Source organism: Urocampus carinirostris, chromosome 7, assembly GCF_059441175.1.
Source record: "Urocampus carinirostris isolate Australia breed hairy pipefish chromosome 7, RoL_Ucar_1.0, whole genome shotgun sequence".
Taxonomy (NCBI): domain Eukaryota; kingdom Metazoa; phylum Chordata; class Actinopteri; order Syngnathiformes; family Syngnathidae; genus Urocampus; species Urocampus carinirostris.
This window is the reverse complement of record NC_142355.1, coordinates 5,472,723-5,593,173: the sequence shown is the minus strand read 5'-3', so window position 1 is coordinate 5,593,173 and position 120,451 is coordinate 5,472,723. Positions and strand designations below refer to the sequence as shown.

The 120,451-nt window shown below is 40.1% G+C and overlaps 4 protein-coding genes across 4 annotated transcripts; 1 reads left to right on the top strand and 3 right to left on the bottom strand.

Moving 5' to 3' along the window:
• Nucleotides 1-19,643: 19,643 nt before the first annotated feature.
• LOC148362172 (snaclec coagulation factor IX/factor X-binding protein subunit B-like) lies at nt 19,644-32,747 on the bottom strand. Its single transcript, XM_088339167.1, has 7 exons — nt 32,738-32,747; nt 25,805-25,867; nt 24,692-24,719; nt 22,779-22,864; nt 22,398-22,532; nt 19,958-20,069; nt 19,644-19,887 (listed from the first exon to the last, which is right to left on the bottom strand). Exons 2-7 carry the CDS (start codon nt 25,865-25,867, stop codon nt 19,808-19,810), a joined length of 504 nt encoding a protein of 167 aa, XP_088195293.1. The 5' UTR covers nt 32,738-32,747; the 3' UTR covers nt 19,644-19,807.
• Nucleotides 32,748-47,019: 14,272 nt separating this feature from the next.
• Nucleotides 47,020-72,626, top strand: st3gal2 (ST3 beta-galactoside alpha-2,3-sialyltransferase 2; the record flags this gene model as incomplete). Its single annotated transcript, XM_088340213.1, has 7 exons — nt 47,020-47,688; nt 57,377-57,436; nt 59,277-59,410; nt 61,871-62,050; nt 63,078-63,123; nt 69,281-69,400; nt 70,423-72,626. Coding segments are annotated over 7 exons (1,383 nt in total), but the record flags the coding sequence as incomplete, so codon positions are not given.
• Nucleotides 72,627-85,191: 12,565 nt separating this feature from the next.
• LOC148362170 (alanine--tRNA ligase, cytoplasmic-like) lies at nt 85,192-109,083 on the bottom strand. Its single transcript, XM_088339584.1, has 20 exons — nt 108,945-109,083; nt 104,444-104,601; nt 104,166-104,354; nt 102,590-102,735; nt 101,474-101,665; nt 101,245-101,389; nt 100,235-100,380; nt 100,043-100,151; nt 99,670-99,820; nt 99,114-99,238; nt 98,431-98,575; nt 98,170-98,348; nt 95,819-95,932; nt 95,540-95,746; nt 95,266-95,450; nt 95,065-95,173; nt 91,578-91,691; nt 91,221-91,427; nt 87,733-87,846; nt 85,192-86,126 (listed from the first exon to the last, which is right to left on the bottom strand). Exons 2-20 carry the CDS (start codon nt 104,585-104,587, stop codon nt 85,947-85,949), a joined length of 2,901 nt encoding a protein of 966 aa, XP_088195710.1. The 5' UTR covers nt 104,588-104,601; nt 108,945-109,083; the 3' UTR covers nt 85,192-85,946.
• A 5,530-nt stretch (nt 109,084-114,613) lies between these two features.
• exosc6 (exosome component 6) lies at nt 114,614-116,794 on the bottom strand. The gene is made up of 2 exons (XM_088339582.1): nt 116,471-116,794; nt 114,614-115,706 (listed from the first exon to the last, which is right to left on the bottom strand). The coding sequence occupies exons 1-2, from the start codon at nt 116,746-116,748 to the stop codon at nt 115,160-115,162; spliced, it is 825 nt and encodes a 274-aa protein (XP_088195708.1). The 5' UTR covers nt 116,749-116,794; the 3' UTR covers nt 114,614-115,159.
• Between the last annotated feature and the right edge of the window lie 3,657 nt (nt 116,795-120,451).

Sequence of the window (120,451 nt, the reverse complement as noted above, 5' to 3'; positions counted from 1 at the left end):
CATCTATCTATCTAGATATCTATCTATTTAGACATCTATCTAGACATCTATCTAGACATCTATCCATCTATCTATCTAGACATCTATCTATCTATCTATCTAGACATCTATTCAGACATCTATCTAGACATCTATACATCTACCTAGATATCTATCTATCTAGACATCTATCCATCTATCTATCTAGACATCTATCTAGACATCTTTCTAGACATCTATCTATCTAGACATCTATCTATTTAGACATCTATTTAGACATCTATCTAGACATCTATCTAGACATCTATACATCTATCTAGATATCTATCTATCTATCTAGACAACTATCCATCTATCTATCTAGACATCTATCTAGACATCTATTTAGACATCTTTCTAGACATCTATCTATCTAGACATCTATCTATCTAGACATCTATTTAGACATCTATCTAGACATCTATCTAGACATCTATCCATCTATCTATCTAGACATCTATTTATCTATCTAGACATCTATTCAGACATCTATCTATCTATCTAGACATCTATACATCTATCTAGATATCTATCTATCTAGACATCTATTCAGACATCTATCTATGTTTTTAGACATCTGTCTAGACATCTATCTTTCTATCTAGACATCTATCTATCTATCTAGACATCTATCTAGACATCTATCTATCTATTTAGACATCTTTCTAGACATCTATCTATCTAGACATCTACCTATCTATCAGAAGAAAAAGTTTGTCAAATAATTTCCAATTATATCAAGTCAATCTTGTTGCCAACATTGTACTTCCACTAAAAATGTGATTAAATACAGTTGTGTATCATGCAACCGACTAAATAAGCCCCCCAAAATGTTAGCATTATGCGTCAAAAGACACCAGGAAAAAAAATGGATATCTTGTGAAAGATTTGTAAGAACAAACGACGTTTGTAGGCCGTATAACCTTTGCAATAATACATGAGTCAATTCATTCAAAAGTGAAAATAATTTTTGCATTGCCGGAAACTCAGCAAAATGTCACGTTTTGGACATGTTTGATAATGAATTATCTTGCCACCTTTGGGATTATGGTTGCTCACTGTTGTTTCAAGCGTTGCTCGCCGACTTTGTGTGAACGCTCAGACCCGTAAGGAAAATGACAGGGAACATTGTACGTGATGATGGCATGTTAGACGAAGCAAAGCCCTCCTTTGGTCCACATAACATGAGGACCTTCACGAACATGAGAGCCAACTAATAGGTGACTAATAGGATTTTCATCTCTAAACCTCACGTAAACACACACACGCCACACACTCATACATTTTCACACACACACAAACACACACCTCATTAGATAACCGGTCGTTCTTGGAATCCTCAGAACAGATTTGAAATGCAAATCCTTTCTGTTCAAAGATCAAGTTCTGTTCAGTCGCTTCTGCCAAACCTAAGCATCATAGCATTACAGTAGCATTTTTGTTTGAGAAAATTTGTCCATTTATTTTTTGATCACAAAGTTGGACAAAACAGTTTTTGAGAGTTGATTATGTTAGAAAAAAACATTGAAGCTATAGTGTCTAAATCAGCCCATCATGATCTCTTGTAAAAGTTTTCTGCAAGACCTACTTCTAGGGCAGGGGTGTCAAACTCATTTGAACTAGGGGGGCCACACGATAGAACAAACATTCTGTCGGGGGCCGGACCAGTAGATTAAAGAGAAATAAAAAGAGAGATAAAGAAATGAGAGTAAGAGGGAGGGAAAAGGAGAGAGGGCGGGACAAAGAAAGAAAAAGAGAGAGAGGGAGAGAGTGTGAGAAACAAAAGATAAAAAGTTGTGAGAGGGGGGAAAGGAAAGGGAGAGGAAGAAAGAAATCCAAAGAGAAATAGAAAGACAGAAGGAGAGGAAAGCGAAAAGAAAGCGCGAAGGGTAGGAAGAAAGAGAAAAGGAAAAAAGGAAATTGGAGCAAAAGAGGTTAAAAGACACAGAGAGAGAAAGAGACAAAGAGCAACAAAGGAAAAGAAAGAGAGAGACACAGAGAGTGAAAGAAAGAGAGAGAGACACAGAGAGTGAAAGAAAGAGAGAGAGAGAGGCAGAGAGTGGGAGAAAGGTGGTGGAAAAGAGAGAGAGGGAGAGAGAGAGAGACAGAGAGAGAGACAGAGAGAGAGAGAGAGACAGAGACGGAGCGTGGGAGAAAAGGGGTGGAAAGGAGAGAGACAGAGAGAGAGGGAGAAAGAGAGAGAGAGAGAGAGAGAGACGGAGAGAGAGAGACAGAGAGAGAGAGAGAGGGATGGAGAGAGAGAAAGCGAGAGAGAGAGAGACAGAGCGTGGGAGAAAAGGGGTGGAAAAGAGAGAGAGAGAGACAATGAGCAACAAAGGAAGAGGAAAAAGAGAAACTCAGAGAGTGAAAGAGACAGAGTGGGAGAAAAGGGGTGGAAAAGAAAGAGAGAGAGAAAAAATACAAGTACAGTGTCTTTGTTCGAGGCACCTGGCTTTGGCAACATCAAGTTGACATATTTCAACCTGCAGCTTGTTTTTCTCTTGCGCTTCTCTGAGTGTGGTCTCGCGGGCCGGATTCAATCCCTTAGCGGGCCTGATCTGGCCCGCGGGCCGCCTGTTTGACACCCGTGAGTTAAAGTAACCCTACCCAACCCTGCTAATGTTGGCGTTTTCCAATGTGGACCTTCTCGAATGACTAGAAGACATTTCGCATTTTGTCGTCTGTTGTTGTTTTTATTCAGCGAAAAACAAATTGCTGAGGATGCGAGAGAGATACATGACAATGTTCCAACATTCTCTTGTAAAATTTTCCCAGACGCCGTCCTATCGGCAACAGCAGACGTAGGACCAGACGCAGGATTTCAAGATGAGGAGTTACCAAGCGGTAGGTTGTGCTTTTTGGATGCAGACGAAGTTGTTTACAGAGGCGCAATTGTTAGCATTCCACAATCCACCTGTAAGAGATCCCAGTATCAGTATCAGGGGCTTGGCTTTGCAATGGATTCAAAGTTATTTGACGGGAAGGAAGAAATATTTGAAAATGGGAGAGTTGTCATCTGAATACTTGGACATCTGTTGTGGAGTACCACAGGGTTCTATCCTGGGTCCATCCATCCATTCATTATCTGCACCGCTTATCCTCAGTAGGGTCGCGAGGGTGCTGGAATCCCATCCCAGTTATCTTCGGGCATTGGGCAGGGGACACCCTGAACCGGTTGCCAGCCAGTCGCACACAGGGACAGACAATTCGCTCGCTCATTCACACCGAGGGACAATTTGGACCAGCCAATTAACCTGACATGCATGTTTTTTTTTGAATGTGGGAGTATCCTGGGTCCAAAGCTATTTAATTGATATATTAATGATATTTTTAATGTTTCAAAACTATTAAAATTAGTAATATAAATATAAATAAGCAGGGTTGGGTAGGGCGGCGCAGTGGTTAGCGCTTGTGCGGCACAGTTCATGTCATGGGAACCTGTCGTGGGTTCAAATCCAGCTCCAGACTTCCTGTGCGGAGTTTGTATGTTCTCCCCGTGCTTGCGTGGGTTTCCTCCGGGCACTCCGGTTTCCTCCCACATCCCAAAAACATGCATTTCAGGTGATTTGGCCGGTCCAAATTGTCCCTAGGTGTGAATGAGCGAATGAGTTGTCTGTCCCTGTGTGCCCTGCGATTGGCTGGCAACCAGTTCAGGGTGTCCCCTGCCCACTGCCCGGAGATGGCTGGAATGGGCTCCAGGCCCCCCGCGACCCTAATGAGGATAAGCGGTACGGCTAATGAGATGAGATGAGATGGGTAGGGTTACTTTAACTGGATTACTTTCAATTACTTTTGGATGACTCCAATACCAAATATGCTAATAAAAGACAAAAGAAACTAAATAGGAATAAAATTACTAAATTTTGTGCAGGCTTGGGGAGTTACAGAATACATGGAACGGCAAAAATGATGTTGGCAAGCTGTTTGGATTGATTTTCATTTTGTTTCTGTATTTTATGTTCGTTTTGCCGGAGATCAAAGAGATCAAAGCCAGGAGAGAAAGCTTACCACGTGTTGTGAGTCATCATTTGATTCATATTTAATTTTTTTTGTCTTTTATTAGCATATTTGGTATTGGAGTCATCCAAAAGTAATTGAAAGTAATCCAGTTAAAGTAACCCGACCCAATCCTGTAAATAAGTTATCTTTAAATTTAAATAAAACCAAAGTCATATTCTTTAGAAGTTAAATGGATGGTGCTGCAATAGACATTGTATCAGAAATTAATTTTTAGGGGTCATAATAGACGATAAATTAAGTTGGAAAACACAAGGTATCTAAAAAGCATTTCAAGAATTAATAAAGCCTTTTAAATTATAATGCATTGTATTTATTATATTTTTCTCTAGTTCTGGGGCAATCATTACAAAAGTTGACTCCAAAAACGTGCAATAAGAACCATACACAGGTTAGGATCTCGAGATCATACTCATATTTTATTCCTGCAGTCCAAATGATTAAAATTGGATGATTTAATAAATTTTTTCACTTCACAACTGTTATTTAAGGTCAACAAAAACATGGTGCCAGAAAACATCCGTAAATTATTCATTCGGAAAGAGGGAAATTATAACTTGAGGGGCTGTCGTAAATTCAAAATCCCAAAGGTGAGATCCACCAGGAAAAGTATGTGTGTGTCTGTGTGCGGAGTCAAACTTTGGAATAATTTACCAGATGAGATCAAACAATGTCCAACTATTCACGCGTTCAAATTTAAATACAAAAAAAAACATTACTGGCGAAATAGAGGGATGAAGAAAATGGGATATGAGTGAGGTTGGAAATACTGCGTTTAAAACTATGGTTAACTTGGTTGTTATTCTTGTTATTATTATATCAGAACTGTTATTATAAATATTATTTTTATTGTTGTTATTGTCATTATTGCCGCAGTGATGTTTGGTGGCATGATGACGTTGAGGGATGTGTATTACGAAGATTAGTGTATAAAATATGTGATTATTGTCATTATTAGAATTACTGATATCTGACCTATGTAATAAGAATATCCATGAGATTTTGTTGTATTAGACACAAGAGGAAAAGAGAATTTGTAAAATGTATTTAATAGGGAAGATAAAGGGGTAGAAAAAATAAGCATCTGCTTCTGACTACCCCTTTTCGAACATGTTATGTGACGTTATTTTGTTGTTGACTCATTGTTTTTGTCCTGTTTTTATTCTAATGTTCGAAATAAAGTTTTTGTTCATTCATTCATTCATTCAGTCAGTGTCATGTATTTTATCCTTGTCACACGAACTGAAGTCTGAACGTTGAACTCACTTGTCTTCTTAATTGTTGCGCATTCCCCTAGAACCATTCCAGATCCATCAAAGTTAAGGAAATCCTCTCGTGTGCCATCAGTCCATAAGTAGTTCATTGTCTGAAAAACAAATTCACATTTTAATAGGTTACAAAAAAAACCCGGTAATAACTGATTTAATTTGCTTCTCCTGTTCAGTCATCTCAACAGAATCCAAATACTTTGCACTATAACATTGTTATAATTATTTCAGCGACCTTATGAAAGGTAGTTGAAAATGATTTTGAAGTATGGAGCATGATGTCATGTTATCAAAATTTGATCATTTTCACCCCAAAGTGGATCAATTCACAAAATTCACGGTTCGTACAGGTCCTTGAAATCTTTAAAACTGCTTGATATTGAATATAGCATTTTTAAGAATTGAAAATTGCAGGTATTTTGGGTAAAGTGCTTGTAAATGCTTGAAAAAGTTGCCATGTTTCTCAACAATTCTGCCAAAAATGCTTAAAAAAAAAATAAAAATATATATATATATATAGATATAATATATATATATATATATATATATCTATATATATATATATATATATATATATATATATATATATTAAACTTTATTTAATTAAAATCTGCAAAGTAGCGACGCCCCCTCAAAAATGCTTAAAAAATATAATAATAATAATAATATAGTCAAGTCAAATTTATTTATATAGCCCTTAATCACAAAAATGTCTCAAAGGACTGCACAGCATTACAGTTACAAAATTACACAATTACCTGATCTTAAACCAAGTCAAATATATATATTTGTTTTAATTTAATTTTATTATTATTATTTTATGGACCCGGTTAATGGGGACCAAAACCACCCACGAAAAGTGAAAATCTGCGAAGTAGCGACGCCCCCTCAAAAATGCTTTAAAAAAAATAAAATAAAATAATAATAATATATATATATATATATATATATATATATATATATATATATATTTTAAACTTTATTTTATCAAAATCTGCGAAGTAGTGACGCCCCCTCAAAGATGCTTAAAAAAAAAAAATAATAATATATATATTTATTTTAATTTTATTTTATTATTATTATTTTTTTGACCCGGTTAATGGGGACCAAAACTACAGCGAAAAGTGAAAATCTGCGAAGTAGCGACGCCCCCACAAAGATGCTTAAATTTTTTAAAAAAATAAAATAAAATATATATATATATATGGGGCAGCACGGCGGCGCAGTGGTTAGCGCTTGTGCGGCACAGTTCATGTCATGGGAACCTGTCGTGGGTTCAAATCCAGCTCCAGACTTCCTGTGCGGAGTTTGTATGTTCTCCCCGTGCCTGCGTGGGTTTCCTCCGGGCACTCCGGTTTCCTCCCACGTTCCAAAAACATGCATTTCAGGTGAATTGGCCGGTCCAAATTGTCCCTAGGTGTGAATGAGCGAATGAGTTGTCTGACCCTGTGTGCCCTGCGATTGGCTGGCAACCAGTTCAGGGTGTCCCCTGCCCACTGCCCGGAGATGGCTTGGATGGGCTCCAGCCCCCCCGCGACCCTAATGAGGATAAGCGGTACGGCTAATGAGATGAGATGATATATATATATATATATATATATATATATATATATATATATATATATGATTTTTTATTTTATTTTTTTATTTTATTTTATTATCATTATTTTTTTAGACCCGGTTAATGAGGACCAAAACCACAGCGAAAAGTGAAAATCTGCGAAGTAGCGACGCCCCCACAAAGATGCTTAAAAAAAAATTAAAAAAATAAAAATAAAAATAAAATTAAAAAAATAATAAAAAAAATAAATAAAAAATAAATAAATAAAATATATATATATATATATATGTATATATGATTTTTTTTTCTTTTTTAAATTTTATTTTATTATTATTAATTTTTAGACCTGGTTATTGGGGACTAAAACCACCCGCGAAAAGTGAAAATCTGCGAAGTAGCGACGCCCGTTCAAAGATGCTTTCAAAAACAAAAAATAAACAAAAAAAATTCCTCGTGTTTAGATGTGGGTGTGTGCGTAAGAGAGAGAGAGGCATTGATTCACCTTAATGGAATCATGTAGTCCAATCCAAGATGGAAATATGCTTTCGTCATCAGCAATCAGTTGTTTGACAACAGCGTTTTCCAGGGCATTGTGGATAGAGATCAAATTTCCACCCAGCTTTTGGCAAATGTCCTGATGGGGAAAAAAAAAGCATTACAAACTTCTTACACAACAACCAGTTGACAAAATATGTCACTGTGCCAAACTGTTCTGATTTGTCTTATTATTTTAGGATTTTTTTTTTTCATATTTAACCCGATTAGGCTGCTAGAAGGCAATATTGAGTTAGCATTGCGCGGTGAGTTGGATCAGGTGTAAAAGTGAATGCACTCAACTCTCAAATTAAATCAGTTCACACATTCAATGCCCAAAAGGAATGAATTTTCACACATTTTTTGTGAATTAATGCATACATGCCAATCTTCTGACACTAAAAAAACAGTTCTAAGGTCTTGGGAACCTTCTGTGTGGGTTCAAATCCAGCTACCGGACTTCCTGTGCGGAGTTTGTATGTTCTCCCCGTGCTTGAGTGGGTTTCCTCCGGACACTCCGGTTTCCTCCCACATTCCAAAAACATGCATTTCAGGTGGATTGGCCGGTCCAAATTGTCCCTAGGTGTGAATGAGCGAGCGAGTCGTCTGTCCCCGTGTGCCATGCGATTGGCTGGCAACCAGTTCGGGGTGTCCCCTGCCCACTGCCCTATGATTGCTGGGATGGGCTCCAGCACCCCCGCAAGCCTACTGAGGATAAGCGGTGCAGCTAATGAGATGAGACATTTAGCAGTGGAGTAGTCAGATGACTAACGAACTGTAAACTATTGTGAGAGAGTCCAATTGTGAGAGACAGAACTGGAGTCGTCGTGGAATTGAGCAAGCGTGTTGATAAGAGAGTACTCGGTTGGTTTGGATACATGGAGAGGATGAATGAGGAGCGAATGTTGAAGAGGATCTACAGAGCAGAAGTTAATGGAAGGAGACCAAGAGGAATTGACGTGGATGGATTGTGTTATGAGTGCACTGCAAGAAAGAGGTCTAAATATAATGGAAGCTAGATCTCTTGTTGGTGATAGAAAGGAGTGGAGAGGTGTTGTGAAAGAATAGTGGGATTCTGGACGCGTTCTCAAGGATGGGCTGGGCACCCGTATGATGCAGCAGGGGTAAACCAGTGAAAGCTGTCGGGCCCTGCTGTTGAACAGAAGAATGTGTTGTGTCACCCTGACCCGAGTGTCCTGTTGCATCTGGAAGGACGAAAGCATGACCAACTTAGGTGCCGAGGTGTCTAACTTGTTTGGGTGTTTGGGTTGGTCATGGTCCAAAAATGTTTGTGTGTGTTTTTGCTATTTTTTTCCCTTTTTTATTTTCTTTGTTATTGTATGTGTTTGTCTTGCTGTCGGTCACCCCTCTTGAGGGATATGACCAAGGTAGATAGATAGAAACTATTGTCTTTCATACCTCCGCATCTGAAAACTTCCTTTGTTCACTTTGGAAGAGGTAACAGCTATGCTCCAACTGAAGCCAACCATCAGGGCAGTATAAATCTGTAACACATTTTATTAGTTATTTTTGTATAGAAGAAAATGACCTATCCATTTTCCGGCGTTAATGAGGACAAAACAACAAATTGTTGATTGGAAAAACTGAGTCAGAGCTACCAACCTCTTGTATTGCCAATCGGGAAAGACCACTTTAAAAACAAAAAAAAGAAAACAATAATGTCAAAATCAGACCAGACAGTGAAGATCCAAACGTAAAACTACATATACAGTGGAACCTCGGTTTTCGAACGCCTCTCAGTTCGAACAAATCGGAGTCCGACCCAAAATTTCGAGAAATTCTTGCTTCGCTGTTCGGTCAAAAAAATCGGAGTTCGAACGCCGGTAATGCGTGAGTGCGTACACTAGGGTGCGATGCTGAGCGGCGTACGGGTGTAGATCGCTCTTTTCCTGACCAACTGTTATCGACGTGCTTCGTTTTGCTTTCGCTTTTAATATAGGTGTACCAAGTGTTTTAGCCTCTAATTATGCCTCCGAAGAACGTCCGTGCAAGCGGCAAAGTTGCTACAGGTGAAAAAAGAAAAGTAGTGCGTACAACTATTGCATTTAAGAAAGAAATAATAGCAAAATATGAAGGAGGTGTGTGAGTGTCTGATCTTGCCTGTGCCTTCTGCTGACCACCACAAAGGTAAGAAATCCTATGCATAATTCTTTTCTTTATCCTTTTTTTTTATTTTTACACGTTCGTGTTAGCGTAATCTTTCGTACGGAAGATTACGATAACACGAACGTACGATAAGCCTGGGTTAGCTTCATGTTTACGTTAAACATTCAAGGTAAATATTCAGGGTGTTGGAACGGAGCCCAACATTCAGGGTGTTGGAACAGAGCCCCCTTTCCAATGAACCGCTCACCACTTGTTGTGGAGACCCGGGTGCTAAATGACTTGTAAACGACCTGATTTTTTTATTTTTACACGTTCATGTTAGCGTAATGTTTCGTACGGAAGATTACGATGACGCGAACGTACGATTAGCCCGGGTTAGCTTTATGTTTACGTTAAACATTCAAGGTAAACATTCAGGGTGTTGGAACGGATCAAAACGATTTACATTATTTTTAATGGGAAAAATGATTTCGGTGATCGAACAAATCGGTTTTCGAACAGGGTTCTGGAACGGATTATGGTCGAGAACCGAGGTTCCACTGTAATAACATTGTAAAGATATTATTAAAGTCAGAACGTTTGATTTTGACTTACCACTCCAGTTAACAGTCCACTGAAGCCGCAAAGGAGGCACAACAAACGAGGAGAAAATGCCATCTGTAGGAAATGAAGAAATACGTTATATTACACAGAATAACGATCGGCATCTCCTTTCCATGGGCCCCTGTGAACGAAAGCTGGAGCAAATGTTGAAAAACACAATAATTTTTTTCGTAAAAGCGGTCTGTTAACTTGCCTTTGTAGACGGGATGTTCGGATGACAAAAATGAGCTTTGGACAAGCTTTTATATGCTTGGTGGATGTCACCTCCGTTGTGTCACATCATTCAAGTCTCGGAATTAGAACGTAAACTTGTCACGAAATTCTATAGGTATTGCATTCAAAGATTTATAACGTGTAATTTTGGCTGATTGGTTAACGTCAGGTCCACTAAAACATTGGATGCATATCATACCAAGAAAGAAGAGACACAGACGCTCAAAGCCTTTTGAGGCTGGGAGGAACTGTGAACAACAGTCCTTAAAGGTTGCTCACCAACTTCCCATGCCTCCTATTTTCCCCAAAATTTGTATTGAAATTGTTAGGGCCCTAGGTACAATACGTGTCTTCCAGATAAAGGAAGGGTAGGAGAACACACAGCCAGAAAACGCTCCGCATTTGGTTTATCTATGCCTGACACACAAATATCTGGAGAACCAAAAAAAAAACACTGCATCCCACTTTATTACTGTCAGGGTTGGGTAGAGTTACTTTAACTTGATTACTTTCAATTACTTTTGGATTACTCCAATGCCAAATATGCTGATAAAAGACAAAAGAAACTAAATATGAATAAAAATATGACTCCAACCCCCCCCTCTTTTCTTCTAGCTAATGTGTTCTGCGGCCCTAGCAAAGTAAGGTAAAAGCAGATAGGCGTGGTGGAAAAACAATTGTAGGTGCTGTGGTAAACTCTTCCCCCTGAGATTCGATCTGCAATCTCAGTGGAAATGTTTAAATCTAAGCTTAAAACACACTTCTATTCTATAGCATATGAATAACCTTTTCCAGCTGCCCTGATTTATTGCTTTATTGTCTGCTCCTATCTTCGGTGTTTTCTTCCCGTTTTGACAACTACACTATGGATTACTTCTATCCTATGGACATGGGTTAGCGCACAAAAATGCGTTTATTCAAGGAATCAACTCCTTGCCCTGAAGAATTCTCGTGCCGGCGTGATGAAGGGGCCTATCGTGGAAGAAGAGCCGGAGCTAGCGAAGCGGCTAGTGGCGTTGTAAGTCTTCGGTACCATCCGTAATCATGGTAAATGCGAACTCACTACCAAATAAGATCATCGAGTGCTGGTGGAAAACTTCGAAGCGCACAGGGAGCGCAGTTGCTGTGTTTTGCGGAAACGTGGCTCACGTTTAGCATTCCGGACGCTAACGTGTAGCCACCCGGAGCTACCCGGAGCTATCCGGCTTAAGCGCCGCTTTACAGAGACACGAAAGCCGGGGGGTATCGGAGAGGAGGCGGACTTGCTAACACGAGGTGGTGTATCCCTGGATTTTCACAAAGAACAGTTTTCCATCTGCCGCAGGGATGTCGAACTTTTGGACTGGCGTGACGTCATCCACTCCGCTACAAGCACCCCTAGGGCATCATGTTCATCTGTTAATAAACAACGGGGTAGACAGCTGGAAGTGTGAATAAAGTATCTATCTATCTATTTGGTATTGGAGTAATCCAAAAGTAATTGAAAGTAATCAAGTTAAAGTAACCCTACTCAACCCTGCATTTAATGTTAGTTTTGCCGGAGATCAAAGAGATCAAAGCCAGGAGAGAAAGCTTACCACGTGTTGTGAGTCATCATTTGATTCATATTTAGTTTCTTTTGTCTTTTATTAGCATATTTGGTATTGGAGTAATCCAAAAGTAATTGAAAGTAATCCAGTTAAAGTAACCCTACTCAACCCTGCATTTGATGTTAGTTTTGCCGGAGATCAAAGAGATCAAAGCCAGGAGAGAAAGCTTACCACGTGTTGTGAGTCATCATTTGATTCATATTTAGTTTCTTTTGTCTTTTATTAGCATATTTGGTATTGGAGCAATCCAAAAGTAATTGAAAGTAATCAACTTAAAGTAACCCTACCCAACCCTGCATTTGATGTTAGTTTTGCCGGAAATCAAAGAGATAAAAGCCAGGAGAGAAATCTTACCACGTGTTGTGAGCCATAATTTTATTCATATTTAGTTTCTTTTATCTTTCATTAGCATATTTGGTATTGGAGAAATCCAAAAGTAATTAAAAGTAATCCAGTTAAAGTAACCCCACCCAACCCTGCATTTGATGTTAGTTTTGCCGGAGATCAAAGAGATCAAAGCCAGGAGAGAAAGCTTACCACGTGTTGTGAGTCATCATTTTATTCATATTTAGTTTCTTTTATCTTTTATTAGCATATTTGGTATTGGAGTAATCCAAAAGTCATTGAAAGTAATCAAGTTAAAGTAACCCTACCCAACCCTGTGTAGTGGTTAGTACATTTGCCTAACAAAGGTCCCCGGTTCGAGACTGGGTGGAAGCATATGTTGCCCTGGAGAGATGGGTGCCACCAGGCTGTACTTTCCCAAGACACGCCACAGGAAATGGTTCCCCTACCACCCTAGTGGTTAACGGATTCAACCAACCAACCAAACTATAAAGTCACCACAGTTGCTCAAGAGACTCATTAGGTTAACAGGTTATATAGGGTAATAAATTCCAGCGTGGACGCGGACCATCCAACCAAATATGTCGGAAGCACCCGGTTTTTTAATGACGCTCATTAAGACGTCTTCATAAACAAAAATAAAAAAAACGATTCATCATCTCAGCAGAAGAACACTGTGACTGTTTTGATAATTCAACTAGCGTCTGTTATTACTTTTTACGTCAGAGGAGAAATAACAAACTTTGGATTCTTGTTGAAAACTATACATTCCAGTCTAGGGCGCGTGACTACTGGAGGAGGCGCTGAGCCAGCGAGCACACAGAATTTAGAGGAAAGATGCTAGACCAGTGGTGTCAAAATCAGTTTGGCCATGGCCATTGTTCCCTGTAATTTTCCAGGGGGCTGAGCGTTCACACAAAGTCGGTGAGCAACGCTTGAAACAACAGTGAGTAACAGCAATCCCAAGTGTGGCAACTAAGTCGTTATCAAACATGTCCAAAACTTGACATCAAGTTACATGTTGCTGAGTTTCCGGCAATGCAAAATGATTTTTCTCTTTTGAATGAATTGACTCATGTATTATTGCAAAGGTTATACGGCCTACAAACGTCGTTTGTTTTTACAATTCTTTTACAAGACATCCATTTCTTTTTTTTTTCCTGATATATTTTGTCGCATAATATTAACATCTTTGGGGGCTTATTTTGTCGGTTGTAAGATACACAACTGTACTTAATCACATTCTTTAGTGGAAGTACAATGTTGGCAACAAGATTCACTTGATATAATTGGAAATTATTTGAATGCAACACAAACTTTTTCTTCTTTTTCCCTGTTTTTTTCTTCTTCTTTTTAAATTCCTTAAAAAAAAATCTCATTGTGTTTATTTTTTCCGAGCTGTTACTTTTTTCTTCATCTTATCTCATCTCATCAGCTGCACCGCTTATCCTCAGTAGGGTCGCGGGGGTGCTGGAGCCCATCCCAGCAATCATCGGGCAGTGGGCAGGGGACACCCTGAACTGGTTGCCAGCCAATTGCAGGGCATTACTTTTTTCTTTTTGTTATCTATTTACTTTTTTTCCTTTCTTTCTTTTCTTTTTTTCTGGCTTTTTTCTGAATTTCTCCTTTTTTCTCTTCCTATTGTTTCTTTTTTTTCTCAGCTTTTCACTACTTTTTCATTTTGGTATTTTTTCTTTTTTGTTCTATTCCCCCTTCTTTTAAGTCATTTTGTGCACAATTTTACATACTATTTGGGCGTGTAGGGATTAAAAAGGCAAAAACAACCCGAAGAGCCGTTTGGGACCCGAACGAGCCGATTCTCTTTAGTGAGCCGAGCCGAGGAAGCCGGTTCTCGACCAACTCTACTAACTTTACTCAACTTCGTTCTACTTCGACTCGACTTCAAAATACCGCATTTAGGACCCAACGTCAGGGGAACCCATGTATTTTTACCTTCTTCGAGCCCTGATTTTTGTGAGCTGGCTAGATTTTCTTGTGCGCTGAGAATCTGCGGGCAGTGCGCAATTGCGCACACGCGCAGCTTAGAGGGAACATTGGCCATGGGGCTGGATCCAGATTATCTGTTCTGAACAGTGAGTGTTACATTTACTTGAGAAAATTTTGGGACATTTTATACGTCTAGGAGTATTTTTAAATCACAATACTTTTTACTCTTACTTGAGGCTGTTTATGGAGAAGAAACTGTAGTCTTACTCTGCTACACTAGGCTACATTGAAGCCGTTACTAAGTAACTTAAGTACACGTCTGTCTGTCTCAGTAGCAGACCGCTTAGTCTGAATTGGTGATGTGTGATTGAGCCTTTTTTTCCAGTGAATCTGTGTTGTTGACTTTATATTTGTTTGTACTTCTGTAAATATTTCATCAATATCTATATTTCCTGTGTTTTTCATTCAATGTGTTTGACATAAAATGTTAAGTTTATTTTCATATCACATACTTTATTTGTTGTTGCATTAAATAGTTCATATTTTTAATCAACATTTTGTACACTGCTTTTCAGGTTCTGAGTTGCTTAAAGTTGACATTGAAGTTGCTTAGAATAAAACAGTTCAAAGTTAAAATGAGTTGCACTACACAGTGACATTTTGTGAATCAGTAAAAAAGTGCTTAATTTAGGAAAGAAAAATCTACTAAATCAACAATTTTGCACATAACGATACATTATTATTAGTAATATATTGTTTACATGGACCTCCAAAAAAACAACAGTAATAGATTAGAAGTTATAGCATGTACTTCTTTAAAAGTACTGGGCCTAAAATTGAACCCTGGGGAACCCCACGTGGAACTTTCATGGTTTCTGGAGGAACAAGCATCCATCCCTACAGAAAAATGTCGTTGTTTAAGATGGGAACAAACCAGTTTAAAACAGTGTCAGAGATGCCCACCAGGTTTCTAAGTCTGTTTAATAAAATGTGGCGATCAACTGTATTCTACATTGGAACCTCGGTTCTCGACCATAATCCGTTCCAGAACCCTGTTCGAAAACTGATTTGTTCGATCACCGAAATCATTTTTCCCATTAAAAATAATGTAAATGGTTTTAATCCGTTCCAACACCCTGAATGTTTACCTTGAATGTTTAACGTAAACATAAAGCTAACCCAGGCTAATTGTACGTTCGCGTTATCGTAATCTTCCGTACGAAAGATTACGATGACTCACAACACGTGGTAAGCTTTCTCTCCTGGCTTTGATCTCTTTGATCTCCGGCAAAACGAACATAAAATGCGACAGAAATAAAATGAAAATAAATCCAAACAGCTTGCCAACATCATTTTGCCGTTCCATGTATTCCGTTACTCCCCAAGCCTGCACAAAATTGAGTCATTTTATTCATATTTAGTTTCTTTTGTCTTTTATTAGCATTTTTGTTATTAGAGTAATCCAAAAGTAATTGAAAGTAATCCAGTTAAAAGACCCCGACCCAACCCTGTTTAAGGCAGTTATCCGGCCCACGAGATGATGCTGAGAAAAGGATGAGAAAATAAATGAGCCGCTTCTCATCAAACAATGAACTGCAGTTTTAAATATATCCACATGATGTCGCCAAAAGCAATAAAATATTAATGAAGTAACCCTATTGCATTAAGCTGTTCAAGGGAAATGATAAAATGTAGTGCTTAAAAAGAGAAAATATCACTTTGCTATTGCTCCTCATTAAAGTTTTTATCCTTAATATATTTCTTGTCTATTTTGAGTGTTTAAAACCAATTGGATGAAAGGATCTTTTATAAACAAATAGTCGATTGTTCTCAGCTCAGGGATGCTGCTGGAAAAGTGAATTTCCCTTCGGGGATGAATAAAGTATCTATCTATCTATCTATCTATCTATCTATCTATCAATGAAACATTACTTGTGCAGGTAAATCCAAACGAGAAAAAAATGTACTGGCTTATTTTATCTTTTTTTTTCTCATGTATTACCGTGGTATCAGATTGAGGACTCTATTTGCATATACAAAAAATTCATTACTTAAATCAGCCATTTTTTTTTCTCTCTGGTTAGGCCCCTATGCAAATTATTTCAACCTAATGTGGTCTGCGACTAAAAAGTTTGGCCTATGATGGTTTAAGGCGTAAGAGTTCAAAAAGAAAATTACGACATCATCCCATAACTTTTGGGGATATGTGAGGATGATTTTTGTTCCTCTTAAATGTATTTTTTTCCGTTTTTTAATTATGTTTGCAAGTAAATAACACTCTTTCAGTCATTTATCATTATTGGCATTCAAAAAAAACCATTGTGTTTTTCAGGAGGGAAAAAATATATTATTTTCAGGGCTGGGTAGGGTTACTTTAACTAACTTAATTACTTTCAATTACTTTTGGATGACTCTAATACCAAATATGCTAATAAAAGACAAAAGAAACTAAATATGAATAAAATGATGACTCACAACACGTGGTAAGCTTTCTCTCCTGGCTTTGATCTCTTTGATCTCCGGCAAAACTAACATAAAATGCGACAGAAACAAAATGAAAATAAATCCAGCTTGCCAACATCATTTTTGCCGTTCCATGTATTCCGTTACTCCCCAAGCATGCACAAATTTTAGTAATTGTATTCATGTTTAGTTTCTTTTGTCTTTTATTAGCATATTTGGTATTGGAGTCATCCAAAAGTAATTGAAAGTAATCCAGTTAAAGTAACCCTACCCAACCCTGAATAGAGCATTCGTAGAAAGATCTGAAAAATGCCGTGCACAAACGATCACCAGGAAATTTTCAGAAATTTGAGCTGCTTTGTAAGAAAGAATGGGCCAAAGTACACTACAAAGTATTTGCTCAAAGGGGGGCAATATTTTTGCAACGTGTACTTTTCAATTTTTTTACTGTTGAAATGTTGAATGTTTTTTAAAATCTATGAGTTAGAAGCCTGAAATATGCGAAAAGGTCAAAGAGTCTTGGGGGCCAATACTTTTCCAAGACACTGCACAAAATTTAGTAATTGTATTCATGTTTAGTTTCTTTTGTCTTTTATTAGCATATTTGGTATTGGAGTCATCCAAATGTAATTGAAAGTCATCCAGTTAAAGTAACCCTACCCAACCCTGGTCGTAACAAATGGCTTACTGTGTTCCTAGGCTTCGCATACAATAAAATTGGAAAATCACAAATTGGCTCGTACGATTCTGACACCCGTTTTAGTTGAAGCAGCCACTGGTGACTCATTATGGGATGTTGACAATTATCGTCATTTTCCAATGGGTGCCTTTTCACTTGTAGCAGCGGAAGGACAATTCTCTGATGACGAGAAGACATCTGTTTTTTTGTCAACTGGTGTGGAAGCAATAAAGAAGGAAATGGGGGAAGAGAAGAAAGTTAGAAGAGAAAGATGAAGAAAAACAAGTAAAGGGGGCTCAAGATAGAAACAAGAAAATTATGTTCTACCACAAGAGTCTGATACTCAAATAGTGCCATTTACTCAAAGACTCACCTTATCCCTATTTTCCTATGACATTTTTTATGATCTTATTGAATGGGCAGCATGGTGGGGCAGTGGTTAGCGCGTGTGCGGCACAGTTCTGAGGTCATGGATTCAAATCCAGCTACCGGACTTCCTGTGCGGAGTTTGTATGTTCTCCCCGTGCATGAAATGAAATGATCTGCATTTATATAGCGCTTTTCAAGTCAATGACTTCCCAAAGCGCTTTACAATGTGCTTCACATTTCCCAATAGCGGCCTTGCAGCCATGTAAGGCGCTAACCTGCTTATTGGGGGTATTAGGGGTTCAGTGTCTTACCCAAGGACACTTCGACATGTAACACGGACGAGCCGGGATTCGAACTGGGATCCCTTGATCCCAAGACGAGCGTTCTACCTCTTAAGCTTGCGTGGGTTTCCTCCGGGCACTCCGGTTTCCTCCCACATTCCAAAAACATACATGTCAGGTTAATTGGCCGGTCCAAATTGTCCCTAGGTGTGAATGAGCGAGTTGTCTGTCCCTGTGTTCCCTGCGATTAGCTGGTAACCAGTTCAGGGTGTCCCCTGCCCACTGCCCGGAGATACCTGGGATGGGCTCCAGCACCCCCGTGACCCTACTGAGGATAAGCGGTACAGATAACGGATGGATGGATGGTGTGGTTTTAATTTTTTTAAATCACTTACTGTACATTAAAAACTAAAGTTACTACAACATGAAATAAACATACACACAAAACATTTTTACAGCAAAATTTATTTTTGCCTCTGGCAGTTTGCATGTGCAAACTGAAACCTTGCCTCATCACAAAAAGCAAAAGAGTATGAAAGAAATACCGTAAATTCCAGACTATAAGCCGCTACTTTTTCCCTAAACTTTCAACCCTGCGGCTGATTCAGTGATGCGGCCAATTTATGTCATTTTTCTAACGGCCGCCAGCGGCGCTCGAGTACAAAAGGTAAGATTAAGACCGGTGGAATATATGCGCCGAGGAAGACTGCAACTTCACTAAAACTGGCCGCATGTGAAAGGCAACTTTTCCGCTAGTTTGCCAGTGGATCCTGACAGCGTGGGGCAGCATCAAAAAATCCACCATCACCAACGGGTTCCGAAAAGCCGGTCTGCTGCGTAACGGAGAGGAAGGCACACCAGCGACAGTGACAGCGCAAGTGAGTCTGCGGGAGCGTGGGATGACGTCTATATGACACTGTTTCTTTCCAACACTAAGGAAGACGACTTTGATGGCTTCAGTTCTAAGGAGGAAGATGAGGACGGTTTACCGTGATTTTTACAAGTATGGTATGTTTTCTTATTGGACCCTTTTACTGTGTTGAGAGCGTGTTGCTAGCGTCTTGCTACCATTAAATGCCCGGATGAAAGTTATATTATTATTATTAAAGCTTTGAAGTCTCTCTCGGTGTACAGTCTTTCTTTGTAAATATGTGGAACCATGTATAATATGTATTTGCAACTGTATATTTTTGTAATGTATTCATTTGTATTTATTTTGGACTCTTATTCTGATATGTTTTGGACGGGCGAATTAAAAAGAAGGGGCGTAACAAACGCGGGCTGACAGGAAGTGGGGACCGGTAAAGGTGAGTGTTTGTGGACACGGTGGACAATAGTGGATATATATGTTTCCCACCCTTACCTTTGGAAATATACTCTTTTTGCTTTGGATTACTTTCAACGGGACCCGGACTCTGCCGGTCTGCATCAAACCTTAAGTACCGGTATCATTTTCTGTTTATTTTGCCGGCTGTGATTTTTGTACTTTGTACTTTAATGAAGGATATTCAGTTTCAATCGCGGGACTTAAAGTCGGGTTTGGGTTAATCTTGTGTTTGTGTTAAATTTTTTAATGTGGGCGCATGCGGCTTATATACAGGTGCGGCTTGTGTAAGTACAAAATCGGTTTTCCTCTTAAAATGTGGTGGGTGTGGCTTATAATCAGGTGCGCTCTATAGTCCGGAATTTACGGTACATAAAAACGAGGCATCATTATCTTGTAGAATATTCTGCGACGTCTTCGACCAGCGATAGTAGAAGTAGAAGCAAAAGTAGGATTTCAAAATGAGCATTTATTGAAGGAGATGGTGTGTTTCTTTGATGCAGACGAATTCGTCTAGATCCGAACATGAGGCGGTTTCCCAAATTCCACCTGGAAGAAATCTCACTGTCACGGACGTTATCAATATCACACATATTGAAGTTTGTCCGATTTTACTTACTAGTCTCATCGATTGCTACGCAGTCCCCATTACCGCTACCTGACTCTGCATCCCCTCCATCAAAATTAAGGAAATCATCATTAGTTCCGTCAGTCCACATGAAGTCGTCATCCTGAATGAATGAATGAATGAAAACTTTTATTTCGAACGTTAAAATAAAAACAGGACAAAAACAATGAGTCAACAACAAAAGAATGCCACATAACATGTTCGAAAAGGGGTAGTCAGAAGCAGATGCTTATTTTACCTACCCCTTTATCTTCCCTATTATTACAAATCCTCCTTTCCTCTTATGTCTAATATCACAAAATCTCATCGATATACTTATTACATAGGTCAGATATTCATAATTATAATAATTACAATAATCACATATTTTATACACTAATCTTCGCAATACCCATCCCTCAACGTCATAGTTACCAAATGTCACTGCGGCACCAATGATAACAACAATAAAAATAAACATAATATTTATAATAACAGTTCTGATATAATAATAGCAACAATAACAACAAGTTAACCATAGTTTTAAACGCAGTATTTCCAATCTCACTCATATCCCATTTTCTCACCTCTGTATTTCGCCAGGAATGCTTTTTTTGTATTTAAATTTGAACACATGGATAGTTGGACATTGTTTGATCTCATCTTGTGAAATTTTCCAAAGTTTGACTCCACACACAGACACACACATACTTTTCCTGGTGGTTCTCACCTTTGGGATTTTGAATTTACTACAGCCCCTCAAGTTATAATTTCCTTCTTTCTGAGTGAATAATTTTTGTATGTTTTCTGGCACTATATTTTTGTTGACCTTAAATAACAGTTGTGAAGTGAAAACATTTATTAAATCATCCAATTTTAGTAATTTGGACTGCATGAATAAAATATCGGTATGATCCCGATATCCTACCCTGTGAACTATAACCTATAACATAAAAGTACATTGAAATCATTTCCAAAACATTTATAAAACAGGGTTTGTACGGGAGCTTGAATCCTAAAAAGTTCTTAAATTTTAATGTTTTGTTTTTAAGAACTGAAAGTGCTTGAATTTTAGGTGAATTACTTGTTAATGCTTAAATTTTGTTGACATGTTTTATAATACACCTAAACAGGGCACTTTCTTGTGTAAATCTTGTGTAAATTATAACCATATCTTCTTTGTTACTTTAGATTGTGTAATTTATAACCTTATCCTCTTTGTTCCTTTATCTCCTTGTTTTCTTTTATCCTCACTGTTAAATGTGAGACGGGAGTGCCATGCCCAATTTCGTTGTCACAATATGTTCAACCCATTTTGTAACAATGACAATATATATTCTATATATATTCTATTCTATTCTATAAAAAGTGTATGAGTGCAAGGATTACGTATCAATCATGGACATTTAATATGGGCCAAAAAATTAAGGTAGCGTTTCCTAGTGGTAAATTGGAATGGAAAGAACTTTCTGCAACTGAAAAATGTGAAAAAAAAGCTACATAGTGTATTACTGTAATTTTATTCAATACGTATATGGGGAGAGATTTGTCACACAAATATTTACACGGGTATTGATCAGATCCACAATTTGAAATTTGCTCAAGCTCTAAAAATCCTATGCGTTGATACGTAAATTGCAGAAATATTTGTAGATCAGAAAAATACATTATTCATACCGAATTTCTTTTTCTAAATGGTACTGGATACATTGTAAATTTGGCTTTATAAGTCTTTAAAAAGTGCTTGAATTTGGCCATGAATGAGGTTTTCGAACCCCGATAACAACTGATCTAATTTGAATTTGCTGTTAATTTGTCACATCGTTATTTCAAATTATTCGCATTACAACATTATGACAATTATTCCAGTATTAGTGTAAGGCGTACTGGAAATAGAGTTTGAAGTAGGAGTGTGAGGCATGACCTCAGTTTATTGTAATTTGAAAATATTCTACATTTCACCCCAAAAAGTGGATCAATTCAACTTCATGCAACTACATTTGCAGGGTTGGGTAGGGTTACTTTGACTGGATTACTTTCAATTACTTTTGGATTACTCCAATATGCTAATAAAAGACAAAAGAAACTAAATATGAATAAAATGATTAAATTTTGTGCAGGCTTAGGGAGTAACGGAATACATGGAACGGCAAAAATGATGTCGGCAAGCTGTTTGGATTTATTTTCATTTTGTTTCTGTTGCATTTTATGTTCGTTTTGCCGGAGATCAAAGAGATCCAAGCCAGGAGAGAAAGCTTACCACGTGTTGTGAGTCATCATTTTATTCATATTTAGTTTATTTTATCTTTTATGAGCATATTTGGTATTGGAGTCATCCAAAAGTAATTGAAAGTAATCCAGTTAAAGTAACCCTACCCAACCCTGTACATTTGTTCTACTGAACACATGTGACAGGCTTTAGCCAAAATATTAACTTAGGTCAGTCATTCACCAAAATACTATCATGGAGTCCAATCCAGGCCAGAGTGTTGTCATTGGCACCGGCTAGAATCAGATGTTGGACAACACTGTTTTCCAAGGCATTGTGGATGGAGACCAGATTTCCACCTAGGATTTGGCAAACGGCCTGAAGGGAAAAAAAATAGAAAATACCATTTTACACACCAACCAATTGGGAAAAGGAGATAGCTGGGATGGGCTCCAGCGACCCTACTGAGGATAAGCGGTGCAGACAATGGATGGATGGATGGAACAAAAGATTCCACCAGAAAACATGGCTATGGTTACTCATTGTACTATATTATTTGCACAATTTTGTAACCGGACTTTTTGCAATGGAGCAGTCGGATTGATCGTTGACCGTCTTCCATACCTCAGCATCTGAAAAGGTCCGAGGTTCTTCTTGGTAGATGTAACAGTAACAGTTCAACTGAGTCCAACCATCAGAACAGGTTAAATCTGCAAAACATTTTGACATGTATTTTATTCAGAAGAAAAAGGCAGATCCGTTTTGTAATCTTCATAGTGACAAAACTACAGTGGTACCTCTTCATACGAGCTTGATCCGTTCCAGGATAATACTCGTAGCTCGAATTGCTCATGTAACGAGCCAATTTTCCCGATAAGAAATAATTCAAAATTTGGGCGGCAGTAGCTCCGGAGGTAGAGCGCTCGTCTTGGGATCAAGGGATCCCAGTTCGAATCCCGGCTCGTCTGTGTTACATGTCGAAGTGTCCTTGGGTAAGACACTGAACCCCTGATACCCCCAATAAGCAGGTTAGCGTCTTACATGGCTGCAATACAAGGCCGCTATTGGGAAATGTGGAGTAAATTGTAAAGCGCTTTGGGTAGTCATTGACTTGAAAAGCGCTATATCATTTTTCATTTCAAAACGAATTGGCTCAGTTCCCATGCACCCAAAAGCATCCAAGTGGACCCTAAATAGCTATAAAAACATATCTTCCTGATTACAAAAAAGACATTCAGATACTAATTAAACATAAGAAATACAGTAATAAAAAAAGTAATAGAATATTAACGAAAAAAAACGCAAGTTTATTATGAGCACATGTAACGGGTGTAATAATAACTTTTGTTTTATTGAAATTCCTGCTGAAATATGTGTATAGTTTTTGGTAAGTGTCCTGCAATGATGAGTCCAACAGTGCCACCTGCTGGTATGGGGTAAGGTTTGGTTTGGCTTTTGACTCTTGACCGGAAGGCGGGGTTTGTTGGCAGTCTAACAGCGCACTGCCAACGGTAAGCCAAGCAGCTTGACAACATCAATCACATTACTGTGCATGTTGAGAGATTTGTCAGCTGTGGTTTTAATGTTTAAAATTAACTTTTTGCGGAGCACCAAGTCCTTGATGATGTTTTCTGCTCTGCTGAGGTAGCGAGAGCAGGCAATGTCCTCCAGACTGGGCAGAGGGCAACCGACGATTTTCTGGGCTGTTTTGATGACCCTCTGGAGCGTTTTCCTATCTGCTGCTGTGCACCCAGCATACCACACCGTAATGCAGTATGTTAGAATGCTCTCCACTGTGGCTTTGTAAAAGGACACCTGCAGCTGCCGTTTTAGATGATTTTTCCTGAGCACTCTCAGGAAATGTAGTCGCTGCTGGGCCTTCCCTACCACCGCTCTGGTGTTTGCAGACCAGGAGAGGTCGTTGGAGATGTGCACACCCAGAAATTTGAAAGAGTGGACTCTCTCTACACAGTCTCCTTTTATGATGAGTGGTGCTGGATTCCTGCCATTCCTTCTGAAGTCCAGTATCAGTTCTTTTGTTTTTGTGGTGTTCAGTATGAGGTGGTTTTTCGAACACCACGTTGACAGTGACTCCGCCTCATCCCTGTACGCTTCCTCGTCCCCTTCAGAGATGAGGCCGATCAAGGTGGTATCGTCGGCGAACTTAATGATACTGTTTGTGGGGTGGGTGTTATTATTATCGCTTGATAAGGGAAATAGCCACCGTTAATACGGGTAGCAATCGACTTAGGTTGATCGTATGAGATCGAGAGACTGTTGATGAATTGCACTTACTGTACATTAAAAACTAAAGTTACTATAACATTAAATTAACAAACACACAAAACATTTTTACAGCAAAATTTCTTTCTGCCCCTAGCAGTTTGCATGCGCGAACTGAAACCTTGCCTCTGGGATTGTTTGTGACTCGGAGGCAGGATTTTTGTTGCCAATTTAACTCGTATATTGACGTTCTCGTTTTTAGAGGTGCTCGTATAAAGAGGTACAACTTAAGTTGAGTGGAAAAAATGATCTACCTTTAAGAATTGACATTGGGAAAGACCACTTTGAAAAAAAAAACACAACAGTTTAAGTATGTCCAGACAGTGAAGCAAATGTTGCCAATAAAACTAAACACCATCGTAAGTACCGTAAATTCCGGACTATAGAGCGCACCTGATTATAAGCCGCACCCACCACATTTTAAGAGGATAACCGCTTTTGTACTTACACAAGCCGCGCCTGTATATAAGCCGCATGCGCCCACATTACAACATGTGATACAATCACAAAATTAATCCAAACCCGACTTTGAGTCCCGCGATTGTGATTGAATATGAAGGACACAGTCCAAAAACCACAGCCGGCAAACTGAACGGAAAATGATACCGGTACTTAGAGTTTGATGCAGACCTGCAGAATCCGGGTCCCGTTGAAATTAATCCAAGGAAAAAAAATGTATATTTCCAAAGGTAAGGGTGGGAAAAATATATATCCACTATTGTACAAAGAAAGACGGTACACCGAGAGAGTTTTCAAAGCTTTAAAAATATTATTATAACTTTCATCCCAAACCGTGCCTGTGAAGGGTAGCAAAACGCTACTAGCAACATGCTCGCAACACAGTAAACGGCCCTGGTAAATAAAACATACCGTACATGTAGAAATCACGGTAAACCGTCCTTATAACTGACTTCACCAAAGTCGTCTTCCTTCAGTATGGGAAAGAGATTTTGTCATATAGATGTCGTCCCACGCTCCCTTATTCAAAAACGCGCTAGCAACACGCTCGCAAAGTAATGTTTATGTGCAATAGTTTCCTTCTTTATCGGACTGCTCGATTGCGTTTAGCTTGAAAGCTGCGTCATGTGCCCTTCTTTTTGCAATTTGCATGATGAGGATATGTCTACGCTAATTTAATTTGTGCACAAGCTAAGAAGTTGCAGTCTTCCTCGGCGCATATATTCCACCGGTCTAAATCTTACCCTTTGTACTGGAGCGCCGCTGGCGGCTGTTAGAAGAGTGACATAAATTGGCCGCATCACTGAATAAGCCGCAGGGTTGAACGTTTGGGATAAAAGTAGCGGCTTATAGTCCGGAATTTACGGTACTAACATACTGTAATTGAGTGGAGGAAGACTTTGACTTACGACTTCAGTAAACAGCGCACTGATCACACAGAGAAGGGACAACAAGCAAGGAGTGAAGTCCATCTGTAGAATATTGAGATATGGTTTTCAGTGGAGATGCACGATCATTTTTTTACACTGTAACTGAAAAATATGACCATAGAAGAAAAATGCTCCATACTCATTTTAGCCATGTTATGATATTCAAACAGCTGACACAAATTGTTAGAAAGATTCTAAGCATTTATGATGATAATTAGAATATTATTTTGAGTTTGCATAGATTAGTAGCCAGGGTTCTTTCGGGTGTTTGAAATCCTTGAAAACTTTATTGTTGTGTTTTCAAGGATTGAAAAGTGCTTGAATTTTGGGGGGGATTTCATGTAAATGCTTAAAATTGTTGACATGTTTCACAACAAGACAGCTTAACAGTGTTCATTTTAGCTCATGCTCAAAAATCTATGGGTCCCAACAGAGATCTATGGGTCCCCAAAATTTAGTCTCATCCAGGTTGAAATTGTAAATCGGTGACAAATATATAATAAAAATCTATATATTCATTCAGTTTTAATCATCAAATTATGAATTCATTTTCTGCATCAAATTATTGTTGGTAATATACCGATTAAAGGGATAACCACAAACCTGTCTTTTTTTCATTTTATACTTCCTTTCTTTCTTAACTTCTTTATACAACATCATAATTCATAATATAATGCATTAAAGCAAGTGAGCCGTTTGAGAGCCGGCTCTCTTGAATGAGTTGAGCCGAAAAAGCCGGTTCTCTAAAAAGAGACGGACTTTTCACCACACAACTCGAGATGGGCGTGCAGACGAAAACTCGAACAGCGAGACCAAAACAACATCTGGCGGATCTGCCCGACGAAAAGTTAGGAGTGTGGTAAATCTTTGTTTAAAAAAAATGTAATCGGGTAATAATGACAATTTTGTGTCAAAAAAGTTGCGTCCCCGGGACGCACGTTGATTTGAGACAATGCGTCCCCAGCAAAAGTAAAAGACATAAAAGACAAAATAAACTAAATATGAATACAATTATGCCTCACAACACGTGGTAAGCTTTCTCTCCTGTCTTTGATCTCTTTGATCTCCGGCAAAGCTAACATAAAGTGCGACAGAAACAAATTGAAAATAAATCCAAACAGCTCGCCAACATCATTTTTGCCGTTCCATGTGTTCCGTTACTCCCCAAGCCTGCACAAAATTTAGTCATTTTATTCATATTTAGTTTCTTTTGTATTTTATTAGCATATTTGGCATTGGAGTAATCCAAAAGTCATTGTGAGGCACAGGACAGTCGCATGGTTCAGGATGTCTGTGGTTATTATACGGGCGTTTGAATTTTTGCAAGAACAAAGAGTTTTTCTTTTACTGGCGCACCCGAACGTGTTTTTGTGCCAATTAAATTCAGATTGAAAGCTAAGACTGCCAAGTCGGCAAACAGGTAATTTGACTCTTTCTGTTATAGACATTTACAAGATACTGTAGGCTGGATTCTGAATATTTTATTGTTCATCCTTTTGGCAAGTCATCGGTGCCATAAAATTTAAGTCACGTGTGCCGCTATGAGAAACCTCGACAGCCGAGACTGGCCAAGCTAAGTTTGCTCGGTGTAGTTTCCCTCTTCATGGATTAGCATTTGTATACAGTGGAACCTCGGTTTTCGAACGCCTCTCAGTTCGAACAAAATGTCGAGAAATTCTTGCTTCGTTGTTCGGTCCAAAAATCGGAGTTTGAACGCCGGTAATGCGTGAGTGCGTACGCTAGGGTGCCATGCTGAGCGGCGTGATCAACTGTTATCGCGTGCGGACGTGCTTTCAATCGCGGGACTTGAAGTCGGGTTTGGGTTAATTTTGTGTTTGTGTTACATGTTTAAATGTGGGCGCACGCGGCTTATATACGAGTGCGGCTTGTGTATGTACAAAATCGGTTTTCCTCTTAAAATGTGGTGGGTGCGGCTTATAATCAGGTGCGCTCTATAGTCCGGAATTTACGGTACATACAAAATGCTCAAAATAATTTTAAACAACTGTTTTCTAAGTACCCTATTGTAAAGATGCAATGATCGTGAACGTAAACATATCTATGAACAGCAACAAATAAAATACTTGGATTTTGGTTTATATTTTGTAAATATAGCTTGCAGGGAAAAAAAGGTTAGAGGCATGATTTTCCGGTATCTCAATATTCTGGTTTGCCCGCATCCCTGCGTCTTAGATGCATAATTTTTGCTGGGGACGCAACTTTTTTGACACAAAATTGTCATTATTACCCGATTACATTTTTTTTCAAACAAAGATTTACCGCACTCCAAACTTTTCGTCAGGCAGATCCGCCATTGTTGTTTTGGTCTCGCGGTTCGAGTTTTCATCTGAACGCCGATCTCGAGTTATGTGGTGAAAATTCCGTCTCTTTTTAGAGAACCGGCTTATTCGGCTCAACTGTGCTTCGTTTTGCTTTTCGCTTTTAATATAGGTGTTTTAGCCCCTAATTTTCCTCCGAAGAAAGTCAGTGCAAGCAGCAAAGTTGCTACAGGTGAAAAAAGAAAAGTAGTGCGTACAACTATTGCATTTAAGAAAGAAATAATAGCTCCACCGTCCAACTGCGCCTTCTGCTGACCACCACAAAGGTAAGAAATCCTATTCAGAATTCTTTCCTTTATCCTTTTTTTTTTAATTTTTACACGTTCATGTTAGCGTAATCTTTTGTACGGAAGATTACGATAACGCGAACGTATGATTAGCCTGGGTTAGCTTTATATTTACGTTAAACATTCAAGGTAAACATTCAGGGTGTTGGAACAGAGCCCAACATTCAGGGTGTTGGAATGGAGCCCCCTTTCCAATGAACCGCTCACCACTTGTTGTGGAGACCCGGGTGCTAAATGTCTTGTAAACGACCTGATTTTTTAAAATTTTACACGTTCATGTTAGCGTAATCTTTCGTACGCAAGATTGCGATAACGCGAACGTACGATTAGCCTGGGTTAGCTTCATGTTTACGTTAAACATTCATGGTAAACATTCAGGGTGTTGGAACGGATTAAAACGATTTACATTATTTTTAATGGGAAAAATGATTTCGGTGATCGAACAAATCGGTTTTCAAACAGGGTTCTGGAACGGATTACGGTCGAGAACCGAGGTTCCACTGTATTTATAATTATTAAAGATTATAATGTGGACAGGTGAGGTGAGGCAAATTGATATGAATGAGTCGCATATGTTTAAGCCAAGACGTCTGTGCCTTTTAGTTCTGGAGCAATTTTATAATGTGCAGAAGTTTAGAAGTGGGGCATGTTTTTCAAAAATAATGTCATGTATTTTCTAAATAAGATAACAATCTCAATTTAATAAGCAAGATGTCAGACAAACATGGTGGCACCTTAGGTAGAGATTCCATTTTGTTAAAGAAATACAAATTTCCCAACCAATTTTTTTTAAAAATAAAATTAAATATGGGTATGGAATGGTTTGCATTTATATAGCGCTTTTTAAGTCAATGAAGACCTTCCAAAGCGCTTTACAATGTGCTTCACACTTACCCATTGACACACACACTCACACACCAATCGCGGCCATGCAGCCATGCAAGGCGCCTACTAGGGGCATTAGGGATTCAGTGTCTTGCCCAAGGACACTTTGACATATAACACAGAGGAGCCGGGAATCGAACCTGCGACCTCTTGGTCCTGAGACAAGCGCTCTACCTCCTGAAATAGATTTCTTTTATGCAGGGCAACTTTTATCTTAATTTTATGCGTACACCATTTCTTTTGACTGTCATCTTCCTCATTTTAAGTAGTCCTCTTCCTTTTTTCTATGACAAACAATATTTACAAATGTATTTAAACATTTTTATGACAAATAATATTTACAAATGTACTTAAACAGAAAATATTACTTGAAATTAGCTTAATTATCTGCTGATGGAGCAACATGTTTTTTCTTTATTTTGCAGTATAGCATGCATGTTAATTTTACTTCAACATATTTGTTTTCACAATATATTATTCCCCAAATACAGTGGAACCTCGGTTCTCGACCGTAATCCGTTCCATTTCTTTGTACGAAAACTGATTTGTACGATCACCGAAGCCGTTTTTTGCCCTTAAAAGTAATGTAAAATTGTTTTAATCCGTTCCAACACCCTGACTGTTTATCTTGATATTTAACGCAAAGCTAACCCAGGCTAATCGTACGTTCGCGTTAGCGTAATCTTCCGTACAAAAGATTACGCTAACATGAACGTGTGAAAATAAAAAAATCAGGTCGTTTACACGTCATTTAGCACCCGGGTCCCCACAACAAGTGGTGAGCGGTTAAAGGATAAAGAAAAGAATTATGAATAGGATTTCTTACCGGTCGACAGAAGCCATGCTGTATTCCTGAAAGAAGGGAAACTCGCACACCTTTTTCATATTTTGCTATTATTTCTTTCTTAAATGCAATAGTTGTACGCACTACTCCTCTTTTTTCACCTGTAGCAACTTTGCTGCTTGCACCGACCTTCTTCCGAGGCATAATTAGGGGTTAAAACACTCCTTTCACCGCTTTTGAAAAACGAAAACAAAAAAGGAGTGCGCGTTGCCGTGACAACAGTTCTTCACGAGGGGTGGGGGCAATCTACACTCGTACGCCGCTAAGCATCGCCCCTAGTGTACGCACTCACGCATTACCGGCGTTCGAACTCCGATTTTTTGAACGAAAAGCGAAGCAAGAATTTCTCGACATTTTTGGTCGAGAACCGATTTGTTGGAACTGAGAGGCGTTCGAAAACCGAGGTTCCACTGTATTTAAGAAATCGCCTAGTATTTAAATCAATGTTTGTTTGTTTTTTCACAGAATATTTTTTTTTGTACCACTATGAGGCACTAAATATTACACTGCCACTTTAGGTAAAATTAATTCAAGGGGATTCTTTTGTGGTGGGTCATTTTGACCCGAAGACAACAGGAGGGATGAGTATTCATCATAAAACTAAACTAGCTCTTTTCTTTTAACATTAGAAATTACATTATTGGTCTAAAAAAGTTGCAATTCGTTTTTTTTTTCCAATATCTTGCAGCCCTAGTGTTGAGTTTGTGTAGCATGTTAAGTTGTTTGTGAATAAATCTGTTCTTTTTGGAAAAGATCCCTTGTCATCCCCGATTTGACATCCCCAATTTAAACTACAGTAAATTCCGGACTATAAGCCGCAACTTTTTTCCCTAACTTTCAACCCTGCGGCTTATTCAGTGATGCGGCCAATTTATGTATTTTTTCTAACGGCCGCCAGCGGCGCTCGAGTGTTTCTACCATTGACTGCCCTGTCAAAGCTATATTATTATTATTAACGCTTTGAAAACTCTCTCAGTGTACCGTCTTTCTTTGTAAATATGTGTAACCCATGTATAATATGTATTTGCAACTGTTTATTTTTGTAATGTATTCATTTGTATTTATTTTAGACACTTATTCTGATATGTTTTGCACGGATGAACGAAAAGTGAGGGGCGGAACAAACTCGGGGTGCCGAGTTTAAGTGGGGACCGCTAAAGGTGAAGGACAGACAAGGAAAGAAGAGGGGGTAAAAAGTTGGTTAAAGAAAAAGGAGTTGCGTGAGTAAATGTGTTCATCTGATATATTTTTCCCACGCTTACCTTTGGAAATATACACTTTTTTCCTTAGATTACTTTCAACGGGACCCGGAATCTGCAGGTCTGCATCAAACCTTAAGTCCCGGTATCATTTTCCGTTCATTATGCCGGCTGTGATTTTTGGACTGTGGACTTTAATGAAGGACATTTAGTTTCAATCGCGGGACTTGAAGTCGGGTTTGGGTTAATTTTGTGTTTGTGTTACATGTTTAAATGTGGGCGCACGCGGCTTATATACGAGTGCGGCTTGTGTATGTACAAAATCGGTTTTCCTCTTAAAATGTGGTGGGTGCGGCTTATAATCAGGTGCGCTCTATAGTCCGGAATTTACGGTACATACAAAATGCTCAAAATAATTTTAAACAACTGTTTTCTAAGTACCCTATTGTAAAGATGCAATGATCGTGAACGTAAACATATCTATGATCAGCAACAAATAAAAAACTTGGATTTTGGTTTATATTTTGTAAATATAGCTTGCAGGGAAAAAAAAGGTTAGAGGCATGATTTTACCGTTATCTCAGTGTTCTGGTTTGCCCGCGTCCCTGCGTCTTAGATGCATCATTTTTGCTGGGGACGCAACTTTTTTGACACAAAATTGTCATTATTACCCGATTCCATTTTTTTTCAAACAAAGATTTACCGCACTCCAAACTTTTCGTCAGGCAGATCTGGCAGATGTTGTTTTGGTCTCGCGGTTCGAGTTTTTGTCTGCACGCCGATCTCGAGTTGTGTGGTGAAAAGTCCGTCTCTTTTTAGAGAACTGGCTTTTTCGGCTCAACTCATTAAAGAGAGCCGGCTCTCAAACGACTCACTTGCTTTGATGCATTATATTACGAATTATGATGTTGTATAAAGAAGTAAAGAAAAAAAGGAAGTATAAAAGGAGAAAATGAAAAAAAGACAGGTTTGTGGTTATCCCTTTAATCGGTATATTACCAACAATAATTTGATGCAGAAAATGAATTAATAATTTGATGATTAAAACTGAATGAATATATACATTTTTATTATATATTTGTCACTGATTTACAATTTCAACCTAGATAACACTAAATTTTGGGGACCCATAGATCTCTGTTGGGACCCATAGATTTTTGAGCATGCGAGTCCCCGGGACTCATCACTTTTCACAGGTAAAATGAACACTGGTGTCTGTTGAGGAAAAAACAGTTACTGTGCATCGCTGGTTCCCCGAATAAAAACCGTCGATGCTAAACCCGGGAACAAATGGAGCCAAAGTTGAAAAGCTCAAAACTCATTATAAATTATGTCTGTAAGGGGGCTTGTTAACTTACCTTTGCAGATGTGATGTATGACAATGTGGTGACAAGAATGATTTGTCCACATGCTTTTATATGCTGGGTTAATATGACGTTTACGGTAGCGAATATTTGAAATATTGCAATTGGCACATAAACTAGTCAAGTGACTTTGTTAAAAAAAAGATTAAAAAAACACTCTTGCTCTGTCAAACAGGTTGTGGAGAACTGTAAAACGATTGTAAATTTATTTCATTCTCGGAATTGGGACATGTACATTTTTTGCACTGGCCAATTCGACCAAGGTCAAATGTAAGGTGGGCCGAATAAACGTGACGACAAGCCGAGGGTTTAACGTTGAAAACCTAATGTTGTTGATGATGATGCGTATATCAATCCTGTGGTTTTTGTTATTAGCCTCGCTGGAGTGCTTTTACATACTTGGAATTGTTCCTATCGTTCTCAGCAGTTTGACTGGATAGACCATCTATTAAACCAGTGGTTCCTCAAATAGGGAGGTGAGAATCTGTCATGGAAGGCGTGAGTAACATGTTTTTTTTTAACTTTTCCAAGTCAAGTCATTTTTATTTGTATAGCCCTTAATCACAGAGTCGCAAAGGGCTGCACAGGTTATTCCACAGACTATTATTTCAGACTATTATGACACCATCCCCTGATCTGAAACCAACATGAGGGCAAGGAAAAACTCAAAAACCTCAACATGAGGAGAATGAAGAAACCTTGAGAAGGGACCGCACATGAGGTAATCCCCCTTCCAGGATGACCAGGCTGCAATGGATGTTGCAATTACAAATAATACACAGATATTGTCAACAAAAAATATAGGTTATTCAGTAGAAGTGAGTTTTAAGCTTAGATTTAAACATTTCCACTGATGTTGCAGATCGGATCTCAGGGGGAAGAGCATTGCACAGCACCGGTGCCCGGATGGAGAATGCTCTTGAACCTGCGGAACTCTTCTTGGCTCTTGGGGTCACCAGTAGACCAGCGCTTTCAGAATGAAGGCTCCAGGCCGGAACATAAGGGGAAATTAAATCTGAAAGACATGAGGGAGCAAGTCCATGTATGATTTGTATAATACCAAGAGAACCTTGAAATCACATCTTAGGCTAACAGGGAGCCAATGCAGGTTAGCTAAAATAGGCGACTTTCTTGTCTTAGTTAAAAGCCTCGCTGCAGCATTTTGTACCAGCTGAAGGCTCTTGATTTTGGACTTTGGGAGACCGGAGAGTAGTGCATTACAGTTGTCGAGACGGGAAGTAACAAACGCGTGAGTTATAATCTCCGCACACGTCGGAGACAGCACGGGACGAATTTTAGCAATGTTGCGAAGATGGAAGAAAGCGGTTCAAGTAATCTTCTTCACGCGTGTTTGAAAGGACAGATCGAGGTCAAATATGACACCTACATTTTTAACTGAGGGGCATCCTCATTGGCAGAGGGTTCGTTTACATTTAGCCTTAACGTGGTGCATTATGCAAAGAGTGTAAGCATTGAGAATGAAGTGATAGATAATTAAGAAGCACTGCATTAAATGAAGAAAAACAAAACAAGTCTACTAAAAATTACGCCGACACTGCTGTATCGCTAAGTTTGTATGGTGTTGTCATGGAAAACGTCATTACCCCTTGGCGCAGCGCCCAAGGGTACAGGTTAAAAGATAACGGGATGCTGCTGTTTTAATGAACAGTGACTAGAAAACAAAAAATACAAATCATGGCTCAAACATGAAACAATTTCGCGCACAGAATCGTGCAAGGTTTTAAAACAAAAGGACAAAAGAGATCCAACTCTTTACAATGAGAGAGTTAGCTCGCTCCAGTCATATGAAAGGTCATAAAACATTTTAGTAAATGGCCCGTTTACACATTCTCATTCACATGCAGCAGTTGCAAAATGTATTACCATCCGCTCTATTCTTAAATCTTTATTGAATTATTTGGGTTTTTGTTTGCTGTTGTTTTACAGATCTAGTAGGAAGTCCTAGCATATTTTAAGGGTCATTGTTGTTACATTTTTTCAAGTCTCCTTTACCGTTTGATTGACATAAAATATCACAGAATTAGATTTCACTCTACCGTATTTATTCGTGAATAACACCAATTATTTTTAACCTAAAAAAGCCTCAAAGTAAGGGGTTATACATAAGGTTTCAACAGATTGTGGAAAAAAACCCGACTGTAACGGGATTCAAACCTGGATCACGGCTGTGAGAGTGCTGAACCCTATCCTCGGGATATTGATGACAAACAAAAAGCCATGTATGTATAATATATATATATATATATATATATATATATATATATATATATATATACATATATATATATGGGCAGTGTGGCAGCGCAGTGGTTAGCACAGTTCTGAGGTCATGGGATCAAACTTTCCTGTGTGGAGTTTGCATGTTCTCCCCGCGCTTGCGTGGGTTTCCTCCGGGCCCTCCGATTTCCACCTGCATTCCCAAAACATGCATGTCAGGTTAATTGGCTGGTCCAAATTGTCCCTAGGTGTGAGTGAGTGAGTGAGTGAGTGAGTGAGTGAGTGAGTGAGTGAGTGAGTGAGTGAGTGAGTGAGTGAGTGAGTGAGTGAGTTGTCTGTCTCTGTGTGCCCTGCGATTGGCTTGCAACCAGTTCAGGGTGTCCCCTTCCCACTGCCCGAAAATAGCTGGGGATGAGCTCCATCACCCCCGCGACCCTAGAGGATAAGCAGTGTAGATAAGGGATGGATGGATATATGTATATGTGTATGTGTATTTGCATATATGTGCATGAATAAATGTAATGTGTATATGTGTGTGTGTGTGTGTGTGTATATATATTTGTGTATATATATATATATATATATATATATATATATATAATATACGTATATATATGTATGTGTGTATTACCCCAAACAAAATCAACATTAGTCTCTGGTACCGTGACTTAAAATAGTGTGATAATGAGATAAAAACTTCTGCCTTTTCCTATACCATTTCTAACATTGGTGGTCCAGCAGTTAAAATTTGGTGCTCTCATCACCACAACCTGATTCCCATTGCATCCAACTGCAATGTTTGAGGTGAGCAAAAGTCAGACAAAATTTTTAGCAATTTTTTGCATGTTACAAACAGTAATTCATATGTTAACGTTCACGGTGAAAAGGTCAGTTTAAAAACTAGCGTGACAGCCAATTACCGGTAGGTTAGAAAGTTCACGCAGATTAGGCTTTACTTACTTAAATGCAAACTGCAGAAAGGTCTTCAGTTTAGAGGCGATGAAAAGGTGAGTTCAGAGGCTTGCTCATTATTTCTTGGATTTCGATGCTCATATGTTTTTTATCTTGAGAAAAAGTAATTTTTGGATGGACTTGTTAAACATATTTTTCTGATATCACTGACTTATGGGAGTAAGAACTGCTGCGGTATATCCAGTTTGAACTTGGATTTGGCTAGGTAATCAATTATCAGGCCAAGTGGTTTCTGTCAACTAAAAAGCAAATAAAATAAACATGAACAATTCCATGTAAAGGTCTCTTCAATGCCATTCTACAGTGGAACCTCGGTTCTCGACCATAATCCGTTCCAGAACCCTGTTCGAAAACCGATTTGTTCGATCACCAAAATCATTTTTCCCATTAAAAATAATGTCAATTGTTTTAATCCGTTCCAACACCCTGAATGTTTACCTTGAATGTTTAACGTACATGAAGCTAACCCAGGCTAATCGTACGTTCGCCTTATCGTAATCTTCCGTACGAAAGATTATGCTAACATGAACGTGTAAAATTAAAAAAAAAGAATTAAGAAAATAATTAGAATAGAATAGAATATGCCTTTATTGTCCACAATGAATAGGATTTCTTACCTTTGTGGTGGTCAGCAGAAGGCGCAGGTGGACAGTGGGGTGTTCCCTAGCAAGATCAGACACTCGCACACCTCCTTCAAATTTTGCTATTATTTCTTTCTTAAATGCAATAGTTGTACGCACTACTTTTCTTTTTTCACCTGTAGCAACTTTGCTGCTTGCACTGACTTTCTTCGGAGGCATAATTAGGGGCTAAAACACTTCGTACACCTATATTAAAAGCGAAAGCAAAACGCAATAACAGTCGGTCAGGAAAAGAGCGGTCTACACCCATACGCCGCTCAGCATGGCACCCTAGCGTACGCACTCACGCATTACCGGCGTTCGAACTCTGATTTTTTGACCGAACAGCGAAGCAAGAATTTCTCGAAATTTTTGGTCGAACTCCGATTTGTTCGAACTGAGAGGCGTTCGAAAACCGAGGTTCCACTGTATTTACTTTGGGTCACAAGAATACATAATAGTGGAAATGATACAGGCAACATTACTACTGTAGGGCAGCCATGTCCAAAGTTTAACACGGAGGCCAGTTACGGCCAGTGATCTGTCATAGAATTTAAAATATGTGTTCTGTCAGTAATTTTGACCAAAGTATGAAAAAAATCGGCATAAAAAAGTACTATTTCCCCAGATGATGGCAGTAGCCCTTTGTCCACCTTGCCCTTGGCTTTGTGTGAGAATTTTTGCCCACCCTCTTTCCAACATGTCGACTGTGAATAAAAAAAGGAAAGTTGACTGTAGGAGCTGCTGACTCCAGGACGAGTAGAGATTGGAGCATTTTTTCACCAAAATCCGAAGCAACTGCGTCTACCTAGTTTGCCAAAAGACTGTGGGTGGTTTCAAAGAATATCATATCAAGAGGCATTGCCAGACGAGACATACTGACAACAAAAAGTTAACTGGAAACGAACGCTGTGAAAAGATGAAGCAACTGGAAGCTGTTTTAACAGCACAGCAGCACTTTTTTGAGACCCTGCGTGTCAAATAAAAATGCTACAAAGGCGAGCGACGGGTAAAAGAGGTGGCGGCCAGAGTGAGAAGAGTCCCCTATAATGTTAAAGGCTCTGCTGCTGGCAAAGTACTCTAGACTGGGCAGAGAGCAGCCAATGATCCTGTGGGCTGTGTTGATCACTCTATCTCTTCTAATATGATCAAAAAATTAAGACAGTTGGGTCTTTATCTCACAATGGATCTCGAAACATTGAACATATAATGATGAATTGGTGCACAGATTGTGAGAAAATTATGGTTTTACTATAGTTTGAATGTGCCTTTGTATTATTTTATACTCAAAAGTACCTCAACAAAGCCAAAGATCATATCCAGGTGTTGTTTGTCTTTTGTTACAATTGCATCAGCTTAGGTAGTAAATTTTCCCCTTCAGACAAAGATGACGCAGAAGTCGTTTAGTGATGGCGCCTGGCTGTCTCACCTCTCTAAAATCTGCCTTTCCTCCCTATCTATGCTTCCTTAGAAGTACACTGCATCATTGTTTAAGCTTACCGTAAATAATTAGCTTCTCTCTCTTCAGAAGGGCTAATCTTTATCTTCCAAGGCCAGTTGAGCAGCTGGCCGGATACTTTAACTTTCGTTTCTTATTCATTATGATAGTATGACACTTAGCGACCAGCATTATATCGTTTCATGTAATCATGTGATCTTCTTTAAGCCAATTAAATGTGTTTTACGCCTGTGTTTTGAATAAATAGGCCATTAGAATAGAATAGAATAGAATAGAATAGAATATGCCTTTATTGTCATTGTTACAAATTGGGTTAACATATTGTGACAACGAAATTGGGCATGACACTCCAGTTTCACACATTCACAGTGAGGTAAAAAAACAAGAAGATAAAGGAACAGAGAAGATAAGGTTATAAATAAGGAGGATAAGGTTATAGTTATAATTTACACAATATTTAAACAAGAAATGTCGGCATGTAGGATGTCACATACAGTTTGGTATCGCAAGGGTTTGTGCATTCGTTATCGGATGCGTGTGATTTCTCTCTGAGACGATCTTAGAAGCAGATTTAGAGGACCGCTCTGGTGGGATGCGCCTACGCTGAAAAGGCTACCCAACTCAATCGCCAACTCAGATTGTGTTTCTTTCTTTACTTGAAAACAATCTCAAGTTTTAACCTTGACACAGATGGCAGTGTATTTAAATTTTGGGGGGAAAAATTAAAGGCTTTACTGTTGTTTTTTGCCTTCTGTGTAAAACAACTTTATAACATGATGCCATACTTAACATATTTTGCAGAAGTCTGGGGCAATAATTACAAAAGTTCACTACAGGCCCTTTTTATCCCCCAAAAACGTACAATTAGAACTATACACAGGGTAGGATATCGAGATCATACTAATATTTCATTCCTGCAGTCCAAATTATTCATTCGGAAAAAAGGAAATTGTAACTTAAGAGGCTGTAGGAACTCATGATCTCAAAGGTGAGAACCACCAGGAGAAGTATGTGTGTGTCTGTGTGTGGAGTCAACCTTTGGAACGGATTGCAAGACGATATCAAACAATGTCCAACTATTCACTTGTTCAAATTAAAAAAAAACAAAAAAAACATTCCTGGCAGAATACAGAGAAAATCGGGTATGGGTGATACAAGAGATTGGGAATAGTGCGTCTAGAACTATGATTAACTTTGTTGTTGAGTTATTGTTTTTGTTCTGTTTTTATGTTAATGTTCCAATAAAGTTTTCATTCATTCATGGTAGAAATCCAAACAATCGTTCAGGAAGAATTGGGTTACCATACACACTTGTTGAAGCACAGAGCTGAGACTGTTTGATTTGTAATCACTGCAAATAGCTGGCATTCATCTGGAATTGTTATCTCACCTTGCTGCATTCTGTGAAAAGATTGGTTTTACCAATTAAAACAGCAGTGAAGTCTCAAATGCATGGAGAGGAAAAAAGGAGGCCATTCTGTCATGATCCAGCATTGCTGCAGAAGCGGATCTTATAGACACGAAGCAAGAATTTAGAGAATGACTCTTTTACAGAAAAGAAATTGGTTTTAAAAAACAGAAACAGAAATAACAAAGTTTACTAAGATCTACCTAGCTATGAATGGCCTTTATTGTCATTAAACAAACATAAAACAAGATTTGGGGGCTTCTCTTTTCAGTGCAAAATAAAGCGAAGGTATAGAGGTTAAAATGTGTAGTCAAGTCAAGTCATTTCAAGTCATTTTTATTTGTATAGCCCTTAATCACAAAGAGTCTCAAAGGGCTTCACAGGTTATTACACTGACTATTTTTTCAGACTATTATTGCACCATTCCCTGATCTGGAACCAACATGAGGGCAAGGAAAAACTCAAGTCATGTTTATTTGTATAGCAGTCTATGTAGCTGATGAAGATGTGATGCTACATCAAAATTTTCTCCTCCAGCTTTCCTGCGAAAATTACTGTCTCGCAAGCATTGAGGAAGATGGAAGTACGCAGGGCTTTCATAAGTCTGATCCTTTATTTCACTGCATTATTCTTGTCTCGGTGGCCTTGGGGGTATGGCGCCCGCCCCGATACTGGGAGGTTGTGGTTCAAGCCTCGGCCGAGTCATACCTAAGACTTAAACATTGGTACCCGTTGCCTCCCTGCTTGGCTTTCAGCATTAGGGGTTGGAATTGGGGGGTTTGGTCACCTAATGACTCCAAACACTTCAGTTGGGTTGAGTGAGGGGGCTGGGAATCCCCTCCTCTGTATCAATCTCCCAAAAAGAGCTAGAAATGACCCTAGCCACCTCTCACTAGGGGGATATGGCTGCGGTACATATATATTCTTGTCTCTACAGATGGTTTTAAATCTGGCAAGTACAGCTGTGGTTTGAGCAATCCTGGTCATGATTTCTGGTCCTGACCCCACTTCTGATGTGACAACTCCAAATTATTCAAATTTGGTGACAACTTAAAGCTCTTGGTGGTAGATGGTGATGCTTGTGGTGATACCTTAGGGGTTGTTGGTCATAACTTTAGTTTTATCAGTGCAGATTTTCCCCCCATACTGGATTGATGCTTTCTCCAGGCATTTGACAAGATTTCTGAGTTCCTGTTCTTCTTCTATCAGTCAGACAATGTTAGCAAAATGGAGATTAGTGACGCTATGTGCCCCAATGCTGACTGTACTTCTATGTTGGTCCAGAGCTTTGGTCATTATCCTCTCCCTAAAAATGTTGAATAAAGTTGAAGAGTGAAATCAGCTTTGTCTCACACTGCTCCAATGGTACCATTGATTAGTACCGCACTGTTGACATTTACGCACAGCTGTTTCATGGTATTAACTAGCTCAGATGTGCTTACGCATGGTGGCCCACAAGGTGGCTTGTCATATTGTCAAACGCCTTTTTGAAATCTAAACAGACATCATAGAGGTTTCTCTGGTATTGGTGAAACCTTTTACAAAGGTGCTCCCTCTCTCCCTGAAACCTGCCTGTTCTTCAGCTGAGATGTTTTCGGTGCCCGGATGGAGAATGCTCTTGAACCTGCGGAACTCTTCTTGGCTCTTGGGGTCACCAGTAGACCAGCGCTTTCAGAACGAAGGCTTCAGACCGGAACATAGGGGTAATCAAGTCTGAAAGATATGATGGAGCAAGTCCATGTATGATTTTGTATAATATCAAGAGAACCTTGAAATCACATCTTAGGCTAACAGGGAGCCAATGCAGGTTAGCCGAAATCGGCGTAATGTGATCGGACTTTCTTGTCCTAGTTAAAAGCCTCGCTGCAGCATTTTGTACCAGCTGAAGACTCTTGATTCTGGACTTCGGGAGACCGGAGAGTAGTGCATTACAGTCATCGAGACGGGAGGTAACAAACGCGTGAATTATAATCTCTGAATCCGACTGAGACAGAATAGGACGAACTTTAGCAATGTTGCCAAGATGGAAGAAAGCGGTACTAGTAATTTTCTTCACGTGTGTTTGAAAGGACAGATCGGGGTCAAATATGACACCTAAATTTTTAACTGAGTCACTCTGTGTGATGTGACATTTGTCAATGTTCACAGCAGTTTTTGAGAAAAAGTCACGGCATTTAGATGGACCAATAAGTAACATTTCAGTCTTTTCAGAATTAAGACGCAAGAAATTGAGTGACATCCACTCTTTAGCATACTTTCCTTGCTTGGCTGATGCTACTGGTGGTTCTGTAGTCGGGGTAATCTTTTATTTTCAAGAAGACTTTAAATCAGACTGACCAAAACAGATGGAGAACAAAACATTTTATGCGCTGTGGCTACTACGTGTATTATATAGCCTTAGGGAATCATAATGAAAAAGTGAACGAAGATGGTCAAGTCAAGTCATTTTTATTTGTGACGCCCTAAATCACGAAGAGTCTCAAAGGGCTTCACAGATTATTACACTATATTACACAGACTATTTTTCAGAATATTATTATATGGTGTATCACAATGACTGATGCGAATTGAATTGAAGGGACAATGAAAGGCGGACATAGCAAAACATTTGTGGTGTGAGGTAACAACAATAACAACATTAAAAATAAAATGAAAACATCTTTGAAATTCTGGGTTGATCAAAATTTGAACTAAGCTATGATACTCAAAATGCCTTAAACAATTCCTTTAAATTTAATCAGGGTACCATTTTAGCTTTTTAAGGAAAATTTAAGAAATAAACAAGTGTATGGAACATTATACAGGGTTGGGTAGGGTTACTTTAACTGGATTACTTTCAATGACTTTTGGATTACTCCAACCCCAAATATGCTAATGAAAGACAAAAGAAACTAAATATGAATAAAATGACTCAATTTTGTGCAGGCTTGGGGAGTAACGGAATACATGGAACGGCAAAATCGATGTTGGCAAGCTGTTTCGATTTATTTTCATTTCGTTTCTGTCGCATTTTATGTTAGTTTTGCCGGAGATCAAAGAGATCAAAACCAGGAGAGAAAGCTTACCACGTGTTGTGAGTCATAATTCTATTCATATTTAGTTTTTTTTGTCTTTTATTAGCATATTTGGTATTGGAGTCATCCAAAAGTAATTGAAAGTAATCCAGTTAGAGTAACCCTACCCAACCCTGCTCACATGATGGCAAACATCGCTGAGTCCCTGGATTCAGGCATCTTCAACTTTTTCCAATGTTTCCTTCTCTAGCTCCTCACTTTAGCCATTTGGCTGCAAGCTATAGATAACCGCCAGTCTTTTATTGTTATTAGCTACTTCATCCTTCAGTCCTTCAGTCTCTCATGCAGGGTTGGGTAGGGTTACATTAACTGGATTACTTTCAATTACTTTTGGATTACTCCAACCCCAAATATGCTAATAAAAGACAAAAGAAACTAAATATGAATAAAATGACTCAATTTTGTGCAGGCTTGGGGAGTAACGGAACACATGGAACAGCAAAATCGATGTTGGCAAGCTGTTTGGATTTATTTTCACTTTGTTTCTGTCGCATTTTATGTTAGTTTTGCCGGAGATCAAAGAGATCAAAGCCAGGAGAGAAAGCTTACCACGTGTTGTGAGTCATAATTCTATTCATATTTAGTTTTTTTTGTCTTTTATTAGCATATTTGGTATTGGAGTCATCCAAAAATCATTGAAAGTAATCCAGTTAAAGTAACCCTACCCAACCCTGGGAACATAAGATCAGTGCTACTGCTATTGTTTAGGCTGCCTGGGAGACAGTGTCTGACTCTGCCAACCACAATTACCAAGAATGCAAGAACCTGCCTGAATCATAATTTTACGCTCACTGAATTTGGATCCCTCTCAATTTCCTTTGACCTTCAGGTGTATTCTCTACCTACTCGTGTGTTCAGCCAAGCCTTAATAATAATTCATACCTAAGTACTAGAGCTGTGTAATCTATTTCGTGGTTGCACTTCCGAGAACATTTCATCACCATGTTAATAATGTGGATCATTTCTATGAGAATAAACTGTTTCAAATAGTAATAAAATCAATTCAGGAAATACAGCGCTGACACCACACCCCAACAGTTTTATGTCATAGTGGATTGAGGATTTCTCAACAAAAAAAAATCAAAAAATGTAAAAATTAAAAACTCCCTCAAATGAATAGACTCAAAAATGAATCTAGGTTCAGGAAAAGGAGCGGCAACACCCCGCTCTCACAAAGTCAAAGCGGACTAAGGATCTTAATAATAAAAAGAAAACAATAACCACAAGTCGACACGTGACGTTACATGCAATGCTGCGGAAGTACCCATGGATGTTAACACCGTAGTGTACAGTGTTCTCGTTTGCCTGCGTCCCAGACGCATCATTTTTGCTGGGGACGCATTGTGTCAAATCAACGTGCGTCCCCGGGACGCAACTTTTTTTGACAACAAATTGTCATTATTACCCGATTACTTTTTTTTTTAACAAAGATTTACCGCACTCCAAACTTTTCGTCAGGCAGATCCGCCATTGTTGTTTTGGTCTCGCGCCGATCCCGGCAGAAAAGTACTCTGTCTGCACACCTCCGCCCACCCCTACTGCTCACTCAATCAAATTTCTCTGCTTGCTTGGCTGCAAAGATGAAGTGTTTGAGGAGTATGTTGGGAGTGACAAGATTGGATAGATTGAGAAATGAAATTGTGTAGGACAGAACTGGAGTAGTAGTGGAACTGAGCTAGCGCGTGGATAAGAGAGTACTCGGTTGGTTTGGACACATGGAGAGGATGGATGAGGAACGAATGTTGAAGAAGATCTACAGAGCAGAAGTCAATGGAAGGAGACCAAGAGGAAGGCCGCGATTGACGTGGATGGATGGTGTTATGAGTGAACTGCAGGAAAGAGGTCTAAATATAATGGAAGCTAGAGCTATTGTTGGTGATAGGAACGAGTGGAGAGGTGTTGTAAAAGGATAGTGGGATGTCTGGGCGCGTTCTAAGGGATGGGCAGGGCACCTGTATGATGCGGCAGGGGTAAACCAGTGAAAGCTGTCGGGCCCTGCTGTTGAACAAAAGAGTGTGTTGTGTCACCCTGACCCGAGTGACATGGCCGCTTACTGGTGTCCCGTTTCATCTGGAGGGACGAAAGCAATTTAGGTGCCGAGGTGCTTAACTTGTTTGGGCGTGGTCCAAAAAAATGTTGTGTGTGTTTTTTGCTACTTTTCCCTTCTTTTTATTTTCAATGTTTTTGTATTTGTTTGTCTTGCTGTTGGTCACCCCTCTCGAGGGATATGACCAGGGTAGGTAGATAGATAGATAGATAGATAGACTGAGAAATTGTAAAATTGGCTTTGAAAGTCCTTGAAACTGCTTGGATTTGGCCTTTAAAAAGGTGTATAAACCCTGAAAGAAAATTCTGCCGATGATTTGATTTAGGTGGCATTTTGATTGTGGAAATGTTCTTTGCTTCATTATTAATTGGAAAAAAGAACATTTTTTGTAAAAGTCAGTGGCATAACCACACTTTCTTACAGTCACACAACTAATTTTACTGTTCAGCTATAAATACATATTAATTCCACTTCTAATTTTAATTAATTTTATATTGAAGCAAATAAGCCATACTTTGCTAAATTACATATGTGATGCAAATAAATTTGGTTCTTCAAGGTCATATCCTCTAAAATTTTTAGCCGTATTCTGTCGTACCACTAAAAATGAGTGCTAAAAGCACACTGGAAGAAAACGAAATACAGAGACTCAAAGTGACCAAAACACACCTGATTACTTTGGAAAATAAGATAAATAAGAAAATTTAAAAAAATTAAAATAAATAAATGCAAAAAAAGTACTTTAAAAAAGAGAGAAAAATAAACAAAAATAAATAATACAAAAAGTAAAACTCAAGAAATTAAGGAAAATAAAAATAAAAAAAGAGAAAAGTGCAAAAAAGAAAAGAAAAACTGAAGCTGCTTTTGTTTTTTGTGTCTTTTTCTCTTCAATTTATTTTCTTTCTTTTTTATTTTCTTTCTTATCTATTTTCCTTTTTTGTTTTCCTGTCCCATACTTTTCTTTTTATTCCTGTTTTCCTTTTTCGTCTCTTTTTCTAATTTCTTCTTCCTTTTTGTTATTCCTAAAAAGAAAACAACACCTTCCCTTCTTTTTGTCTTTCTTTGAGAATGGCTAGGCAAAAAATGTGTAAGAAAAGGATGCTTTTTGCCCACTTCAGTGGACAAATATAAAACACCGTCTCTTTAAGAACATCAAAATGTTTTTATCAGCGCTGTTATTGTGGAAAACCCTACTTGGCCCGACCTCGCCCGGACTCCATTGAGTTTGAGACCCCTTGCTCTAAATGTTGTGATTCTAAAATAGATAAATGTCGAGAACTGCTACATAAGTTTAGTTGTATTTGCCATTCATTGACTTTTGTCTGTCTCTTTCTTTTATTTTTTAGATTTTCCATGGAAGTGCAAGCAAGCTACCAGATGTGGGATTACAGAACCCAAACCCGTTCGTGACTGGAATGGAAAATTGCCTCTTCCGCCGAAAAAATCAGCTTCTTTCGTCTTAATCGAACCACTTCTGGATTTAGATGGCAGTCTAGCATCAAGAGTTATCATTGTGAGTTTGGCCTCCTCACTCAGTCACGCAATTAAATCAGGGCAACTGGCTGAGTATGAGATAACGCAATTTCAAAACAGTATCCATCTTGTTTGTGGGTAGCTGGACAGATGCTGTCCCCGTTCTCCGTTGTGATGTCCTTTTAGCCAGCAGGAGAGAAGATGCGCTTGACGAACTTTCGGCTTGGTCAGTTTTTTACCCCCGTCATACCCTTTTCACATCACATCACCCGACTTGACATATCATCCTGTCGGAAGCCTTTTTCGGGATATCCTAAAAGCGATTGACTTAAAACATTCTGGACTTTGAGCTTAAATAAGTCTTAAGAATTTTGGACTGGATCTTATCATCAAAACTCCCAAAGAGCAGATGCACCACAAAGAACATTTCCCAAAGCTGAGATTCATGTTTGAAAAAAACAGGTGTGATGTGATGGAAAAACCTTCAAGCTGCACTTCCTTCTTCTCACTGTCCCTCCTCTAACTTACATCCCTCCCTCGCTCTGCTTTTCTCAACTGGAGCTTACGTTTCCCTTAGCTCTCAACTCTGCAACGACAGACACAGAGGGAGAGAAGGCGAAGGGCTACTGTCCAGCTTGATGACTCGCCCAGATGGTTAAGAGGAAAAAAAGGACAACCTGCTGCATTTAACCCCTAATAGTAACCGGATCGCCGTTGATGAGAAGAATACATGATAAGGATGGACATGACGGCAGCAGACGATCTGAGGGGGAGGTTACGGGAAAGAAGATGATACAAAAGCTGATGTCGACCTCGTCTTGATGGATAAGAAAGCACTTTGAAATATCTCGGACTGCAGCCGGGTGGAATCAAACGGCTACTTCACAGTCTGTGGACAAAAAAAGTGTAAGGAAGATTTCCAAGTGCACAGCTTGTGCGACTAACAGATCGTGCTAATCGTGTATTAACTTAATTGATTGTGTGTGCAACCTGGTATTCTGCAGTGCCAACCAGGAGTTTGATCCAGTCCTGCTCACCAAGGCTTTGGTGGCTAGTTCTTGCAGGAAACATCGATAGAGGTGGGCTGGGTACAGTGGCAGGCCCAGGAGGGGGCACGTGGCCATGGGGGGGCCGCATCCCTTCCTCCGCTTTTTACCGGGACAGACGTTGGGGGTTTTTGGGCGGTGGGCCGTTCAGAGGTGCGCAGAGACTCTCGGAACTGAGGCCTTGGCAGAGCAGAGTACCCCTTGGGGTGGAGGGGCCAGGTAGTCCAGGTAGTAACAAAGAAGGGAGCGCCACGGAAAAGTCAAGACGGGGAAGATGCTCTCGCAGAGTCTGGGTTGCCATCGGATCGCTTGTTCTCGTGTTCCTCACCTCGCTCTTCTTCTCGGTGTCGCGCCGGAGCGGCGGGGGGTTCAACTATATGGAGCCGGGCTGGGAAGATTCCCGGCGGGTGAAGTTGGTGCCCAGTTATGTGGGATCACACAAGACCCCCTCCCATGACCCTCAGCATCAGCAAACGTGCGCCTGCCCTCGCTGTGTTGGTGACCCCGGTGTTTCAGATTGGTTCGATGAGAACTACGACCCCGATATCTCACCTGTTTGGACCAGAGACAACATCCAGCTGCCCTCTGATGTCTACTACTGGTGGGTGGTAAGTAGCAACTTGTTTTTTTCTTTTTTTTTTAAACTTCTGCCACACATTTTGACAGAGGTTTGATTCCTCCATCATACAGCAACACAAACAAAAAATATATACAGTGGAACCTCGGTTTTCGAACGCCTCTCAGTTCGAACAAATCGGAGTTCGACCAAAAATTTCGAGAAATTTTTGCTTCGCTGTTCGGTCAAAAAATCGGAGTTCGAACGCCGGTAATGCGTGAGTGCGTACGCTAGGGTGCGATGCTGAGCGGCGTACGGATGTAGATGGCTCTTTTCCTGACCAACTGTTATCGCGTGCGGACGTGCTTCGTTTTGCTTTCGCTTTTAATATAGGTGTACCAAGTGTTTTAGCCCCTAATTATGCCTTCGAAGAAAGTCAGTGCAAGCAGCAAAGTTGCTACAGGTGAAAAAAGAAAAGTAGTGCGTACAACTATTGCATTTAAGAAAGAAATAATAGCCAAATATGAAGGAGGTGTGCAAGTGTGATCTTGCTAGGGAATACCCCACTGTCCGCCTGCGCCTTCTGCTAACCACCACAAAGGAAAGAAATCCTATTCATAATTATTTTCTTTATCCTTTATTTTATTTTTACACGTTCATGTTAGCGTAATCTTTCGTACGGAAGATTGCGATAACACGAACGTACGATAAGCCTGGGTTAGCTTCATGTTTACGTTGAACATTCGAGGTAAACATTCAGGGTGTTGGAACGGAGCCCCCTTTCCAATGAACCGCTCACCACTTGTTGTGGAGACCAGAGTGCTAAATGACTTGTAAACGACCTGATTTTTTTCTTTTTACACGTTCATGTTAGCGTAATCTTTCGTACGGAAGATTACGATAACGCGAATGTACGATTAGCCTGGGTTAGCTTTATGTTTCTGTTAAACATTCAAGGTAAACATTCAGGGTGTTGGAACGGATTAAAACGATTTACATTATTTATTTTTTTTTTAACTTTTTATTTTTCACACCCATTTTTGACAGAGGTTTGATTCCCCCATCTTACATCAACACAAAATATATACACTTGACACACTCATAAATAACAGAAGGAACAACAAAGAACAAAAAATGTTATTAATAGAAAATAAGAATAAATGCTCATACAATAAATCCATACAAAAAGAAATATATATATATATATATATATATATATATATATATATATATATAAATTAATACATCAAAATATACACCCAAAAAAAAAAAACAAAAAAAAAAAACACATAATAATTAGGGGGAGGTGTTTAGACATCAAGTAAAATTTGTGTGATAGGCTTCCATCTTTTCTCAAATTGGTCAAGTTTCAGTTGAAGTCTTGCAGTGATTTTTTCCATAATGTACATTTGCTTTAATTTGTCTCTCCATTGTTTTATGTCAGGAGGTTGTGGTTTCAGCCAGGACACTGTGATCATTTTCTTTGCTACCAGAAGCATAACCTTTAGTATATATTTATGTTGACCAGTCAATCATTCTTCTGGCAAAATTCTTAATACGTAGGTCACTGGGTCCAACCGCAACTCCCAACCAATAATTAATTTGATTTCTGTCTGAATACTTCTCCAGAAATGTAATATTACAGGGCAATTCCAGAAAATATGCGTAAAATCCCTCCCATCTTAACGCCAACATAGATTTGAGGTATTCTTATATTTTGAAGTGATAGAGGGTGTATAGAAGAATCGCATTTTTACTTTCCATTCAAACTCCTTCCATGTGGGGCTGCTGGTTATTTTGTGTCCCTCTTCCAAAGTTTTTTCCCATTCGTCATCTTTTATCACTACATTATCTTCTTGTTCCCATTTTTCTTTAACCACCATCTCATCATTATTGAGATCCATTTGCAGAGCTTTATATCATTTTGAGATAACTAGGGATCAGAATTTTCCGCGGATCCGCTGATTTCCGCTGTTTTTGAACCCCAAAGGTCATTCCCGTAAATCGTCTAAATTCGATGAGAAAATATTTTGGGGGGGTGAGGTATGATACGTGACTGTTTCATCACCCCAAGTTAGCAGTTAGAGATCGCGAGAAAAATCGGCAAAAAGAAGCGCAGCGCATTAGATCTATAACACACAACAAATAGATCGACTCCTACCATTGGTCGATAGGTTCGCTGATAACCAATCAGCGGAGCTTTTGTTCAGAGCATTGGCTTTCTCAAACATGGCGCTCCTTCTGGTCTTTTCAAACGGTGAAATGAGTGTTTGAAAAAGTAAATATGAAAATACTAAGAAAAGAAGACGAGGCTTTTGTCTCCGAGATTGATAAAGGAATCAAGAATAAATTTAAGTGGTCATGGCTGGAGAAGACTGTCACAGACTGACATGTATTTTCTTTAAGCATGTTCAGTTTGTGCATTCTATTTTCAAATTAATGATGAATGGTTATTAATGTATATATTTTCATATATATTGTTGATTAGTAGCTAAATACAAGGTCCATCTTCATCATCAAAACACAACAACAATGGTGATGGTTGTAACATTGTAATCCCCCAATTGTTTTAAACATCTTAAAACTGAAAAAAATACATGGTTTCTGTTTTGTTGGATTTAATTCATTCTAGTGCAATTTTCACATAGCAAATAAGATAAATGCCGTTGGCTTCGGGTGGGTTTGCCCCCCTGAGCCCCCCACCGGGCCCCGCCCTGGACCTGGCCGGGGCCTGCGGCCCCTGGACCCTGGCTATTTCAGCTGAAAATGAAAATCTCCATTCTGATCCCTGGATAACCCCCTTTATTAATTGTCCTTTTGAGTATGATATGACTAATTCCTCAACTTTAGTTGGCTCCTTACATATTTTCCCCCATTCATCATATTTCTGGAGGTAATGCCTTAGTTGCAAATATTTATAAAATTCATTTCTAGGTAGGTCAAATTCTTGTTGGAGTTGTTCGAACGATTTCAGTGCCTGTCCTTGGAACACGTGGGTAATCAACATCAATCCTTTTTGGGCCCATTTTTCAAATCCTACATCCATAACCCCAGGTTTAAAGTCTGGGTTTTTCGCTATTTTTGTATTGTTGACCATGTTTTAATAGTTCCCTTAATCCAGGGGTGTCAAACTCATTTTAATTTGGGGGCCACACGATAGAACAAACATTCTGTCGGGGGCCGGACGAGTAGATTAAAGAGAAAGAAAAAGAGGGATAAAGAAATAAGAGAAAGAGGGCGGGAAAAGGAGAGAGGGCGGGACAAAGAAAGAAAAGGAAAGAGAGGGAGAGAGTATGAGAAGCAAAAGAGAAAAAGTCGTGAGAGAGGGGGAAGAGAAAGGGAGAGGAAGAAAGAAAGCCAAAGAGAAATAGAAAGACAGAAGGAGAGAAAAGTAAAAGAAAGGGTAAGAAGAGAGAAAGAGAAAAGAGAGAAAAGGAAAAAAGGAAGTTAAGATCAAAAGAAGTGAAAAAGACACAGCGGGAGAAAGAGACAAAGAGCAACAAAGGAAGAGAAAAAGAGAGAGACAGAGAGTGAAAGAGACAGAGACAGAGTGGGAGTAAATGGCTGGAAAAGAGGGGGAGAGAGAGAGAGAGAGGGAGAGAGAAAAAAAGGAATACAAGTACAGTGTCTTTGTTTGAGGCGGGCGGGTCAAAGAAAGAAAAAGAGAGAGAGGAAGAGAGCGTGAGAAACAATAGATAAAAAGTCATGAAAGAGGGGGAAAATAAAGGGAGAGGAAGAAAGAAAGCCAAAGAGAAATAGAAAGACAGAAGGAGAGAAAAGTAAAAGAAAGGGTAAGAAGAGAGAAAGAGAAAAGAGAGAAAAGGAAAAAAAGAAGTTAGAGCAAGATAAATTAAAAAAACACAGAGAGAGAAGGAGACAAAGAGCAACAAGGGAAGAGAAAAAGAGAGACACAGAGAGTGAAAGAAACAGAGACAGAGAGTGGGAGAAAAGGGGTGGAAAAGTGGAGAGAGAGAGAGAAAGAGAGAGAGAGAGAGAGAGAGAGAGAGAGAGAGAGAGAGAGAGAGAGAGAGAGAGAAAGAAAGAAATACAAGTACAGTGTCTTCTGTTCGAGGCACCTGGCTTTGGCAACATCAAGTAGACATATTTCAACCTGCAACTTGTTTTTCTCTTGCGCTTCTCTGAGTGTTGTCTCGCGGGCCAGATTCAATCCCTTAACGGGCCTGATCTGGCCCGCGGGCTGCCTGTTTGACACCTGTGCCTTAATCCATTCATTCTGGATTTTTAACTTCTTCCACATCACTACTGATATGTATGGTAAAGATTCCACAGGCATATTTGGACACACCAATAGCGCCCATGCAGCCATGCAAGGCGCCGACCTGCTTATTGGGGGCATTAGGGATTCAGTGTCTTGCCCAAGGACACTTCGACATATAACACGGAGGAGCCGGGAATCGAACCTGCGATCTCTTGATCCCAAGTCGAGTGTTCTACCTGTTTGGGGCGGACCACATTAGGTAGGAGAAATGGGGAACCCGGGAGAGTGCTGGAGAGGGACGTCATGCTCAAGTTTTTTGTTAGTGTAGCATGAAAAGGGTGAAAGCAAGAATAGGCCTTCTTCAAGTATAGCCCAAACGCCAACCCAAACCCCAAGAAAGATCAAAACATAAGTATATGAAATGCACTTACTTGCACAGGCATCATGAAAGGGCTGACGGAGGCTGCCATAATGACACAAGCCAGGAGATGGCCTCCTCGAGTAAAAAAAAAATCATCTGTACAGCTCCTCCAAGTTCTACAATGTCTGTGCCAGCGCTATTTTTCATTGTTAAATTGTTTGCAATGTTGGTCAGGGTGAAAGAATGCTTACATATGATAGTGTTAGGAAATTAAATACATTAAGATGTAGCGTAAATTGTTCAAATTAGTTATCTGACTCCATTAACCAAACACAACTTACATTTCTTTATGCCCGTTTCTTTATGGAAAAATGAACAAAAGACCGGCATTTCCACACGGGGGCAGATTTAATTTCTTAAATAATAAACTAAGTGAATTCAATCGAATTAGCTGAATTAGTCTCGCTCTTTGTCGAGCCTCTCTTTCAATTGTCCCTCGATCTTCTGAAGTTCTTCTGCCCACGTCTTTTCACAAGCTGGCGTGCCAGCTCCTCCCATGGGTGTGCTGACTCCTCCCATGGGCGGGCCAAGGACTCCACATGGACTCCACCTCGTCTCCTTGATGTCTGGACCCCGAGCTATTATCAAATCAGTGCCTGGCCTTCTGCGTCTTGGCCTTCTCCGTCAGAGTCCTGTTATCAACAGAACTAAACAAAACATTTGCATTCGGAATGGCGTGACCTGTCATTGAACTTAAGCCTTCTCTGTGAAAAAGCTTCATTGCATTCAATAAATGTAACTTGTATAAAATCCTTTATAGTAAAATGTGTAAAATCCTTCAATAGTAACCATGGCGATTAATGTACAGCACATCCCTTCATATGCCGACCTGAAAATAAATGAAATAAAAACCCATAACCGTGCATCAGAAGTGGCTTCCAGGTATCGTGTATCTCAGTAGTCAGCTTACAGGAAGATTAAAGGTCCAGAACAACAGAGGCAGAAGGAGCCAAGCTGGATTTGGCTTTGCGCAAGAGGCATCAGAGACAGAAAAGCCGATAGACGGAGGGATGAATAAAGCTCAGCTAGAAGAAACAACAAGCGAGGAGGGTGCCAGCTGGAGAGCGAGAGAGGTAATGGGGGAGTTAAAGACAGATTTAGTGTTCTGTGATCGGCACTGATTAGCCGCGCACTAGTCGGTTGTCCCGGAGAGACCAAAAACGGACGAGGAGGAAGGGAAACAAGAAACAGGGGAAATTAAAAAAAGGAATTGGACATGTTGGCAGGACGTTAGGCTGCTTGGGAAGACAGCACATTTGAAATTGGAAGCAACAAACTCATGCTGGTATGCACTTGACGATCATGTGGTGGAACGTCATCCCTCTGCAGAACCGGGCCTGGTCAGAGACGAACCTACGTCTCCTTTTACCCTCTACTTTGGCCGACAGTGGTTATTCCACCATATTTAATTGATGAGAATCTACGACAGATCTGCCTGGCGTGTTTATGATTCGTGTTAGCAAACCAATGTCATGATTGCCGATTCAGAGCACCTGCGACTGCTTAATTGGCGCCAACAGCCCTGAGAACTGATTGGCTGATGAATTCCTTTTAAACCCCCGGCTTTCAAGAGATCCCTGTCAGATCGTTATGCGAACCGTTGCTCCCAGCTCGGCAAGCTCTCACGTTCAGACTCTGTTTCTGCCCTGTTTTTCTGTTTGATACCTGTTGCCAACCTGTTTCCGGACCTGACTCTGCCCCGTTCAGCCTTCCCGTTATCCGACCTGTTTTGCCCCGCTACCTGCCTGACTCCTGTTGCCGACCTTGTTTCTGAACTTGACATCGCACTTGCTCTCCGGTCCCGGCTAACGACTTGTGTTTCCTGCCTGTCTTCGACCCTCCTCGCTCGACACGGAAGTGCCACTTCCGCATCTCCTGCTCCTCTTGGTCCGTCAATCCTCGGATCGTGGAAGCAAGCCCTTGTCAATAAAACCGAGTAAACGAACGCTACTGGGTCCTGTCTCCGTTCCTGGTCCGTGACATATGTGGTCCTAAATCAGATGCAGATCCTTCAAGAAGCGCCTTAGTTTTCAGTGGCCAACAGGGGCAAACATTCAAAGACAGGAAGATTTCCTCAGAATTACTTTTATAATGCTTGCCCAATGGGGGGATTCTTAGGACTACTGTAATCACGCAAGCAGGGTTGGGTAGGGTTACTTTAACTGGATTACTTTCAATTTCTTTTGGATTACTCCAATACCAAATATGCTAATAAAAGCCAAAAGAAACTAAATATGAATAAAATGACTGAATTTTGTGCAGGCTTGGGGAGTAACGGAACACATGGAACGGCAAAAATGATGTTGGCAAGCTGTTTGGATTTATTTTCATTTGTTTCTGTCGCATTTGATGTTAGTTTTCAAAGCCAGGAGAGAAAGCTTACCACGTGTTGTCATTGTTTTCATATTTAGTTTATTTTGGGGGCGGCAGTAGCTCAGGAGGTAGAGCGCTCGTCTTGGGATCAAGGGATCCCAGTTCGAATCCCGGCTCGTCCGTGTTACATGTCGAAGTGTCCTTGGGTAAGACACTGAACCCCTAATACCCCCAATATGCAGGTTAGCGTCTTACATGGCTGCAATACAAGGCCGCTATTGGGAAATGTGAAGCACACTCTAAAGCGCTGTGGGAAGTCATTGACTTGAAAAGCGCTATAGAAATGCAGATCATTTCATTTTGTCTTTTATTAGCATATTTGGTATTGGAGTAATCCAAAAGTAATTGAAAGTAATCCAGTTAAAGTAACCCTACCCAACCCTGCACGCAAGTATAATGATACCTCTACATACAAGATTTAATGTGTCCCTTGATTGTGCTCTTAACTAGAATTGGTCGTATTTTCCCTGTAAAAAATAATTGGACTCAAATTAATCCGTTCCCGGTCTCTCAAAAGCATCCGAGTTAACCCTAAATAGGTATAAAACACATCTTCCCGATCAGAAAAACACATTCAAATAGTAAATGAAAATAACAATGGGTTAATAAGAAAAATAATCTGGAATTAGTGAAATAAAATGTAAGTTTATTATGAGCACTTACTATAGAGGATGTTGGCAGTTGCCTATGTAATGGAGGTGTATGTTGGGAATTAAATATCAAAATGTAGCGTTTACCAAATTGTTCGAATTAGTTATCTGACTCCATTAACCAAACACAACTTACATCCAACAATGCGCGCTCGTTTTTTGATGGAAAAGATGAACAAGAAAAGCCGACATTTTCACATGGGGGCAGATTTCATTTCATGAAAGATTTAACTAAGTGTACTCCATCGAAAATGGCCGAATTAGTGTCGTCGGAGTCTCTGGCAAGCCTTCTCTCTAGTCCTCTCGCTTCTCTTCTCGGCCCACGTCTTTCCGCAAGATGGTGTGCCGGCTCCTCCCATGGGCGTGCCAAGGAAGCCCCCCCCTGCGATGTCTGGAAAACTCAAACCAGCACCGAGCGTTTCTACGTCTTTAGGGCCTTGTTCTCAAAACATCGCCTGCCGTCCTCCGTCAGAGTCCTGTTATCAAAATTCCCTAGTCAAAATGTTCTGCACCTGTCATAGAACTATAGCCTTCTCTGTGAAAATCTTCATTGCACTCAATAAATGTAACTTGTATTCAATCGTATGAAATCCTTTATAGTCATATGTATAAAATCCTTCAATACCTAAGCACTTACTGTACACCAGGGGTCTCAAACTCAATTGAGTTGGGGGTGACTGAAGGTAGGACTTGGGCCAAATGGGGTTTTCCACAAAAACAGCGCTCATAAAAACATACCACTGTTCTTAAAGGGACAGTGTTTTAGAATTATTCACTAGATGTCGCTGTAATGTGTAGTGCACCCAAAAATGAGTGCAAGGAAGACTACAAACTACAAAGACTGAAAGTGAGCAAAAAGGCCCCTATTTCTTCCATTGTATAACCAGCCTCTTACAAAGAAAGACAATATATTTTTAAAGGAATGTAAATAGGGAAGAAATAAGAAAAACTGGCCATAATGATAAAACTGAAATAAAGAGAAAAGTAGGGGAAGGAAAAGTCAAAAAGGAAGATGGAGAAAAAGAAAGAAAAATGGAAAGTAACACAAGAAAATAATTGAGAAAAAAGGACAAGAAAAATACTCGCACTCGTTTTCAGTTGCATGACAGAATACAGCGACATCTAGTGGGAAAATAATACACATTGTCCCTTTAACTTTCATAATCAGGCGGGGGCCTCAAACGAGTGTGAGACCACTGCTGTACACTATAAAGTAGGGGTGTCAAACTCATTTTAACTCGGGGGCCACACGATAGAACAAACATTATGTCGGGCGCTGGACTAGTAGATTAAAGAAAAAATAAAAGAGAGATGAAGAAATTAGAGAAAGAAGGAGGGAAAAGGAGAGAGGACAGGACAAAAGACAGAAGAAAAGGGAGAGAGCGTGAGAAACAAAAGATAAAAGGTCGTGAGAGAGGGGGAAAAGAAAGGGAGAGGAAGAAAGAAATCCAAAGAGAAATAGAAAGACAGAAGGAGAGAAAGGAGAAAAGAAAGCGCGAAGGGTATGAAGAGAGAAAGAGAAAAGAGACATAGAGCAACAAAGGAAGAGAAAAAGAGAGACACAGAGAGTGAAAGAGACATGGTGGGAGAAAATGGGTGAAAAAGAAAGAAAGAGAAAGAGAGTGAGAGAGGAAAAAGAAAGAAAAAAATGAAAAAGAGAAGGAAAAAGAGAAAGAGAGAAAAAGAGAGAGAGAGAGAGAGAGAGAAATAAATACAAGTACAGTGTCTTTGTTCGAGGCACCTTTCTTTGTCAACATCAAGTTGACATATTTCAACCTGCAGCTTGTTTTTCTCATGCGCTTCTCTGAGTGTTGTCTCGCGGGCCGGGTTCAATCCCCTAGCAAGCCTGATCTGGCCCGCGGGCCGCCCGTTTGACACCTGTGCTATAAAGTAACTGTAACTTTAAAAAACCCAAAGTATCCATTCACTCTCATACAATGCCTCATTTATTCAGATCTTGGATAGTGGCCTGGTCCACTCGGGTGGAGGTGCATATGTGCAAACTCTGCTCTGAGACTGCAAAATTCAATACTTTTGGTCTGAAGTGACTCCTAAACAGATTTTCCTCTCTCTGTAGATGTTGCAGCCCCAGTTTAAGCCACACAGCATCCAGCAAGTGCTTCTCAGGCTGTTTCAGGTATCTGATTCCATTTTTTTTTTTAATTTTGCCACCAAAATATACTTGTATGCTTTAAAACAGAAATGTCAAACTCATTTTGGTTTCTGAATCTAAACTTTCTATTCTCCGGTGGGTCGGATCGGTAAAATAACTGGGAGAGTGGAATGTCTTTCTGGGAAGAAATGCCAATTTTTAGCTTTGTTTTCAGTATTATTACTACTATCATTGAGACTAAATCAGTAACCTAACCTACATATTATAATCACATATGACGAGGGATTTTCGAAACAACATTTTTATTTACATACAATAAGGAAAAAAGATGTTCATTTTTGGCATTGAATGTGTTAATTTGTTTATTTTACCAGTTGAGTGAATGCAGGTTTACATCTGAAACAACTCACCATGCTATAAAAACATATATATATATATATATATATATATATATATATATATATATAATGTATATGTACATATGTATATGTATAAAAAACGAATTAAGTCAAAGTTACAGTGCATGAAGGTAAAAATACAAGGGTTCCCCTGACATTGTGTTCTAAATGCGGTATTTGGAAGTCAAGGTCGAAGTAGAACGAAGTTGAGTAAAGTCAGTAGAATTTTCCGAGAACCGGCTTCGTCAGCTCGGCTCACTAAAAGGTCCTAAACGGCTCTTCGGGTTGTTTTTGCTTCTTTCATCCCTATACGACCAAATATTATGTAAAATCATGCACAAAATGACTTAAAAGAAGGGAGAATAGAACAAAAAAGACTAAAATACCAAAATGAAAAAGTAGTGAAAAGATGAGAAAAAAGAAACAAAAGGAAGAGAAAAAAGAAGGAAAAATTCAGAAAAAAAAGCCAGAAAAAAAGTAAATAGAGAACAAAAAGAAAAAAATAACAGCTAGGAAAAAATAAACACAATGAGTTTTTTTTAAAAGGAATTTAAAAAAAAAAGGAAAAAAAAACCAGGGAAAAAGAAGAAAAAGTTTGTGTTGCATTCAAATAATTTCCAAATGTACCAAGTCAATCGTGTTACCAACATTGTACTTCCGCTAAAAAAATGTGATGAAATACAGTTCTGTATCGTGCAACCGACTAAATAAGCCCCCCAAAAATTAGTATTATCTCATCTCATCTCATCAGCCGTACCGCTTATCCTCATTAGGGTCGCGGGGGGGCTGGAGCCCATCCCAGCCATCTCCGGGCAGTGGGCAGGGGACACCCTGAACTGGTTGCCAGCCAATTGCAGGGCACACAGGGACAGACAACTCATTCGCTCATTCACACCTAGGGACAATTTGGACCGGCCAATTCACCTGAAATGCATGTTTTTGGAACGTGGGAGGAAACCGAAGTGCCCGGAGGAAACCCACGCAAGCACGGGGAGAACATACAAACTCCGCACAGGAAGTCTGGAGCTGGATTTGAACCCACGACAGGTTCCCGAAACATGAACTGTGCCGCACAAGCGCTAACCACTGCGCCGCCGTGCTGCCCAATTAGTATTATGCGACAAAAAATAAATAAAAAGAAATGGAAATTTTGTGAAAGAATTATTGTAAAAACAAATGACGTTTGTAGGCCGTAAAACCTTTGCAATAAAAAAAAATGATTTTTTTTTTTTTTGCATTTCCGGAAACTCAGCAAAATGTAACTTGATGTCAAGTTTTGGACATGTTTGATAATGACTTAGTTGCCACACTTGGGATTGCTGTTGCTCACTCTTGTTTCAAGTGTTGTATGAACGTTCAGACCCGTGGAAAATTACAGGGAACATTAACATTGATTGAACATTCCTAATCGTTATTCCAAACTACTCAGAGTAATATAGGCCTGTTTTAATGATTCCCCATGATAGGTTATACCTGGACGATCACCGTACGGCTCGTGGGATCCTGGCCGATGCCTTCGTTGTGCAGTTGTAGGGAACTCCGGCAACCTGCGTGGAGCCGGCTACGGGAACACCATAGATGAACACAATTTCATCATGAGGTAAGAAGTTTGAACTGTGTGATGTCATACAAGATGGAGTAAAAAAAAAAAAATCAAATAAAAGAGAGTACACAGATGGCAGAAGAAGGACATTGCGACTTACATCACAGGGTAAAAGAAGGTGAAGTCAACAGATGTGCTCGTCGTGCAATATCTGATCTTAATGTAATGTGTGTTGCGAATGGTTGACAGGCGGTCATCTTGGGAGGTTAAGAAGTCTAAGAAGTTGAAGGAAACTGCTAGTAAAATGTTAAAGTTAAAACTTATATAAACTCTATGTTGGCAGAATTACTCAAATAAAAACAAGCATTAAGGTCAATAAAATTCCCAAGCGAGAGAGCACTGTCCGGTGGCCCAGGACCTCGGCAGCACTGCCCCCTCCCGCGTGTGTAGTTAACTTTATTCACACAGGAAACAGAAAAATACACAGGAAATGCGACTTCAAAATAAAAGAGTACAAGACTGATAAACGTACAAGAGATGCAATTAGACTGATTATTGAAACGTTACTTCATGTGTGTGTGTGTGTGTGTGAAAGATTGTTTTATATTTAGGAATATAATTCCTAGTAAATGTTTGGATTTCACTCTCGACCCCGTTTTACTGTCCCGTATGCAAATCCCTGAGACAAAGCGTTGTTTTGAAGTTGTTTACAAGACCAGAAATCAATTGTAGCTCTAGAGCCACATGTTCGCCACCCCTGGTCTATTACATCGTTGTCGATATTGGCCAATCATGTTGCTGTTCTTGGATAACCACACCCTCTAGGGCAGATTTGCTTTTGTAACCTAGGAGAGGGACTTTATGCTCGTCATCATGTTTTTTGTTAGTGTAGCATGAAAATTGTAAAAGCAAGAAAATGCCTGTTTTTGAATACAGTCCAAATGCCACCCGAAACCCCGTGTTTTTTTGAATGCGTCCAAGATATATTATTTAGTCGGTTGCACGATTCACAACTGTATTTAGTCACATTTTTTAGTGGAAGTACAATGTTGGCAACAAGATTGACTTGGTAGAATTGGAAATGATTTGAATGCAACACAAACCTTTTCTTCTTTTTTCCTGTTTTTTTTCCTTTTTTTAAATTCCTTTAAAAAAATCTCATTGTGTTTATTTTTTCCTAGCTGTTACTTTTTTTCTTTTTGTTCTCTATTTTTTTCCCTTTGTTTCTTTTCTTTTTTTCTGGCTTTTTTTCTGAAATGTTCCTTCTTTTTTCTCTTCCTTTTCTTTTGTTTTTTTTCCTCAGCTTTTCACTACTTTTTCATTTTGGTATTTTTTTCTTTTTTGTTCTATTTCCCCTCTTCCTTTAAGTCATTTTGTGCAAATTTTTACATAATATTTGGTCGTGTAGGGCAGTGTTTTTCAACCTTTTTTGAGCCAGGGCACGTTTTTTTACATAGTAAAAATTTTGCGGCACACCAATAACCAAAAATGTTATAAAATGACACTGAACAGTATGTTTAATTACAATATAATGTATAATACCCCCAGTTTTTACAGCACAGACACTTGACAATGACATAATATTTGCAGAAAATGATTCATAAAAGTTTCATCTCATCTCATTAGCTACACCGCTTATCCTCAGTAGGGTCGCGGGGGTGCTGGAGCCCATCCCAGCAATCATCGGGCAGTGGGCAGGGGACACCCTGAACTGGTTGCCAGCCAATCGCAGGGCACACGGGGACAGACAACTCACTCGCTCATTCACACCTAGGGACAATTTGGACCGGCCAATTCACCTGAAATGCATGTTTTTGGAATGTGGGAGGAAACCCACGTGCCCGGAGGAAACCCACGCAAGCACGGGGAGAACATACAAATTCCGCACAGGAAGTCTGGAGCTGGATTTGAAACCACGCAGGAGGTTCCCAAGACATGAACTGTGCTGCACATGTGCTAACCACTGCGCTGCCGTGCTGCCCTAAAAGTTTCATAACATTTTTAATTTTAAAAAGGGACATTGGATAATTTCTCACGGCACACCTGACGATCTCTCACGGCACACTCGTGTGTCGCGGCACAGTGGTTGAAAAATCACTGATGTTGGGATTAAAGAAGCTAAAACAACCTGAAGAGCCGTTTGGTACCCGAAAGAGCCGGCTCATTTTAGTGAGCCGAGCCGAAAAAGCCGGTTCTCGAAAAACTCTACTGACTTTACTCAACTTCGTTCTATTTCGACCTTGACTTCAAAATACCGCATTTAGAACACAACGTCAGGGGAACCCGTGTATTTTTACCTTCATGCCCCGTAACTTTGACTTAATTCGCTTCTTAATTAGAAATTTCGAGCCCTGATTTTTGTGAGCTGGCTAGATTTTCTTTAGTTGTAAAAAAAACTTTGTTTGTCCTAAGAGGCGCTGAATAATACACAATGTGCCTTTGATATAAGTAAAAAAGCCTCGTCTTTTTTTCTGAGCTACCACTGATGTTTTTTTCTGTTCTCCTGTGACTCCTTAGGATCAATTTGGCCCCTACGGTGGGCTTTGAGGAAGACGCCGGGAGCCGCACCACTCACCATTTTATGTATCCGGAAAGTGCTAAGAACCTAGCGGCTAACGTCAGTTTTGTTCTGGTTCCTTTCAAAACTCTGGACCTGGTTTGGATCACCAGCGCACTGTCTACAGGGCAGATCCGATTGTAAGCACACACTGAGTGGTAGAAATCAATTACTGTGGAACCTCGGTTCTCGACCATAATCCGTTCCAGAACCCTGTTCGAGAACCGATTTGTTCGATCACCGAAATCATTTTTCCCATTAAAAATAATGTAAATCGTTTTAATCCGTTCCAACACCCTGAATGTTTACCTTGAATGTTTACGTAAACATGAAGCTAACCCAGGCTAATCGTACGTTCGCGTTATCGTAATCTTCCGTACGAAAGATTACGCTAACATGAACGTGTAAAAATGAAAAAAATCAGGTCGTTTACAAGTCATTTAGCACCACAAGTGGCTAGCGCTTCATTGGAAAGGGGGCTCCGTTCCAACACCCTGAATTTTGGGCTCAGTTCCAACACCCCGAATGTTTACCTGAATGTTCAACGTACCGGTAACCATAAAGCTAACCCAGGCTAATCGTACGTTCGTGTTATCGTAATCTTCCGTACGAAAGATCACGCTAACACGAACGTGAAAAGAAAAAAAAGATAAAGAAAATAATTATCAACAGGATTTCTTACCTTTGTGGTGGTCAGCAGAAGGCTCATGCTGTATTCCCTAGCAAGATCGGAAACTCGCACACCTCTTTCATATTTAGCTATTATGTCTTTCTTAAAGGCAATAGTTGTACGAACAACTTTTCTTTTTTCACCTGTCCTGCTTGCACCGACCTTCTTCGGAGGCATAGTTAGGGGCTAAAACACTCCGTTCACCGACATTAAAAGCGAAAGCGAAAAGCAAGTGCACACGTGATAACAGTTGGTCACGAGGGGTGGGGGCGATCTACACCCGTACGCCGCTCAGCATCGCTCCCTAGCGTACGCACTCACGCATTACCGGCGTTCGAACTCCGATTTTTTGACCGAACAGCGAAGCAAGAATTTCTTGAAATTTTTGGTCGAACTACGATTTCTTCGAACTGAGAGGCGTTCGAAAACCAAGGTTCCACTGTAGTGTCAATCATTCCTGGTGACAGAATCTTAATTCAACGTGTTTCCTCCTCTAGCACTTACGCTCCAGTGAAGCAATTTCTTCGTGTAGATAAAGACAAGGTAAGAAATTATACATGTGCTGTGGTATTTCTTCATACGAGCTTAATTCGTTCCAGGATTGTGCACGAGGCTCGAATTGCTTCTGTAACTGTCTAATTTTCCCTAAATGAAATACCGTAAAATCCGGACTATAGAGCGCACCTGATTATAAGCCGCACGCACCACATTTTGCGGACATTATTGGTTTTGTCCTTACACAAGCCGCACCTGTTTATAAGCCGCATGCGCCAACATTCATTCAACATGTAACACAGTCACAAATTCATCCCAAACCTGACTTTAGGTGCCCCGATTGTAACTGCAAATATAGTACACAATCCATCCAACACAATCGGCAACATGAACGGAAAATGATACCGGTAGTTAGAATTTAATGCAAACCTCTAAAGTCCAGGTCCCGTTGAAAGTAATCCAATGAAAAAAATGTATATTTCCAAAGTTAAGGGTGGGAAAAATATATATCCACTATTGTCCGCTGCAACAACCAAGAGATTTAACTCAGCTTTACCCCACTTCCCGTCAGCCCGCGTTTGCTCCCCCCCTTCTTTTTGATTCGCTCGTAGAAAACATATCACAATAAGTCTCTAAAATAAATACATTACAAAAATATACAGTTGCAAATACATATTATACATGGTTACACATATTTACAAAGAAAGACGGCACACCGAGAGACTTTTCAAAGCTATAATAATAATAATATAAATTTCATCCCAAACCGTGCCTGTGAAAGGTACCACCACGCTACTCTTAACACTCTCGCAACGCACAATAACTGTTAAAAAAAGCCGTACCGCAATTTCGAAATTCACGGTAAACCGTCCTCGTCTTTCTCCTCATAACTGTCGCCATCAAGGGCGTCTTCCTCATAATCGGAACAAACCTCTTTCCTCTGTCATACGGACAATTCGAACATAAACTAAGAGGATGCAGTCTACCTCGGTGCACAATTCCACCGGTCTAAATTTTACCTTTTGTACTCGAGCGCCGCTGGTGGCCGTTAGAAAAATTACATAAATTGGCCGCTTCACTGAATAAGCCGCAGGGCTGAACATTTGGGAAAAAAGTAGCGGCTTATAGTCCGGAATTTACGATAATTTAAGTCAAGTCAAAAAGTCAAGTCAAATTTATTTATATAGCCCTTAATCACAGTAATGCCTCAAAGGACTGCACGGGATTACAATGACACAATGACCTGATCTTAAACCAACATGCGGGCAAGGAACAACTCAAAACCTCAGCGTGAGGAAAAAGAGAAACCTTGAGAAGGGACCTCACAAGTGGTATCCCCCTTTCAGGATGACCAGGGTGAATTACATTTAGCATTACAGTACACAAACATAGTAAACACTAGGTAACATGTAGAGAATTTGTCCGGAAAGTGCATGACAGGAGCGACGCCCCCAGCCTGTAAACTAGTCCAGAAAGTCTATGACAGCCACGACGCAGCTTCCCATCTCTGCCAGCTGGTCCATGCAGGCGTTCACATGCTTCAGGTCAAACGCTGGTCCGCTGACCCATCTCAAATCGTCCTTCTCCTTCGTATCACCACCAGGCAGGCGGTCGGAAAAAGACAGGACAATACCGAATATGAGGTGGGCATCAATCATAAGCTTTGGAATAGAAGTGTGTCTTAAGCCTTGATTTAAAAACTTCTATTAATGTTGCAGATCTTAATAAAAAAACGAATTGGTCCGCTCCTGTCCTGCAAAAGCATCCACGCGAACCCTAAACAGCTATAAAACTCATCTTCCTGAACTCTAAAAACACATTTAAATAGTAATTAAAGATAGAAAAATGCAATAATAAGAAATATGAGATGATATTCATGAAATCAAATGTGATTAAATTAAACGACCAGGAGATGAATGGGGGCCACCAGGCTGTATTTGCCCAAGACACACCACAGGTAGTGGAGCCCTCAACAATCCAGGCAGTTAATGGATCCATGAATCGTGAGTGCAAAAAAGGTCATAATTCATTAAAAAACAATATTGAGTTTAGTAATAAACAAAAATACTACAGTATTATATAAGTATACGTTTTTAAAAAAGAAAAATCATAGATCAAGAAATGTGTATTAAAATCCTACATGCCCACACTTCTTGTGTAAATATTGTATAAATTATAACCTTCTTTTGTTTCTCTATCTTCTTTGTTTTCCTTTATCCTCACCTTTAAATGTGAAACTGGAGTGCCACGTCCAATTTCGTTGTCACAATAGGTTCAACCCATTTTGTAACAATGACAATAAAAGTATATTCTATTCTATTCTATTCTTATGAGCACTTGCCATGGTTGAGTCACTGTGGTACGGAGGAAGGAAGAGTCACGGAAATCCCATACCTGTCGACTTATACATTTTTTTACGCATTTCGTATGTTTTTCGATCAGTTTAAATTTTGTACGTGATAACAGTTTTTATACAGGATTTTTATATATATATATTTAAGACCGGCCTCATCTTGCCCATTTCAGCTCTAATCAGGACGATAGTTATGAGATTGCCACACTGTTGATGATACTTAAAGTACAAGTTGTAACTTTAATTAAAAATGCACACAAGTCAAGTCAAGTCATTTTTAATGGTATAGCCCTTAATCACAAAGACTCTCAAAGGGCTTCACAGGTTATTACAGATAAGCAGTTTAGGTTTTTCATATGCTATAGAGTAGAAGTGAGTTTTAAGCTTAGATTTGAACATTTCCACTGAGGTTGCAGATCGGATCTCAGGGGGAAGAGCATTCCACAGCACCGGTGCCCGGATGGAGAACGCTCTCGAACCTGCGGAACACTTCTTGGCTCTTGGGATCACCAGAAGACCGGTGCTCTCAGAACGAAGGCTTCGGGCCGGAACATAGGGGGAGATCTGAAAGATATGAGGGGGAAAGTCCATGTATGATTTTGTATACTAATAAGAGAACCTTGAAATCACATCTTAGGCTAACAGGGAGCCAATGCAGGTTAGCCAAAATTGGGGTGATGTGATCGGACTTTTTGTCCTAGTTAAAAGCCTCGCTGAGGCATTTTGTACCAGCTGAAGACTCTTGAGTCTGGTCATCGGAAGATCGGAGAGTAGTACATTACAGTAATCGAGACGGGAGGTAACAAACGCGTGAATTATAATCTCCGCATCCGACTGAGACAGTATAGGACGAATTTTAGCAATGTTACGAAGATGGGAGAAAGCGGTTCTAGTAATTTTCTTCACATGTGTTTGAAAGGACAGATCGGGTTCAAATGTGACACCTAAATTTTTAAGTGAGTCACTCTGTGTGATGTGGCATTTGTCAATGTTCACAGCAGTTTTAGAGAATAAGTCGCGGCATTTAGATGGACCAATAACTAACATTTCGCTCTTTTCAGAGTTAAGGCGCAAGAAGTTGAGTGACATCCACTCATTTATCTCAGTGAGGCAGGCCTCCAAATTTGCACAGTTTAGTTTGGCAGATTCCTCCATCGGGAGATATAGTTGAGTGTCATCTGCGTAGCAATGGAAACTGATATTATACTTGCGAATAATATCACCTAATGGAAGCATGTAGATGCTGAAAAGAAGGGGGCCAAGCACTGAACCCTGCGGAACACCACAGGTAACACTAAAGGGTTCAGATGTCATTTCGCCATTTTTAACACAGTGTGTCCTATCTGAGAGGTAGGATCTGAACCATAAGAGGACGTTTCCTGAGAGACCAATCCATTTTTCCAACCGTTCTAGTAGGAAATTGTGGTGCACTGTGTCAAAAGCAGCACGAAAGTCCAGCAGCAGCAAAAGTGATGAAGCGCCAGAGTCCATTGCCCGTAGGAGATCATTGGTTACCTTAATCAGAGCTGTCTCAGTAGAGTGGTTAGCCCTGAATCCTGATTGCATTGATTCAAACAGATTGTTCTCAGATATGAAATCATTCAGCTGCTGTGCCACTACTTTTTCAAGTACTTTAGAAAGAAATGGTAAGTTTGACACAGGTCTATAATTACAAAAATTATGTTTTTGCCTGCAGTACTTTGCATGCACAAACTGGACAAGCTGGCAGTGAGCAGTCTCTAGTGGCAGCTTATAGGACTGCTCATGAACTGGATTTTCCTTCGTATAGCAAGCAAGATTTTTGTTGCAAATAAAACTCGTTTGCGGAAATTCTCATGTTTAGAGGTACTAATATAGTTCTTTATGTAATTTGACTACAGTAATAATGCGCAAACACACAGAAACAGAAATCTGACGGTGTTCTTGTAATGATGTTGCTTTTGTTGATGAGGGATTAGGAAAGCTAGAAACCCTCCCTTTGTTTTAACTAATCTTCCGCTCACTCTTTAATCCATGGAAATACATAAAGTCTACATAATCCCTAACATGTTGAGACTTGGAGGGGACTCTTGGTCAGTGTACCAATGTAGTTGTACAACACATTTTGGAGTGCAACCAAAAGTATGGATTTGAACAGTTCCCGAGAGCTGCCCCAGGTCTTGTTTACTGGCATTCCATGTTACCTGCAGTGTTCATTTGAGCTGTGAAAAGTGATGGGTCCCGGGGACTCGCATGCTCAAAAATCTATGGGTCCCAACGGAGATCTATGGGTCCCCAAAATTTTGTGTTATCGGGGTTGAAGTTGTAAATCGGCGACAGATGTATAATAAAAATCCATATATTCGTTCAGGGCAGCACGGCGGCGCAGTGGTTAGCGCGTGTGCGGCACAGTTCTAAGGTCTTGGGAACCTCCTGTGTGGGTTCAAATCCAGCTACCGGACTTCCTGTGCGGAGTTTGCATGTTCTCCCCGTGCTTGCGTGGGTTTCCTCCCACATTCCAAAGACATGCATTTCAGGTGGATTGGCCGGTCCAAATTGTCCCTAGGTGTGAATGAGCGAGCGAGTTGTCTGTCCCTGTGTGCCCTGCCATTGGCTGGCAACCAGTTCAGGGTGTCCCCTGCCCACTGCCCGATGATTGCTGGGATGGGCTCCAGCACCCCCGCGACCCTACTGAGGATAAGTGGTGCAGCTGATGAGATGAGATGAGATGAGATATTCATTCAGTTTTAATCATCACAGTAGATTGGTAATACAAATCACTTATCACTTCAAGATTTTTCAGTTCACAACAAAATTGCACATTATTCAACATAATATTGCTGAAATAATTATATTAATCTATACTTTCATGCAGTTTTAATCATCACAGTTCATTGGTAATACAAAGCAGTTATCACTTCAGATTTTTCAGTTCATATATTCTTCGTGGTTTGGTGTCCCGCCACAGTTATAATGCCCTCTCAAGGTCCAATCCATTATCATCCTCCTCATAGCGTCACCAGGAATATAATTTAATCCATTTTGGCAGAAAAGTCCTTTTCTTGCTAGGAGTACTCTTTTGCTTATTTTCATTCAGCGAATCATTCACTTCAACACACGTGTTTTCCTTGCCTGACGCGATCTTCCGAAGAATTTCTCCGCCGTTTTTTCGTGCCGGAATTATTGCCGTTGTTATCACTTTCTGCATTATGTTTCGACTTATTACTGAGACTGAGGAAATTACCAATTTTGTGGTGATTTTCACCTTCACTCGACGACAACCACCACAACAATGACGTCATCTCGAAGCAACGAGATCTCGTTTGCCGAGATCGGCGTGCGGACGAAAACTCGAACCGCGAGACCAAAACAACAATGGCGGATCTGCCTGACGAAAAGTTTGGAGTGCGGTAAATCTTTGTAAAAAAAAAAAGGTAATCGGGTAATAATGACAATTTTGTGTCAAAAAGGTTGGGAACGTTGATTTGAGACTATGCACCATCCATCCTCATCAATCGCGGCTTTCCTCTCGGTCTCCTTCCATTGACTTCAGCTCTGTAGATCCTCTTCAACAATCGCTCCTCATCCATCCTCTCCATGTGTCCAAACCAACCGAGTACTCTCTTATCCACAAGTTTGCTCAGTTCCACGACGACTCCAGTTCTGTCTCTCATAATTTCATTTCTCAATCTATCCAATCTTGTCTCTCCTAACATAGTCCTCAAACACTTCCTCTTAAAAACATTTAATTTCCTTCTTAAATCTGCGTTCAGGCTCCAAGTCTCTGCACCATACAACACAGTCGGCACAATCACACTCTCATTATTTACCTACAGTAATTTACCAAGATACTCTTCTGTTGTCCAAACCCAGGTCCAAATCTTCAACCCCGCTTTCTTTAAATACATCCACGATCACTGGACCAGGCATCATGGCCGCTACCCATCCACGGGCATGCTCGTGCTGTTTTTCGCCCTGCACGTGTGTGATGAGGTCAGTCAAGTAAAGTACTTGTTTTTTTATTTTTTATTTTATTTTTCATAACTTTTTATTTCTCACACACATTTTGACAGAGGTTTGATTCCTCCATCATACATCAACACAAAAAAATACAGTATAAATACAATTGAAATACCCATATACAGTGGAACCTCGGTTCTCGACCATAATCCGTTCCAGAACAATGTTCGAAAACCGATTTGTTCGATCACCGAAATCATTTTTCCTCTCAAAAATAATGTAAATCGTTTTGATCCGTTCCAACACCCTGAATGTTTACCTTGAATGTTTAACGTAAACATAAAGCTAACCCCGGCTAATCGCACGTTCGCGTTATCGTAATCTTCCGTACGAAAGATTACGCTAACATGAACGTGTAAAAATAAAAAAATCAGGTCGTTTCCAAGTCATTTAGCACCCGGGTCTCCACAACAAGTGGTGAGCGGTTCATTGGAAAGGGGGCTGCGTTCCAACACTCTGAATGTTTACCTTGAATGTTTAACATGAAGCTAACCCAGGCTAATTGTACGTTCGCGTTATCGTAATCTCCTGTACGAAAAATTACGCTAACATGAACGTGTAAAAATTAAAAAAAAGAAAAGAATTATGAATAGGATTTCTTACCTTTGTGGTGGTCAGCAGAAGGCGCAGGCAAGATCAGACACTGGCACACCTCCTTCATATTTTGCTATTATTTCTTTCTTAAATGCAATAGTTGTACGCACTACTTTTCTTTTTTCACCTGTAGCAACTTTGCTGCTTGCACTGACTTTCTTCGGAGGCATAATAAGGGGCTAAAACACCCGTACGCCGCTCAGTATCGCACCCTAGCGTACGCACTCACGCATTACCGGCGTTCCAACTCCGATTTTTTGACCGAACAGTGAAGCAAGAATTTCTCAAAATTTTTGCTCGGACTCCGATTTCTTCGAACCGAGAGGCGTTCGAAAACCGAGGTTCCACTGTAGTACCAACCGAACAGAAATATCACGTGCTCCTGCTGCCCATGTTTCCAGGTGAACGTTTTTGGATTCGGCGCTGACAGCCGCGGAAACTGGCACCACTACTGGGAGCAGAACCGTTATGCCGGAGAGTTCCGAAAAACCGGAGTGCATGACGCAGACTTCGAAGCTCAGATCATTCAACGACTGACCGAAGCTGGAAAAATCACCGTTTATCCAGGGAAATAAGTCAACCGGGCTAAGAAGGTTCACGAGAGTTTGTTATAAACAGTCACAAGTATTCAGACATCTCATCAGATTCAAGTCCTCTTGAACTAGATGTTTGGATCGTGAACAATGTTCCCTGTAATTTTCCTTGGGTCTTAGCATTCACACAAAGTCGGTGAGCAACGCTTGAAACAACAGTGAGCAACAGCAATCCCAAGTGTGGCAACTGAGTCATTATCAAACATGTCCAAAACTTGACATCAAGTTACATTTTGCTGAGTTTCCGGCAATGCAAAATTATTTTTCACTTTTGAATGAATTGACTCATGTACTATTGCAAAGGTTGTACAGCCTACAAACATAATTTGTTCTTACAATTCTTTCACAAGATATCCATTTCTTTTTAGTTCCTGATATATTTTGTCGCATAATATTAACATTTTTGGGGGCTTATTTAGTCGGTTGTAAGATACAAAACTGTACTTAATCACATTTTTAGTGGAAGTACAATGTTGGCAACAAGATTTACTTAATTGGAAATTATTTGAATGAAACACAAACTTTTTCTTCTTTTTTCCGTGTTTTTTTTTCAACTTTTTGTAAAATTCCTTTAAAAAAAATCTCATTGTGTTTATTTTTTCCGAGCTGTTACTTTTTTGTTTTTGTTCTGTTTACTTTTTTCCTACATTTGTTTTTTTCTCTTCCTTTTGTTTCTTTTTTTCTCAGCTTTTCACTACTTTTTCATTTTGGTATTTTTTTCTTTTTTGTTCTATTCCCCCCTTCCTTTAAGTCATTTTGTGCATAATTTTACATAATATTTGGTCATGTTGGAATTAAAGAAGCAAAAACAACCCGAAGAGCCATTTAGGACCCGAAAGAGGCCGGTTCCTTTTAGTGAGCCGAGCCGAAGAAGCCGGTTCTCGACCAACTCTACTAACTTTACTCAACTTCGTTCTACTTCAGCCTTGACTTCAAAATACCGCATTTAGGACACAGGGGAACCCGTGTATTTTTACCTTCATGCACTGTAACTTTGACTTGAGTTGCTTCTTAATTAGTAATTTTGAGCCCTCATTTTTGTGCGCTGGCTAGATTTGTGCGTGCAGCTTAGAGGGAACACTGGCTGGGACTGAAAAAAAACCGTCCCTTAGGAGTGAAACAGATCAAGTTGAGAATTTAATGAGCTCTGAGGGAAATCCTGACATTCTGTCGTGTTCTGCGTCCATCTAACCCTTTGTCCGGATTGCCTTAAGCAGCAAACGCATCATCAGAAATCTAGTAGACCAGGGATGTCAAACTCAAGCTCAGGGTTGGGTAGGGTTACTTTAACTGGATTACTTTCAATTACTTTTGGATGACTCCAATACCAAATATGCTAATAAAAGACAAATTAAACTAAACATGAATAAAATGACAACATTTTGTGCAGGCTTGGGGAGTAACGGAACACATGGAACGGAAAAAATAATGTAGGCAAGCTGTTAGGATTTATTTTCATTTTGTTTCTGTCGCATTTGATGTTAGTTTTGCCGGAGATCAAAGAGATCAAAGCCAGGAGAGAAAGCTTACCACGTGTTGTGAGTCATCATTTTATGATTCAAAATCCGCGAAGCAGTGAACCAGCAATGACCGAAGCGGAGTGGTCGCTGTAATCTGAAATTTCTCACGGATCCGGCCTGCAAGCCTTATGTTTGACAAGCCTGTAATATACCATACCTGTCGCGCTCCAGGGCTCCATGCCCTTACAAACTATCGTATTTTCCCTTACAAAATCCAAAATAATGGTATATTGTACATGTGTTTCCTTATATCATATATATTGTTAATTAAAATTTTGTTGTGAGATCCTGAGTTGCTCGACATGAATGAGGTTTATGATAAAAAAGGTTCCAAAATGAAGTCGCTTGGACGTTCACTGGAGAAGGAAAAAATACATGCAAATAGAATTAAGTAGAATAATACATTTTCTTATTCAAATTCTGAATTCGTTTTCTGCATTAAATTAATCTCATCTCATTAGCTGTACCGCTTATCCTTATTAGGGTCGCGGGGGGCTGGAGCCCATCCCAGCCATCTACGGGCAGTGGGCAGGGGACACCCTGAACTGGTTGCCAGCCAATCGCAGGGCACACGGGGACAGACAACTCGCTCGCTCAATCACACCTAGGGACAATTTGGACCTGCCAATCCACCTGTCTTGTCTTTGGAATGTGGGAGGAAACCGGAGTGCCCGGGGGAAACCCACGCAAGCACGGGGAGAACATACTTACTCCGCACAGTAAGGCTAGTAGCTGGATTTGAACCCACGCAGGAGGTTCTCATGACCTAACCACTGCGCCGCGCATACAACCGTGAGTGTAGTAAATCCAGGAGAGTAAAATATTTACAAATACAGAATAGTAAAAAAATGTTTTCTCTGTGCCGTAGTGCAACCCGACGTGTGACTCACATTCATCTTTTTCGGCCAATTGCAGGCTTTGTTTCGCCCCTTTAGCCTATGCGAGCCTGTAAATGATAAAAAGGATCCGCCCCCTTTACCTCCGAATAACTTTAGCCAATAGTGACTGATTCAAATGATGATTGACACATTGGTTAGCCAATGAAACGCCGGTATATAAATCCCAGCAGACACCGCGGACTACTCCACGTTCGGGGGAAAATCGAGTCGGCGGCTGTTGCGTAAGTTGCGAGACCTTGTGATTTAATGTTGATCCATATATAAGGCGCACTGTATTATAAGGCGCATGGTCAGCTTTTGAAAAAAATAAAGGCTTTTAGGTGCGCCTTATAGTGCGGAAAATACAGTACTTTGTACAGCAAAACCGTACAGGTTGACAGGCATGATATACTATTGTTTTCATTAGATCCAATAGCTTCAAACAACAGTGAATTTGGGCGGACAAAAAGAGGAATATTTGCCTATGCGTTTTGCCACTAACAGAGTTTTTCCATCCAGTTAGCGACGGAAATGGTTCTCCTAAAAACTTTTTCAAGGATGACTTTTTGCCTGGGGCAGCACGGCGGCACAGTGGTTAGCGCGTGCGGCACAGTTCTAAGGTCTTGGGAACCTCCTGTGTGGGTTCAAATCCAGCTACCGGACTTCCTGTGCGGAGTTTGCATGTTCTCCCCGTGCTTGCGTGGGTTTCCTCCCACATTCCAAAGACATGCATTTCAGGTGGATTGGCCGGTCCAAATTGTCCCTAGGTGTGAATGAGCGAGCGAGTTGTCTGTCCCTGTGTGCCCTGCGATTGGCTGGCAACCAGTTCAGGGTGTCCCCTGCCCACTGCCCGATGATTGCTGGGATGGGCTCCAGCACCCCCGCGACCCTACTGAGGATACGCGGTGCAGCTAATGAGATGAGACTTTTTGCCTCACAGGACCTTGATGGAAAAATGAAGAATAGTAAACTCCGTGAATACTGAGAGTTGACCAACTGGTTTCCCCTGGAATCTCATCACGTTGAGAAGATGATGTTGTTTTGATGGCGTGCCGGGAAGGATGTGTGGCGCTCTCAGATCAGACTTTTGATAATCCCCGCGTTGCGTCTAATTTCAGAGCCCAAGCACGACATCGACTGTGTTGTTCAGCAAGTCGTGCCGCGACTTAAGGGCGTCAAGAGACGGTGCCGCTTTTCTTGCGGCACTCCGAAACTACTGTTGGAATTGGCTCTTTTTTAATTGGTGCCTGTGTAACGCACAAAAGCACCTTGGTTAACGTTTAGATCAATGTTCCCTGTAATTTTCCAGGGGTCTGAGCGTTCACACCAAGTCGGTGAGCAACGCTTGAAACAACAGTGAGCAACTGTAATCCCAAGTGTGGCAACTGAATCATTATCAAACACGTCCAAAACTTGACATCATGTTACATTTTGCTGAGTTTCCGGAAATGCAAAACTATTTTTCACTTTTGAATGAATTGACTCATGTATTATTGCAAAGGTTGTACGGCCTACAAACGTCATTTGTTTTTACAACAATTCTTTCACAAGATTTTCATTTCTTTTTTTTCCTGGGATCTTTTGTCACATAATACTAACACTTTGGGGGCTTATTTAGTCGGTTGCACGATACACAACTGTATTTTATCACATTTTTTAGTGGAAGTACAATGTTGGCCACTAGATTGACTTGGTATAATTGGAAATTATTTGAATGCAACACAAAGTTTTTCTTCTTTTTCCCTGTTTTTTTAATTCCTTTATTTTTTCCTAGATGTTACTTTTTTCTTTTTGCTCTCTATTTACTTTTTTTCCTTTGTTTCTTTCTTTTCTTTTTTCTGGCTTTTTTCTGAATTTTTCCTTCATTTTTCTCTTCCTTTTGTTTCTTTTTTTCTCAGCTTTTCACTACTTTTTCATTTTGGTATTTTTTTCTTTTTTTTTCTTTTTCCCCCCATCCTTTAAGTCATTTTGTGCATAATTTTACATAATATTTGGTCGTGTAGGGATGAAAGAAGCAAAAACAACCTGAAGAGCCGTTCGGGACCCGAAAGAGCCGGTTCTCTTTAGTGAGCCGAGCCGAAGAAGCCGGTTCTCCAAAAACTCTACTGACTTTACTGAACTTTGTTCTACTTCGACCTTGACTTCAAAATACCGCATTTAGAAAACAGCGTTAGGGGAACCAGTGTATTTTTACCTTCACGCACTGTTACTTTGACTTAATTCGCTTCTTAATTAGCAATTTCGAGCCCTCATTTTTGTGAGCCGGCTAGATTTGAGCATGTGCAGGCAGTGCGCGCAGCTTATAAGGGAACATTGATTTAGATGTGTCATTATTGTAGCTGCCAAATCAAACATTAAGCTACTGAGGTCACCACACGCCTTAGATAATTACCTGCACTTAACAGTTGTTCTCCATCACATTGTCTCCTTTGGAACTTTTTAATTTGCGTTGTTTTATTTTGACAGTAGTCCTTTGTGTGTCGCTACGGTTTCCTGGGTGATCATAATTATGTCACAAAGAAAATATTTTCCATGTAAGTGTGTTTGAGAAAATGCTAATTATAACCAATTCAATTGTACAGACGCCGTAAAAATGAAAACATTATTGTCAGTCTGTCGATGCTCATTGTCTCCGGTACGGTTTCGGTCTGCTGCTGTTCCGCGGAGTTTCTATTTCTACCGGAAGCAGCTTACAAACTTATCAAGGAAAAGTAATTGGGTAAGCCTAGCACAGTAAGCCAGATATCAAATGAGGAGATATATAAAACCCTGTTTCGTAACAAAGTCATGCAGGGTTGGTACGGGTGCTTGAAATTCTTGAAAACGCTCAATTTTTATGTTGTGTTTTCAAAGATTCTTAAGTGCTTGTAAATGCTTGAAATTGTTGGCGAGTTACACCATCACTGCTCTCTACTGGCTTTGCTTGGCCATTGCATTTCTTCTTTCCTCAGGATTAACGTCAGCTGTTTTTAGTTTGTACTGTATTGTTCAATGATGTGTCATCGCCACTAAACAGGCCACTATGAAATGTGAATTCCTGCAAGGACTATGTATTAGTTATCATACCTGTCAACCTTCTCGGCTCCATGCCCGTACAAACTGTTGTATGTTCCAGTAGAAAATACAAAATAATCGTACAACATATTTTTTTTTAGAACGATGCATGATGGAAACCATCAAAGCGCTCGCTTCGTTTGCAACGAAAAAAACGATACCCAGTGATAGGTTGGTCGTTTTGGTTGTAACATTTCTCAGAATTCACTGTGTGAATATAACTTGTTTTTATATTCCTAAATATAAAAACAATCTTTCACACACCCACACACATGAAGTAACGTTTCAATAATCAGTCTAATTGCATCTCTTGTACGTTTATCAGTCTTGTACTCTTTTATTTTGAAGTCGTATTTTTCTGTTTCCTGTGTGAATAAAAGTTAGCTTCACACACGGGAGGAGAGGTCGGCCGAGGCACTCGCCCGGAGTGGGCGACCGGACAGTGCTCTCCCGCTTGGGAATTTTAAATACCTTTATGCTTGTTTTTATTTGAGTAATTTTGCCAACATAGAGTTTATATAAGTTTTAACTTGTAACACCGAGATAGAGGCTTCCGCGGTTATCTCCTTCGACTTGATTGATTTGCCATTTCGTGATAGTCGGTGTATACCGGATTGTACCGATCCTTGACAAATTTGCGTTTTTCCGTACAGATTTCCTTGTACGTCGTACTCGTCTTAAAATGCATTAAAAAACGTACTTTGTACAGCAAAAACGTACACGTTGACAGGTATTAGTTATGGACATTGATTATGTGCCATGCAAAAAATGAAGGTAGCGTTTCCAAGTGGTCAATTTTAATGAGAAGAACTTCCTGTAACTGAAAATATAAGCTACATATCACTGTCATTTTCACCTGACACCTATATGTGGACAGATTTGTCTCAAAATCAAAACGATTACCTCAATATCTAAAAATCATACGTCTCAATAAATGGACAGGCAAGATTAAACTTTGCATATGTTAATTGCAGATATATTTTAGGCTTTGAAAAATAAGTGATTCACACTGGATTTTTTTTCATTTAATGGTACAGTGGATCCTCGGTTCTCGACCATAATCCGTTCCAGAACCCTGATCGAAAACCGATTCGTTCGATCACCGAAATCAATTTTCCCATTAAAAATAATGTAAATCGTTTTAATCCGTTCCAACACCCTGAATGTTTACCTTGAATGTTTAACGTAAAGCTAACCCAGGCGTTATCGTAATCATCCGTACGAAAGATTACGCTAACATAAACGTGTAAAAAATAAAAAAGCATAAAGAAAAGAATCATCAATAGGATTTCTTACCTTTGTGGTGGTCAGCAGAAGGCGCAGGTGGACGGTGGGGAGAGGAAAATCATCAAAAGTTTTTCAACCTCTTCCAAAACTTGCGGCCGTTGCTTGCTTATGGCACTCACTCCCTCAGCCACATCACTCGATTTCACAGCCTCCTTATTCTTTAGTATCGTACAGATCGTAGATTTAGCCATGCTGTATTCCCTAGCAAGATCAGACACTGGCACACCTCCTTCATATTTTGCTATTATTTCTTTCTTAAATGCAATAGTTGTACGCACTACTTTTCATTTTTCACCTGTAGCAACCTTGCTGCTGGCACTGACTTTCTTCTGAGGCATAATAAGGGGCTAAAACACCCGTACCCCGCTTAGCATCGCACCCTAGCGTACGCACTCACGGCGTTTGAACTCCGATTTTTTGACCGAACAGCGAAGCAAGAATTTCTCGAAATTTTTGGTCGGACTCCGATTTGTTCGAACTGAGAGGCGATGGAAAAACGAGGTTCCACTGTACTGGAAAAATTGAAAAATGTGCTTTAAGTCTTTAAAATGTGCTTGAATTTGTTGACAAAAAGGGTGGACATTTCAAAGACAAAAACAAACTCTCTTTAAAAACTTGATTACACGCTTCAAACCCAAAACGCTCTCACATATGGTAGTTGAGCCGAAAATAGTATCAAAAAATTATATCCGTGAACAAGTAGAACGCTATTGTTTACAAGTTGCGTAAACCCGTTTTTCAAGATTAAACCATTCAGGAAAGGGGGGTCATTAATACCACTGGGGGAGTACTGCTTGTTTTTGTATTTGTTGGGTTTTTGGTTTGGTTTGAACAATTTTTATCGACACTTAATATTTTGTTGTTGTTTGAACAAAAAATGTATGACAACACGCTCTTTTGCTTCACAGCAGCGCCAGACAGCTTTCACTGGTTTACCCCTGCAGCATTATACGGGTGCCCAGCCCAAAAAAAGACAGAAAGGATGCAATATGATAGTGGTCAATACACCTCTTAAAACAGATTGATACCAGAGCCACAAGCCAAAGTTCTCAATCCTAACAGAGGCAATCACGCGACATACTCACCCAGGGCAGTATCCTGAAGCATGGTCTCCAGTAATTTCTCAAGAAATGAAGCCTTTGATTAATGTTTTTGCAATCACCCGCTCCTCCCAGTGTTTATTTCTCAGCACGCTGCAAATGCTTTGTGCTTAATCATCTTCATTATAATGCAATCAGTTCATAAATTACCATGACAAAAATAATCATGGAACATTGTTTTACTATACTACTTAAGGAAGTCATCTGTATTTATGTACAACATAGGAAAATAGTATGAACACGGTTGGGTAGGGTTACTTTAACTGGATTACTTTCAATTACTTATGGATTACTCCAATACCAAATATGCTAATAAAAGACAAAATAAACTAAATATGAATCAAATAATGACTCAAAACATGTGGTAAACTTTCTCTCCTGGCTTTGATCTCAAAACGAACATAAAATGCGACCGAAACAAAATGAAAATAAATCCAAACAGCTTGTCAACATCATTTTTGCCGTTCCATGTTTTCCGTTACTCCCCAAGCCTGCACAAAATTGAGTCATTTTATTCCTATTTAGTTTCTTTTGTCTTTTATTAGCATATTTGGTATTGGAGTCATCTAAAAGTCATTGAAAGTAATCCAGTTAAAGTAACCCTACCCAACCCTGTTCATACCGCTCTTCACAGATGAGCCGGACCTTGGCAATGGCTTTTACGTGACAATACCGATACGAGATCCTGAATAGATGGGAGAAAACGAATTTTGTGCCGAAATTTTGAGTATCACATTGTACAGTGCTAAAATTCAGAAGCCTGTACAATCACAACGGCCGATAGACACACACTGGGCAACTGATCTTAAGCCCTCCCATTCCTTGCGCACATGACAGAGTGGAAACCAAGTATCGCTCCTAGCTAATAATGTTTTTTCCTTTTTACCGTAAATTCCGGACTATAGAGCGCACCTGATTCTAAGCCGCACCCACCACATTTTAAGAGGAAAACCGATTTTGTACATACACAAGCCGCACCTGTATGCGCCGACATTTAAACATGTAACACATACACAAAAGTAAACCAAACCAGACTTCATGTCCCGCGATTGAAACTGAATGTCCTTCGTTAAAGTCCACAGTCCAAAAATCACAGCCGCCAAAATGAACGGAAAATGATACCGGTACTTAAGGTTTGATGCAGACCTGTAGAGTCCAGGTCCCGATGAAAGTAATCTAAGGAAAAAAGTGTATATTTCCAAAGGTTAGGGTGGGAAAAATATATCAGACGAAGACATTTACTCACGCAACTCCTTTTTCTTTAACCAACTTTTTACCCCCTCTTCTTTCCTTGTCTGTCCCTCACCTTTAGCGGTCCCCACTTAAACTCGGCACCCCGCGTTTGTTCCGCCCCTCATTTTTTGTTCACCCGTGCAAAACATATCAGAATAAGTGTCTAAAATAAATACAAATAAATACATTACAAAAATATACAGTTGCAAATACATATTATACATGGGTTACACATATTTACAAAGAAAGACGATACACCGAGAGAGTTTTCAAAGCTTTAATAATAATAATATAGCTTTGACAAGGCAGTTAATGGTAGCAACACTCGAGCGCCGCTAGCGGCCGTTAGAGAAATTACATAAATTGGCCGCATCACTGAATAAGCCGCAGGGTTGAAAGTTAGGGAAAAAAGTAGCTGCTTGTAGTCCGGAATTTACGGTATTTTGTTTTGCCATGACATGCTTCTACTGATTACCTTGAGTCTGATGAGGGGAAAAAAACATGTTTTATTTTTGTTCTCGGTTTCAAATGATAAAATGATCCCAATCATAGTAGGGATGGATCAGTAATACAAAGTGGATCATTTTAATAGAATCATACATTAATATCAGCCTTCTCAGCATATCAATCATCTTTGGAGGCCCCATTCTATTATCTATTTTCATCACAAAAGTTTTTAAAAAGAGATGTTTGTGTACCTACAATTTGTATCAATATTTAGACAAGCGTGGCTAAATAAAGACGTCCCTACAGAAAAAGCGAGTCGTCGTGACTTCTCACTCATACGAGTTTTAAGCTAGCTTCCTGTGCCTTGCCCTGCCACTGCTGGACATGCCAACCGGACCAGAAAGCCACTCGGTCATAAACCATCTCTCTCGCTTTACATCGGGTGACACAAACTTGCTTGGAAGTCTGCAGAGCTGTTCATTCTGTCTATTGTGCCGTAGGACAGAAATATATTCCATCATCCTTGTAGACCAGGGGTCAGGAACCTTTTGACCCAAAGAGCCATGAAAGCAAAAAATGTTTTGAAAATGAATTGAGAGAGCCACATCATATATTTTCAGACAAAATTGAAAAAACTGCCAAACACGCTCTCTAAACAAAAGCTAATTCTTCAGCACATTTTATTTCGCTGTGTGTCATTTGATGATTTCATCAAATGTATGAAATGATAACGCCAAATCCTGTGTCCCAAATCAATATCAATATGCCATTTACAATTTGTCTTCCACCTTCAGTTGAGAGTGTTGAGGCAATTTTTGTCCTTAATAACGGTTTCAAAACAATGTGCATGCAAAGTTCTTTTGTAAAAATGTCACAAATGACTGCAAACGATAAGCATATCGTCATATTCACTTTCCGTGTAGACTGCACTGAGCGAGAGAGAGAAGGAAGTGCCTTGCGTTGGATGCAGGGATCCGCCCACCTGTGCTGCTCACCCAATCAAAGTCGTTTGCCAGCGTTATTATTTATCAATTTGAATGGTTTCTTATCGAACTTCTGCATTAAGATGCTTCGGCATTATATGGACCAAAATCGGGATGAAATCACTTGACTTTGGAACGCCACGAAGAGATGTGCAATAGTTATATTTTATTTCGGAGCCACATCTACTCACGAAAAGAGCCATATATGGCTCCCGAGCCATATATGGCTCCCGAGCCATATGTACTCACGAAAAGAGCCATATATGGCTCCCGAGCCATATGTACTCACGAAAAGAACCATATATGGCTCCCGAGCCATATGTACTCACGAAAAGAGCCATATATGGCTCCCGGGCCATATGTGCTCACGAAAAGAGCCATATATGGCTCCCGGGCCATATGTGCTCACGAAAAGAGCCATATATGGCTCCCGGGCTATATGTGCTCACGAAAAGAGCCATATATGGCTCCCGGGCCATATGTGCTCACGAAAAGAGCCATATATGGCTCCCGAGCCATATGTGCTCACGAAAAGAGCCATATATGGCTCCCGAGCCATATGTGCTCACGAAAAGAGCCATATATGGCTCCCGAGCCATATGTACTCAGGAAAAGAGCCATATATGGCTCCCGAGCCATATGTACTCAGGGAAAGAGCCATATATGGCTCCCGAGCCATATGTACTCACGAAAAGAGCCATATATGGCTCCCGAGCCATAGGTTCCCTACCCCTGTTGTAGACATTCTTTTACCTCTGCCATCTTCGCTTTTTATGAACATGGACACAGTTTAGGGTTGTAATTCAGGTTATGTGTGCAATTAATTATTAGTTTCCATAATACCTGCCCATTTACTGTGTTGTCCAGAGGCGTGTTCAGGAGAGTGATCAGAAATGTAGTCTCTTGATAATCGCTTGCCGCGCACTGCTGAACGTTTTGTAATCGCTCACTGCGATTGCCTTACTGATCCAAAATGGCCGACGACAGTACAATGGATTTCGTTCTACAGCTTGCTTTGAGCGAGTTGGCTGATATGAGCGACAGTTCGCATATTGACACAGTTAAGGTTATCCTAAACGCAGTGGAAGGGTCATACCTGTCTTGCATTGTTCACAAACATTACCAGGCAATGTAAGACGATATATTACATCGCCAACAGCACTCGTCAGGGTGAGATCCTCCATCTTCTGCACTGTCGACGCCATGTTGGAAATCAAAGTAAGCGGTCTTTCTCCCGTGATTACTCGGGCACGCGAGCGCTCAATAATCACTGGCCGTTCAGAAGCTAGCGATAGCTCGCGATAGCAATCGCTCACTCTCCTGAACACGCCTCAGATTACATTGTTCTGCTTAATAGATACAATTTGTATTGCAGTTATTCACTTTCAGCAGTGACGTGAGATTGGGAGGCAGGCGGCTGTGCCTCACCTCTCATCATGAAAATAAACAATTAGAATTACACTACATGGATGTATTTATTTGTTGTGAACGTTTACGTGGCTTATAAGACAACACCAGGGTTGGGTAGGGTTACTTTAACTGGATTACTTTTGGATGACTCCAATACCAAATATTCTGATAAAAGACAAAAGAAACTAAATGAATAAAATGATTAGTCACAACACGTGGTAAGCTTTCTCTCCTGGCTTTGATCTCCGGCAAAACTATCATAAAATGCGACAAACAAAATGAAAATAAATCCAAACATCATTTTTGCCGTTCCATGTATTCAGTTACTCCCCAAGCCTGCACAAAATTTAGTCATTTTATCCATATTTCGTTTCTTTTCTCTTTTATTATTAATTTGGTATTGGAGTCATCCAAAAGTAATTGAAAGTAATCCAGTTAAAGTAACCCTACCCAACCCTGGACAACACTGACAAAAGCACAGGACAAAATGGAGTATAAATGAGTTGGAGTTAAGAGATGTGTCCTCTGGATGTCTGCAAAGCCAGGCGTCACTCGCTAAGAACCCACTGTAGCTGTATCTGCTGACTATCAATCAACCAGAAAACATTGACAACACCCATCCGGTTGTTTTACTCAAGTCTTAGACGCAATATAAAAAATACCAACTTAAGGAAAAAAAGCACCTGCGTGTCTATGCAGAGAGCTCCAGTCTAGAACACATATAAAATCTTACATTTCGCATCTTTAGGTTAACATTTTCATAAAAAGAAAGAGCAGCATCAATCAGTGTTTGTGTGCCTTTTTGGTCACTTTCCAATCTAAATGAGTTTCCCCGAGATAAAGCTGGTGCGGCAACATGAAATTTTGTTACTCTCTGCTGCCATCTTCTGGCTTAAATTTATGATCTCAGTCCACTCGTTCCCCAGGTACAGTGGTCCCTCTTACTTACGAATGTCTACATAAGTTTAAGGTCACAAAGTATCTGAACGGGAAAATATTGCCACTAGTTACTACAAAGGCGTTTCAGGATACAAAGTCAGAAATACAGTATACTATGCACTGCTATTTGCCACCCCAGTCTGTGTATGAGTGAATCACTGCATGCTCTTCGTGTCCCCTTCCTGCTACCGTTACTAAGAGCTACCATTCAAAATGGACAACAAAAGACATGCAAAAAGGTGGATAAGATGAAAAGCGGAAGAGAGTTCTTCTGGCCATCGAAAAAAATCAAGAGATAATAGAAAGGTATGGAAAACAAGCACTGCCGAGGAGGAGTTTAAAGATGAAAAGGAGAAAAATGCAGCCATCATTCCATCAGCTCAAACTAAAGACATTTTTGCAAAATTCCATGAAGTCTGAGAATTTGCAGGAATGAATGTTTACTGCTCGAGCTATTGCTCATTGTAATGACATCTGCCTCGCGCATTTCCAACGGATTGTCAAAATCTGGCAAAAGCAGACGTCATTGGATCATTTTTTCAAGAAATTGAGGCAAAAAAACATTGCTGAGTGCCAATAAACGGGTACATTAATTATTTTATTTCCTCTATATATATATATATATATATATATATATATATATATATATGAAATATACATTTGTTTTTACATTATGTGCCTCGTTTTATGTTTATTGTGCAGTAGTCTAAATGGCTGGCCATTGGACTGTATTTGAAACATGTCTTTTCTTTTAGCATTTTCAGGCTACACTAACAAATATCCAGGTCAAGCATGAAATTACTCTCCAAGCCTCCTCCTTCGCTCCCTAATGGGTTGCGAGTCCCGTAACAGGATGCTAAAAGAACGGTAAAAGCAAATAAGACTCGGTGGAAAAAATATTATAAAGTCTCTTTAAACGCTGTTGGGCATCGTTGACACATGCTTAAAAACAGTCTAGTTTGAACTTTTAATTAAGACACCTCAAAACGGCACACCCAGCCTTCAAATAAACTGAAGTGGAAATTCAATTGTACTTTTACTATTATTTTATTTATTTATTTAACAAATACACATTTGATAAATTCTACAAGAGATTAAATCTTGGCAAACGAAAATAAAATATTGGGTAAAACCTGAAATGGATTTAGGTCTAATCTTACATGCTTGATTCATGGGAGCCTCTGAAAAGTCCAAGTCTACAGCTTAGGCACATTTTTTATGCTGTTAATTTACTTGTGCGTCCCAGTGAGAATGTTATTTTCTACCGTGTGGCCCTCGAGCAAATGGGTTTAACACCCCTGAACCACAACATGGCTGGACAGACCCAGCCTACAAATTCAGTTGTTTGGAAATATTAGCTCGATCACAGTTCGACAAGAGCTGTGCGAAAGAAGAGTGAAGGTGCATCAAAAGCATGCAGGACTCTAACTCAAACCAGAAATGGTCACCAACCCATTTTTTTTAAAAAAAAAAGGTACCCAAGAATTAGAGGTAAGATCTTAAATCCTAGCCTGGCCTAAAAATCAGGTCGGGCCAAAAATGTCAACCATTACCTCTGGGTTTGGGCTGGCCAAATCATCTTGCAGTCTGACTGATAGGGTAGCCAAGAAAATGCTGTCAGAGGCCCCATTTGCCTCTAGATTTTACTCTTAAAAAAATAAAAACAGCAACATGTTGTTTTCCTGCTCAAAAATAAGTCAACGAGAAAAAAAATCACAGACGAGTGTCAAAGGCAGGACGAACTATTTATTCAAAACCCAAATTGCATATTCCCATTTCTTGTCCATAGAACAGCTTCGATGCACTGAGACAATAAAAAAAAGATTGCTGGCATGGTTGTTACAGTATCCCAAAAATAATAAACAAATGATTACCAAATTGCAACAGGCTGCTTGTGCCCGAAACCAATTGAGCAATAAAAATGATCTATTACATAAAACAAAACGTTATCTTGCAGATTAAACGGTTTACATGTAACATAATGACTTAATTATGCATGAGTAATGCAGTTACAGTTCCCCTTAATAGCTTATGCTTAAACATGATGAGAGGTCCAAAGTTGAGACGAGGGACACAAAGTTCTAAAAGTGTTGGTTAATTTGGAAAAATATGTTAAAAAGGTTAAGTGCTCTTTGTTTATGTCTACAAGAGTAATGATTGAGTCTAACGTTGCGAATGGAAACATTTTAGCACTACCCAGTGATGCCAAGTTGCTTTCTTATCCCTTGCATGCAAATGGGATCACAAGCCCTCAACACTGCCTGCTATGTCCTTCTGAATGTGAGATTCTGCATTCAACTTATTTCAGATGAGTGTTATTTCCACAGAGGTATATTTTAAGTGAGGTTAATAAAACTAACTCACCCTCGACAGTGGTCATAGAAAAAAAAAAAGCTGTTGATGATTCCTTCTTTCAATCTTTTCGTCACCGCATTTATATCGTACGACGCATCCAAGGCTTTTCCATTCAGAGCCCTGATCCTAATTCTCCCCCAGCTTGAGAGTTGCAAACTGCTTAGCCATCTGTAGCGCCTCCTGCAGGCACTCGGTGTTGCGGCCGGCAGCCTGTGCGGACATGTCCTTTCCACCTCCTTTCCCGTCCATCAATGGACACAACTCTTGGACCCACTGGTTTGCCTTCAATCCAAGGTTGGCTTTATCCTGTGGAGTTAAAAATATATAATTTATAGCAGGGGTCAGAAAGAGCCATAAAAGCAAAAAATGTTTTAAAAAGAAATCGAGAGAGCCACATCATATATTTTCAGACAAAATTGAAAAAAACTGCCAAACACGCTCTCTAGACAAAAGCTATTTATTCTGCACATTTTATTTTACTGTGTGTGTTTGATGATTTAATCAAATGTATGAAATGATAATAATGCCAAATCCTGTGTCCCAAATCAATGTAAATATGCCATTAACAATTTGTCTTCCACCTTAAGAGTGTCGAGGCAATTCTTTTCCATGAAATTTGTCCTCAATAACGGTTTCAAAATAATGTGCATGCAAAGTTCTTTTGTAAAAATGTCACAAATTACTGCAAACGATAAGCATATTGTCAAATTCACTTTCGGTGTAGACTGCACTGAGCGAGAGAGAAGGAAGTGCCTTGCGCAATCCTGATTCGATTTGTGCTGCCTTCTGTGCCGTGTTCGATGATCGCGGTTTGTACAGCTTTTTCATGGCCAAATTCAAGCACTTAAAGGACTTCAAGGACAATTTCTCTTTTTTTCCCCAATACCATTAAAAGAAGAAATTCAGTTTGAAACATGTATTTTGCAGAACTACAAATACATCTGCATTTACATATACAATTTTTAATCTTGCATGTGCATTTATCAAGACAACTTTTGCATGGCCAATAATAAATGTCCATAATTAATACATAATGTGCAGTACCTGTCAAGCTCAAGGGCTCCATGCCCTTACAAAATGTTGTATTTTCCCTTACAAAATAATCTTACACCATATTTTTTTTCAAACGTGTTTATTTATGTAGTTTAACATGTTATATTGTACATGGGTTTCGTTATATCATATATATTGTTAATTAACGTTTTGTTGTGAGATCCTGAGTTGCTCGACATGAATGAGGTTTATTCTAAAAAAAGGTTCCAAAATGAAGTCGCTTGGACGTTCAAGGTAGCATCAAACCGCTTGCTTCGTTTGCACCGAAAAAATGATACCGAGATAGAGGCTACCGCGGCAACTCCTTTGACTTGATTTGCCGTTTCGTGATCGTCGGTGTATACCGGATGGTACCCATCATTGACAAATTTGCGTTTTTCCGTACAGATTTTCTCGTACGTCGTACACGTCTTTGAATGCATAATAAACGTACTTTGTACGGCAAAAACGTACAGGTTGACAGGTATGCTTGCACTGATGCACATTTTATTTCCGTTTAGGTGTAGCATGCACCTGACTTTTTGGGCACGACCCGTAGGGGGGTGATGACGCTTCATAGGACAAAGCCATACAAACGTAGCTGGTTTTCATCACCAGGAAAGAAATGAAATGGCAAAGCGAAGCCACTTTAGGCCAGTGTTTTTAAGCTTGTATAGAAACATGGGTACAATTTCAAGCACTTCACCCAAAGATCAAGCACTATTAAAGCCTTGAAAACACAATATTAAAATTCAATACTTCAAGGATTTAAAGCACCAGAATAATTTGTCTTTTCTTTCTGTGCAGCCTGGTATCAAACGACTCACAGCCCGTTAGTAACCAACCAGTAATAATGCACATAAACTAGAATGTGTCTCACCTGAGGAACTTCACACAGGCAGATGACTTTTCCGGCTTCAGGATCCACAGCGAAGAGCATGGCAGCAGTCTGAGGGGAGTTGGCCTTCAGCACCTTCATGCACTCGTTGAGAGCCTGCAAGAGTGAGAGTCTATTAAGTCTTCTATAGCCTCTTGTCCAGGGGTCTTTAACCTTATTCAAGCTGATACAAACTTTTTGTTACTAATTAGCGCAAAAAGGCCCCCAGTTTGATAAGCATGTCTTTAATAAAAATTTAAAAAAATGTTATTATAGAATAATATATACCTTTATTGTCATTGTTACAAAATGGGTTCAACATAGTGTGACAACAAAATTGGACATCGAACTCCAGTTTCCATTTAACAGTGAGGATAAAAGAAAACAAAGAAGATAAAGAAACAAAGAAGATAAGGTTATAATTTACACAATATTTACACAAGAAATGTGGGCATGTAAGAAGTTACATACAGATTCAGATTTACTTTATTGTCATTCGTGTACACGTGTATACAGAACGAAATGTCGATACATCTGACCCGCACAGGTTCTTTGAACGTCAGCCGGGATAGATAAGATTAACCATGTCTTCGTCAGAATTTTAGCGCAGCAGTTCGTCATCTCGCGGTTCGATGCCACTTCCAGTTGTTAAATGGTCCAGTTTATTGTCCAGAGAGCGAACGTTGGAGAGCAAAATGGATGTTAGAGGGGTTAGCCTAGCTGTTAGCCCGGCCCGCTTCCTCGTCACGCCGCTGTCTTGCCACTCTGCTTCGCTGCTTTGTAGGCCGCTGGGTCTTGTTGACATAGCAGTCCGTGGCTAATAAACACTCCCGAGTGGTCGTAGCACCGAGCGCTTGATGTCGAGTGGTCGTAGCACCGAGCGCTTGATGTCCTCGTTCGGCGGTCACGCCGCTGTCTTGCCACTCTGCTTCGCTGCTTTGTAGGCCGCTGGATCTTGTTGACATAGCAGTCTGTGGCTAATAAACACCGAGCGCTTGATGTCTGGATGATCGCATATCCAGCAAAAAAAACTGCGATCGTATCTTAATCTGCAGTTCGAGCCGACTTTGTGCGCCATCAAAACTGAGTCGAAGACTGGATCTTATGGCCGACGTGTAAAAAAAACGTTGCAAGCCGATGCAGCCGCAGCCGAACAGGGCGCCGCCAGTTTTGGGATCGTATTATGTTGCTACTATGTTATTATCAGGTTATTTTTTGGAAGTAGGGTTAAATACTCAATTCAACCACTAAAAAAATAATATAATTTTGCACGAAAATTACAATGACCGAGCATTGGCGAGTTAATTTCAGAACAGAGAACGTTCTCCATCCGTCCACCGGTGCTGTGGAATGCTCTTCCCCCTGAGATTCGAACTCTACAACCTCAGTGGAAATGTTTAATCTAAGCTTAAAACTCACTTCTACTCGATAGCATATGAATAACCTATATTTTATGTTGACAATATCTGTGTATTATTTTTTATTGCAACATCCATTGCAGCCTGGTCATCCTGAAAGGGGGATTACCACATGTGCGGTCCCCTTCTCAAGGTTTCTTCATTTTCCTCATGTTGAGGTTTTAGAGTTTTTCCTTGCACTCATGTCGGTTTCAGATCAGGGGATGGTGTAATAATAGTCTGTGCAATAACCTGTGCAGCCCTTTGAGACTCTTTGTGATTAAGGGCTATACAAATAAAAATGACTTGACTGTGCATGGCTGTCATGGGACCAACTCTGACGAGGTTCCGCTACGCTGGAAAATGCCACCGAGCAGCATTGTCTCATGATTGGCAGGTAAAAGTGGGTATTGCGTATTAAGTTCCCGCCTATTATTTGGCTGGTTTACTGTCAGATCAAATGAGGACAGTTTAAGCATTTTTTTTTAATTCTAGGAGATGACAAAAGCCAGCAGCAGTCAAAGAGTCACACAGGATCATTTTTGTAATCAACACTGCTCTATTCCATCATGCGTTAGCACCAACTCTTCCACACTGTAAGGCGCATCCCCCAAAACAGTCTTGTGACTTAGATGGAGTTGTGTTTGAGGTGTGTGTGAAAGCAGGGAGAGGAGTTATAGTATGTGAAGGTGGGTTGCATGCAACTCAGCCCTTTGCAGATGCTTTGGTGACTGACTCTGCAGCAGGACTGAGTTCTTTGGTAGTTGAGTTTGATAGAGTGTGTAAGAGAAGGAAACTTTGTGAAAGCAGACAAGAGTATGGTATTGAGGTGTTCAAGAAGTGGTAAAGAGGTTGAATTACCGATTTGTTGAATGGTGTACAATTGCAGGAGGTGGGTATATTTGTGTCCGCAGGTGGAAGTTTGGAGGAGGATGTGAAGAAGATGGTGGGTGTAGGGTGCGAGGCAATGCGTGTTCTGAATGGATTGTTCAAATGTTAAGATCTGCAAATGGATAGAAAGCCTGGGTTGTATGAAGGTGTGGTGGTGCCAACAGTGATGTATGACTCAGAGGTGTGGGGTTTGAGGATAAATGAGCTTAATAGGTTAAATGCCTTGGAAATGAGATGTTTGCATAGTATGTGTTGAGTGACACGACTGGATTGGTCAAGGAATGAAGAAGTAAGGAGAATAACTGGTGTGGTGAGATTACCGAAAAGGTTGATGAAAAAATTTCAGATGATTTGGACATATGGAAAAAATGCATAAAGACCATTTGACTAAATGAGTATGTAGTGCAGAAGTGGTGGGAAATGTATTAAGAGGAAGGCCTGAATATGGTTGGATGGATGGAGTGATTGGTAGAACCAAAACAAAGGTGAAGAGTCCTGCCCATTCCCATTTTCTATTCTGTAATGGAAAGGAAAATCAGGCTATCTTGCGGTGTGTAGTGAGGTGCAATGCAGAACCAGTATTGTAGAAAGAAGCTCGATTGTCATTGCTGAGATCTCAAAGTCACAACTAACTAGCATATTTAATAAAAATAAAATCAAAAAACAGATACCGATGACGGGCCCCCAGGGTTTTTCCATTTAAATGCAAAACTTTTTAGGACCTTTTAGAGACAACAACCAAAGAAATTTAAGACCAATCTCGCACTTATTCTGGCACAGCTGTCGGCGCAGAGTCATGATGGACCGGGCGCCCGACGCCGAGTCGTGATGGACCCCGACACCACCCAGCCGCAAAGGCATAGATGGGGGACTGACACCCAACTGCGGCCAGGCCTGGACGAAGAGTGGGACTGAAGCGGCCGTGAGTAAGACTTCGTTGGGGTCGAGGAAGGGTACAGACCGACCCAGGCGCCGAGGCAACTGGCGAGCCGCCACCGTAGAGAAGACGGGACAGGGTACCAGACGTTTTCAATGTCTTAATTCATGGTTATCAAATTCAAGACTTTTGAACGTTTTTAAGAGCTTGAATGAGAATAACTTTAAGAGGTTGAACTTTCTAGATTACACTTTAATAGGTTTTCACATTTCAGTCGACAAAATTCCCACTTTAAGACTTAACGATACAAGAGATAAAAACCTGACCTTGGCTGAAGCCCCGGTTTCCATGGCCATCACCAGCAGCGGTTGATTGGGGCTAGTCTCGATCACCTCCTTAGTTTTCTCTAGAACTCGCTTCTGGATGTCCGCCTTGTAGGAACGATCAAGGTCGTCCATGGTCTTCTTCAAGCCCTTCAGGGTCTCCCTCATCTCATCCTTCCGCCATTGGGAGATCACTGCGGTGCCAATGGACTGCAGACAAGGTTCACAATTCATTTACCCAACTGGTTGCCGCTCCATACTTGAAAACCATTAAGACTTGAGCAGTCATGCAGTCATAGCTGTACTGCAATAATTTCCTCAAAATGTGAAAATGTCAGTCTTGAAGCTGCAAAATCATACCTCTGTCATATCCGCAATCTCTTTTTGGATATCTTTATTCGGAACAGTTTGCAGTTTGACTTTGTCTGCCAGGGCGCTCAGATTTTGGTCCAGTGTGTCTGCTTTCCTTTGAGCCTGGTGATTCAAGTAAACAGTCAAACCTAGATAATGTTACTTTTTAACACCGACTACTCTTGCAATCCATTGCCGTGATTTTTTTTTTTTGATTGGAATGGCTTATTAAAAGTCATTGACAAGCTAGATATAATCAGTCTATACAGATTGTCTGGCCTGTCACCAGGGTTGGGTAGGGTTACTTTAACTTGATTACTTTCAATTACTTTTGAATTACTCCAATACAAAAGATGCTAATAAAAGACAAAAGAAACTAAATATGAATAAAATGACTAAATTTTGTGCAGGCTTGGGGAGTAACGGAATACATGGAAGGGCAAAAATGATGTTGGCATGCTGTTTGGATTTATTTTCATTTTGTTTCTGTCGCATTTTATGTTAGTTTTGCCGGAGATTAAAGAGATCAAAGCCAGGAGAGAAAGATTACCACGTGTTGTGAGTCATCATTTTATTCAAATTTAGTTTATTTCCAATTGAAAGTAATCAAATTAAAGTAACCCTACCCAACCCTGCCTGTCACATGTAACCAGCTAAAAAAAACAGCAAATGTTGGCATGCATCATCTATGGTCCACAGCAAAAACTGATCATAAACAGTAGATCAGAAGGTGGAATTCATCTCTATAAAAAAGGCATATCCACTTGAGGTATCGCATTAAAACAGACATGAAATTTCAACAGTCAATAAATGGTGCTTTTGACAAGGGGCGTGAACATATATTATTTGTCAAGTAGTACACAAATATTGGAAAGATTAGCAGAAATGTGAATTTCCCTGCGGGGATGAATAAAGTACCCATCTATCTATCTATCTATCTAATTTAATTAAACAGAATATGTGCATTTAGTCAAGTACATTCAGTGATCAACTGCAAAGTATGCAACTTAAGTGCCTAATGATTTTCAAACGTTTGAAATCAAGACGGTTTTAACAACAGATGTTTGTCGTTTTTAACGTTTTGACAACTGACGTTTGTTCTTCAGACTGGTTGCATTTAATTTCGAATACTTTTGTCAGATCAGGCTGGCATGAAGCTCAAGCTCTCTTTTGTAGTGAAATATATGCATATCAAATGTTAAATGCACGTCATCAAAACCGTATTGGCTGAAATATTATTTGAATCTTACAGAGGTGAGTCGGACTCCATCTTATTGAACTGTCGAAGGTGCTTTGTCTCTAAATGTCAGTGCATCAACAAGGCCAGGATTTTGCAAACTTTGCAAGTAGTCTTTTCATTTGCTAGAATTCTCCCAAAATCATTAAGAGTTTTAATAAGCATACTTGATTTCTGTACGTTAATGCTCAAGACAGGTGCAAATGTGCATTAGCAACACTCAGCGGAGATTATAATCATGTAAGATGCCTCCAGTGTTGGAAAGATGTGTCTGGCGACAATAGAAATCATTGCCGACTACTTTTATTATTGATTTTTGTCGACAACGTCGACTAATGATTGCAGCCCTTCTTTTAACACACTTGCAAGGCACCGTGTGTGCTCGTGGCCGAAATTAACTTGAAAGGTCTATTTTTTTGCAATTTGCAGCTCTGTATAGATTGTGTAACTACTATTATAATTATATATGAGGTTGTTACGGACCGCCTCAGGTTATGCTCCAAGCATACTTCTACTTTGTATGAAATGCTTTTGTGGAATGCGTTATAGGAAGCAAAATTGTTTTAAGTTCTCTAGAAGGCCAAACATTTTGCAAAGGTCACATGACTAAACCTTGAAAATACAGGTAAATGGTGGTTGTTATCAGTGCACTGAGCAATTGCAAAAATACTTGCTCTGGAGAAAAAGGTATTTTGAATGCCAGCAGAAGGAAATGAAGTCAACTAGTGGAGCAACCAACGATAATTTGAATAATCGATTAATCGTATTTAAAACATAACACATTTTTAACACATTTTGCATTTTTAGACAGAAAAAAAGGAATCTTCAAAAATACATATGTTTTTCCAATAACTAAACAATAAACAAAAATAAATAATAATGTGTGCTAAACATCTGCAAATATCGGACTAAGTCTCTCCGGAGTACAAGTCACAACAGCCCAAAAATGGATAATTAAGAAGAAAAAAAATGTATGAGTCGGATTTTTGGGGGTAATTTATTTGCGAAATTCCAACACCATTAGCATACCTGTCATCTTTAAAGGCAATTTAAAATTGAAATAAAATGGAGAACACGGAATACTAACGTTACATGTATCCTATTGTGCATATCTTGCACACACTTTTCAGTAACGACGGAACATATTAAGGTTTATTTCTGTAACTCTTGCATAAAAAACATACTTACTAAACTACCATCTTCAATCAAAATCACTGAGTTCAATCAAATCTTCATCATTGGTGTCCTGTAGGTAGACAAGCACCCACTTCCTCCTCCCGCTTATACGCTGCGGTCAAGGTTGAAATTATCAGCCCAGGTTAGAGCGTCCTCTTGCGGTTTAGTGAGAAAATAACATGTGAAGTGATTTACAGTACCAGTAATATAAATTTAAAACTCAGTGATATAATAATGTGTTCATGATTTCATATTGTTTCACTGGAGTATAAGTTGCATACCCGGCTAAACCATGGAGAAAAAAAAAATTCTGCGACTTATAATCCGGAAAATACGCTATGCAAGATACTTTTTACACAGTGTAAACATCAGATGGAAACGCGAGTATTTTATTGGATCAAGAGGACCTCGTGGACATTTAGTGTTTTTACACTTTTGCACAAGTTCGCCTTTACAATATACTTGTACTGAGAAGAGAAACCCTCCAACTTGTTATACTTGTATAACGACAATAACGGCTATTCATTCATGCATCAAAGTACTATCTCAAAGTGCCCTCTGCCGGACGAAAATGCAATTAATAGATTCGTCGCTGGACCAAGAAGACATTGCACAATAAACCGTGGTCTAAAGTCCCCCTCTGGTGGATTAAAATGGTACAAGCATGTACTCGCAACATCACAGGTAAATTAGACACTTAATAATAATAATAATAATAATAATAATAATTTCCTTGTATTGTCATTCTGTGTAACAATGTACACAGAACGAAATGTCGATTGCACCTGACCCGTTGTAGCGAGCCGATGCAGCCGCAGCCAACAGAGGGCGCCGCCGACCACTTTTTAAGTCTTAGGAATGACTTGGCCGGGGCGCGAACCACCGACCTCCCAGTCTCACTTATACGATTGATTAATATAACGTTCTGAGTGGCGCATGTATCTTGCAACCCAATGAATTGACCTTGAAATTCGTTGCCAACCATTTTAATAATCAATGTTATCAATTCCTAGTGCACTCATAAAGTCCTCCAAGAACTACAATGACAACTACTCTGTAAAAGGTTTGCATGTGGGTACCGACCTTCTGGGCCTCGCTCCCTGTCACAGCAACAATACGACGGATGCCCTTGGCGATGGCCTCCTCTGACACGATGACAAAAGGCGCAGCATGAGAAGAATTCTGCAGATGGCTGTGCATAATAATGGGAAACAGGACAGTTGTTAACACGCTATGATAGAGGGATCAGGAGGAGATGAAAAAAATGAATAGAAATACACTCACGTTCCGCCACAAAACTCAATAGATGTGAGAGAACCAGCTACACTGTTGGGGTCATCCAACAGGTCCTGCACGGGAATGCCGATGGAAACAACCCTAACAGGATCTGGGTACGTTTCGTCAAAAACAGCACGCAGACCCTGAATGGCTTTAGCTTCTGCTAGGGAGGCTTCCATAGCATAAACCGGCTGAAGGAAAGTACAGGAAAAAGTGTCAGCATAAAGTGTAATTTAAAAAAAAAAAAAAAAGAAGTACAAAAAGTATAATCTCCATTGACCTTCGCATCCCTTATCATAGCGCAAGCAATCTCCTCAGTACGACGGACCTCCCCAGTGCTTAGTGCACCTTTAGCTGTAAAGTCAAAGCGAAGTCGATCTGATGCCACCAAGGAGCCCCTTTGGTCTGCTTCGCCCAAAACTCCTCTTAAAGCAAAGTTTAGAATGTGTGTGGCAGTGTGGTTGCTCATGATAGGCCGACGACGTGCCTGGAGAAAGCAGATAAGCAAAAGAGCACGTTAAGAGCAGCAAGGATTTTTCCGAGTAACTTATGAGCTCACCTCGTCCACGTGAAGTGTGACACGGTCTCCAACCTTTAATGTTCCATAAATGGTGCCCACGTGTAGAACGTAACCTCCTCTAACTTGTGTGTTCTTCACGGAAAACTCCATTCTCTACAAAACACAAGTCACATATTTTGTATGCAATAAAAAAAACAGTTCAAACCTACAATAACTTTTCAAAAATATAACAAAAAACAAATCTCCATTTCAAGAAATCCCAAGACAACAAAAATTAAGTGACAGTAACAACATTGATACAGACGCTCCCCTACTTTGACCATTTGACTTAGGCAAAACCGTGGATATGATAATTTTTTTTAGGGATGATGAAAAATATCCGGACATTGATGCAAAGTTAGATTTTGTATTGTGTGCAACTTTTTCCGAGTAGAGGACAGTACTGTAGTGCTTCTTTCTGTTGACAAGAAGAAATCCGGCTTCTACTTCCTAGTTTGTGTCTAATCACGCTGCACTTTATCTCTAGCGCGCTAAGAACCTTGACATTTTTATTGTTTGTTGTCATTCGATATGCTTGGTGTTAAGTGTAAAGACGATGGTAGATGTTTCTATTTGAAATAAAAGTGGAATAAGAAAGCTTGATGCGGTTGAGAAAATGGTGGGATCGCTTTTTATTTGTCCACTTTTTACCACGGAGGACGAGTTGCCTAACACGTCCAAAAGTAAGTTAAACTTAACTTTATTTATCTTTATACTCAAGTCATTTTAATTTGTCTAGCCCTTAATCACAAGGAGTTTCAAAGGGCTTCACAGATCACAGAATATCAACGCCTAATGTGTAGCTTTGTTTTTCAGTACTATGCTTTGTCATTCAGCCTGCTTTGTAACAATATAGGGCATATTATTTTATCAAACGTTCATTTTTCAGTTTCAAAACAATACAGGTTACTTATACAAGCCTTACACATACTTGTATAAACCTCAAACATACAAAATATAGCACTGAAGCAACACATGAACAAATTCAATTTACGAACGATCGTCCGGAACCCATCTCGTTTGTAAGTTGGGCAGCGCCTGTATACTGAAAGCAGATAATCTTATCAGTAATTCCTTGCTGTATCGCGGTTTACTTTTTGCAGTTTCGCTACTTTGCGGGATTTCATCGTGCATCGTGGTATGTATTCTGATTGGCTGAGCAGTCACTTTGCCACTTTACTGCCTGCGTGTCAATAACGTTGTATCTAAGATGTACACGTACATGAATCAACTTGATGAACCAACATGACGTACGCAAAAATCTTTTTCAATTTCAAGTTTCCTCAAAAGCCATCATGTCAAGTAAATGCTTTGGGCCGGGTCTGGCCAGGCGGAAAAGGCAGAGGAACATGTTTTCTATCGCCAACAAAGATCTCGACACGCAAAAAAAAAAGGTAAAAGCAGTTTTCCATTACGTCCCCATGATTGTGACAAAATATAATCTGAAGTAAAGTGGATAGTTTTGAAACAGTTAGAACTTATGTTTTTCTTTTTTCTAATACGGCCTGCCAAACTGGCAGAAATATAAGGATTAAATATTGTCACACTAATAAAATAAGTACATAATTCACTTTTTGGGCCAAAATGGGAATTTTGCCTGAATCAGGTCCCCATAAAAAGCTGCTTTATCTGCAGAAATGCTTAAGTTGGTCAACCAATAATATTTCATATTCAATCACTATTGCAATATAGTAGCAAGGTTATTTTTGTCATGCAAATTATGGTGAAAAAGTATCTGAAGTGAATCAAGTCCTTAATACAGTAGTGCAATAAAGCAAAAAAAACAGATTTTTTTTTTTTAACTTGGCAGTACAGTATAATGTATAAAATGAATTTGACAAATTTCGGGTTTTACTTTAGAGGTTATGACTATCGTGGAACCTTTTTGGAACACAACCCCCGTAAAAACCAAGCAATTACTGTACCATATATTTTACTTCAGTATCCTGTTGCCATATCTGGAGAGATCAATTCTTTTCCTACTTTAGACAAATGATTTGGTACACACCAGTAGTATTTTGTCCTTTCTTCCGAATTCAAAATAAAGCCACAAGATAGCAAATGTAGTCTTAAATACAGATTTCCTACAGCTTTTTGTCAGGCGAATTCAGGAACTTATTAAGGACTTTGAAAGACAATTTTTCAATTTCTCCTGTAACATTAAAAGAAATCCAGGGGAAAAAAAACATGCAAGTATTTATTTTGCAGATACAGAAATAAATCTACAGTTTACATTTTTGCGACTTGTGTCGTTTTATTTTTTTACCCAATTATCGATTTCAGGCTGGGAACAACTAAAACTTCGGAACAGGTAAAAGTCTGGTAAATACATAACATTTTAGCGGACTTACATCCTCTGTGTTGTCGTTCTCTCGAAGCAAGTATCCTTCGTCGAATGTCTGCCCGCCCTGCTCAGCGTAAAAAGACGTCTTATCCAAGAGAACGCCGCATTTCTGACCCGTGGTCACTTCGTTGCAGAAGGCGCGGTCGTAGCGCAGGGCCAGCACAGTTGCAGAGGCCTGTTGGAACTCTGAGAGCACATCAATAGAATGAGTTCATGGCAGAGAAAAGCGCAAAATTGTGGTTCGTGTTGCTTTTCTGTGGATCAATACCATAGTTGCCATTTTCATCAGAGGTGTATTTGTATTTGGGAGAATCATCAGTGGCTGGTATATTCTTGTTCCTCAGCTCTTCGATGGCATAGATGTCCAACATGATGTGGTCCACGTCTCCTGCGCCCTTTCCTTGGGACTTCAACTACACATTTGCACACACGCACAATATAATGTGCAGAATTCAAACACAAAAACAGTCTTATTAACTTTTTACCTGCATACACTAGGTTTGTAAATGACATGGGATAAGGCATTTTTTATCTTATCAGCACAACATTTTTAATCAGGGTGCCCCTTGGAAACCGTTGTAATGGAGCCATATGGGGAAATTAGTTCTTGTTTTAAATTGTGGCACTAGTTCCTTCAGATATAAATGACACATTTGAGTGATTGGTGACATCGTACAGACACGGTGTCCATACGTGTCTGAGACACGTATTTGCTACTTTGCCAGCCGTCGAATGTTAACAAGTTTGACAGAACTGTCCAGCTGTTTTGTTGACGTTCCCACTGTAGCACCTTATAGTCCGGTGCACCTTGTAGTGCAGAAAATACGTTATATTGTGAATTTTTTTTAATTTATTCAGAGGTGAAATGAGAAAATAACTGGATCCAACAGTAGCAGAAATTAATTTCTGCATTAGCAAAACATTTTGGGCCACCCCTCTAATCTGTCCCACCTGTGCAGCTTTCTTCTCCTCCTCAAAAGAAGCCAAGTCTACCACCATGCCTTTTTCTTCAGCGATTAAGGAGGTTAAATCCAGTGGGAAACCATAAGTGTCATACAAGAGCCATGCTGTGTCACCTGGGTACAAAGTCAGAGATGGCTTTTTTGGTCAAAATTATCCGTGATCACCAATGCGCGCACACATCCATCAAGTCGGACAAATACGCTTTGCACCATTTACAAGAATACTGTTATAAAGGTATTTTCCATAATACAATTAAAAACACATCATACATTCTGGATTCATTACAAATCATTTAAAGTCGTATTGCTTCAATACTGCTGGTTGTGACAAAAATTCAAATATCCCAACCTCAAAATATTACAATATAATGAAAAAGAGTACTAGTATGCTATGAGCCATAATCAGTAATATCAAAATAAAAGGATCCACAATTTCAGTTGATTTGTAACAAGTCCTGAATACCTAACCTTTTTGTTCTATTAATTTAATTGAAAAATAACTTCACCACAATACTCTAATTTACTGAGAGTCTTGTATGTCTCACCTGGGATGATTTTACTGTCTCCCATACTCATGATCTTCCTATCAAGGATGCGTCGGCCCCTGCTGAGAGTTTTGAGGAACTGCGCCTCCTCGTCATTTATGATGTCTTTCACAATTTCTGGGTCTTTGTTCAGTTCAGGAAATGCTTCACCCTGAAAAATGGGGATGGTGAAAATAGTAAAAAAAAGAAGCAAAAAATCCACGTGATGAAGGTAGAACAAAACATTAATATCGACCAATGAAAAAAAGCTGTTGTAGCTGAAAATAATGTACAAAGTCAATCTTATTTGTTGTATGCTTTAAAAAAAAGTGTTTAACCGCGTGCAGACATTTACAACACCACTGAGCTGATACCAGAGAAAAAAAAATCTCACCAGGGATTTGACCACCACGTCCACCAGTGTAGCAAAAAAGCCTTTTTGAGCACCCAACTTCTCATGGGAGTAACGTACAGCACGACGCAGGATTCGCCTCAAAACGTACCTGAATGGAAGGGAGAACACAAATGAAATTTTATGCACGGCCCGCAAGTTCCAAAACATAAATCAAGACCTATAAACGCGTACCCTCTTCCAGTGTTGTCAGGCCGCCCCCCGTCGGAGAGGGAAATGGTGATGGTCCGAGCGTGATCAGCCAGCACACGGTAGGCCATGTCGACGCCATCAACATCCTCGGCCCCGACCTTACCAGTGTATGGCCGAGCACCAGTTCCCTGAATATACAATTTGTCATTGTTGACTTCAGGTCCCATGCTTTTTAAAATCAGTTCAAATATGAAACAACCCTACCTTAGAATTTAATTTAGCACAACAAGTAGGGATGCACCATTTTGACAAGTTTTGGTTTCAAACCAAAACTATGAAACCCTTGGCCGAAATGGAGACACCGATATCACAAAAACAAAACCATTTATTTTGCACTGACTGGCTAAAAGGCATTCAATAAAATGATAAAAGTCTGACTAGCAGATAATTAGTTGTTGATTTTAAATATTATTTAGTTCTCTTGACAAAGAAAAATGCATTTAAGTGTGTAAAAAAGATGTCAATCAATGAATCTATGAAGCCTTATCCTCCACAACAAATAAATCCCTTATAGCTGCTGCATTGAGGAGTCTTTCTCCTTTTTATAGACACATATTTTAGGGAGCATTTCAGCAGTTAATAGACAGGACAGTGAGTAGTAGCAAGAAAGCGAGAGACGGAAACAGATGATACGGCAACAGAATGAGATACACTTGCATAGTTTCAAAAAACAAATAATAGTAAACTAAACTTTTCTTGCATAGCTTAGTGAGAGACAATCAAATTCGGGGACGAATTGATTCAATGTCACACACAAAAGCAAGTGAGTACAAATTAAATCTGCCAAACTACAGAAAGCGGGTACCACAATCATGGGGGACAGAGGGACACACGAATTTCCGAGAAAATGGATTGTTGGTAAAAGCTTGGTAGAGCTCCCATTATGACCTCCACCTCATTCCTCCTTATGTGCAAATTGACTAATGAGCAACTACACTTTATTCAAAGTAATAGAAAATATTAAGAACGCTGAATTTTGAATGTATACCTACCTTCTGAATAGCTTCAAAGTATGGAATGAAGAGGTCAGTGTCATAGTTGGACATCTTGTTCTGCAGCACTGACACCAAGCGCTCCAGACCCATCCCCGTGTCGATGCTTTTCTTTGGTAGTGGTTTGAGCACCGTCTCGGATTCCCTGAAAGAAAGAGTACAAAACTCCCAGATGTGCCTCGGAGGCAGACTTGCGGTTCAAGTAGATTTATGTATGTCTGTGCATTACCTGTTAAACTGGATAAAAACGAGGTTCCACACCTCCAGCACGTTGGGGTCGTCCATGTTCACCAGGTGGGAGGCGTCTCTCCCACCAATGCGGTCGTAGTGAATCTCACTGCAAGGACCACAGGGACCAGTATCGCCCATCTCCCAAAAGTTATCTTTCATGCTGCCTGGCAAGATGCGAGCTTCCTCCATTCTGACAAAGAAATTAGAGGGAAAAAAATATGTCATTATTCATTACCGTCAGAGCATTTTTGTTTTTCAATAAGATGTTTAAACCCATTTGGAATGGGAACACTTTTCTACCACTGGTGGCGGGAGCCTTTTTTTTCTTCTTTGTTTGTCCAGGGTATATTATCCAATTAAACTCATCTGAATAAATGATATAAGTCATAGAAATTCCTGGATTTTATTTTGACCCATTTAAGACAATTGTGAATTTTTGAAAAAATAATGGAACAACACTCAGGCAAGAGCAGAGTTTTTTTCAAGAATTATTCTAACAAAAAAAAAAAAAGAATACAGGGACTGTGCGAAAATGGTAATATTGTGAGATATTTTCTTGTCATTCAAATAAACAAAGACATACATTCTGGATTTACTTATACTGCTGATTATTGCATAGTTTAACAAATCTCAAATATTTTATCTCAAAGTATTAAAAATATCCTAAAAATTATATTAAAATGCTACTTGACGAATCACTCAAATCGTCTCAACTCGAAATACCTGCAAACGTTCTGTTGAGTCTTGAAAAAAAAAAATCAGCTTGGTCCTGTATAATAAATCATTATCAGTTCACGGATCCTTTTTTGCTAAGAGTTTGCTGTCAAGCGCACACGTGAAACCGTTTTAATAGATGCCCTGAATTATTTTTAGGGTCACATGACGATTCAAGATTGCTAGTTTTTTGTGCGGAAAGAAAAACAAAGTTTTGACTATTTGCATTTGAGTTAAAAAAAGACCTCCAGAATCCCCCAGAAAACGAAAATAAATATTGGTGCAGCTGACAAACTCTTAACAACTTAGATGCAGTAGTGCATGTACAGACATTTTTCACCTAGGGAAGAGACAAACATCAATGATGCAACATTCAGTATAGGCCAGTAACATAACTCACCCAAGAGACATCCAGATTTCTTTGCACTCCAAATCGGCCTCCAGACCTGCCTCATCATTGCCTCCAAAGTAGGTGACATAAAGGCGCTCGATTGAAATGCCAAACTCCTCGGTCAGTAGCTCCAGAGCCATCTTGCAGGCCAGATGCTGCAGCGTGCCGTGTTCAAGAAACACAAAAACAAAGCACAATGAGATAAGAGGTGCTTTTAGTTTAAACTTTCTCCCCTGAGTTTATTTAAGTCAAATATGAAAGGCAAACCAGGTCAACAATTATTCATTCATTTTCAAAGTGCTTGTCCTCACAAAAGGTTGTGGAAATGTTAGTGCAGGGGTCGGGAACCTATGGCTCACGAGCCATATATGGCTCTTTCTATGAGTACCTGTGGCTCGGAGACAAATTTGATTGCATGCAAATTTTCTCCATCTCGTTCAAAGCTTGAGCCATTAATCCTGTTCAGATACACGCAAAGCCAAACCAAAGCTGAATTTAGAGCAGTACTTCACAGAATATATAGGGCACGTTTTTCACTACAATTTACAGTCAAAAAAAATTTACACCCCCCCCCAAAAAAAAAAAACACCTCGTTTTGGCTGTACAACGCTAAAGAATCTTTTATATAAAACCTCACTATATAATCTGTGTTCAGATACCTTATGATGAAATCCACAGAACAAACTGTAAATACGCCAAAACACCGGAAGAGAATTTAAAGTTATTTGATCGGGTGAGTGGGAGGGATGGGTGGAGCTGTGCAAAAAGTGCAAGCACTCCCTCCCATCTCTCGCCCTACGCCGTCTGCGCCAAAGGTAAGCACATCAGGCTCCCTGTTTGCAGAATGTTGTGACGTTTTTACAAAATAACTGCTTGCATCTAGTTTTGAAACCAATATGTATGAAAAAAAAGGGTCAAAATAAGTTTAACTCATCTTGAGTAATTGCAAGAAAGAGACAGGTTTAAAGTGGTATGTTTGTTGATTTTGGGACATGAGCCATTATTCTCTTTTCCTAATTTTTATCAAATCATCAAAAATAAATGTGCCGAAGACTAAGCTTTTGTCTGGAGCGCGGGTTTAGCAATTTAGTAAATTTGTGTCATAATATATGGTGTGGCTCTTTCCCAAAATAAAATTAATATATTTTGCTTTTATGGCTCTTTAAGTCAAAAAGGTTCCCGACCCCTGTGTTAGAGTGCCTACCCCTGCATACTTCAACAAGGGGGCAGGACACATCCCGGACTGATTGCCAGCCACGCAGGGAATACGGACCTTTCAAAAGCTCACCCATACCTAGGGACAATTTGGACCAACTAATCAACCTGCCATGCATGTTTTGGGACACGGGATGGAAACGAGTGCCTGGAAGAAAAACACTAATACACGGGAAGAACATGCAAACTCCACATGGGTAGGCTGGTGGCTGGATTTGAACATACGACGCCGAAACTGTGAAGCGGACATGCCAACCAGTCCGGTTTAGAATCAAACAATAAGAATATGACTTGTGCTAAAATGGGTTTTTGCTGCCTATACTTATTGTATTGCCATTGAATATAATATTTCATGTCAAATGAGTCCTACCTTGAAGTAGTCACCAAAGGACCAGGATCCCAACATCTCGAAAAATGTGTGGTGGTAAACGTCCTTGCCCACATCGTCCAGGTCATTGTGTTTTCCTCCTGCACGAATACACTTTTGTGTGTTGGCTGCACGACGTAGCCTTGCCATGGGGTGGGATGGATCAATCGTGTTGAGGAAGATGGGCTTGAACTAAAAGTGGCAAGACACATATTTCAAGTATGCCACTTAAAACAGCACTGGCAGAAAGCCATGTTTGTGACGAGGCTTGAGCGGTTCACCTGGTTCATGCCCGCATTGGCAAACAGCAGCGTGGGGTCGTCCAAAGGGATGGTGGATGAAGAATGTACGTATTGGTGCTCATAGCGTTTGAAAAAGTCTATGAACTTCTGGCGAATTTGAGCAGCACTCAGGGAAGAATCCATCTCAAATCACCTTTCTGGAAGAAAACCAAATATATCCTGATTACATCAACATGCAAATACTTCTGTAAAACATTTGTTCACATTCTGGATTTTTTTCATCACAGAATTAATGGCATCAATGTGTTTTGGCTTTGTCTGTGCTCAGGCAATCCAATGATGTATTTATGCTTTTTTTGCATCTGCATACACTATATGCCCTTGGCACTTTTCTAACAATTAGTCTGGAATCTAGTTATGCTACACATACTTGAGAAGGTTTGGAATAGCTCATAGTCACACCTGTTCAACTATTAGTTACACATATAGACTTACAAAAGAGTCATTTTGAAGGTTTAGAACTTGGCAGAGTCATTTGAACCCAACTTGGGAAAGCTTCAATTAGCCATTGCTCAAAACGGATGGCGAATTTTCAGATCTGTAGTGCAATTTCCAAGCGATTTTCGATTTTACAAGTATTTTCTTTGGGGAGAACCTAAAGATAGTGACATGCAATAATATTTCAAGTTGATGTCCTTCCAGACTGAAAGTATACGACTGTAACAATACCGATAGAAATAAAAACAAAATTGCAGTTGAATAAATAGTCTTCATTGTCATTAAACAAAAGTACAACTAAATCGGAGGGGTACCCCTTCAGTGTAAGAAAGCTATTCAGGGAGCTGCTGGCAAGCTACATGCTAACGCCAGGTAACAGCGACTTGCAAGGTATTTGTGATGATCAAAATACAAGTCACAAATGTAGCAGTTTTCCATGAGTTGTAGCTCCAAGTCATCCGTCTCATGGGTAACCACATTAGTCCTGTGCTCAGGTCTCTGCACTGGCTTCCTGTCGCTCAGAGAATAGACTTTAAAACAGCTCTGCTGGTGTATAAGTCTCTTCATGGTCTGGCACCAAAGTACATCTGTGACATGTTGGTCCAATATGAACCATCTCGGAACCTGAGTACCCCAGGGACAGGCCTTCTGCTGGTGCCCAGAGCCAGGACTTAACAGGGTGAAGCTGCGTTTCAGTTCCATGCAGCTAAACTCAGGAATAGTCTTCCTGATGACGTCAGACAGGCGTCTGACAGTGTCAGGGTGAAAACAGCTCTGTTCAACTCTGCATACAACTGAAAAGGGTTCTATCTGCACTCTTCACTTTTACTTAATTTTAATTAATTGAGTTTATGTTTTATCTGTGGTTTTAATGCATTTTAAAAACCACATTTAAAATTTTCAATGTATTTTCTTCTATGTTTAACTGTAATTGTGTGTTTTTCTCTTTGGCCATTTCTGTAAAGCACTTTGAATTGCCTTGTGTATGAATTGTGCTATACAAATAAACTTGCCCCGCCTTCCCTTGCCTAATCAATCTGGCGTTGGTGACAAGCCCACCTTTGGTAGTGGGGGCTCAAGAGTTATTAGCCAGTAATTTCCCGGGCGCGTTAAAAAAAAATCCAGGCAGCACCTGCTGGTGATCAGCTTTTCCGTGCACTTTTCTGACTTTCCTCTGAGTCCGATTTAATGAATGAATTGATTTTCAATGTAACGAGCCACTAAAGCTAAAAACTAAAGACTAAAGACTAAAGAGCCACCTTGGGTAGCGGTGGCTTAAGAGCTACTGTCGCCCCAACTAAATAGGATTGTTTTTTTTACCGAAATCTGAAACAACTGCGTTTGCATAATTTGCCAAGAGATTGTGGCTGTTTTTAAAGAATATGTTTACTGGAAACAAACGCTGTGAAAGGTGAAGCAACTGGAAGCTATTTTAACACCACAGCAGCACTTTTTCACGAGACCCTGAAAGTCAAATGAAAATGCTACAAAAGCGAGCAACAAGGTTGTGACACAGATCACCAAGGCACTGCAAACCTTTCACGGAGGGAAATTTTTTAAAGACTGTTCAAAGAATGACAATAAATAGTCAGCCCTCACATATTTTCAGCTTACCAAATCTGGACAGCTTTCTAAAACGTTTAGACACCCCTGTCTTAGGGGACAGTGTGTATTATTTAGCACATTCCAGTGGAAAGAAAACTTCCAATATGAAGATGTATGTATATATATATATATATATATATATGCAATTTAAATAATAGGCAAACATTCATAAACCATCAAATAAACTTGCATTTTTTTAAAAACACTTGTAAGCCAAGAACTTAGTATTGATTTCATATAACATGAGCCTTATCTAGAGGGAGCAGACATTTTAGCCATTTTTTTTTCGTTGAAGGTGATATACGTGTATTGTTTGTTGATGCCCATGCAAAACCTATTGCAGCCTGGTCATCCTGGAAGGGGGATTACCGCATGTGAGGTCCCGTCAAGGTTTTTTCATAAGTTTTTCCTTGCCCTCATGTAGGTTTTAGATCAGGGGGGTGTGCCAAATAGTCTGTGCAGCCCTTTGAGACTTCTTGTGATTCAGGGCTATAAAAATTAACATGACTTGACTAATTTTCCTTCTTGTTTCTACGCATTTAAGGTTCTTCAGTTCAAAGTAATACTGTACATTTGAAAAACATGGCCGCCCCAATACCATTAACCGTAAAGCAAAACCACACCCAGGGAACTGTCAGAAATGTATTGCGTGTGCTCTCCATAATAAAAAGGAAGTCCGAGACACGTTTCGCGAGGAAGACTATATACTCTGGGGCCTGAGCAGCAAGGGAAGACAGACTTCTAAGCCTGGGGAACTAGGTCTCACTCCTAACTACTATACTTCACAACGGCTGACAACCACAACAGGTGAAAATTCACTGAGGGTAATAGATGGAATCTTCTGCGTCTGTGGAAAACAAGCCAGTTACAAAGAAAACTGAAATACATAGGTGTTGTTGACAGTTAAAACAGGCAACATGTGCAACCAATACATAAGCTGTAGATAACAGTAGATCAGTGTTGAGAGTAACACGATTATTTCTCTTGGTAATGAATACTGTAATGAGTTATCAACCTTTTGTAATTAAACTATTGTCACAACACAGTAAGGTACTTTGCTACTTTTGAAAGGCAAGTCAAGTCAAGTCATTTTTATTTGTATAGCCCTTAATCACAAAGAGTCTCAAAGGGCTTCACAGGTTATTACACAGACTATTTTTTCAGACTATTATTACACCATCCCCTGATCTGGAACCAACATGAGGGCAAGGAAAAACTCAAAAACCTCAACATGAGGAAAATGAAGAAACCTTGAGAAGGGACCGCACATGTGGCATCCCCCTTTCAGGATTACCAGACAGCAAAGGATGTTGCAATCACAAATAATACAGAGATATTGTCCAAGAAAAGTATAGGTTATTCATATGCTATAGACTAGAAGTGTGTTTTAGGCTTAGATTTAAACATCTCCACTGAGGTTGCAGCAGATATTGATTTACAATGCAATAGGCTCTAAGACAGTTCCTCCTTTGCTCACAAAGTATAGTTAAACCTTCATTCCACCAGTAATATAACACTCAATACTATTGCAAGGATAGGTGTGTAAATATACAGTACCTACAAGATAGAATTGAATACAGTTACAGTGGCGCTGTCTCAGGCACAGAGTACGAGGACGAGTAATATTCTCTCTACAGCAAATACTTACATCCAAGCCATATTTACAACTATAAAATAAAATACTGAAATCAGGAAATCAGCTTATAATTTGGTTATGTTTCAACAGTAGCAAATGGTAGGCAGCACATAAGAGGGGGGGAATTCTGACTTATACAGACACAACAAAATCAATAGGCCAAACGTGAGCTCGGTTTCGGTAAAAGAGTGCTGAATTTTGGTCTTTATATTTGGAAAATCATTTTTGTATTACACCGTGCCAATACACCAAAAGAAAACATCTTAGACAGTACTCTTTATTAAAGAAGGAAAATCTGAATGGTTTTAAAACAAAATGGATATGCAGTGTCTCGCGTGTGTTTGTTTACAAACTCTCAAGATTGCAAAATACAATGGGTCACAACTTCCACAGGTTGGCTTTGATTTATTTTGTGATATGTCTATTTATAGGCAGTTTTAGGGGGTAACGCAATTACTTTTTAAGTGAAGTAACTGAAACTAATGACTTCCCCCCTTAGTAACTCGCACTGCAGTAGATACACATAAAACCAACTTAAGATATTTTAGGTTCTTCTTGCACGAGACATTTAAGAATTATACTCTTATTTTAAAGCACACAGTGTTGTTCCGCATTAAAAGCCGCACAGCTGATAGCTGCTGGACAGTGGCACCAATTTAACAAGGAGACGCAAGCTAGCATATTGTTAGCCACGCCGGCTAGCCCATTACAGGCTGACGCTAACACTTCAAAGCGGGCTTAATGAATGTCAAATTTACGTTACTGGTTTCATAAGCCACTGGAGAGATTGTAAGTACTCACATGATCCGCTAAGGTCGAAAATTGGTCGTTTTTATGGACACCAAACACACTGCTGTCTATGAGTCCACGCCGGTGCGCTCTTCCAGAAGGAACACTACGGTTTAGGGACACGCCCAAGTTAAGGAAGCTGAGAGCCAATTGGTCCGAATGGACAGGCGTGTCATCAAACGACGATTTCTATTGGTTACATTAGGTATCACTCTTTACCCAGCCAGTCGGGAAATATACATAATATGCTTGGCTGATGCAATTGAAAAAGTCATAGAAAGCTATTGGAATGTTGTATTTATTTCAGCGACGACACAGCAATTTGTTATTTTTATTGCATGTAAGGTTTATTTGGAAAAAAAACATAAAACAAACCCACATTGCATCAATTATTTTTTGAAGGGGTTAGTCTTAGTAACGTCAGTATCCTATTGCATCACTTCTTATGGCATTTTATTTTATAGGAATACATGCTTATACTGAACTATTTTGGTAACACGGTTAGGAGATTAATCAAGTCAAGCCAAGTCAAATTTATTTATATAGCCCTTAATCACAAAAATGTCTCAAAGGACTGCACAGGATTACATATCCCCAGATTAAAGTCGTGCAGCTAAGGGTTCCGCCTGAAATACTTGTTGAATTAAATTTAAAATGTCTTTATTGTCATTGATATCAACGTTGTGAACTTTAGTATGAAAATAAATTGGACATGGCACTCCAGGGTACACGTATTAAAGACTTTAAAGAGGAAAAGAGGCAAGACTTAGATAAAGGGCATCAAAAATATTTGCAGTGCTATTATAATAATAGTGAATAGCCAGGGTTGGGTAGGGTTACTTTAACTTGATTACTTTCAATTACTTTTGGATTACTCCAATACCAAATATGCTAATAAAAGACAAAAGAAACCAAATATGAATAAAATGATGACTCACAACACGTGGTAAGCTTCCTCTCCTGGCTTTGATCTCCGGCAAAACTAACATAAAATGCGACAGAAACAAAATGAAAACAAATCCAAACAGCTTGCCAACATCATTTTTGCCCTTCCATGTATTCCGTTACTCCCCAAGCCTGCACAAAATTTAGTCATTTTATTCATATTTAGTTTCTTTTGTCTTTTATTAGCATATTTGGTATTGGAGTAATTGAAAGTAATCAAGTTAAAGTAACCCTACCCAAACCTGTTAATAGCGCAATGTTAATGAAAAAGAATAGTGCATCGTTACAATACAGTAATTCAATGAAAATATATGAAATAACATTTACTAGTATTCATCAAAAAGGCGACATCCAGCCTTAGTCCCAGGTCAATGAGTTCCTGGCGACTGTAGGCATTATTACAAACATGTATCCAAAAAGAAAAGAAAATGAGGAAAAGGTTTGAACTATAAAACTAGCGGGCAGCAAGGCGGCGCGGTGGTTAGCGCATGTGCGGCACAGTTCTAAGGTCAAGGGTTCAAATGCAGCTACCAACCTTCCTGTGCGGAGTTTGCATGTTCTCCCCGTGCTAGCGTGGGTTTCCTCCGGGCACTCTGGTTTCCTCCGGGCACTCTGGTTTCCTCCCACATTCCAAAAACATGCATGTCAGGTTAATTGGCCGGTCCAAATTGTCCCTAGGTGTGAATGAGTGAGCGTCCCTGTGTGCCCTGCGACTGGCTGGCAACCAGCTCTGGGTGTCCCCTGCCCACTGCCCGAAGATGGCTGGGATGGGCTCCAGCACCCCCGAGACCCTACTGAGGATAACCGGTACAGATGATGGATGGATGGATATAAAACTAGCTGGAGATCCATTAGCCACTGCACCCATGAGTGCTGCCATCTTCCATCCATCCTTTTTCTGTACTGCATATCCTCACTAAGGTAGCAGAGGTGTTGGAGCAGCTGTCTTCGGGCAGTGAATTGGATGGCAACCGGTCGTAGGGCACTTAATCACTTATTCACACTTTGATAAAATCTGGGCCAGCCAATTGAACAGAAATGCGTGGTTTTGGAATGTGGGAGGAAACCATGGTGCTCGGAGGAAACCCAAAGAGGCACTGGGAGAACATACAAACTCCAAACAGGGATACTGCAGTTGCTGGAATTGAACTCTGGACTTCCACCCAGCCGCTGTGCCATCAGCCATCTTATGTTTTAGAATTGTTTCATCAGTATTTCATTAGTCAACTAAATTTAAATCCCCTATAGTTTGTGGTGTAATTTATATTGCATTACACAATTTTGAATGAATGAACGAAAACTTTATTCAAACATCAAAATAAAAACAGAACAAAAACAATAACTCAACAAAATAATGTTACATAATGTTCGAAAGGGGTAGTAAGAAGCAAATGCTTATATTGCGGCGGGGGACTTTAACCAGGCCAATATGAAAACAGTTCTCCCGCATTTCCATCAGCATGTAAATTTTGCTACTAGAGGTAGGAACACATTAGACCTGGCCTACACAAACATCAAAGGTGCATATAAAGCAGCCCCCCGCCCCCACCTTGGCTCATCAGATCACCTTTCTGTTATGCTAATTCCAGCATACAAGCCCCTGCTGACCAGAGAAAAACCTACAGTGAAGCAGGTGAGGGTGTGGTCTGAGGGGGCAATGGAGGCACTACAGGACTGCTTTGATTGCACTGATTGGGACATGTTTAAATCGGCCGCCACTTACAACAACAAAATAAATATAGATGAGTACGCCATTTCTGTGTCAGCCTATATCAGTAAATGCGCAGAAGACGTCAGCAATACCAAAACTATATGCACCCGTGCCAATCAGAAGCCCTGGATGACTGCTGAGATACGCAAACAACTAAAAGTACGGAACCTTGTCTTTAAATCTGGTGACAAGGAGGCGCTGAGATCAGCGAGGGCTAACCTGAACCGTGCTATCAGACTAGCAAAGCGAACGTACAGTCAAAAAATCCAGGAACGTTTCCTCAATAAAACCAACACCAGGGATATGTGGAAAGGCATTCAGGCCATTACCAAATACAAGCCAACCACCGCCCCAGTGCAGGACACTAGCATGGACTTTCTGAATGACCTCAACAAATTCTTTGGAAGGTTCGAGGCACAAAACGGCACCACTGCAGCGAAAGCGGTTCCAAATCAGGACGAAAGGGCACTCCACCTGGACTCAACCGACGTGAGAAAGACCCTGAGAGGGGTCAACACAAGGAAGGCTCCAGGCCCGGACAACATTCCGGGGCGGGTACTTAGGGAGTGCGCCGATCAGCTGGCTTGTGTACTAACAGACATTTTCAACACCTCGCTAGACCAAGCCAAAGTACCATCATGCTTCAAAATTGCCAACATCATCCCTGTGCCAAAGAAACCCCAGATCTTATCATTCAACGATTACCGGCCCGTTGCACTGACTCCTATCATAATGAAGTGCTTTGAGAGACTGGTTAAAGAGCACATCACCTCCAGTCTCCCCTCCTCATTCGACCCCTTTCAGTTTGCCTACCGGACAAACCGCTCCACCAGGGATGCCATCTCCTCTGCGCTTCACCTGAGCCTGACACACCTAGAGGAGAAGAACACCCATGTGCGGATGCTGTTCCTGGACTTCAGTTCAGCATTCAACACCATCATCCCACAACATCTGGTAGACAAAATGAGACTCCTGGGTTTCAACACCCCCCTGCGGAACTTGCTGCTGGACTTCCTCAGTGACAGACCCCAATCAGTGCGGATAGGTCAGAACATCTCAGATGTCATCTACCTCAGCACGGGCTCCCCCCAAGGCTGTGTCCTGAGCCCCTTGCTGTTCACCTTGATGACACACGACTGCGTCCCTAGGTCCGCCACAAACCACATTGTGAAGTATGCTGACGACACAACAGTGGTGGGCCTCATCAGGGACGACAACGACCTGGCCTACAGAGAGGAGGTGGAGCAGTTGGTGGCCTGGTGCAGGGACAACAGCCTGGTCCTGAATGTTGACAAAACTAAAGAGATCATTGTCGACTTTAGGAAAAACCAGCCCAACCATGCCCCACTTTGCATCAACAACAAGGCTGTGGAGGTTGTCAGCAGTATCAAGTTCCTAGGGGTGCACATTACAAACAAACTCACCTGGTCCGTGAACACTGCATCACTGGTTAAGAGGGCACAGCAGCGCCTGTACTTCCTGCGGAGGATGAGGAGAGCCCACCTGCCCCCACCCTCCCTCATCACATTCTACAGGGGCACCATAGAAAGTATCCTGACCAGCTGTATCTCTGTGTGGTGTGGAGGCTGCAGCGCTACCGACTGGGGTAGTGTGAGGAGGGTAACGAGGACAGCAGAGAAAATAATCGGGACTACATTTCCCTATATTCAGGACATTGGCCAGAAGCGCTGCCTATCCCATGCTAAAAACATTATCGGGGACCCCTCTCACCCCCATCATGGACTGTTCACTCTGCTAGCCTCTGGGAAGAGGTACTGCAGTGTGCGGTGCAGGACCACCAGGTTCCGCAGTAGTCTAGTCCCCCTGGCCATTAGACTGTTAAATGGTCAATCTAACATATAGTTAACCTAAATCTTAACGGCTGCTAATCTGACTTTTTGCACTACTGGCAGTTCTTTATAGCTTGCCACTCCTTGCACATTTGCTCTCTGCACTATTGTACTTACAGCGTTACTGTTACAGTGTTAATGTTACTGTTTACCTGACTTGTTAACCTGAATGCCCATTTTGCACATCTGGTTAGCTACTCCTCTTGCACTATCGGCACTGTGGTAAAATACTATACGTAGCCATAATACAATACAACTTTTACTTATATCTGTACATTCGAGGAAACCGTGCGGGTCAGATGTATCGACATTTCGTTCTATATACACGTGTACTAGAATGACAATAAAGTAGATCTGAATCTGAATATTACCTACCCCTTCATCTTCCCCACCAATGTACCAATGATATAACAACAATTGTAATGATATTAATAATAACGGTTTTAAAATGAAGGAGAAGGACGATTTGAGATGAGTCAGCGGACCAGTGTCCGACCTGAAGCATGTCAACCCCTGCATTTACCAGCTGGCAGAGATGGGAAGCAGCGTCGTGGCCGTCATAGACTTTCTGGACCAGTTTACAGGCTGGGGATGTCGTTGGTGTCATGCTCTTTCCGGACATCTTCAACATCTTACCTAATGTTTACTATTATGTGTACAGTAATGCTAATTGTAATTCACCCTGGTCAATCGTGGAAGGGGGATTACCACATGTGAGGTCCTTTCTTAAGGTTTCTCTTTTTTCCTTACACTGAGGTTTTTGAGTTGTTCCTTGCCCGCATGCTGGTTTAAAATCAGGTAATTGTGTAATTGTAATCCTGTGCAGTCCTTTGAGACATTTTTGTGATTAAGGGCTATATAAATAAATGTGACTTGACTTGACCAGAATGAAATGCTGTGAATTCTGCAATCATGACCCCTTACCTCAAGATAAGTCGCCATGGAGGTACTTGAACATCATTTTCAAACTTGACATTTCTTGTATGAAGTTGTCCCTAGGCGTGAATGAGCGAGCTGTCTGTCCCTGTGTGCCCTGCGATTGGCTGGCAACCAGTTCAGGGTGTCCCCTGCCCACTGCCCGATGATTGCTGGGATGGGCTCCAGCACCCCCGCGACCCTACTGAGGATACGCGGTGCAGCTAATGAGATGAGATAATATAAAGAAAACTTATGAGTGCATTTTTTAGGTAACTGTATTTATTTGCGACAATGTCAATAGTGACGATCACAAGAACCGGAGTGCAGGAATTCAATAGGGTTAGCAAATGAAATGATCTGCATTTATGTAGCGCTTTTTACGTCAATGACTTCCCAAAGCGCTTAACAGTGTGCTTCACATTTCCCAATAGCGGCCTTGTATTGCAGCCATGTAAGACGCTAACCTGCTTATTGGGGGTATTAGGGGTTCAGTGTCTTACCCAAGGACACTTCGGCATGTAACAGGACAAGCCGGGATTCGAACTGGGATCCCAAGACGAGCGCTCTACCTTCTGAGCTACTGCCGCCCCAAATGATGATACGGTGGACATTAGAGTCCAGCACATATGCACAGATGAAAATACAGTAAGCTTATTACTTGTTTTATGAAACAACTTGATGTAGAGTTGTAAATTAAAATGATCAGTTTATATATAATAGACATGTGGGTTTTGATGAGGCAAAGGCAATTTAGTGAAACTGATAACCAGATAACGCCATAATCTGGATTATTATTAACATTATCAGCTCTCTGATGGTGGAGGGACAACCTTTCGAACTGCCTTGACCAGTGCTTGTTGGATAACTGGGTAGATCTTATAGCAACCTTCAATACAGGTGCGCACCCTTGCAGAGAGAGTCTCTTCGGTCATTTCTCCATCTGACTGCAGCCCAGAAACCTGGTTCAAGCTGGGGAGGAACGCAAGCGTCAGCCTTCCCTGATTGTCCCCGACGGCCGCGCCGCTTCCGTTTTCCTCAGCGTAGGTCGGGTCGACAACATAAGACTCCCCGTCCTGGCAAACGGCGCAGCCGAGCACGAGGTCGTACATTTCGATCCCCGCATCGGCGAGTGCCAGGGAGGCGCAGGTGACGGCATGCGCCAGAACGGAGCCGCTGTTTTCCAGAACCATCACGTTGACCTCGATCTGGGAACGGGGATATTTGTGGAGGCACAAAGCGGGCTGCAGGCTTTCGTGTAACATCGAGGAGAAATCTTTGTCCTGACTCCCTTGAATCCAGGAGCCTCTCTCGGGGCAAGAGAATGGAGCGAACCGCATGTCTGTTGTCAATCTGGTTTCATAAAGAACAATCATTTTGTTTAGGGTACAGTTACTTTAATGATTTCCAACAATAATTAAAGTAAATCATGTTAAAAGAGGCAACACTGCGGAGCAGTGGTTAACGCGTGTGCGGCACAGTTCTGAGGTCGTGGGAACCTCCTGAGTGGGTTCAAATCCAGCTCCCGGCCTTACTGTGCGGAGTTTGTATGTTCTCCCCGTGCTTGCGTGGGTTTCCTCCGGGCACTCCGGTTTCCTCCCACATTCCAAAAACATGCATGTCAGGTTAATTGGCCGGTCCAAATTGTCTCTAGGTGTGGATGAGTGAGTTGTCTGTCCCAGTGTGCCCTGCGATCGGCTGGCAACCAGTCCAGGGTGTCCCTTGCCCACTGCCCGATGATTGCTGGGATGGGCTCCAGCATCCCCGCGACACTACTGAGGATAAGCGGTGCAGCTGATGAGATGAGATATATATATATATATATAGATATATATATATTTTTAAACTATTTTATTTTACTATTATTATCTTTTAGACCCGCGAAGCTCTGAACCAGCGAACGTGGAACCGCGAAGTAGCGAGGTCCCACTGTAAAGGTGATTCTGATTTGGAAATTCGGGACGCACCGGAAGTCAACTGTGATTCTAATACAAAATATAATGAGGTTAAAAAAAATCAATTTAGTTTTACATTTTGCGTGAATTTGTAAACCCCCCAAAAAACATCAGAGTTGGTAAACGGTAAAATACCGTTACAACTAAAGAAATGATGCTTACCTTCCACAGTTCATATCAGTGTCGTCTTTACGCTCCGTTTCTCTTGGACCGTAAACGCAGCACATCAGCTTGGTGTTTCCTGCCTCCATGTATGCGGAGCCTTTAGCCTGGCTAACGAGCCCGCACCTCACAAAAACAGGCCGGACGTCCACCTGGTCCCAATGCCGGCCATCTGTTCGGGTACCATGCGAAGGGAAGACTTCCGATGACTTGCACGCGAACAAAGACGGACTATGGGAGACCTCTGGGCCGCGTATTCGTCTAGTATCAACAGGCATGTTGGAACATCAACTTCGGAGACCGGGCATGTGGGTGTCCTTTTGATAAAAACGTCCCCTTAGAACACGGACAACAGACATGTAGTTCCGCCTCCCATCATTTTGTTTTACATATCTCTCAACAGACTTAGTTCAATTCCCGAACTTAGACATTAAGTTCACATTGCAGAGCTTAAATCTCAATTCAGATAAGTTGGCGGAATCTGATGTTTTTTTTAGATCGTTTCCATGAACAACTAAATGCGACTTGTATACAGTGTTCCCTCTAAACTGCGCGCGTGCGCAATTGCGCACTGCTCGCACATTCTCGGCGCACAAAAAAATCTAGCCAGCGCACAAAATTGAGGGCTCAAAAATACTAATTAAGAAGCGACTTAAGTCAAAGTTACAGTGCATGAAGGTAAAAATACACGGGTTCCCCTGACGTTGTGTCTTAAATGCGGTATTTTGAAGTCGAACGAAGTTGAGTAAAGTTAGTAGAGTATGTCGAGAACCGGCTTCTTCGGCTCGGCTCACTAAAAAGGGTCTTAAACGGCTCTTCAAGTTGTTTTTGCTTCTTTAGTCTGAAATGGTCAAAACGTCCCGAGCGTTTCTACGTCACCATGGCCGTCTGCATCGAGAAGTGCTGATTATCTTATCAGCCCTTTGTCCCAGTTCCCCGCTGTTCCTGTAAACATCATTCTTTACAAGGTTGCATTAAACAGAGCCACACAGCTCAGCCAGTGAGTATCTTTTGCATTTGATAATAATTTGTATTTGATCGTAAGAATCCTTTATAGTCAAATGTCTAAAATCCTTCAATATGAACAACAAAATATTGTCGTGGAAAGTTTGCTGATGGCCAAACTCGGGTGTTGCAATGAATCAAAACAAAAGATAATTGATTTATATAACTTGTTTGGTTACCTTGATGCGGAGTAGTTTGGGGTCGGTCTGGTTTAAGAGGGAAGGTCACTGTGGGACATATTCGATGATTTACCTTCCAGAAAAGCGACAGGAATGAATGAATGTCCCTTTATTGTCATCATATAAGTCTGTCAAAATTGGAGGGCTTCTCCTTTCAGCACAGATAAAACAAAATTGAAATGTGCAAAAGGATCGGCAGCGCAGTGGTTAGCACATGTGCAGCACAGTTCTGAGGTCATGAGATTGAACTTTCCTGTGTGGAGTTTGCATGTTCTCCCCATGCTTGCGTGGGTTTCCTCCGGGCACTCCGGTTTCCTCCCACATTCCAAAAACATGCATGTCAGGTTGATTGGCCGGTCCAAATTGTCCCTAGGTGTGAATGAGCGAGTGAGTCGTCTGTCTCTATGTGCCCTGCCACTGGCTGGCAACCAGTTCAGGGTGTTCCCTGCCCACTGCCCGAAGATAGCTGGGATGGGCTCAAGCACCCCCGCGACCCTACTGAGGATAAGCGGTACAGATAATGGATGGATGGATGGATGGAAACACCCCTAAATGTTTCCAAGTTGATGATCTTTGGCAAGTGCAAAGGTCAAATGTTTTCTTCACTCAAGTGTCCAAAAGCCCGTGTTAACTTTGCAATGAGGCATTTGTCACATTGACGCCATAAATGTCAAGACTGGAGACGAGTCACACCACTAGTGGTGGATTGAGAAAATATGTCTCTGCTTACATTCAGCCATGATTGAATAATTTCTTAACTTTTTCTTTTATTTTGGTTGATTTGAATGAATGAATGAATGAATGAATGAATGAAAACTTCATTCAAACATCAAAATAAAAAAACAGAACAAAAACAATAACTCAACAACAAAATAACGTTACATAACATGTTCGAAGCAAATGCTTATATTACCTAAAGGTTCATCTTCCCCACCAAATACACCAATGATATAACAACAAATGTAATGATATTGATAATAACAGTTTTGATATAAGAATAGCAACAATAACACAAAGTAAAGTAGATTCACTATTCCCAATCTCTTGCACCTCTCATACGCCACCCTCCTCATCTCTGTATTCCGCCAGGTATGTTCCTTTGTATCTAAACCTGAAAAAGTGAATAGTTGGACACCGATTGATCTCGTCTTGCAAACCATTCCAAAGCTTGACTCCACCCACAGACACACACATACTTTTCCTAGTGGTTCTCACCTTTGGGATTATGAATTCACTACAGCCCCTTAAGTTATAATTTCCCTCTTTCCGAATGAATAATTTACGGATGTTTTCTGGCACCATGTTTTTGCTGACCTTAAATAGCAGTTGTGCAGTGAAAATTTTGTCTAAATAATCTAATTTCAATAATTTGGACTGCAGGAATAAAATATGAGTATGATCTCGATATCCTACCCTGTGTATGGTTCTAAGTGCACGTTTTTGGAGGATAAAAAGGGTCTGTAGTGAACTTTTGTTATTAATGCCGCAGACTTCTGCACAATATGTTTAGTATGGCAGAACTAGAGAACAATATAATAAATACAATGTATTATAGTTTAAAAGGAATTTGGCTTTATTAATTATTGAAATGATTTTAGACACCTTAGTTTGTATGTGTCTGATGTGTGTTTTCCAACTTAATTTATTGTCTATTGACTCCTAAAAACTTAATTTCTGATACAATGTCTATTGCAGCACCATAATGAAATGAAATGATCTGCATTTATATAGCGCTTTTCAAGTCAATGACTTCCCAAAGCGCTTTTTACATTGTGCTTTACATTTCCCAATAGCGGCCGTGATCTGTGCAGCCATGTAAGGCGCTAACCTGCTTATTGGGGGTATTAGGGGTTCAGTGTCTTACCCAAGGACACTTCGGCATGTAACACGGACAAGCCGGGATTCGAACTGGGATCCCTTAATCCTAAAACGATCGCTCTACCTCCTGAGCTACTGCCACCCCATCCATTTTTTACTTCTAAATTTTGATTTGCCTTGCGATTACCAAAGAATATTACTTTGGTTTTATTTAAATTTAAAGATAATTTATTTATATCCATCCATACTTTTAGGTTAATTAATTCACGATGAATACAGGTTACCAAATCGATATGGTTATCATTTGAATCGAAAATGTTAGTGTCGTCTGCAAATATTACTATTTTCAATAGTTTTGAAACATTAAAAATATCGTTAATATATAAATTAAATAACTTTGGACCCAGGATAGAACCCTGTGGTACTCCACAACAGATGTATTTAAATGACAACTCTCCCATTTTTACATATTGCTTCCTCCCCGTCAAATAACTTTGAATCCATTGCAAAGCCACGCCCCCGATGCCATAGCTTTCCAGTTTTTTTAATAGTATATTATGATTAATGGTATCAAATGTTTTTTTTAAGTCAATTCTTATGTTACTTCAGTTGTGTTTTATACTATAGTAAGTAGTGGCCCCGAGTGCCATTGTTCTATTTATCACCTTTACTTCTCTGAGTGGAATACATAATGAGAGACAGAAAACATCCATTTCATCTCATGAGGAGATGTGTAAACAAGCACATTGCTGAGTGCCATATCAGAAGATTGTAGGAGAAAATGTAGGTTCGATAATCTTTTAAGTCTTCTTACGTGATTTAATAAAGTACACCAAAGCCTGCCATGAGGGGGAGCTCTTTATTCCGTCATCCCAAAGAAACTCAAAAACTCCAGACATAACAACGCTTTTATAGCTTCAGTTTGAGTACAACCCAAAAGGCGGCCCCAGTCCTCACCAACAACAAGGAAGACGCTGTC

What these genes read in the sequence shown, in the direction of transcription:
- LOC148362172 (XM_088339167.1), bottom strand. Translation starts at nt 25,867, where the DNA reads ATGGACTTCACTCCTTGCTTGTTGTCCCTTCTCTGTGTGATCAGTGCG. An exon ending in CCCAATGTCAATTCTTAAAG is followed by an intron (nt 22,865 to 24,691) that starts GTAGATCATTTT and finishes AATGTTTTGCAG; the next exon opens with ATTTAACCTGTTCTGATGGT. An exon ending in CGTAGCAATCGATGAGACTA is followed by an intron (nt 19,888 to 19,957) that starts GTAAGTAAAATC and finishes GATTTCTTCCAG; the next exon opens with GTGGAATTTGGGAAACCGCC.
- LOC148362170 (XM_088339584.1), bottom strand. Translation starts at nt 104,587, where the DNA reads ATGGATTCTTCCCTGAGTGCTGCTCAAATTCGCCAGAAGTTCATAGAC. An exon ending in CCTTTGGTGACTACTTCAAG is followed by an intron (nt 102,736 to 104,165) that starts GTAGGACTCATT and finishes GGCACGCTGCAG; the next exon opens with CATCTGGCCTGCAAGATGGC. An exon ending in CTATGATAAGGGATGCGAAG is followed by an intron (nt 95,451 to 95,539) that starts GTCAATGGAGAT and finishes ACTTTCCTTCAG; the next exon opens with CCGGTTTATGCTATGGAAGC.
- exosc6 (XM_088339582.1), bottom strand. Translation starts at nt 116,748, where the DNA reads ATGCCTGTTGATACTAGACGAATACGCGGCCCAGAGGTCTCCCATAGT. An exon ending in ACTGATATGAACTGTGGAAG is followed by an intron (nt 115,707 to 116,470) that starts GTAAGCATCATT and finishes TTATGAAACCAG; the next exon opens with ATTGACAACAGACATGCGGT.